Here is a 144,179-nt window from a genome sequence, read left to right as displayed (position 1 = left end):
GATGTGCCTGGACAACGCCTGGACCTCCTTGCATGCGCCTGGACGATCCTGGGACCGCCTTGGTGGCGCCTGGACGACACTGGGACCACCTTGGATGGAATGAGCCTGGACGACGCCGGGATCACCTTGGATGAGGCTGGATGACTCAGGGACTGCCTTGGATGAGCCTGGATGAGGCAGGGACTGCCTTGGCTGCGCCTTGGCTGCGGCTCGGCTGCGGCTCGGCTGCGGCTCGGCTGCGGCTCGGCTGCGGCTCGGCTGCGGCTCGGCTGCGGCTGGGCTGCGGCTGGGCTGCGGCTGGACTGCGGCTGGGCTGCGGCTGGGCTGCGGCTCGGCTGCGGCTGGGCTGCGGCTCGGCTGCGGCTCGGCTGCGGCTCGGCTGCGGCTCGGCTGCGGCTCGGCTGCGGGTAACGCCTTGGACATGCCTCGGATGAACCTGGAAGACGCCGGGACTGCCTTGGATGCGCCTGGACGACGCCGGGACTTCTTTGGATGTGCCTTGGTTGCGCCTGGACGACGCCAGGACCGCCTAGGATGCACCTGAAAAACACTGGGACTGCCTTGAATGCGTCTTGTATGCGCCTGGACAACGCCGGGACTGCCTTGGATGCGCCTCTGATGCGCCTCTGATGCGCCTCTGATGCGCCTGTACGACACCAGGACCGCCTTGGATGTGTCTGGACGTTGCTGGGACCGTCTTGGATGTGCTTTTGATGTGCCTGGATCACGCCGGGACAGCGTTGGATGCGCCTTGGATGCCCCTGGACGACCCCAGGATTCCCTTGGATGAGGCTGGACGACTACGGGACTGTCAGGGATGCACCTTGGATGCGCCTGGACGACGCCGGGACTGCCTCGGATATGTCTTTGATATGCCTGGACTACGCCAGTACCCCCGTGGATGCGCCTGGATGACTTCGGGACTGCCTAGGATGTGCCTCGGATGCGTCATGGATGCGCCTGGACTATGGCAAGACCGCCTTGGATGCTCCTGGACGACGCAGGGACTGCCTTTGTTGTCCCTAGACGACACCGGGACCACCTCTGATGCACTTTGGATGCGCCTGATCGGCGCTAGGACAGTCTTGGATGTGCCTGGACGATGCTGGGATTGCCTTGGATGCGTCTAGTGACCTCTGGAACGCCTTGGATGTGCCTGGACAACGCCTGGACCTCCTTGCATGCGCCTGGACGATCCTGGGACCGCCTTGGTGGCGCCTGGACGACACTGGGACCACCTTGGATGGAATGAGCCTGGACGACGCCGGGATCACCTTGGATGAGGCTGGATGACTCAGGGACTGCCTTGGATGAGCCTGGATGAGGCAGGGACTGCCTTGGCTGCGCCTTGGCTGCGGCTCGGCTGCGGCTCGGCTGCGGCTCGGCTGCGGCTGGGCTGCGGCTGGGCTGCGGCTGGGCTGCGGCTGGACTGCGGCTGGGCTGCGGCTGGGCTGCGGCTCGGCTGCGGCTCGGCTGCGGCTCGGCTGCGGCTCGGCTGCGGGTAACGCCTTGGACATGCCTCGGATGAACCTGGAAGACGCCGGGACTGCCTTGGATGCGCCTGGACGACGCCGGGACTTCTTTGGATGTGCCTTGGTTGCGCCTGGACGACGCCAGGACCGCCTAGGATGCACCTGAAAAACACTGGGACTGCCTTGAATGCGTCTTGTATGCGCCTGGACAACGCCGGGACTGCCTTGGATGCGCCTCTGATGCGCCTCTGATGCGCCTCTGATGCGCCTGTACGACACCAGGACCGCCTTGGATGTGTCTGGACGTTGCTGGGACCGTCTTGGATGTGCTTTTGATGTGCCTGGATCACGCCGGGACAGCGTTGGATGCGCCTTGGATGCCCCTGGACGACCCCAGGATTCCCTTGGATGAGGCTGGACGACTACGGGACTGTCAAGGATGCACCTTGGATGCGCCTGGACGACGCCGGGACTGCCTCGGATATGTCTTTGATATGCCTGGACTACGCCAGTACCACCGTGGATGCGCCTGGATGACTTCGGGACTGCCTAGGATGTGCCTCGGATGCGTCATGGATGCGCCTGGACTATGGCAAGACCGCCTTGGATGCTCCTGGACGACGCAGGGACTGCCTTTGTTGCCCCTAGACGACACCGGGACTTCTTTGGATGTGCCTTGGTTGCGCCTGGACGACGCCAGGACCGCCTAGGATGCACCTGAAAAACACTGGGACTGCCTTGAATGCGTCTTGTATGCGCCTGGACAACGCCGGGACTGCCTTGGATGCGCCTCTGATGCGCCTCTGATGCGCCTCTGATGCGCCTGTACGACACCAGGACCGCCTTGGATGTGTCTGGACGTTGCTGGGACCGTCTTGGATGTGCTTTTGATGTGCCTGGATCACGCCGGGACAGCGTTGGATGCGCCTTGGATGCCCCTGGACGACCCCAGGATTCCCTTGGATGAGGCTGGACGACTACGGGACTGTCAAGGATGCACCTTGGATGCGCCTGGACGACGCCGGGACTGCCTCGGATATGTCTTTGATATGCCTGGACTACGCCAGTACCACCGTGGATGCGCCTGGATGACTTCGGGACTGCCTAGGATGTGCCTCGGATGCGTCATGGATGCGCCTGGACTATGGCAAGACCGCCTTGGATGCTCCTGGACGACGCAGGGACTGCCTTTGTTGCCCCTAGACGACACCGGGACCACCTCTGATGCACTTTGGATGCGCCTGATCGGCGCTAGGACAGTCTTGGATGTGCCTGGACGATGCTGGGATTGCCTTGGATGCGTCTAGTGACCTCTGGAACGCCTTGGATGTGCCTGGACAACGCCTGGACCTCCTTGCATGCGCCTGGACGATCCTGGGACCGCCTTGGTGGCGCCTGGACGACACTGGGACCACCTTGGATGGAATGAGCCTGGACGACGCCGGGATCACCTTGGATGAGGCTGGATGACTCAGGGAATGCCTTGGATGAGCCTGGATGAGGCAGGGACTGCCTTGGCTGCGCCTTGGCTGCGGCTCGGCTGCGGCTCGGCTGCGGCTCGGCTGCGGCTCGGCTGCGGCTCGGCTGCGGCTGGGCTGCGGCTGGGCTGCGGCTGGACTGCGGCTGGGCTGCGGCTGGGCTGCGGCTCGGCTGCGGCTGGGCTGCGGCTCGGCTGCGGCTCGGCTGCGGCTCGGCTGCGGCTCGGCTGCGGCTCGGCTGCGGGTAACGCCTTGGACATGCCTCGGATGAACCTGGAAGACGCCGGGACTGCCTTGGATGCGCCTGGACGACGCCGGGACTTCTTTGGATGTGCCTTGGTTGCGCCTGGACGACGCCAGGACCGCCTAGGATGCACCTGAAAAACCCTGGGACTGCCTTGAATGCGTCTTGTATGCGCCTGGACAACGCCGGGACTGCCTTGGATGCGCCTCTGATGCGCCTCTGATGCGCCTCTGATGCGCCTGTACGACACCAGGACCGCCTTGGATGTGTCTGGACGTTGCTGGGACCGTCTTGGATGTGCTTTTGATGTGCCTGGATCACGCCGGGACAGCGTTGGATGCGCCTTGGATGCCCCTGGACGACCCCAGGATTCCCTTGGATGAGGCTGGACGACTACGGGACTGTCAGGGATGCACCTTGGATGCGCCTGGACGACGCCGGGACTGCCTCGGATATGTCTTTGATATGCCTGGACTACGCCAGTACCATCGTGGATGCGCCTGGATGACTTCGGGACTGCCTAGGATGTGCCTCGGATGCGTCATGGATGCGCCTGGACTATGGCAAGACCGCCTTGGATGCTCCTGGACGACGCAGGGACTGCCTTTGTTGCCCCTAGACGACACCGGGACCACCTCTGATGCACTTTGGATGCGCCTGATCGGCGCTAGGACAGTCTTGGATGTGCCTGGACGATGCTGGGATTGCCTTGGATGCGTCTAGTGACCTCTGGAACGCCTTGGATGTGCCTGGACAACGCCTGGACCTCCTTGCATGCGCCTGGACGATCCTGGGACCGCCTTGGTGGCGCCTGGACGACACTGGGACCACCTTGGATGGAATGAGCCTGGACGACGCTGGGATCACCTTGGATGAGGCTGGATGACTCAGGGACTGCCTTGGATGAGCCTGGATGAGGCTGGGACTGCCTTGGCTGCGCCTTGGCTGCGGCTCGGCTGCGGCTCGGCTGCGGCTCTGCTGCGGCTCGGCTGCGGCTCGGCTGCGGCTCGGCTGCGGCTCGGCTGCGGCTGGACTGCGGCTGGGCTGCGGCTGGGCTGCGGCTCGGCTGCGGCTCGGCTGCGGCTCGGCTGCGGCTCGGCTGCGGGTAACGCCTTGGACATGCCTCGGATGAACCTGGAAGACGCCGGGACTGCCTTGGATGCGCCTGGACGACGCCGGGACTTCTTTGGATGTGCCTTGGTTGCGCCTGGACGACGCCAGGACCGCCTAGGATGCACCTGAAAAACACTGGGACTGCCTTGAATGCGTCTTGTATGCGCCTGGACAACGCCGGGACTGCCTTGGATGCGCCTCTGATGCGCCTCTGATGCGCCTCTGATGCGCCTGTACGACACCAGGACCGCCTTGGATGTGTCTGGACGTTGCTGGGACCGTCTTGGATGTGCTTTTGATGTGCCTGGATCACGCCGGGACAGCGTTGGATGCGCCTTGGATGCCCCTGGACGACCCCAGGATTCCCTTGGATGAGGCTGGACGACTACGGGACTGTCAAGGATGCACCTTGGATGCGCCTGGACGACGCCGGGACTGCCTCGGATATGTCTTTGATATGCCTGGACTACGCCAGTACCACCGTGGATGCGCCTGGATGACTTCGGGACTGCCTAGGATGTGCCTCGGATGCGTCATGGATGCGCCTGGACTATGGCAAGACCGCCTTGGATGCTCCTGGACGACGCAGGGACTGCCTTTGTTGCCCCTAGACGACACCGGGACTTCTTTGGATGTGCCTTGGTTGCGCCTGGACGACGCCAGGACCGCCTAGGATGCACCTGAAAAACACTGGGACTGCCTTGAATGCGTCTTGTATGCGCCTGGACAACGCCGGGACTGCCTTGGATGCGCCTCTGATGCGCCTCTGATGCGCCTCTGATGCGCCTGTACGACACCAGGACCGCCTTGGATGTGTCTGGACGTTGCTGGGACCGTCTTGGATGTGCTTTTGATGTGCCTGGATCACGCCGGGACAGCGTTGGATGCGCCTTGGATGCCCCTGGACGACCCCAGGATTCCCTTGGATGAGGCTGGACGACTACGGGACTGTCAAGGATGCACCTTGGATGCGCCTGGACGACGCCGGGACTGCCTCGGATATGTCTTTGATATGCCTGGACTACGCCAGTACCACCGTGGATGCGCCTGGATGACTTCGGGACTGCCTAGGATGTGCCTCGGATGCGTCATGGATGCGCCTGGACTATGGCAAGACCGCCTTGGATGCTCCTGGACGACGCAGGGACTGCCTTTGTTGCCCCTAGACGACACCGGGACCACCTCTGATGCACTTTGGATGCGCCTGATCGGCGCTAGGACAGTCTTGGATGTGCCTGGACGATGCTGGGATTGCCTTGGATGCGTCTAGTGACCTCTGGAACGCCTTGGATGTGCCTGGACAACGCCTGGACCTCCTTGCATGCGCCTGGACGATCCTGGGACCGCCTTGGTGGCGCCTGGACGACACTGGGACCACCTTGGATGGAATGAGCCTGGACGACGCCGGGATCACCTTGGATGAGGCTGGATGACTCAGGGACTGCCTTGGATGAGCCTTGATGAGGCAGGGACTGCCTTGGCTGCGCCTTGGCTGCGGCTCGGCTGCGGCTCGGCTGCGGCTCGGCTGCGGCTCGGCTGCGGCTGGGCTGCGGCTGGGCTGCGGCTGGACTGCGGCTGGGCTGCGGCTGGGCTGCGGCTGGGCTGCAAAAACACTGGGACTGCCTTGAATGCGTCTTGTATGCGCCTGGACAACGCCGGGACTGCCTTGGATGCGCCTCTGATGCGCCTCTGATGCGCCTCTGATGCGCCTGTACGACACCAGGACCGCCTTGGATGTGTCTGGACGTTGCTGGGACCGTCTTGGATGTGCTTTTGATGTGCCTGGATCACGCCGGGACAGCGTTGGATGCGCCTTGGATGCCCCTGGACGACCCCAGGATTCCCTTGGATGAGGCTGGACGACTACGGGACTGTCAAGGATGCACCTTGGATGCGCCTGGACGACGCCGGGACTGCCTCGGATATGTCTTTGATATGCCTGGACTACGCCAGTACCACCGTGGATGCGCCTGGATGACTTCGGGACTGCCTAGGATGTGCCTCGGATGCGTCATGGATGCGCCTGGACTATGGCAAGACCGCCTTGGATGCTCCTGGACGACGCAGGGACTGCCTTTGTTGCCCCTAGACGACACCGGGACCACCTCTGATGCACTTTGGATGCGCCTGATCGGCGCTAGGACAGTCTTGGATGTGCCTGGACGATGCTGGGATTGCCTTGGATGCGTCTAGTGACCTCTGGAACGCCTTGGATGTGCCTGGACAACGCCTGGACCTCCTTGCATGCGCCTGGACGATCCTGGGACCGCCTTGGTGGCGCCTGGACGACACTGGGACCACCTTGGATGGAATGAGCCTGGACGACGCCGGGATCACCTTGGATGAGGCTGGATGACTCAGGGACTGCCTTGGATGAGCCTGGATGAGGCAGGGACTGCCTTGGCTGCGCCTTGGCTGCGGCTCGGCTGCGGCTCGGCTGCGGCTCGGCTGCGGCTCGGCTGCGGCTCGGCTGCGGCTCGGCTGCGGCTGGGCTGCGGCTGGGCTGCGGCTGGGCTGCGGCTGGGCTGCGGCTGGGCTGCGGCTCGGCTGCGGCTCGGCTGCGGCTCGGCTGCGGGTAACGCCTTGGACATGCCTCGGATGAACCTGGAAGACGCCGGGACTGCCTTGGATGCGCCTGGACGACGCCGGGACTTCTTTGGATGTGCCTTGGTTGCGCCTGGACGACGCCAGGACCGCCTAGGATGCACCTGAAAAACACTGGGACTGCCTTGAATGCGTCTTGTATGCGCCTGGAAAACGCCGGGACTGCCTTGGATGCGCCTCTGATGCGCCTCTGATGCGCCTCTGATGCGCCTGTACGACACCAGGACCGCCTTGGATGTGTCTGGACGTTGCTGGGACCGTCTTGGATGTGCTTTTGATGTGCCTGGATCACGCCGGGACAGCGTTGGATGCGCCTTGGATGCCCCTGGACGACCCCAGGATTCCCTTGGATGAGGCTGGACGACTACGGGACTGTCAAGGATGCACCTTGGATGCGCCTGGACGACGCCGGGACTGCCTCGGATATGTCTTTGATATGCCTGGACTACGCCAGTACCACCGTGGATGCGCCTGGATGACTTCGGGACTGCCTAGGATGTGCCTCGGATGCGTCATGGATGCGCCTGGACTATGGCAAGACCGCCTTGGATGCTCCTGGACGACGCAGGGACTGCCTTTGTTGCCCCTAGACGACACCGGGACCACCTCTGATGCACTTTGGATGCGCCTGATCGGCGCTAGGACAGTCTTGGATGTGCCTGGACGATGCTGGGATTGCCTTGGATGCGTCTAGTGACCTCTGGAACGCCTTGGATGTGCCTGGACAACGCCTGGACCTCCTTGCATGCGCCTGGACGATCCTGGGACCGCCTTGGTGGCGCCTGGACGACACTGGGACCACCTTGGATGGAATGAGCCTGGACGACGCCGGGATCACCTTGGATGAGGCTGGATGACTCAGGGACTGCCTTGGATGAGCCTTGATGAGGCAGGGACTGCCTTGGCTGCGCCTTGGCTGCGCCTCTTCTGCGGCTCGGCTGCGGCTCGGCTGCGGCTCGGCTGCGGCTGGGCTGCGGCTGGGCTGCGGCTGGGCTGCGGCTGGACTGCGGCTGGGCTGCGGCTGGGCTTCGGCTGGGCTGCGGCTCGGCTGCGGCTCGGCTGCGGCTCGGCTGCGGGTAACGCCTTGGACATGCCTCGGATGAACCTGGAAGACGCCGGGACTGCCTTGGATGCGCCTGGACGATGCCGGGACTTCTTTGGATGTGCCTTGGTTGCGCCTGGACGACGCCAGGACCGCCTAGGATGCACCTGAAAAACACTGGGACTGCCTTGAATGCGTCTTGTATGCGCCTGGACAACGCCGGGACTGCCTTGGATGCTGCTTGGATGCGCCTCTGATGCGCCTCTGATGCGCCTGTACGGCACCAGGACCGCCTTGGATGTGTCTGGACGAACCTGGAAGACACCCGGACTGCCTTGGATGCGCCTGGACGACGCCGCGACTTCTTTGGATGTGCCTTGGTTGCGCCTGGACGACGCCAGGACCGCCTAGGATGCACCTGAAAAAACGCCGGGACTGCCTTGAATGCGTCTTGTATGCGCCTGGACAACGCCGGGACTGCCTTGGATGCTGCTTGGATGCGCCTCGGATGCGCCTCTGAGGCGCCTCTGATGCGCCTCTGATGCGCCTGTACGACACCAGGACCGCCTTGGATGTGTCTGGACGTTGCTGGGACCGTCTTGGATGTGCTTTTGATGTGCCTGGATCACGCCGGGACAGCGTTGGATGCGCCTTGGATGGCCCTGGACGACCCCAGGATTCCCTTGGATGAGGCTGGACGACTACGGGACTGTCAAGGATGCACCTTGGATGCGCCTGGACGACGCAGGGACTGCCTTTGTTGCCCCTAGACGACACCGGGACCACCTCTGATGCACTTTGGATGCGCCTGATCGGCGCTAGGACAGTCTTGGATGTGCCTGGACGATGCTGGGATTGCCTTGGATGCGTCTAGTGACCTCTGGAACGCCTTGGATGTGCCTGGACAACGCCTGGACCTCCTTGCATGCGCCTGGACGATCCTGGGACCGCCTTGGTGGCGCCTGGACGACACTGGGACCACCTTGGATGGAATGAGCCTGGACGACGCCGGGATCACCTTGGATGAGGCTGGATGACTCAGGGACTGCCTTGGATGAGCCTTGATGAGGCAGGGACTGCCTTGGCTGCGCCTTGGCTGCGGCTCGGCTGCGGCTCGGCTGCGGCTCGGCTGCGGCTCGGCTGCGGCTGGGCTGCGGCTGGGCTGCGGCTGGGCTGCGGCTGGACTGCGGCTGGGCTGCGGCTGGGCTGCGGCTGGGCTGCAAAAACACTGGGACTGCCTTGAATGCGTCTTGTATGCGCCTGGACAACGCCGGGACTGCCTTGGATGCGCCTCTGATGCGCCTCTGATGCGCCTCTGATGCGCCTGTACGACACCAGGACCGCCTTGGATGTGTCTGGACGTTGCTGGGACCGTCTTGGATGTGCTTTTGATGTGCCTGGATCACGCCGGGACAGCGTTGGATGCGCCTTGGATGCCCCTGGACGACCCCAGGATTCCCTTGGATGAGGCTGGACGACTACGGGACTGTCAGGGATGCACCTTGGATGCGCCTGGACGACGCCGGGACTGCCTCGGATATGTCTTTGATATGCCTGGACTACGCCAGTACCATCGTGGATGCGCCTGGATGACTTCGGGACTGCCTAGGATGTGCCTCGGATGCGTCATGGATGCGCCTGGACTATGGCAAGACCGCCTTGGATGCTCCTGGACGACGCAGGGACTGCCTTTGTTGCCCCTAGACGACACCGGGACCACCTCTGATGCACTTTGGATGCGCCTGATCGGCGCTAGGACAGTCTTGGATGTGCCTGGACGATGCTGGGATTGCCTTGGATGCGTCTAGTGACCTCTGGAACGCCTTGGATGTGCCTGGACAACGCCTGGACCTCCTTGCATGCGCCTGGACGATCCTGGGACCGCCTTGGTGGCGCCTGGACGACACTGGGACCACCTTGGATGGAATGAGCCTGGACGACGCCGGGATCACCTTGGATGAGGCTGGATGACTCAGGGACTGCCTTGGATGAGCCTGGATGAGGCTGGGACTGCCTTGGCTGCGCCTTGGCTGCGGCTCGGCTGCGGCTCGGCTGCGGCTCGGCTGCGGCTCGGCTGCGGCTCGGCTGCGGCTGGACTGCGGCTGGGCTGCGGCTGGGCTGCGGCTGGGCTGCGGCTCGGCTGCGGCTCGGCTGCGGCTCGGCTGCGGGTAACGCCTTGGACATGCCTCGGATGAACCTGGAAGACGCCGGGACTGCCTTGGATGCGCCTGGACGACGCCGGGACTTCTTTGGATGTGCCTTGGTTGCGCCTGGACGACGCCAGGACCGCCTAGGATGCACCTGAAAAACACTGGGACTGCCTTGAATGCGTCTTGTATGCGCCTGGACAACGCCGGGACTGCCTTGGATGCGCCTCTGATGCGCCTCTGATGCGCCTCTGATGCGCCTGTACGACACCAGGACCGCCTTGGATGTGTCTGGACGTTGCTGGGACCGTCTTGGATGTGCTTTTGATGTGCCTGGATCACGCCGGGACAGCGTTGGATGCGCCTTGGATGCCCCTGGACGACCCCAGGATTCCCTTGGATGAGGCTGGACGACTACGGGACTGTCAAGGATGCACCTTGGATGCGCCTGGACGACGCCGGGACTGCCTCGGATATGTCTTTGATATGCCTGGACTACGCCAGTACCACCGTGGATGCGCCTGGATGACTTCGGGACTGCCTAGGATGTGCCTCGGATGCGTCATGGATGCGCCTGGACTATGGCAAGACCGCCTTGGATGCTCCTGGACGACGCAGGGACTGCCTTTGTTGCCCCTAGACGACACCGGGACTTCTTTGGATGTGCCTTGGTTGCGCCTGGACGACGCCAGGACCGCCTAGGATGCACCTGAAAAACACTGGGACTGCCTTGAATGCGTCTTGTATGCGCCTGGACAACGCCGGGACTGCCTTGGATGCGCCTCTGATGCGCCTCTGATGCGCCTCTGATGCGCCTGTACGACACCAGGACCGCCTTGGATGTGTCTGGACGTTGCTGGGACCGTCTTGGATGTGCTTTTGATGTGCCTGGATCACGCCGGGACAGCGTTGGATGCGCCTTGGATGCCCCTGGACGACCCCAGGATTCCCTTGGATGAGGCTGGACGACTACGGGACTGTCAAGGATGCACCTTGGATGCGCCTGGACGACGCCGGAACTGCCTCGGATATGTCTTTGATATGCCTGGACTACGCCAGTACCACCGTGGATGCGCCTGGATGACTTCGGGACTGCCTAGGATGTGCCTCGGATGCGTCATGGATGCGCCTGGACTATGGCAAGACCGCCTTGGATGCTCCTGGACGACGCAGGGACTGCCTTTGTTGCCCCTAGACGACACCGGGACCACCTCTGATGCACTTTGGATGCGCCTGATCGGCGCTAGGACAGTCTTGGATGTGCCTGGACGATGCTGGGATTGCCTTGGATGCGTCTAGTGACCTCTGGAACGCCTTGGATGTGCCTGGACAACGCCTGGACCTCCTTGCATGCGCCTGGACGATCCTGGGACCGCCTTGGTGGCGCCTGGACGACACTGGGACCACCTTGGATGGAATGAGCCTGGACGACGCCGGGATCACCTTGGATGAGGCTGGATGACTCAGGGACTGCCTTGGATGAGCCTTGATGAGGCAGGGACTGCCTTGGCTGCGCCTTGGCTGCGGCTCGGCTGCGGCTCGGCTGCGGCTCGGCTGCGGCTCGGCTGCGGCTGGGCTGCGGCTGGGCTGCGGCTGGGCTGCGGCTGGGCTGCGGCTGGGCTGCGGCTGGGCTGCAAAAACACTGGGACTGCCTTGAATGCGTCTTGTATGCGCCTGGACAACGCCGGGACTGCCTTGGATGCGCCTCTGATGCGCCTCTGATGCGCCTCTGATGCGCCTGTACGACACCAGGACCGCCTTGGATGTGTCTGGACGTTGCTGGGACCGTCTTGGATGTGCTTTTGATGTGCCTGGATCACGCCGGGACAGCGTTGGATGCGCCTTGGATGCCCCTGGACGACCCCAGGATTCCCTTGGATGAGGCTGGACGACTACGGGACTGTCAGGGATGCACCTTGGATGCGCCTGGACGACGCCGGGACTGCCTCGGATATGTCTTTGATATGCCTGGACTACGCCAGTACCACCGTGGATGCGCCTGGATGACTTCGGGACTGCCTAGGATGTGCCTCGGATGCGTCATGGATGCGCCTGGACTATGGCAAGACCGCCTTGGATGCTCCTGGACGACGCAGGGACTGCCTTTGTTGCCCCTAGACGACACCGGGACCACCTCTGATGCACTTTGGATGCGCCTGATCGGCGCTAGGACAGTCTTGGATGTGCCTGGACGATGCTGGGATTGCCTTGGATGCGTCTAGTGACCTCTGGAACGCCTTGGATGTGCCTGGACAACGCCTGGACCTCCTTGCATGCGCCTGGACGATCCTGGGACCGCCTTGGTGGCGCCTGGACGACACTGGGACCACCTTGGATGGAATGAGCCTGGACGACGCCGGGATCACCTTGGATGAGGCTGGATGACTCAGGGACTGCCTTGGATGAGCCTGGATGAGGCTGGGACTGCCTTGGCTGCGCCTTGGCTGCGGCTCGGCTGCGGCTCGGCTGCGGCTCGGCTGCGGCTCGGCTGCGGCTCGGCTGCGGCTCGGCTGCGGCTCGGCTGCGGCTGGACTGCGGCTGGGCTGCGGCTCGGCTGCGGCTCGGCTGCGGCTCGGCTGCGGCTCGGCTGCGGCTCGGCTGCGGGTAACGCCTTGGACATGCCTCGGATGAACCTGGAAGACGCCGGGACTGCCTTGGATGCGCCTGGACGACGCCGGGACTTCTTTGGATGTGCCTTGGTTGCGCCTGGACGACGCCAGGACCGCCTAGGATGCACCTGAAAAACACTGGGACTGCCTTGAATGCGTCTTGTATGCGCCTGGACAACGCCGGGACTGCCTTGGATGCGCCTCTGATGCGCCTCTGATGCGCCTCTGATGCGCCTGTACGACACCAGGACCGCCTTGGATGTGTCTGGACGTTGCTGGGACCGTCTTGGATGTGCTTTTGATGTGCCTGGATCACGCCGGGACAGCGTTGGATGCGCCTTGGATGCCCCTGGACGACCCCAGGATTCCCTTGGATGAGGCTGGACGACTACGGGACTGTCAAGGATGCACCTTGGATGCGCCTGGACGACGCCGGGACTGCCTCGGATATGTCTTTGATATGCCTGGACTACGCCAGTACCACCGTGGATGCGCCTGGATGACTTCGGGACTGCCTAGGATGTGCCTCGGATGCGTCATGGATGCGCCTGGACTATGGCAAGACCGCCTTGGATGCTCCTGGACGACGCAGGGACTGCCTTTGTTGCCCCTAGACGACACCGGGACCACCTCTGATGCACTTTGGATGCGCCTGATCGGCGCTAGGACAGTCTTGGATGTGCCTGGACGATGCTGGGATTGCCTTGGATGCGTCTAGTGACCTCTGGAACGCCTTGGATGTGCCTGGACAACGCCTGGACCTCCTTGCATGCGCCTGGACGATCCTGGGACCGCCTTGGTGGCGCCTGGACGACACTGGGACCACCTTGGATGGAATGAGCCTGGACGACGCCGGGATCACCTTGGATGAGGCTGGATGACTCAGGGACTGCCTTGGATGAGCCTGGATGAGGCAGGGACTGCCTTGGCTGCGCCTTGGCTGCGGCTCGGCTGCGGCTCGGCTGCGGCTCGGCTGCGGCTCGGCTGCGGCTCGGCTGCGGCTCGGCTGCGGCTCGGCTGCGGCTGGACTGCGGCTGGGCTGCGGCTGGGCTACGGCTCGGCTGCGGCTCGGCTGCGGCTCGGCTGCGGCTCGGCTGCGGCTCGGCTGCGGGTAACGCCTTGGACATGCCTCGGATGAACCTGGAAGACGCCGGGACTGCCTTGGATGCGCCTGGACGACGCCGGGACTTCTTTGGATGTGCCTTGGTTGCGCCTGGACGACGCCAGGACCGCCTAGGATGCACCTGAAAAACACTGGGACTGCCTTGAATGCGTCTTGTATGCGCCTGGACAACGCCGGGACTGCCTTGGATGCGCCTCTGATGCGCCTCTGATGCGCCTCTGATGCGCCTGTACGACACCAGGACCGCCTTGGATGTGTCTGGACGTTGCTGGGACCGTCTTGGATGTGCTTTTGATGTGCCTGGATCACGCCAGGACAGCGTTGGATGCGCCTTGGATGCCCCTGGACGACCCCAGGATTCCCTTGGATGAGGCTGGACGACTACGGGACTGTCAAGGATGCACCTTGTATGCGCCTGGACGACGCCGGGACTGCCTCGGATATGTCTTTGATATGCCTGGACTACGCCAGTACCACCGTGGACGCGCCTGGATGACTTCGGGACTGCCTAGGATGTGCCTCGGATAGGTCATGGATGCGCCTGGACTATGGCAAGACCGCCTTGGATGCTCCTGGACGACGCAGGGACTGCCTTTGTTGCCCCTAGACGACACCGGGACCACCTCTGATGCACTTTAGATGCGCCTGATCGGCGCTAGGACAGTCTTGGATGTGCCTGGACGATGCTGGGATTGCCTTGGATGCGTCTAGTGACCTCTGGAACGCCTTGGATGTGCCTGGACAACGCCTGGACCTCCTTGCATGCGCCTGGACGATCCTGGGACCGCCTTGGTGGCGCCTGGACGACACTGGGACCACCTTGGACGGAATGAGCCTGGACGACGCCGGGATCACCTTGGATGAGGCTGGATGACTCAGGGACTGCCTTGGATGAGCCTTGATGAGGCAGGGACTGCCTTGGCTGAGCCTTGGCTGCGGCTCGGCTGCGGCTCGGCTGCGGCTCGGCTGCGGCTCGGCTGCGGCTGGGCTGCGGCTGGGCTGCGGCTGGACTGCGGCTGGGCTGCGGCTGGGCTGCGGCTGGGCTGCGGCTGGGCTGCGGCTCGGCTGCGGCTCGGCTGCGGCTCGGCTGCGGGTAACGCCTTGGACATGCCTCGGATGAACCTGGAAGACGCCGGGACTGCCTTGGATGCGCCTGGACGACGCCGGGACTTCTTTGGATGTGCCTTGGTTGCGCCTGGACGACGCCAGGACCGCCTAGGATGCACCTGAAAAACACTGGGACTGCCTTGAATGCGTCTTGTATGCGCCTGGACAACGCCGGGACTGCCTTGGATGCGCCTCCGATGCGCCTCTGATGCGCCTCTGATGCGCCTGTACGACACCAGGACCGCCTTGGATGTGTCTGGACGTTGCTGGGACCGTCTTGGATGTGCTTTTGATGTGCCTGGATCACGCCGGGACAGCGTTGGATGCGCCTTGGATGCCCCTGGACGACCCCAGGATTCCCTTGGATGAGGCTGGACGACTACGGGACTGTCAAGGATGCACCTTGGATGCGCCTGGACCACGCCGGGACTGCCTCGGATATGTCTTTGATATGCCTGGACTACGCCAGTACCACCGTGGATGCGCCTGGATGACTTCGGGACTGCCTAGGATGTGACTCGGATGCGTCATGGATGCGCCTGGACTATGGCAAGACCGCCTTGGATGCTCCTGGACGACGCAGGGACTGCCTTTGTTGCCCCTAGACGACACCGGGACCACCTCTGATGCACTTTGGATGTGCCTGATCGGCGCTAGGACAGTCTTGGATGTGCCTGGACGATGCTGGGATTGCCTTGGATGCGTCTAGTGACCTCTGGAACGCCTTGGATGTGCCTGGACAACGCCTGGACCTCCTTGCATGCGCCTGGACGATCCTGGGACCGCCTTGGTGGCGCCTGGACGACACTGGAACCACCTTGGATGGAATGAGCCTGGACGACGCCGGGATCACCTTGGATGAGGCTGGATGACTCAGGGACTGCCTTGGATGAGCCTGGATGAGGCAGGGACTGCCTTGGCTGCGTCTTGGCTGCGGCTCGGCTGCGGCTCGGCTGCGGCTCGGCTGCGGCTCGGCTGCGGCTCGGCTGCGGCTGGGCTGCGGCTGGGCTGCGGCTGGACTGCGGCTGGGCTGCGGCTGGGCTGCGGCTGGGCTGCGGCTCGGCTGCGGCTCGGCTGCGGCTCGGCTGCGGGTAACGCCTTGGACATGCCTCGGATGAACCTGGAAGACGCCGGGACTGCCTTGGATGCGCCTGGACGACGCCGGGACTTCTTTGGATGTGCCTTGGTTGCGCCTGGACGACGCCAGGACCGCCTAGGATGCACCTGAAAAACACTGGGACTGCCTTGAATGCGTCTTGTATGCGCCTGGACAACGCCGGGACTGCCTTGGATGCGCCTCTGATGCGCCTCTGATGCGCCTCTGATGCGCCTGTACGACACCAGGACCGCCTTGGATGTGTCTGGACGTTGCTGGGACCGTCTTGGATGTGCTTTTGATGTGCCTGGATCACGCCGGGACAGCGTTGGATGCGCCTTGGATGCCCCTGGACGACCCCAGGATTCCCTTGGATGAGGCTGGACGACTACGGGACTGTCAAGGATGCACCTTGGATGCGCCTGGACGACGCCGGGACTGCCTCGGATATGTCTTTGATATGCCTGGACTACGCCAGTACCACCGTGGATGCGCCTGGATGACTTCGGGACTGCCTAGGATGTGCCTCGGATGCGTCATGGATGCGCCTGGACTATGGCAAGACCGCCTTGGATGCTCCTGGACGACGCAGGGACAGCCTTTGTTGCCCCTAGACGACACCGGGACCACCTCTGATGCACTTTGGATGCGCCTGATCGGCGCTAGGACAGTCTTGGATGTGCCTGGACGATGCTGGGATTGCCTTGGATGCGTCTAGTGACCTCTGGAACGCCTTGGATGTGCCTGGACAACGCCTGGACCTCCTTGCATGCGCCTGGACGATCCTGGGACCGCCTTGGTGGCGCCTGGACGACACTGGGACCACCTTGGATGGAATGAGCCTGGACGACGCCGGGATCACCTTGGATGAGGCTGGATGACTCAGGGACTGCCTTGGATGAGCCTTGATGAGGCAGGGACTGCCTTGGCTGCGCCTTGGCTGCGGCTCGGCTGCGGCTCGGCTGCGGCTCGGCTGCGGCTCGGCTGCGGCTCGGCTGCGGCTGGGCTGCGGCTGGGCTGCGGCTGGACTGCGGCTGGGCTGCGGCTGGGCTGCGGCTGGGCTGCAAAAACACTGGGACTGCCTTGAATGCGTCTTGTATGCGCCTGGACAACGCCGGGACTGCCTTGGATGCGCCTCTGATGCGCCTCTGATGCGCCTCTGATGCGCCTGTACGACACCAGGACCGCCTTGGATGTGTCTGGACGTTGCTGGGACCGTCTTGGATGTGCTTTTGATGTGCCTGGATCACGCCGGGACAGCGTTGGATGCGCCTTGGATGCCCCTGGACGACCCCAGGATTCCCTTGGATGAGGCTGGACGACTACGGGACTGTCAGGGATGCACCTTGGATGCGCCTGGACGACGCCGGGACTGCCTCGGATATGTCTTTGATATGCCTGGACTACGCCAGTACCACCGTGGATGCGCCTGGATGACTTCGGGACTGCCTAGGATGTGCCTCGGATGCGTCATGGATGCGCCTGGACTATGGCAAGACCGCCTTGGATGCTCCTGGACGACGCAGGGACTGCCTTTGTTGCCCCTAGACGACACCGGGACTACCTCTGATGCACTTTGGATGCGCCTGATCGGCGCTAGGACAGTCTTGGATGTGCCTGGACGATGCTGGGATTGCCTTGGATGCGTCTAGTGACCTCTGGAACGCCTTGGATGTGCCTGGACAACGCCTGGACCTCCTTGCATGCGCCTGGACGATCCTGGGACCGCCTTGGTGGCGCCTGGACGACACTGGGACCACCTTGGATGGAATGAGCCTGGACGACGCCGGGATCACCTTGGATGAGGCTGGATGACTCAGGGACTGCCTTGGATGAGCCTGGATGAGGCTGGAACTGCCTTGGCTGCGCCTTGGCTGCGGCTCGGCTGCGGCTCGGCTGCGGCTCGGCTGCGGCTCGGCTGCGGCTCGGCTGCGGCTGGGCTGCGGCTGGGCTGCGGCTGGACTGCGGCTGGGCTGCGGCTGGGCTGCGGCTGGGCTGCGGCTCGGCTGCGGCTCGGCTGCGGCTCGGCTGCGGGTAACGCCTTGGACATGCCTCGGATGAACCTGGAAGACGCCGGGACTGCCTTGGATGCGCCTGGACGACGCCGGGACTTCTTTGGATGTGCCTTGGTTGCGCCTGGACGACGCCAGGACCGCCTAGGATGCACCTGAAAAACAAAGGGACTGCCTTGAATGCGTCTTGTATGCGCCTGGACAACGCCGGGACTGCCTTGGATGCGCCTCTGATGCGCCTCTGATGCGCCTCTGATGCGCCTGTACGACACCAGGACCGCCTTGGATGTGTCTGGACGTTGCTGGGACCGTCTTGGATGTGCTTTTGATGTGCCTGGATCACGCCGGGACAGCGTTGGATGCGCCTTGGATGCCCCTGGACGACCCCAGGATTCCCTTGGATGAGGCTGGACGACTACGGGACTGTCAAGGATGCACCTTGGATGCGCCTGGACGACGCCGGGACTGCCTCGGATATGTCTTTGATATGCCTGGACTACGCCAGTACCACCGTGGATGCGCCTGGATGACTTCGGGACTGCCTAGGATGTGCCTCGGATGCGTCATGGATGCGCCTGGACTATGGCAAGACCGCCTCGGATGAACCTGGAAGACGCCGGGACTGCCTTTGTTGCGCCTGGACGACGCCGGGACTTCTTTGGATGTGCCTTGGTTGCGCCTGGACGACGCCAGGACCGCCTAGGATGCACCTGAAAAACACTGGGACTGCCTTGAATGCGTCTTGTATGCGCCTGGACAACGCCGGGACTGCCTTGGATGCGCCTCTGATGCGCCTCTGATGCGCCTCTGATGCGCCTGTACGACACCAGGACCGCCTTGGATGTGTCTGGACGTTGCTGGGACCGTCTTGGATGTGCTTTTGATGTGCCTGGATCACGCCGGGACAGCGTTGGATGCGCCTTGGATGCCCCTGGACGACCCCAGGATTCCCTTGGATGAGGCTGGACGACTACGGGACTGTCAGGGATGCACCTTGGATGCGCCTGGACGACGCCGGGACTGCCTCGGATATGTCTTTGATATGCCTGGACTACGCCAGTACCATCGTGGATGCGCCTGGATGACTTCGGGACTGCCTAGGATGTGCCTCGGATGCGTCATGGATGCGCCTGGACTATGGCAAGACCGCCTTGGATGCTCCTGGACGACGCAGGGACTGCCTTTGTTGCCCCTAGACGACACCGGGACCACCTCTGATTCACTTTGGATGCGCCTGATCGGCGCTAGGACAGTCTTGGATGTGCCTGGACGATGCTGGGATTGCCTTGGATGCGTCTAGTGACCTCTGGAACGCCTTGGATGTGCCTGGACAACGCCTGGACCTCCTTGCATGTGCCTGGACGATCCTGGGACCGCCTTGGTGGCGCCTGGACGACACTGGGACCACCTTGGATGGAATGAGCCTGGACGACGCCGGGATCACCTTGGATGAGGCTGGATGACTCAGGGACTGCCTTGGATGAGCCTGGATGAGGCTGGGACTGCCTTGGCTGCGCCTTGGCTGCGGCTCGGCTGCGGCTCGGCTGCGGCTCGGCTGCGGCTCGGCTGCGGCTCGGCTGCGGCTCGGCTGCGGCTCGGCTGCGGCTGGACTGCGGCTGGGCTGCGGCTGGGCTGCGGCTCGGCTGCGGCTCGGCTGCGGCTCGGCTGCGGCTCTGCTGCGGGTAACGCCTTGGACATGCCTCGGATGAACCTGGAAGACGCCGGGACTGCCTTGGATGCGCCTGGACGACGCCGGGACTTCTTTGGATGTGCCTTGGTTGCGCCTGGACGACGCCAGGACCGCCTAGGATGCACCTGAAAAACACTGGGACTGCCTTGAATGCGTCTTGTATGCGCCTGGACAACGCCGGGACTGCCTTGGATGCGCCTCTGATGCGCCTCTGATGCGCCTCTGATGCGCCTGTACGACACCAGGACCGCCTTGGATGTGTCTGGACGTTGCTGGGACCGTCTTGGATGTGCTTTTGATGTGCCTGGATCACGCCGGGACAGCGTTTGATGCGCCTTGGATGCCCCTGGACGACCCCAGGATTCCCTTGGATGAGGCTGGACGACTACGGGACTGTCAAGGATGCACCTTGGATGCGCCTGGACGACGCCGGGACTGCCTCGGATATGTCTTTGATATGCCTGGACTACGCCAGTACCACCGTGGATGCGCCTGGATGACTTCGGGACTGCCTAGGATGTGCCTCGGATGCGTCATGGATGCGCCTGGACTATGGCAAGACCGCCTTGGATGCTCCTGGACGACGCAGGGACTGCCTTTGTTGCCCCTAGACGACACCGGGACTTCTTTGGATGTGCCTTGGTTGCGCCTGGACGACGCCAGGACCGCCTAGGATGCACCTGAAAAACACTGGGACTGCCTTGAATGCGTCTTGTATGCGCCTGGACAACGCCGGGACTGCCTTGGATGCGCCTCTGATGCGCCTCTGATGCGCCTCTGATGCGCCTGTACGACACCAGGACCGCCTTGGATGTGTCTGGACGTTGCTGGGACCGTCTTGGATGTGCTTTTGATGTGCCTGGATCACGCCGGGACAGCGTTGGATGCGCCTTGGATGCCCCTGGACGACCCCAGGATTCCCTTGGATGAGGCTGGACGACTACGGGACTGTCAAGGATGCACCTTGGATGCGCCTGGACGACGCCGGGACTGCCTCGGATATGTCTTTGATATGCCTGGACTACGCCAGTACCACCGTGGATGCGCCTGGATGACTTCGGGACTGCCTAGGATGTGCCTCGGATGCGTCATGGATGCGCCTGGACTATGGCAAGACCGCCTTGGATGCTCCTGGACGACGCAGGGACTGCCTTTGTTGCCCCTAGACGACACCGGGACCACCTCTGATGCACTTTGGATGCGCCTGATCGGCGCTAGGACAGTCTTGGATGTGCCTGGACGATGCTGGGATTGCCTTGGATGCGTCTAGTGACCTCTGGAACGCCTTGGATGTGCCTGGACAACGCCTGGACCTCCTTGCATGCGCCTGGACGATCCTGGGACCGCCTTGGTGGCGCCTGGACGACACTGGGACCACCTTGGATGGAATGAGCCTGGACGACGCCGGGATCACCTTGGATGAGGCTGGATGACTCAGGGACTGCCTTGGATGAGCCTTGATGAGGCAGGGACTGCCTTGGCTGCGCCTTGGCTGCGCCTCGGCTGCGGCTCGGCTGCGGCTCGGCTGCGGCTCGGCTGCGGCTGGGCTGCGGCTGGGCTGCGGCTGGGCTGCGGCTGGACTGCGGCTGGGCTGCGGCTGGGCTGCGGCTGGGCTGCAAAAACACTGGGACTGCCTTGAATGCGTCTTGTATGCGCCTGGACAACGCCGGGACTGCCTTGGATGCGCCTCTGATGCGCCTCTGATGCGCCTCTGATGCGCCTGTACGACACCAGGACCGCCTTGGATGTGTCTGGACGTTGCTGGGACCGTCTTGGATGTGCTTTTGATGTGCCTGGATCACGCCGGGACAGCGTTGGATGCGCCTTGGATGCCCCTGGACGACCCCAGGATTCCCTTGGATGAGGCTGGACGACTACGGGACTGTCAGGGATGCACCTTGGATGCGCCTGGACGACGCCGGGACTGCCTCGGATATGTCTTTGATATGCCTGGACTACGCCAGTACCACCGTGGATGCGCCTGGATGACTTCGGGACTGCCTAGGATGTGCCTCGGATGCGTCATGGATGCGCCTGGACTATGGCAAGACCGCCTTGGATGCTCCTGGACGACGCAGGGACTGCCTTTGTTGCCCCTAGACGACACCGGGACCACCTCTGATGCACTTTGGATGCGCCTGATCGGCGCTAGGACAGTCTTGGATGTGCCTGGACGATGCTGGGATTGCCTTGGATGCGTCTAGTGACCTCTGGAACGCCTTGGATGTGCCTGGACAACGCCTGGACCTCCTTGCATGCGCCTGGACGATCCTGGGACCGCCTTGGTGGCGCCTGGACGACACTGGGACCACCTTGGATGGAATGAGCCTGGACGACGCCGGGATCACCTTGGATGAGGCTGGATGACTCAGGGACTGCCTTGGATGAGCCTGGATGAGGCTGGGACTGCCTTGGCTGCGCCTTGGCTGCGCCTTGGCTGCGGCTCGGCTGCGGCTCGGCTGCGGCTCGGCTGCGGCTCGGCTGCGGCTCGGCTGCGGCTGGGCTGCGGCTGGGCTGCGGCTCGGCTGCGGCTCGGCTGCGGCTCGGCTGCGGCTCGGCTGCGGCTCGGCTGCGGCTCGGCTGCGGGTAACGCCTTGGACATGCCTCGGATGAACCTGGAAGACGCCGGGACTGCCTTGGATGCGCCTGGACGACGCCGGGACTTCTTTGGATGTGCCTTGGTTGCGCCTGGACGACGCCAGGACCGCCTAGGATGCACCTGAAAAACACTGGGACTGCCTTGAATGCGTCTTGTATGCGCCTGGACAACGCCGGGACTGCCTTGGATGCGCCTCTGATGCGCCTCTGATGCGCCTCTGATGCGCCTGTACGACACCAGGACCGCCTTGGATGTGTCTGGACGTTGCTGGGACCGTCTTGGATGTGCTTTTGATGTGCCTGGATCACGCCGGGACAGCGTTGGATGCGCCTTGGATGCCCCTGGACGACCCCAGGATTCCCTTGGATGAGGCTGGACGACTACGGGACTGTCAAGGATGCACCTTGGATGCGCCTGGACGACGCCGGGACTGCCTCGGATATGTCTTTGATATGCCTGGACTACGCCAGTACCACCGTGGATGCGCCTGGATGACTTCGGGACTGCCTAGGATGTGCCTCGGATGCGTCATGGATGCGCCTGGACTATGGCAAGACCGCCTTGGATGCTCCTGGACGACGCAGGGACTGCCTTTGTTGCCCCTAGACGACACCGGGACCACCTCTGATGCACTTTGGATGCGCCTGATCGGCGCTAGGACAGTCTTGGATGTGCCTGGACGATGCTGGGATTGCCTTGGATGCGTCTAGTGACCTCTGGAACGCCTTGGATGTGCCTGGACAACGCCTGGACCTCCTTGCATGCGCCTGGACGATCCTGGGACCGCCTTGGTGGCGCCTGGACGACACTGGGACCACCTTGGATGGAATGAGCCTGGACGACGCCGGGATCACCTTGGATGAGGCTGGATGACTCAGGGACTGCCTTGGATGAGCCTGGATGAGGCAGGGACTGCCTTGGCTGCGCCTTGGCTGCGGCTCGGCTGCGGCTCGGCTGCGGCTCGGCTGCGGCTCGGCTGCGGCTCGGCTGCGGCTGGGCTGCGGCTGGGCTGCGGCTGGGCTGCGGCTGGGCTGCGGCTGGACTGCGGCTGGGCTGCGGCTGGGCTGCGGCTGGGCTGCGGCTCGGCTGCGGCTCGGCTGCGGGTAACGCCTTGGACATGCCTCGGATGAACCTGGAAGACGCCGGGACTGCCTTGGATGCGCCTGGACGACGCCGGGACTTCTTTGGATGTGCCTTGGTTGCGCCTGGACGACGCCAGGACCGCCTAGGATGCACCTGAAAAACACTGGGACTGCCTTGAATGCGTCTTGTATGCGCCTGGACAACGCCGGGACTGCCTTGGATGCGCCTCTGATGCGCCTCTGATGCGCCTCTGATGCGCCTGTACGACACCAGGACCGCCTTGGATGTGTCTGGACGTTGCTGGGACCGTCTTGGATGTGCTTTTGATGTGCCTGGATCACGCCGGGACAGCGTTGGATGCGCCTTGGATGCCCCTGGACGACCCCAGGATTCCCTTGGATGAGGCTGGACGACTACGGGACTGTCAAGGATGCACCTTGGATGCGCCTGGACGACGCCGGGAATGCCTCGGATATGTCTTTGATATGCCTGGACTACGCCAGTACCACCGTGGATGCGCCTGGATGACTTCGGGACTGCCTAGGATGTGCCTCGGATGCGTCATGGATGCGCCTGGACTATGGCAAGACCGCCTTGGATGCTCCTGGACGACGCAGGGACTGCCTTTGTTGCCCCTAGACGACACCGGGACCACCTCTGATGCACTTTGGATGCGCCTGATCGGCGCTAGGACAGTCTTGGATGTGCCTGGACGATGCTGGGATTGCCTTGGATGCGTCTAGTGACCTCTGGAACGCCTTGGATGTGCCTGGACAACGCCTGGACCTCCTTGCATGCGCCTGGACGATCCTGGGACCGCCTTGGTGGCGCCTGGACGACACTGGGACCACCTTGGATGGAATGAGCCTGGACGACGCCGGGATCACCTTGGATGAGGCTGGATGACTCAGGGACTGCCTTGGATGAGCCTGGATGAGGCAGGGACTGCCTTGGCTGCGCCTTGGCTGCGCCTTGGCTGCGGCTCGGCTGCGGCTCGGCTGCGGCTCGGCTGCGGCTCGGCTGCGGCTCGGCTGCGGCTGGGCTGCGGCTGGGCTGCGGCTGGACTGCGGCTGGACTGCGGCTGGGCTGCGGCTGGGCTGCGGCTGGGCTGCGGCTCGGCTGCGGCTCGGCTGCGGCTCGGCTGCGGGTAACGCCTTGGACATGCCTCGGATGAACCTGGAAGACGCCGGGACTGCCTTGGATGCGCCTGGACGACGCCGGGACGTCTTTGGATGTGCCTTGGTTGCGCCTGGACGACGCCAGGACCGCCTAGGATGCACCTGGAAAACACTGGGACTGCCTTGAATGCGTCTTGTATGCGCCTGGACAACGCCGGGACTGCCTTGGATGCGCCTCTGATGCGCCTCTGATGCGCCTCTGATGCGCCTGTACGACACCAGGACCGCCTTGGATGTGTCTGGACGTTGCTGGGACCGTCTTGGATGTGCTTTTGATGTGCCTGGATCACGCCGGGACAGCGTTGGATGCGCCTTGGATGCCCCTGGACGACCCCAGGATTCCCTTGGATGAGGCTGGACGACTACGGGACTGTCAAGTATGCACCTTGGATGCGCCTGGACGACGCCGGGACTGCCTCGGATATGTCTTTGATATGCCTGGACTACGCCAGTACCACCGTGGATGCGCCTGGATGACTTCGGGACTGCCTAGGATGTGCCTCGGATGCGTCATGGATGCGCCTGGACTATGGCAAGACCGCCTTGGATGCTCCTGGACGACGCAGGGACTGCCTTTGTTGCCCCTAGACGACACCGGGACCACCTCTGATGCACTTTGGATGCGCCTGATTGGCGCTAGGACAGTCTTGGATGTGCCTGGACGATGCTGGGATTGCCTTGGATGCGTCTAGTGACCTCTGGAACGCCTTGGATGTGCCTGGACAACGCCTGGACCTCCTTGCATGCGCCTGGACGATCCTGGGACCGCCTTGGTGGCGCCTGGACGACACTGGGACCACCTTGGATGGAATGAGCCTGGACGACGCCGGGATCACCTTGGATGAGGCTGGATGACTCAGGGACTGCCTTGGATGAGCCTGGATGAGGCAGGGACTGCCTTGGCTGCGCCTTGGCTGCGCCTTGGCTGCGGCTCGGCTGCGGCTCGGCTGCGGCTCGGCTGCGGCTCGGCTGCGGCTCGGCTGCGGCTCGGCTGCGGCTGGACTGCGGCTGGGCTGCGGCTGGGCTGCGGCTCGGCTGCGGCTCGGCTGCGGCTCGGCTGCGGCTCGGCTGCGGCTCGGCTGCGGGTAACGCCTTGGACATGCCTCGGATGAACCTGGAAGACGCCGGGACTGCCTTGGATGCGCCTGGACGACGCCGGGACTTCTTTGGATGTGCCTTGGTTGCGCCTGGACGACGCCAGGACCGCCTAGGATGCACCTGAAAAACACTGGGACTGCCTTGAATGCGTCTTGTATGCGCCTGGACAACGCCGGGACTGCCTTGGATGCGCCTCTGATGCGCCTCTGATGCGCCTCTGATGCGCCTGTACGACACCAGGACCGCCTTGGATGTGTCTGGACGTTGCTGGGACCGTCTTGGATGTGCTTTTGATGTGCCTGGATCACGCCGGGACAGCGTTGGATGCGCCTTGGAGATCCCTGGACGACCCCAGGATTCCCTTGGATGAGGCTGGACGACTACGGGACTGTCAAGGATGCACCTTGGATGCGCCTGGACGACGCCGGGAATGCCTCGGATATGTCTTTGATATGCCTGGACTACGCCAGTACCACCGTGGATGCGCCTGGATGACTTCGAGACTGCCTAGGATGTGCCTCGGATGCGTCATGGATGCGCCTGGACTATGGCAAGACCGCCTTGGATGCTCCTGGACGACGCAGGGACTGCCTTTGTTGCCCCTAGACGACACCGGGACCACCTCTGATGCACTTTGGATGCGCCTGATCGGCGCTAGGAAAGTCTTGGATGTGCCTGGACGATGCTGGGATTGCCTTGGATGCGTCTAGTGACCTCTGGAACGCCTTGGATGTGCCTGGACAACGCCTGGACCTCCTTGCATGCGCCTGGACGATCCTGGGACCGCCTTGGTGGCGCCTGGACGACACTGGGACCACCTTGGATGGAATGAGCCTGGACGACGCCGGGATCACCTTGGATGAGGCTGGATGACTCAGGGACTGCCTTGGATGAGCCTGGATGAGGCAGGGACTGCCTTGGCTGCGCCTTGGCTGCGGTTCGGCTGCGGCTCGGCTGCGGCTCGGCTGCGGGTAACGCCTTGGACATGCCTCGGATGAACCTGGAAGACGCCGGGACTGCCTTGGATGGGCCTGGACGACGCCGGGACTTCTTTGGATGTGCCTTGGTTGCGCCTGGACGACGCCAGGACCGCCTAGGATGCACCTGAAAAACACTGGGACTGCCTTGAATGCGTCTTGTATGCGCCTGGACAACGCCGGGACTGCCTTGGATGCGCCTCTGATGCGCCTCTGATGCGCCTCTGATGCGCCTGTACGACACCAGGACCGCCTTGGATGTGTCTGGACGTTGCTGGGACCGTCTTGGATGTGCTTTTGATGTGCCTGGATCACGCCGGGACAGCGTTGGATGCGCCTTGGATGCCCCTGGACGACCCCAGGATTCCCTTGGATGAGGCTGGACGACTACGGGACTGTCAAGGATGCACCTTGGATGCGCCTGGACGACGCCGGGACTGCCTCGGATATGTCTTTGATATGCCTGGACTACGCCAGTACCACCGTGGATGCGCCTGGATGACTTCGGGACTGCCTAGGATGTGCCTCGGATGCGTCATGGATGCGCCTGGACTATGGCAAGACCGCCTTGGATGCTCCTGGACGACGCAGGGACTGCCTTTGTTGCCCCTAGACGACACCGGGACCACCTCTGATGCACTTTGGATGCGCCTGATCGGCGCTAGGACAGTCTTGGATGTGCCTGGACGATGCTGGGATTGCCTTGGATGCGTCTAGTGACCTCTGGAACGCCTTGGATGTGCCTGGACAACGCCTGGACCTCCTTGCATGCGCCTGGACGATCCTGGGACCGCCTTGGTGGCGCCTGGACGACACTGGGACCACCTTGGATGGAATGAGCCTGGACGACGCCGGGATCACCTTGGATGAGGCTGGATGACTCAGGGACTGCCTTGGATGAGCCTGGATGAGGCAGGGACTGCCTTGGCTGCGCCTTGGCTGCGGCTCGGCTGCGGCTCGGCTGCGGCTCGGCTGCGGCTCGGCTGCGGCTCGGCTGCGGCTCGGCTGCGGCTGGGCTGCGGCTGGGCTGCGGCTGGGCTGCGGCTCGGCTGCGGCTGGGCTGCGGCTCGGCTGCGGCTCGGCTGCGGCTCGGCTGCGGCTCGGCTGCGGGTAACGCCTTGGACATGCCTCGGATGAACCTGGAAGACGCCGGGACTGCCTTGGATGCGCCTGGACGACGCCGGGACTTCTTTGGATGTGCCTTGGTTGCGCCTGGACGACGCCAGGACCGCCTAGGATGCACCTGAAAAACACTGGGACTGCCTTGAATGCGTCTTGTATGCGCCTGGACAACGCCGGGACTGCCTTGGATGCGCCTCTGATGCGCCTCTGATGCGCCTCTGATGCGCCTGTACGACACCAGGACCGCCTTGGATGTGTCTGGACGTTGCTGGGACCGTCTTGGATGTGCTTTTGATGTGCCTGGATCACGCCGGGACAGCGTTGGATGCGCCTTGGATGCCCCTGGACGACCCCAGGATTCCCTTGGATGAGGCTGGACGACTACGGGACTGTCAGGGATGCACCTTGGATGCGCCTGGACGACGCCGGGACTGCCTCGGATATGTCTTTGATATGCCTGGACTACGCCAGTACCCCCGTGGATGCGCCTGGATGACTTCGGGACTGCCTAGGATGTGCCTCGGATGCGTCATGGATGCGCCTGGACTATGGCAAGACCGCCTTGGATGCTCCTGGACGACGCAGGGACTGCCTTTGTTGTCCCTAGACGACACCGGGACCACCTCTGATGCACTTTGGATGCGCCTGATCGGCGCTAGGACAGTCTTGGATGTGCCTGGACGATGCTGGGATTGCCTTGGATGCGTCTAGTGACCTCTGGAACGCCTTGGATGTGCCTGGACAACGCCTGGACCTCCTTGCATGCGCCTGGACGATCCTGGGACCGCCTTGGTGGCGCCTGGACGACACTGGGACCACCTTGGATGGAATGAGCCTGGACGACGCCGGGATCACCTTGGATGAGGCTGGATGACTCAGGGACTGCCTTGGATGAGCCTGGATGAGGCAGGGACTGCCTTGGCTGCGCCTTGGCTGCGGCTCGGCTGCGGCTCGGCTGCGGCTCGGCTGCGGCTGGGCTGCGGCTGGGCTGCGGCTGGGCTGCGGCTGGGCTGCGGCTGGGCTGCGGCTCGGCTGCGGCTCGGCTGCGGCTCGGCTGCGGCTCGGCTGCGGGTAACGCCTTGGACATGCCTCGGATGAACCTGGAAGACGCCGGGACTGCCTTGGATGCGCCTGGACGACGCCGGGACTTCTTTGGATGTGCCTTGGTTGCGCCTGGACGACGCCAGGACCGCCTAGGATGCACCTGAAAAACACTGGGACTGCCTTGAATGCGTCTTGTATGCGCCTGGACAACGCCGGGACTGCCTTGGATGCGCCTCTGATGCGCCTCTGATGCGCCTCTGATGCGCCTGTACGACACCAGGACCGCCTTGGATGTGTCTGGACGTTGCTGGGACCGTCTTGGATGTGCTTTTGATGTGCCTGGATCACGCCGGGACAGCGTTGGATGCGCCTTGGATGCCCCTGGACGACCCCAGGATTCCCTTGGATGAGGCTGGACGACTACGGGACTGTCAAGGATGCACCTTGGATGCGCCTGGACGACGCCGGGACTGCCTCGGATATGTCTTTGATATGCCTGGACTACGCCAGTACCACCGTGGATGCGCCTGGATGACTTCGGGACTGCCTAGGATGTGCCTCGGATGCGTCATGGATGCGCCTGGACTATGGCAAGACCGCCTTGGATGCTCCTGGACGACGCAGGGACTGCCTTTGTTGCCCCTAGACGACACCGGGACTTCTTTGGATGTGCCTTGGTTGCGCCTGGACGACGCCAGGACCGCCTAGGATGCACCTGAAAAACACTGGGACTGCCTTGAATGCGTCTTGTATGCGCCTGGACAACGCCGGGACTGCCTTGGATGCGCCTCTGATGCGCCTCTGATGCGCCTCTGATGCGCCTGTACGACACCAGGACCGCCTTGGATGTGTCTGGACGTTGCTGGGACCGTCTTGGATGTGCTTTTGATGTGCCTGGATCACGCCGGGACAGCGTTGGATGCGCCTTGGATGCCCCTGGACGACCCCAGGATTCCCTTGGATGAGGCTGGACGACTACGGGACTGTCAAGGATGCACCTTGGATGCGCCTGGACGACGCCGGGACTGCCTCGGATATGTCTTTGATATGCCTGGACTACGCCAGTACCACCGTGGATGCGCCTGGATGACTTCGGGACTGCCTAGGATGTGCCTCGGATGCGTCATGGATGCGCCTGGACTATGGCAAGACCGCCTTGGATGCTCCTGGACGACGCAGGGACTGCCTTTGTTGCCCCTAGACGACACCGGGACCACCTCTGATGCACTTTGGATGCGCCTGATCGGCGCTAGGACAGTCTTGGATGTGCCTGGACGATGCTGGGATTGCCTTGGATGCGTCTAGTGACCTCTGGAACGCCTTGGATGTGCCTGGACAACGCCTGGACCTCCTTGCATGCGCCTGGACGATCCTGGGACCGCCTTGGTGGCGCCTGGACGACACTGGGACCACCTTGGATGGAATGAGCCTGGACGACGCCGGGATCACCTTGGATGAGGCTGGATGACTCAGGGAATGCCTTGGATGAGCCTGGATGAGGCAGGGACTGCCTTGGCTGCGCCTTGGCTGCGGCTCGGCTGCGGCTCGGCTGCGGCTCGGCTGCGGCTCGGCTGCGGCTCGGCTGCGGCTGGGCTGCGGCTGGGCTGCGGCTGGACTGCGGCTGGGCTGCGGCTGGGCTGCGGCTCGGCTGCGGCTGGGCTGCGGCTCGGCTGCGGCTCGGCTGCGGCTCGGCTGCGGCTCGGCTGCGGCTCGGCTGCGGGTAACGCCTTGGACATGCCTCGGATGAACCTGGAAGACGCCGGGACTGCCTTGGATGCGCCTGGACGACGCCGGGACTTCTTTGGATGTGCCTTGGTTGCGCCTGGACGACGCCAGGACCGCCTAGGATGCACCTGAAAAACCCTGGGACTGCCTTGAATGCGTCTTGTATGCGCCTGGACAACGCCGGGACTGCCTTGGATGCGCCTCTGATGCGCCTCTGATGCGCCTCTGATGCGCCTGTACGACACCAGGACCGCCTTGGATGTGTCTGGACGTTGCTGGGACCGTCTTGGATGTGCTTTTGATGTGCCTGGATCACGCCGGGACAGCGTTGGATGCGCCTTGGATGCCCCTGGACGACCCCAGGATTCCCTTGGATGAGGCTGGACGACTACGGGACTGTCAGGGATGCACCTTGGATGCGCCTGGACGACGCCGGGACTGCCTCGGATATGTCTTTGATATGCCTGGACTACGCCAGTACCATCGTGGATGCGCCTGGATGACTTCGGGACTGCCTAGGATGTGCCTCGGATGCGTCATGGATGCGCCTGGACTATGGCAAGACCGCCTTGGATGCTCCTGGACGACGCAGGGACTGCCTTTGTTGCCCCTAGACGACACCGGGACCACCTCTGATGCACTTTGGATGCGCCTGATCGGCGCTAGGACAGTCTTGGATGTGCCTGGACGATGCTGGGATTGCCTTGGATGCGTCTAGTGACCTCTGGAACGCCTTGGATGTGCCTGGACAACGCCTGGACCTCCTTGCATGCGCCTGGACGATCCTGGGACCGCCTTGGTGGCGCCTGGACGACACTGGGACCACCTTGGATGGAATGAGCCTGGACGACGCTGGGATCACCTTGGATGAGGCTGGATGACTCAGGGACTGCCTTGGATGAGCCTGGATGAGGCTGGGACTGCCTTGGCTGCGCCTTGGCTGCGGCTCGGCTGCGGCTCGGCTGCGGCTCTGCTGCGGCTCGGCTGCGGCTCGGCTGCGGCTCGGCTGCGGCTCGGCTGCGGCTGGACTGCGGCTGGGCTGCGGCTGGGCTGCGGCTCGGCTGCGGCTCGGCTGCGGCTCGGCTGCGGCTCGGCTGCGGGTAACGCCTTGGACATGCCTCGGATGAACCTGGAAGACGCCGGGACTGCCTTGGATGCGCCTGGACGACGCCGGGACTTCTTTGGATGTGCCTTGGTTGCGCCTGGACGACGCCAGGACCGCCTAGGATGCACCTGAAAAACACTGGGACTGCCTTGAATGCGTCTTGTATGCGCCTGGACAACGCCGGGACTGCCTTGGATGCGCCTCTGATGCGCCTCTGATGCGCCTCTGATGCGCCTGTACGACACCAGGACCGCCTTGGATGTGTCTGGACGTTGCTGGGACCGTCTTGGATGTGCTTTTGATGTGCCTGGATCACGCCGGGACAGCGTTGGATGCGCCTTGGATGCCCCTGGACGACCCCAGGATTCCCTTGGATGAGGCTGGACGACTACGGGACTGTCAAGGATGCACCTTGGATGCGCCTGGACGACGCCGGGACTGCCTCGGATATGTCTTTGATATGCCTGGACTACGCCAGTACCACCGTGGATGCGCCTGGATGACTTCGGGACTGCCTAGGATGTGCCTCGGATGCGTCATGGATGCGCCTGGACTATGGCAAGACCGCCTTGGATGCTCCTGGACGACGCAGGGACTGCCTTTGTTGCCCCTAGACGACACCGGGACTTCTTTGGATGTGCCTTGGTTGCGCCTGGACGACGCCAGGACCGCCTAGGATGCACCTGAAAAACACTGGGACTGCCTTGAATGCGTCTTGTATGCGCCTGGACAACGCCGGGACTGCCTTGGATGCGCCTCTGATGCGCCTCTGATGCGCCTCTGATGCGCCTGTACGACACCAGGACCGCCTTGGATGTGTCTGGACGTTGCTGGGACCGTCTTGGATGTGCTTTTGATGTGCCTGGATCACGCCGGGACAGCGTTGGATGCGCCTTGGATGCCCCTGGACGACCCCAGGATTCCCTTGGATGAGGCTGGACGACTACGGGACTGTCAAGGATGCACCTTGGATGCGCCTGGACGACGCCGGGACTGCCTCGGATATGTCTTTGATATGCCTGGACTACGCCAGTACCACCGTGGATGCGCCTGGATGACTTCGGGACTGCCTAGGATGTGCCTCGGATGCGTCATGGATGCGCCTGGACTATGGCAAGACCGCCTTGGATGCTCCTGGACGACGCAGGGACTGCCTTTGTTGCCCCTAGACGACACCGGGACCACCTCTGATGCACTTTGGATGCGCCTGATCGGCGCTAGGACAGTCTTGGATGTGCCTGGACGATGCTGGGATTGCCTTGGATGCGTCTAGTGACCTCTGGAACGCCTTGGATGTGCCTGGACAACGCCTGGACCTCCTTGCATGCGCCTGGACGATCCTGGGACCGCCTTGGTGGCGCCTGGACGACACTGGGACCACCTTGGATGGAATGAGCCTGGACGACGCCGGGATCACCTTGGATGAGGCTGGATGACTCAGGGACTGCCTTGGATGAGCCTTGATGAGGCAGGGACTGCCTTGGCTGCGCCTTGGCTGCGGCTCGGCTGCGGCTCGGCTGCGGCTCGGCTGCGGCTCGGCTGCGGCTGGGCTGCGGCTGGGCTGCGGCTGGACTGCGGCTGGGCTGCGGCTGGGCTGCGGCTGGGCTGCAAAAACACTGGGACTGCCTTGAATGCGTCTTGTATGCGCCTGGACAACGCCGGGACTGCCTTGGATGCGCCTCTGATGCGCCTCTGATGCGCCTCTGATGCGCCTGTACGACACCAGGACCGCCTTGGATGTGTCTGGACGTTGCTGGGACCGTCTTGGATGTGCTTTTGATGTGCCTGGATCACGCCGGGACAGCGTTGGATGCGCCTTGGATGCCCCTGGACGACCCCAGGATTCCCTTGGATGAGGCTGGACGACTACGGGACTGTCAGGGATGCACCTTGGATGCGCCTGGACGACGCCGGGACTGCCTCGGATATGTCTTTGATATGCCTGGACTACGCCAGTACTAACGTGGATGCGCCTGGATGACTTCGGGACTGCCTAGGATGTGCCTCGGATGCGTCATGGATGCGCCTGGACTATGGCAAGACCGCCTTGGATGCTCCTGGACGACGCAGGGACTGCCTTTGTTGCCCCTAGACGACACCGGGACCACCTCTGATGCACTTTGGATGCGCCTGATCGGCGCTAGGACAGTCTTGGATGTGCCTGGACGATGCTGGGATTGCCTTGGATGCGTCTAGTGACCTCTGGAACGCCTTGGATGTGCCTGGACAACGCCTGGACCTCCTTGCATGCGCCTGGACGATCCTGGGACCGCCTTGGTGGCGCCTGGACGACACTGGGACCACCTTGGATGGAATGAGCCTGGACGACGCCGGGATCACCTTGGATGAGGCTGGATGACTCAGGGACTGCCTTGGATGAGCCTGGATGAGGCTGGGACTGCCTTGGCTGCGCCTTGGCTGCGCCTTGGCTGCGGCTCGGCTGCGGCTCGGCTGCGGCTCGGCTGCGGCTCGGCTGCGGCTCGGCTGCGGCTCGGCTGCGGCTCGGCTGCGGCTCGGCTGCGGCTGGGCTGCGGCTGGGCTGCGGCTCGGCTGCGGCTCGGCTGCGGCTCGGCTGCGGCTCGGCTGCGGCTCGGCTGCGGGTAACGCCTTGGACATGCCTCGGATGAACCTGGAAGACGCCGGGACTGCCTTGGATGCGCCTGGACGACGCCGGGACTTCTTTGGATGTGCCTTGGTTGCGCCTGGACGACGCCAGGACCGCCTAGGATGCACCTGAAAAACACTGGGACTGCCTTGAATGCGTCTTGTATGCGCCTGGACAACGCCGGGACTGCCTTGGATGCGCCTCTGATGCGCCTCTGATGCGCCTCTGATGCGCCTGTACGACACCAGGACCGCCTTGGATGTGTCTGGACGTTGCTGGGACCGTCTTGGATGTGCTTTTGATGTGCCTGGATCACGCCGGGACAGCGTTGGATGCGCCTTGGATGCCCCTGGACGACCCCAGGATTCCCTTGGATGAGGCTGGACGACTACGGGACTGTCAAGGATGCACCTTGGATGCGCCTGGACGACGCCGGGACTGCCTCGGATATGTCTTTGATATGCCTGGACTACGCCAGTACCACCGTGGATGCGCCTGGATGACTTCGGGACTGCCTAGGATGTGCCTCGGATGCGTCATGGATGCGCCTGGACTATGGCAAGACCGCCTTGGATGCTCCTGGACGACGCAGGGACTGCCTTTGTTGCCCCTAGACGACACCGGGACCACCTCTGATGCACTTTGGATGCGCCTGATCGGCGCTAGGACAGTCTTGGATGTGCCTGGACGATGCTGGGATTGCCTTGGATGCGTCTAGTGACCTCTGGAACGCCTTGGATGTGCCTGGACAACGCCTGGACCTCCTTGCATGCGCCTGGACGATCCTGGGACCGCCTTGGTGGCGCCTGGACGACACTGGGACCACCTTGGATGGAATGAGCCTGGACGACGCCGGGATCACCTTGGATGAGGCTGGATGACTCAGGGACTGCCTTGGATGAGCCTGGATGAGGCAGGGACTGCCTTGGCTGCGCCTTGGCTGCGGCTCGGCTGCGGCTCGGCTGCGGCTCGGCTGCGGCTCGGCTGCGGCTCGGCTGCGGCTCGGCTGCGGCTGGGCTGCGGCTGGGCTGCGGCTGGGCTGCGGCTGGGCTGCGGCTGGGCTGCGGCTCGGCTGCGGCTCGGCTGCGGCTCGGCTGCGGGTAACGCCTTGGACATGCCTCGGATGAACCTGGAAGACGCCGGGACTGCCTTGGATGCGCCTGGACGACGCCGGGACTTCTTTGGATGTGCCTTGGTTGCGCCTGGACGACGCCAGGACCGCCTAGGATGCACCTGAAAAACACTGGGACTGCCTTGAATGCGTCTTGTATGCGCCTGGAAAACGCCGGGACTGCCTTGGATGCGCCTCTGATGCGCCTCTGATGCGCCTCTGATGCGCCTGTACGACACCAGGACCGCCTTGGATGTGTCTGGACGTTGCTGGGACCGTCTTGGATGTGCTTTTGATGTGCCTGGATCACGCCGGGACAGCGTTGGATGCGCCTTGGATGCCCCTGGACGACCCCAGGATTCCCTTGGATGAGGCTGGACGACTACGGGACTGTCAAGGATGCACCTTGGATGCGCCTGGACGACGCCGGGACTGCCTCGGATATGTCTTTGATATGCCTGGACTACGCCAGTACCACCGTGGATGCGCCTGGATGACTTCGGGACTGCCTAGGATGTGCCTCGGATGCGTCATGGATGCGCCTGGACTATGGCAAGACCGCCTTGGATGCTCCTGGACGACGCAGGGACTGCCTTTGTTGCCCCTAGACGACACCGGGACCACCTCTGATGCACTTTGGATGCGCCTGATCGGCGCTAGGACAGTCTTGGATGTGCCTGGACGATGCTGGGATTGCCTTGGATGCGTCTAGTGACCTCTGGAACGCCTTGGATGTGCCTGGACAACGCCTGGACCTCCTTGCATGCGCCTGGACGATCCTGGGACCGCCTTGGTGGCGCCTGGACGACACTGGGACCACCTTGGATGGAATGAGCCTGGACGACGCCGGGATCACCTTGGATGAGGCTGGATGACTCAGGGACTGCCTTGGATGAGCCTTGATGAGGCAGGGACTGCCTTGGCTGCGCCTTGGCTGCGCCTCTTCTGCGGCTCGGCTGCGGCTCGGCTGCGGCTCGGCTGCGGCTGGGCTGCGGCTGGGCTGCGGCTGGGCTGCGGCTGGACTGCGGCTGGGCTGCGGCTGGGCTTCGGCTGGGCTGCGGCTCGGCTGCGGCTCGGCTGCGGCTCGGCTGCGGGTAACGCCTTGGACATGCCTCGGATGAACCTGGAAGACGCCGGGACTGCCTTGGATGCGCCTGGACGATGCCGGGACTTCTTTGGATGTGCCTTGGTTGCGCCTGGACGACGCCAGGACCGCCTAGGATGCACCTGAAAAACACTGGGACTGCCTTGAATGCGTCTTGTATGCGCCTGGACAACGCCGGGACTGCCTTGGATGCTGCTTGGATGCGCCTCTGATGCGCCTCTGATGCGCCTGTACGGCACCAGGACCGCCTTGGATGTGTCTGGACGAACCTGGAAGACACCCGGACTGCCTTGGATGCGCCTGGACGACGCCGCGACTTCTTTGGATGTGCCTTGGTTGCGCCTGGACGACGCCAGGACCGCCTAGGATGCACCTGAAAAAACGCCGGGACTGCCTTGAATGCGTCTTGTATGCGCCTGGACAACGCCGGGACTGCCTTGGATGCTGCTTGGATGCGCCTCGGATGCGCCTCTGAGGCGCCTCTGATGCGCCTCTGATGCGCCTGTACGACACCAGGACCGCCTTGGATGTGTCTGGACGTTGCTGGGACCGTCTTGGATGTGCTTTTGATGTGCCTGGATCACGCCGGGACAGCGTTGGATGCGCCTTGGATGGCCCTGGACGACCCCAGGATTCCCTTGGATGAGGCTGGACGACTACGGGACTGTCAAGGATGCACCTTGGATGCGCCTGGACGACGCAGGGACTGCCTTTGTTGCCCCTAGACGACACCGGGACCACCTCTGATGCACTTTGGATGCGCCTGATCGGCGCTAGGACAGTCTTGGATGTGCCTGGACGATGCTGGGATTGCCTTGGATGCGTCTAGTGACCTCTGGAACGCCTTGGATGTGCCTGGACAACGCCTGGACCTCCTTGCATGCGCCTGGACGATCCTGGGACCGCCTTGGTGGCGCCTGGACGACACTGGGACCACCTTGGATGGAATGAGCCTGGACGACGCCGGGATCACCTTGGATGAGGCTGGATGACTCAGGGACTGCCTTGGATGAGCCTGGATGAGGCAGGGACTGCCTTGGCTGCGCCTTGGCTGCGGCTCGGCTGCGGCTCGGCTGCGGCTCGGCTGCGGCTCGGCTGCGGCTGGGCTGCGGCTGGGCTGCGGCTGGGCTGCGGCTGGGCTGCGGCTGGGCTGCGGCTCGGCTGCGGCTCGGCTGCGGCTCGGCTGCGGCTCGGCTGCGGCTCGGCTGCGGCTCGGCTGCGGGTAACGCCTTGGACATGCCTCGGATGAACCTGGAAGACGCCGGGACTGCCTTGGATGCGCCTGGACGACGCCGGGACTTCTTTGGATGTGCCTTGGTTGCGCCTGGACGACGCCAGGACCGCCTAGGATGCACCTGAAAAACACTGGGACTGCCTTGAATGCGTCTTGTATGCGCCTGGACAACGCCGGGACTGCCTTGGATGCTTCTTGGATGCGCCTCTGATGCGCCTCTGATGCGCCTGTACGGCACCAGGACCGCCTTGGATGTGTCTGGACGAACCTGGAAGACACCCGGACTGCCTTGGATGCGCCTGGACGACGCCGCGACTTCTTTGGATGTGCCTTGGTTGCGCCTGGACGACGCCAGGACCGCCTAGGATGCACCTGAAAAAACGCCGGGACTGCCTTGAATGCGTCTTGTATGCGCCTGGACAACGCCGGGACTGCCTTGGATGCTGCTTGGATGCGCCTCGGATGCGCCTCTGATGCGCCTCTGATGCGCCTCTGATGCGCCTGTACGACACCAGGACCGCCTTGGATGTGTCTGGACGTTGCTGGGACCGTCTTGGATGTGCTTTTGATGTGCCTGGATCACGCCGGGACAGCGTTGGATGCGCCTTGGATGCCCCTGGACGACCCCAGGATTCCCTTGGATGAGGCTGGACGACTACGGGACTGTCAAGGATGCACCTTGGATGCGCCTGGACGACGCCGGGAATGCCTCGGATATGTCTTTGATATGCCTGGACTACGCCAGTACCACCGTGGATGCGCCTGGATGACTTCGGGACTGCCTAGGATGTGACTCGGATGCGTCATGGATGCGCCTGGACTATGGCAAGACCGCCTTGGATGCTCCTGGACGACGCAGGGACTGCCTTTGTTGCCCCTAGACGACACCGGGACCACCTCTGATGCACTTTGGATGCGCCTGATCGGCGCTAGGACAGTCTTGGATGTGCCTGGACGATGCTGGGATTGCCTTGGATGCGTCTAGTGACCTCTGGAACGCCTTGGATGTGCCTGGACAACGCCTGGACCTCCTTGCATGCGCCTGGACGATCCTGGGACCGCCTTGGTGGCGCCTGGACGACACTGGAACCACCTTGGATGGAATGAGCCTGGACGACGCCGGGATCACCTTGGATGAGGCTGGATGACTCAGGGACTGCCTTGGATGAGCCTGGATGAGGCAGGGACTGCCTTGGCTGCGCCTTGGCTGCGGCTCGGCTGCGGCTCGGCTGCGGCTCGGCTGCGGCTCGGCTGCGGCTCGGCTGCGGCTGGGCTGCGGCTGGGCTGCGGCTGGACTGCGGCTGGGCTGCGGCTGGGCTGCGGCTGGGCTGCGGCTCGGCTGCGGCTCGGCTGCGGCTCGGCTGCGGGTAACGCCTTGGACATGCCTCGGATGAACCTGGAAGACGCCGGGACTGCCTTGGATGCGCCTGGACGACGCCGGGACTTCTTTGGATGTGCCTTGGTTGCGCCTGGACGACGCCAGGACCGCCTAGGATACACCTGAAAAACACTGGGACTGCCTTGAATGCGTCTTGTATGCGCCTGGACAACGCCGGGACTGCCTTGGATGCGCCTCTGATGCGCCTCTGATGCGCCTCTGATGCGCCTGTACGACACCAGGACCGCCTTGGATGTGTCTGGACGTTGCTGGGACCGTCTTGGATGTGCTTTTGATGTGCCTGGATCACGCCGGGACAGCGTTGGATGCGCCTTGGATGCCCCTGGACGACCCCAGGATTCCCTTGGATGAGGCTGGACGACTACGGGACTGTCAAGGATGCACCTTGGATGCGCCTGGACGACGCCGGGACTGCCTCGGATATGTCTTTGATATGCCTGGACTACGCCATTACCACCGTGGATGCGCCTGGATGACTTCGGGACTGCCTAGGATGTGCCTCGGATGCGTCATGGATGCGCCTGGACTATGGCAAGACCGCCTTGGATGCTCCTGGACGACGCAGGGACTGCCTTTGTTGCCCCTAGACGACACCGGGACCACCTCTGATGCACTTTGGATGCGCCTGATCGGCGCTAGGACAGTCTTGGATGTGCCTGGACGATGCTGGGATTGCCTTGGATGCGTCTAGTGACCTCTGGAACGCCTTGGATGTGCCTGGACAACGCCTGGACCTCCTTGCATGCGCCTGGACGATCCTGGGACCGCCTTGGTGGCGCCTGGACGACACTGGGACCACCTTGGATGGAATGAGCCTGGACGACGCCGGGATCACCTTGGATGAGGCTGGATGACTCAGGGACTGCCTTGGATGAGCCTGGATGAGGCAGGGACTGCCTTGGCTGCGCCTTGGCTGCGGCTCGGCTGCGGCTCGGCTGCGGCTCGGCTGCGGCTCGGCTGCGGCTCGGCTGCGGCTGGGCTGCGGCTGGGCTGCGGCTGGACTGCGGCTGGGCTGCGGCTGGGCTGCGGCTCGGCTGCGGCTCGGCTGCGGCTCGGCTGCGGGTAACGCCTTGGACATGCCTCGGATGAACCTGGAAGACGCCGGGACTGCCTTGGATGCGCCTGGACGACGCCGGGACGTCTTTGGATGTGCCTTGGTTGCGCCTGGACGACGCCAGGACCGCCTAGGATGCACCTGAAAAACACTGGGACTGCCTTGAATGCGTCTTGTATGCGCCTGGACAACGCCGGGACTGCCTTGGATGCGCCTCTGATGCGCCTCTGATGCGCCTCTGATGCGCCTGTATGACACCAGGACCGCCTTGGATGTGTCTGGACGTTGCTGGGACCGTCTTGGATGTGCTTTTGATGTGCCTGGATCACGCCGGGACAGCGTTGGATGCGCCTTGGATGCCCCTGGACGACCCCAGGATTCCCTTGGATGAGGCTGGACGACTACGGGACTGTCAAGGATGCACCTTGGATGCGCCTGGACGACGCCGGGACTGCCTCGGATATGTCTTTGATATGCCTGGACTACGCCAGTACCACCGTGGATGCGCCTGGATGACTTCGGGACTGCCTAGGATGTGCCTCGGATGCGTCATGGATGCGCCTGGACTATGGCAAGACCGCCTTGGATGCTCCTGGACGACGCAGGGACTGCCTTTGTTGCCCCTAGACGACACCGGGACCACCTCTGATGCACTTTGGATGCGCCTGATCGGCGCTAGGACAGTCTTGGATGTGCCTGGACGATGCTGGGATTGCCTTGGATGCGTCTAGTGACCTCTGGAACGCCTTGGATGTGCCTGGACAACGCCTGGACCTCCTTGCATGCGCCTGGACGATCCTGGGACCGCCTTGGTGGCGCCTGGACGACACTGGGACCACCTTGGATGGAATGAGCCTGGACGACGCCGGGATCACCTTGGATGAGGCTGGATGACTCAGGGACTGCCTTGGATGAGCCTGGATGAGGCAGGGACTGCCTTGGCTGCGCCTTGGCTGCGCCTTGGCTGCGGCTCGGCTGCGGCTCGGCTGCGGCTCGGCTGCGGCTCGGCTGCGGCTCGGCTGCGGCTCGGCTGCGGCTGGACTGCGGCTGGGCTGCGGCTGGGCTGCGGCTCGGCTGTGGCTCGGCTGCGGCTCAGCTGCGGCTCGGCTGCGGGTAACGCCTTGGACATGCCTCGGATGAACCTGGAAGACGCCGGGACTGCCTTGGATGCGCCTGGACGACGCCGGGACTTCTTTGGATGTGCCTTGGTTGCGCCTGGACGACGCCAGGACCGCCTAGGATGCACCTGAAAAACACTGGGACTGCCTTGAATGCGTCTTGTATGCGCCTGGACAACGCCGGGACTGCCTTGGATGCGCCTCTGATGCGCCTCTGATGCGCCTCTGATGCGCCTGTACGACACCAGGACCGCCTTGGATGTGTCTGGACGTTGCTGGGACCGTCTTGGATGTGCTTTTGATGTGCCTGGATCACGCCGGGACAGCGTTGGATGCGCCTTGGATGCCCCTGGACGACCCCAGGATTCCCTTGGATGAGGCTGGACGACTACGGGACTGTCAGGGATGCACCTTGGATGCGCCTGGACGACGCCGGGACTGCCTCGGATATGTCTTTGATATGCCTGGACTACGCCAGTACCATCGTGGATGCGCCTGGATGACTTCGGGACTGCCTAGGATGTGCCTCGGATGCGTCATGGATGCGCCTGGACTATGGCAAGACCGCCTTGGATGCTCCTGGACGACGCAGGGACTGCCTTTGTTGCCCCTAGACGACACCGGGACCACCTCTGATGCACTTTGGATGCGCCTGATCGGCGCTAGGACAGTCTTGGATGTGCCTGGACGATGCTGGGATTGCCTTGGATGCGTCTAGTGACCTCTGGAACGCCTTGGATGTGCCTGGACAACGCCTGGACCTCCTTGCATGCGCCTGGACGATCCTGGGACCGCCTTGGTGGCGCCTGGACGACACTGGGACCACCTTGGATGGAATGAGCCTGGACGACGCCGGGATCACCTTGGATGAGGCTGGATGACTCAGGGACTGCCTTGGATGAGCCTGGATGAGGCTGGGACTGCCTTGGCTGCGCCTTGGCTGCGGCTCGGCTGCGGCTCGGCTGCGGCTCGGCTGCGGCTCGGCTGCGGCTCGGCTGCGGCTCGGCTGCGGCTCGGCTGCGGCTCGGCTGCGGCTGGACTGCGGCTGGGCTGCGGCTGGGCTGCGGCTCGGCTGCGGCTCGGCTGCGGCTCGGCTGCGGCTCGGCTGCGGGTAACGCCTTGGACATGCCTCGGATGAACCTGGAAGACGCCGGGACTGCCTTGGATGCGCCTGGACGACGCCGGGACTTCTTTGGATGTGCCTTGGTTGCGCCTGGACGACGCCAGGACCGCCTAGGATGCACCTGAAAAACACTGGGACTGCCTTGAATGCGTCTTGTATGCGCCTGGACAACGCCGGGACTGCCTTGGATGCGCCTCTGATGCGCCTCTGATGCGCCTCTGATGCGCCTGTACGACACCAGGACCGCCTTGGATGTGTCTGGACGTTGCTGGGACCGTCTTGGATGTGCTTTTGATGTGCCTGGATCACGCCGGGACAGCGTTGGATGCGCCTTGGATGCCCCTGGACGACCCCAGGATTCCCTTGGATGAGGCTGGACGACTACGGGACTGTCAAGGATGCACCTTGGATGCGCCTGGACGACGCCGGGACTGCCTCGGATATGTCTTTGATATGCCTGGACTACGCCAGTACCACCGTGGATGCGCCTGGATGACTTCGGGACTGCCTAGGATGTGCCTCGGATGCGTCATGGATGCGCCTGGACTATGGCAAGACCGCCTTGGATGCTCCTGGACGACGCAGGGACTGCCTTTGTTGCCCCTAGACGACACCGGGACTTCTTTGGATGTGCCTTGGTTGCGCCTGGACGACGCCAGGACCGCCTAGGATGCACCTGAAAAACACTGGGACTGCCTTGAATGCGTCTTGTATGCGCCTGGACAACGCCGGGACTGCCTTGGATGCGCCTCTGATGCGCCTCTGATGCGCCTCTGATGCGCCTGTACGACACCAGGACCGCCTTGGATGTGTCTGGACGTTGCTGGGACCGTCTTGGATGTGCTTTTGATGTGCCTGGATCACGCCGGGACAGCGTTGGATGCGCCTTGGATGCCCCTGGACGACCCCAGGATTCCCTTGGATGAGGCTGGACGACTACGGGACTGTCAAGGATGCACCTTGGATGCGCCTGGACGACGCCGGGACTGCCTCGGATATGTCTTTGATATGCCTGGACTACGCCAGTACCACCGTGGATGCGCCTGGATGACTTCGGGACTGCCTAGGATGTGCCTCGGATGCGTCATGGATGCGCCTGGACTATGGCAAGACCGCCTTGGATGCTCCTGGACGACGCAGGGACTGCCTTTGTTGCCCCTAGACGACACCGGGACCACCTCTGATGCACTTTGGATGCGCCTGATCGGCGCTAGGACAGTCTTGGATGTGCCTGGACGATGCTGGGATTGCCTTGGATGCGTCTAGTGACCTCTGGAACGCCTTGGATGTGCCTGGACAACGCCTGGACCTCCTTGCATGCGCCTGGACGATCCTGGGACCGCCTTGGTGGCGCCTGGACGACACTGGGACCACCTTGGATGGAATGAGCCTGGACGACGCCGGGATCACCTTGGATGAGGCTGGATGACTCAGGGACTGCCTTGGATGAGCCTTGATGAGGCAGGGACTGCCTTGGCTGCGCCTTGGCTGCGGCTCGGCTGCGGCTCGGCTGCGGCTCGGCTGCGGCTCGGCTGCGGCTGGGCTGCGGATGGGCTGCGGCTGGGCTGCGGCTGGACTGCGGCTGGGCTGCGGCTGGGCTGCGGCTGGGCTGCAAAAACACTGGGACTGCCTTGAATGCGTCTTGTATGCGCCTGGACAACGCCGGGACTGCCTTGGATGCGCCTCTGATGCGCCTCTGATGCGCCTCTGATGCGCCTGTACGACACCAGGACCGCCTTGGATGTGTCTGGACGTTGCTGGGACCGTCTTGGATGTGCTTTTGATGTGCCTGGATCACGCCGGGACAGCGTTGGATGCGCCTTGGATGCCCCTGGACGACCCCAGGATTCCCTTGGATGAGGCTGGACGACTACGGGACTGTCAGGGATGCACCTTGGATGCGCCTGGACGACGCCGGGACTGCCTCGGATATGTCTTTGATATGCCTGGACTACGCCAGTACCACCGTGGATGCGCCTGAATGACTTCGGGACTGCCTAGGATGTGCCTCGGATGCGTCATGGATGCGCCTGGACTATGGCAAGACCGCCTTGGATGCTCCTGGACGACGCAGGGACTGCCTTTGTTGCCCCTAGACGACACCGGGACCACCTCTGATGCACTTTGGATGCGCCTGATCGGCGCTAGGACAGTCTTGGATGTGCCTGGACGATGCTGGGATTGCCTTGGATGCGTCTAGTGACCTCTGGAACGCCTTGGATGTGCCTGGACAACGCCTGGACCTCCTTGCATGCGCCTGGACGATCCTGGGACCGCCTTGGTGGCGCCTGGACGACACTGGGACCACCTTGGATGGAATGAGCCTGGACGACGCCGGGATCACCTTGGATGAGGCTGGATGACTCAGGGACTGCCTTGGATGAGCCTGGATGAGGCTGGGACTGCCTTGGCTGCGCCTTGGCTGCGGCTCGGCTGCGGCTCGGCTGCGGCTCGGCTGCGGCTCGGCTGCGGCTCGGCTGCGGCTCGGCTGCGGCTCGGCTGCGGCTCGGCTGCGGCTGGGCTGCGGCTCGGCTGCGGCTCGGCTGCGGCTCGGCTGCGGCTCGGCTGCGGCTCGGCTGCGGGTAACGCCTTGGACATGCCTCGGATGAACCTGGAAGACGCCGGGACTGCCTTGGATGCGCCTGGACGACGCCGGGACTTCTTTGGATGTGCCTTGGTTGCGCCTGGACGACGCCAGGACCGCCTAGGATGCACCTGAAAAACACTGGGACTGCCTTGAATGCGTCTTGTATGCGCCTGGACAACGCCGGGACTGCCTTGGATGCGCCTCTGATGCGCCTCTGAAGCGCCTCTGATGCGCCTGTACGACACCAGGACCGCCTTGGATGTGTCTGGACGTTGCTGGGACCGTCTTGGATGTGCTTTTGATGTGCCTGGATCACGCCGGGACAGCGTTGGATGCGCCTTGGATGCCCCTGGACGACCCCAGGATTCCCTTGGATGAGGCTGGACGACTACGGGACTGTCAAGGATGCACCTTGGATGCGCCTGGACGACGCCGGGACTGCCTCGGATATGTCTTTGATATGCCTGGACTACGCCAGTACCACCGTGGATGCGCCTGGATGACTTCGGGACTGCCTAGGATGTGCCTCGGATGCGTCATGGATGCGCCTGGACTATGGCAAGACCGCCTTGGATGCTCCTGGACGACGCAGGGACTGCCTTTGTTGCCCCTAGACGACACCGGGACCACCTCTGATGCACTTTAGATGCGCCTGATCGGCGCTAGGACAGTCTTGGATGTGCCTGGACGATGCTGGGATTGCCTTGGATGCGTCTAGTGACCTCTGGAACGCCTTGGATGTGCCTGGACAACGCCTGGACCTCCTTGCATGCGCCTGGACGATCGTGGGACCGCCTTGGTGGCGCCTGGACGACACTGGGACCACCTTGGACGGAATGAGCCTGGACGACGCCGGGATCACCTTGGATGAGGCTGGATGACTCAGGGACTGCCTTGGATGAGCCTTGATGAGGCAGGGACTGCCTTGGCTGAGCCTTGGCTGCGGCTCGGCTGCGGCTCGGCTGCGGCTCGGCTGCGGCTCGGCTGCGGCTGGGCTGCGGCTGGGCTGCGGCTGGACTGCGGCTGGGCTGCAGCTGGGCTGCGGCTGGGCTGCGGCTGGGCTGCGGCTGGGCTGCGGCTCGGCTGCGGCTCGGCTGCGGCTCGGCTGCGGCTCGGCTGCGGGTAACGCCTTGGACATGCCTCGGATGAACCTGGAAGACGCCGGGACTGCCTTGGATGCGCCTGGACGACGCCGGGACTTCTTTGGATGTGCCTTGGTTGCGCCTGGACGACGCCAGGACCGCCTAGGATGCACCTGAAAAACACTGGGACTGCCTTGAATGCGTCTTGTATGCGCCTGGACAACGCCGGGACTGCCTTGGATGCGCCTCTGATGCGCCTCTGATGCGCCTCTGATGCGCCTGTACGACACCAGGACCGCCTTGGATGTGTCTGGACGTTGCTGGGACCGTCTTGGATGTGCTTTTGATGTGCCTGGATCACGCCGGGACAGCGTTGGATGCGCCTTGGATGCCCCTGGACGACCCCAGGATTCCCTTGGATGAGGCTGGACGACTACGGGACTGTCAAGGATGCACCTTGGATGCGCCTGGACGACGCCAGGACTGCCTCGGATATGTCTTTGATATGCCTGGACTACGCCAGTACCACCGTGGATGCGCCTGGATGACTTCGGGACTGCCTAGGATGTGCCTCGGATGCGTCATGGATGCGCCTGGACTATGGCAAGACCGCCTTGGATGCTCCTGGACGACGCAGGGACAGCCTTTGTTGCCCCTAGACGACACCGGGACCACCTCTGATGCACTTTGGATGCGCCTGATCGGCGCTAGGACAGTCTTGGATGTGCCTGGACGATGCTGGGATTGCCTTGGATGCGTCTAGTGACCTCTGGAACGCCTTGGATGTGCCTGGACAACGCCTGGACCTCCTTGCATGCGCCTGGACGATCCTGGGACCGCCTTGGTGGCGCCTGGACGACACTGGGACCACCTTGGACGGAATGAGCCTGGACGACGCCGGGATCACCTTGGATGAGGCTGGATGACTCAGGGACTGCCTTGGATGAGCCTTGATGAGGCAGGGACTGCCTTGGCTGAGCCTTGGCTGCGGCTCGGCTGCGGCTCGGCTGCGGCTCGGCTGCGGCTCGGCTGCGGCTGGGCTGCGGCTGGGCTGCGGCTGGACTGCGGCTGGGCTGCGGCTGGGCTGCGGCTGGGCTGCGGCTGGGCTGCGGCTCGGCTGCGGCTCGGCTGCGGCTCGGCTGCGGGTAACGCCTTGGACATGCCTCGGATGAACCTGGAAGACGCCGGGACTGCCTTGGATGCGCCTGGACGACGCCGGGACTTCTTTGGATGTGCCTTGGTTGCGCCTGGACGACGCCAGGACCGCCTAGGATGCACCTGAAAAACACTGGGACTGCCTTGAATGCGTCTTGTATGCGCCTGGACAACGCCGGGACTGCCTTGGATGCGCCTCTGATGCGCCTCTGATGCGCCTCTGATGCGCCTGTACGACACCAGGACCGCCTTGGATGTGTCTGGACGTTGCTGGGACCGTCTTGGATGTGCTTTTGATGTGCCTGGATCACGCCGGGACAGCGTTGGATGCGCCTTGGATGCCCCTGGACGACCCCAGGATTCCCTTGGATGAGGCTGGACGACTACGGGACTGTCAGGGATGCACCTTGGATGCGCCTGGACGACGCCGGGACTGCCTCGGATATGTCTTTGATATGCCTGGACTACGCCAGTACCACCGTGGATGCGCCTGGATGACTTCGGGACTGCCTAGGATGTGCCTCGGATGCGTCATGGATGCGCCTGGACTATGGCAAGACCGCCTTGGATGCTCCTGGACGACGCAGGGACTGCCTTTGTTGCCCCTAGACGACACCGGGACTACCTCTGATGCACTTTGGATGCGCCTGATCGGCGCTAGGACAGTCTTGGATGTGCCTGGACGATGCTGGGATTGCCTTGGATGCGTCTAGTGACCTCTGGAACGCCTTGGATGTGCCTGGACAACGCCTGGACCTCCTTGCATGCGCCTGGACGATCCTGGGACCGCCTTGGTGGCGCCTGGACGACACTGGGACCACCTTGGATGGAATGAGCCTGGACGACGCCGGGATCACCTTGGATGAGGCTGGATGACTCAGGGACTGCCTTGGATGAGCCTGGATGAGGCTGGAACTGCCTTGGCTGCGCCTTGGCTGCGGCTCGGCTGCGGCTCGGCTGCGGCTCGGCTGCGGCTCGGCTGCGGCTCGGCTGCGGCTCGGCTGCGGCTGGGCTGCGGCTGGGCTGCGGCTGGACTGCGGCTGGGCTGCGGCTGGGCTGCGGCTGGGCTGCGGCTCGGCTGCGGCTCGGCTGCGGCTCGGCTGCGGGTAACGCCTTGGACATGCCTCGGATGAACCTGGAAGACGCCGGGACTGCCTTGGATGCGCCTGGACGACGCCGGGACTTCTTTGGATGTGCCTTGGTTGCGCCTGGACGACGCCAGGACCGCCTAGGATGCACCTGAAAAACAAAGGGACTGCCTTGAATGCGTCTTGTATGCGCCTGGACAACGCCGGGACTGCCTTGGATGCGCCTCTGATGCGCCTCTGATGCGCCTCTGATGCGCCTGTACGACACCAGGACCGCCTTGGATGTGTCTGGACGTTGCTGGGACCGTCTTGGATGTGCTTTTGATGTGCCTGGATCACGCCGGGACAGCGTTGGATGCGCCTTGGATGCCCCTGGACGACCCCAGGATTCCCTTGGATGAGGCTGGACGACTACGGGACTGTCAAGGATGCACCTTGGATGCGCCTGGACGACGCCGGGACTGCCTCGGATATGTCTTTGATATGCCTGGACTACGCCAGTACCACCGTGGATGCGCCTGGATGACTTCGGGACTGCCTAGGATGTGCCTCGGATGCGTCATGGATGCGCCTGGACTATGGCAAGACCGCCTTGGATGCTCCTGGACGACGCAGGGACAGCCTTTGTTGCCCCTAGACGACACCGGGACCACCTCTGATGAGCTTTGGATGCGCCTGATCGGCGCTAGGACAGTCTTGGATGTGCCTGGACGATGCTGGGATTGCCTTGGATGCGTCTAGTGACCTCTGGAACGCCTTGGATGTGCCTGGACAACGCCTGGACCTCCTTGCATGCGCCTGGACGATCCTGGGACCGCCTTGGTGGCGCCTGGACGACACTGGGACCACCTTGGATGGAATGAGCCTGGACGACGCCGGGATCACCTTGGATGAGGCTGGATGACTCAGGGACTGCCTTGGATGAGCCTTGATGAGGCAGGGACTGCCTTGGCTGCGCCTTGGCTGCGGCTCGGCTGCGGCTCGGCTGCGGCTCGGCTGCGGCTCGGCTGCGGCTCGGCTGCGGCTGGGCTGCGGCTGGGCTGCGGCTGGGCTGCGGCTGGGCTGCGGCTGGGCTGCGGCTGGGCTGCGGCTCGGCTGCGGCTCGGCTGCGGCTCGGCTGCGGGTAACGCCTTGGACATGCCTCGGATGAACCTGGAAGACGCCGGGACTGCCTTGGATGCGCCTGGACGACGCCGGGACTTCTTTGGATGTGCCTTGGTTGCGCCTGGACGACGCCAGGACCGCCTAGGATGCACCTGAAAAACACTGGGACTGCCTTGAATGCGTCTTGTATGCGCCTGGACAACGCCGGGACTGCCTTGGATGCTGCTTGGATGCGCCTCGGATGCGCCTCTGATGCGCCTCTGATGCGCCTGTACGACACCAGGACCGCCTTGGATGTGTCTGGACGTTGCTGGGACCGTCTTGGATGTGCTTTTGATGTGCCTGGATCACGCCGGGACAGCGTTGGATGCGCCTTGGATGCCCCTGGACGACCCCAGGATTCCCTTGGATGAGGCTGAACGACTACGGGACTGTCAAGGATGCACCTTGGATGCGCCTGGACGACGCCGGGACTGCCTCGGATATGTCTTTGATATGCCTGGACTACGCCAGTACCACCGTGGATGCGCCTGGATGACTTCGGGACTGCCTAGGATGTGCCTCGGATGCGTCATGGATGCGCCTGGACTATGGCAAGACCGCCTTTGTTGCCCCTAGACGACACCGGGACCACCTCTGATGCACTTTGGATGCGCCTGATCGGCGCTAGGACAGTCTTGGATGTGCCTGGACGATGCTGGGATTGCCTTGGATGCGTCTAGTGACCTCTGGAACGCCTTGGATGTGCCTGGACAACGCCTGGACCTCCTTGCATGCGCCTGGACGATCCTGGGACCGCCTTGGTGGCGCCTGGACGACACTGGGACCACCTTGGATGGAATGAGCCTGGACGACGCCGGGATCACCTTGGATGAGGCTGGATGACTCAGGGACTGCCTTGGATGAGCCTGGATGAGGCAGGGACTGCCTTGGCTGCGCCTTGGCTGCGGCTCGGCTGCGGCTCGGCTGCGGCTCGGCTGCGGCTCGGCTGCGGCTGGGCTGCGGCTGGGCTGCGGCTGGGCTGCGGCTGGGCTGCGGCTGGACTGCGGCTGGGCTGCGGCTGGGCTGCGGCTCGGCTGCGGCTCGGCTGCGGCTCGGCTGCGGCTCGGCTGCGGCTCGGCTGCGGCTCGGCTGCGGCTCGGCTGCGGGTAACGCCTTGGACATGCCTCGGATGAACCTGGAAGACGCCGGGACTGCCTTGGATGCGCCTGGACGACGCCGGGACTTCTTTGGATGTGCCTTGGTTGCGCCTGGACGACGCCAGGACCGCCTAGGATGCACCTGAAAAACACTGGGACTGCCTTGAATGCGTCTTGTATGCGCCTGGACAACGCCGGGACTGCCTTGGATGCTGCTTGGATGCGCCTCTGATGCGCCTCTGATGCGCCTCTGATGCGCCTGTACGACACCAGGACCGCCTTGGATGTGTCTGGACGTTGCTGGCACCGTCTTGGATGTGCTTTTGATGTGCCTGGATCACGCCGGGACAGCGTTGGATGCGCCTTGGATGCCCCTGGACGACCCCAGGATTCCCTTGGATGAGGCTGGACGACTACGGGACTCTCAAGGATGCACCTTGGATGCGCCTGGACGACGCCGGGACTGCCTCGGATATGTCTTTGATACGCCTGGACTACGCCAGTACCACCGTGGATGCGCCTGGATGACTTCGGGACTGCCTAGGATGTGCCTCGGATGTGTCATGGATGCGGCTGGACTATGGCAAGACCGCCTTGGATGCTCCTGGACGACGCAGGGACTGCCTTTGTTGCGCCTAGACGACACCGGGACCACCTTGGATGCACTTTGGATGCGCCTGATCGGCGCAGGGACAGTCTTGGATGTGCCTGGACGATGCTGGGATTGCCTTGGATGCGTCTAGTGACCTCTGGAACGCCTTGGATGTGCCTGGACAACGCCTGGACCGCCTTGTATGCGCCTGGACGATCCTGGGACCGCCTTGGTGGCGCCTGGACGACACTAGGACCACCATGGATGCGCGTAGACGATGCTGGGACTGCCTTTAATGCGGGTTTGATGCGCCTGTGCGACACCAGGACCGCCTTGAATGTGCCTGAACGACGCCGACATCGTCTTGGATGTGGCTTGGATGCGCCCGGACGACGCCTGGACCGCCTTGGAATGAGCCTGGACGACGCCGGGATCACCTTGGATGAGGCTGGATGACTCAGGGACTGCCTTGGATGAGCCTGGATGACGCCGGGACTGCCTTGGATGTACCTTGGAAGCGCTTGGACGACGCCGGAACCACCGTGGATGCTCCTGGACAGCCCCGGGATTGCCTAGGATAAGCCTTAGATGCGCCTGGATGACGCCAGGACTGCCGAGAGTGCACTTGAACGACTCCGGGACCGCCTCGGATGCGCCTGGATGAAGCCGGGACTGCCTTGGATAAGCCTTGGATGCACCTTGGAAGCGCCTAGACGACGCCTGGACTGCCTTGGAATGAGCCTGGACCCCGGGATCACCTTGGATGAGGCTGGAGGACTCCGGGACTGCCTTGGATTCACCTTGGATGGGCCTGGATGACGACGGGACCGCCTCGGTTATGCCTGGACGTTGCCAGGACTGCCGTGAGTGCACTTGAACGACTCCGGGACCGCCTCGGATGCGCCTGGATGAAGCCGGGACTGCCTTGGATAAGCCTTGGATGCACCTTGGAAGCGCCTAGACGACGCCTGGACCGCCTTGGAATGAGCCTGGACGACACCAGGACCACCTAGGATGCCCCTGGACGACTTGAAATGTGACTTGAAATGTGCCTCGGATGCACCTTGGATGCACCTAATGGACGCCAGGACCACCCTGGATGCACCTTGGATGTGCCCAGACAATGCCAGGACTGCCCTGGATGTGCCTGGAAGACGCTGGGACCACTTTGTACCCGCCTAGACGACACCGGGACCACTTTGGATGCACCTGGACCACGCCGGGCCTGCCTTGAATGCAGCTGGATGAAGCCGGGACTGCCTTGGATGCAGCTGGACAAAGCCGGGACTGCCTAGCATGCGCCTGGACGACCCCGGGACGGCCTTGGTTGCACCTGGCCGACGCCAGGACCGCCTTGGATGCGCCTGGACGACGCCGGGGCAGCCTTGTGTGGGCCTGGACAACGCCGGGACCGCGTCTGATGCTCCTGGATGACTCAGGCACAGCCTCGGGTGTGCCTGGACGAAATCAGAACTGCCTTGGATGTACCTGGACGACGCTTGGACCGCTTTGAATGCACCTTGGGCATGCCTGAAAGAGGAAGGGACCTTCTTGGATGCGCCTGGACAATGAAGGAACCGCCTGGGATGCACCTTGTATGAGCCTGGATGGAGCTGGGATCGCTTTGGATGCGCCTGGATGACGCCGGGACCGCCTTGGATGCTTCATGGATGCGCCTGGACTACAGCGAGACCGCCTTGGATGCGTATGGACGACGCCGGGACCGACTTGGTTGCTCTTGGACAACACCTGGACCGCCTTGCTTGCGCCTGGACGACGCCGGGACCGCCTTTGGTGCGCCTGGACGACGCTGGGATTGCCTTGGATGCCCTTTGTGACCTCTGGACCGCCCTTGATGCGCCTGGACATTTACCTTTTGTAATTTACTATTCTAGGCTGTTCTAAAACACCATCTGGTATGCATCATACACATTAGAGGAGGTGTAAAAAAATAAACATTCCGCCATTTACTTCATACGGTGTACCGGCACAAAGGTTTGCAGTGCTGAGGACATGAGACCTAGAAAGAAGCATTGGTTTGTTTGGTTTGGAAGTTTATTATGCAAATGAATTTGCTTTGTACATTTTAGAGACATGCACATTGACGAGATAGCGGCAGTACCTATGCGTATTTGTTAGGTTGCTTTGGGCAAAACATGAAAAAAAAATCTTTGCTGTCTTAAAGTGCATGTCAATAACCTAGACCATCATATGGCAGTTTTCCAATACACGTGCAACCCTACACACATGTCACCATTGGTGTCCAAATGGCAGCCTCGGGGCAACTTGTCTGTTTCCTCTGGGATAGTGCCAATAGCCTTTAAAACCGCTATTATTAAACCACTACTTAAGCGAGCAAATCTTGACCCGGACTGTCTCAGTAATTATAGGCCAGTTTCAAACCTCCCATTCATAGCAAAACTTCTCGAAAAAGTAGTAGCGCAGCAGCTTATTGATTACATGGTCGCTAATAATCAATATGACTCCTTTCAGTCTGGTTTTAGAGCTAATCATTCTACAGAGACAGCACTTGCTAAAGTGACTAATGATCTCCTCATAGCTATGGATTCAAATACGTCGTCTGTATTGTTACTACTCGATCTTAGTGCTGCCTTTGACACTGTAGACTTTGATATTTTATTAGGGCGTCTTAAAAGTTGTGTTGGTATCTCAGGGTCAGCACTCAGCTGGTTCAATTCCTATCTATCAGGCAGGACGCACCGAGTGGTCCATGGTAATACGTCCTCTGAGCTTTATAATGTTACGTGTGGTGTTCCACAGGGATCGGTACTCGGACCGATTTTATTTAATATTTATATGATTCCGCTTGGGGACATAATACGTAAATATAATATTAGCTTTCAATGCTACGCGGATGACACCCAATTATATATGCCGTTATCGATGACAGATCCACGGGACTGTTGTAATCTCGAGGCGTGCCTTGCGGAGATCAAGCAATGGATGTCTCTCAACTTCCTTTGTCTTAACCCAGATAAAACTGAGATGTTGATAATTGGTCCTACTCGTTATCAACACTTATTTAAGGAAACCACTATAACTATAGATAACCGGACTATCACTCAGAGTGATACGGTAACTAATCTCGGGGTAATATTTGACCAAACGCTCTCCTTTCAAAAACACATTAAGAATATAACCAGGATTGCGTTTTTTCACCTTCGTAATATTGCTAAGATTCGTCCTATCCTCTCGACCGGGGATGCGGAAACCATTATACATGCGTTCGTTACGTCGCGCCTGGACTACTGTAATGTATTATTCTCTGGTCTTCCTAAGTCCAGTATCAAAAGTCTACAGTTAGTGCAAAATGCCGCTGCGAGGATGCTCTCACGGTCAAGAAAATTTGATCACATTACCCCAATATTAGCCAAATTACATTGGCTCCCGGTCCATTTAAGATGTGACTTCAAGGTTCTTCTACTAACCTATAAATCACTGCATGGCTTAGCGCCTTCATATCTCGTCGACCTAGTCGTTCCTTATGTTCCGTCTCGTAACCTTCGTTCGCAAAACGCTAGTCTTTTAGTTATACCGAGGGCCAAGAAAATGTCTGCAGGGTCTAGAGCATTCTCTATTCGGGCTCCAGAGCTTTGGAATGCCCTACCAATGGATATTAGAACTACTACCTCAGTAGAAACATTTAAGACACGTTTAAAGACACATTTCTATGAGATGGCCTTTAACTAACTTGTGATGGCCGATTTGGCCGGAGTTTGTTTTGTTCTCTCTGCCCACCCCCTCCCCGGCTGGTTAGGTGGCTCAAAAGCTGATCGCGGCTAGCTGGATTCTCGGGGACCAATTCAAGATGAAGGAACTGCAGCTCAACCCCCTTGAAGACACGGCCAGGACAACCGAGGGCACCTCCGACATCCATTTTTTCATTGATTTTCATATTATGTATTACTTGTGCACTCTCTGCATCCATTATAACCTGGTGATCCTGAAAGGGGGATCCTTCCATCTGTGGTCCCTTCTCAAGGTTTCTCATTTTCCCCTGCCAGGGGTTTTTTGAGTTTTTCCTTGCCCTTTTGGGAGCTTATGATCAGGGGATGCTTTGAGAATAATTGTCAATTTTTGGCTATGTGAAGCCCTTTGAGACTGTTTGTGATTTAGGGCTATACAAATAAACTTGACAAATAAACTTGATCCAAGTCACCAAGTCCTCCCCCAAGTGAGCCGTCAATGGCAACAGCAGTGATTTGTTGCAACCGTTAATGTTATTTCTGACCCCCCAAAAAATTGCGAGGTGGTCCTTTGCGCTCCAGCATTACCGTGTGTGTGCGGGGGACGATTCGTTGAACGATTCGTTTGAACGAATCTTTTGAGTGAACGGATTCTAAAGATTCAGTTCACTTAAAAGAACTGCAATGCACATCACTACTCACTGCTCCCCGTTGACAGCTTCTATGCCTCACAGCGCCACCGAGTGGCCTGGAGAACGCCTCAACCCTTGACGCCGCAGCAATTATAAACTGGTTAATTGTTTTTTTATATACTGCTTGGGCATTTCATTTGGACTACCCCTCCCCCAGTCCAATTTGCCCTCTAAAACGTCTCGCCGCATGACAAATAATCATTTATTTATTGTGACAGCACGTAAGCAGCATTTTGACATGCATCTCTTGGGCTTGTTTGACAATGCGGCAGACATGCAGCGCGCATGCGCGATTTCCCCAACAGGAAGCGTTTGGCTTCAGCCAGCTGATGTTGCTACATTGAAGTCAACGGTCACGGGAAGCGACACTATTTACGGTAAGCGTCTTTTACCCCCCTCTCACAGTGATAAGATTCAAGCAAAAAAAAAGACGTCATCGTGTTATGAAATTGCTGTCAAATATTTGATATCATTAGCAGGTTAGCGTTTTTCTGACGTCCAAGCTGAAGTGGACATATATAGCCGGTCTCATGCTAGCAACCAAACAAATGATAACATCTCATGGCGTCACCACAGGAATCAACAAGGAAGCTAATGAAATGCTGGCCTGCAGGGTATATTGTTCTGTGACAAGATTGCGGTATTGTTTCCAACATTGTTTGCAAAGACAGGAGAAACAGCACTTCTAATAATGTGTTTGTATAGTGTGGAATTTCAGGTTATAAAATATTTTCAGATCAGTCCAAAACACATCGTTAAGCAAAATGAAAAATTTGCATTGCAGATGTGTCATCCTGATATGTGGCAAACATGATGGTTCAGTCCATCCAATAGAGATGATTGATATTGACCAAAAATGCATTTAAATTTAAGAATGCATGCACGTACTGTAAGAAACCAAACAAACTATCATTAGAACTTAACTATGTCAACAATTAGTCTGGGATTTTTCTATCCTCGGTGGCCTTATTGCTTCAGCTCTTAATGGCTCATGAAACAAGTTGTCAACATGTTAGATGAAAGTGTGAAATATTCACCGACTGTCTACAAACCAGGAAATAGCAGACCCTGTGATGACATCATTCTCTGTGATTGGTTGCAACAGAGCACACGGGATATAACCAGCAAGGCTTGACCGTACAGGTTGGAGGCTGAGCGACGGCGACCTTCCTCCGACGGCACCCTGACACGGGTCGCTATGAGCTCCCGAGGGAGTGGCGGCCGCTCCAATGGCGCGCTGCAGCAAACCAAGATCTGCCAGTTCAAGTTGGTGCTGCTGGGTGACATGGCAGTAGGCAAGTCCAGTCTAGTGCTACGCTTCGTCAAGGGACAGTTTGACGAGTTTCAGGAGACCACCATAGGAGGTGAGGGCTGCAGGGAACACGATGAAAACCAATCTGTGTTTATTATTCACATTTGGAATAAAATATGTATTTGTGTGTCGCAGCTGCCTTCCTGGCTCAGTCAGTGTGTTTAGATGACACCACTGTCAAGTTTGAGATCTGGGACACAGCAGGACAGGAGCGTTACCACAGCCTGGCACCCATGTACTACCGAGGCGCTCAGGCTGCCATCGTAGTTTTTGACATCACCAAGCCGGTATGCAACACACACATTGCATTCACACAATGTAGTGAAGAGATGTACCTAATAAAGTAGTTGATAATTGGACTGTACGATATATAGTAAACTATTTCTTGTGCTGTGATGTCATCCACTTTATGGTGTGTGTGTGTGTGTGTGTGTGTGCGCGTGTGTATGCACCTGTGTGTTGTTTTGTGTACAGGAAACTTTTGAGAGGGCCAAGGCCTGGGTGAAGGAGCTGCAGAGGCAGGCCAGTCCCAACATTGTCATTGCTTTGGCGGGCAACAAGGCAGACTTGGCTGAGAAGAGACTAGTAGAGTATGAGGTAATTAAAACAAAAGAACTACTAATACCTAAAATGAAAGCAACATAGCTGTTTTTGTGAAGGCAAAAGTATTGATAGTGCTTTATAATTGAATTTTATAAATCCATGACACCTCGTCAAACATCAGCTTCGACGCATATGTGTCCGGAAAAAGTGTGCAATTTTTAAATGCTATGTGTAGATATTGGATTATGTTCCATTTCTGGTTCAGTGGTAGCATTACTTCTGTGGTGTTATCACAAAAAAGCCAAAGAAAAATGCCAACCCCTCAAAAGCACAAACCTTATTTCCTGCACGACAATCGTATTTTTTCCCCTTACTTTGAGTTGAATTCAAAAGTGTTTAACGTTTCTCTCCTAATGGCAAAGGAAGCGCAGACGTACGCCGATGACACGAGCCTGCTCTTCATGGAAACTTCGGCCAAGACGGCCATGAACGTCAACGAGCTTTTCCTGGCCATCGGTGAGTTGCTTTATATTTGTGTCTAATTTCTTGAATCGCAGTGTTAATTTGGGCTTACTTTTGCTAAAACAACCGTGAGTCGTAAAGTGTCTATTGCAACAGATTGCCGAGATCGATGTTTGTGTTGATACTTGTGTCCCTGCAGCCAAAAAGATGCCAAAAACAGACACCCAAAACCCAACACACGCAGCGCGACATCGAGGGGTCAACCTTCAGGACCCTGACGCCCACTCCGCCAGAGCTTGCTGCGGTGGGAACTAGACCACCCCCCCCCCCCATCATGTACTACCACGTGAACTCCATCACCTCAATCCCGCTCCAAAAGTATCCCTTCTTCCTCAGCTAACCATCTTGAACAATCATCAGTGAATGAAGCCAGCCGAGAAAAAGGGAAAGCAACTACAAAAATGGAGGACGCAAATTGTGTATATTCTGCCTTGCATCATTTCAGCTTGACTCCTGCCTGATAACCTACACTTGTATAAAACCAACAAGAAAAGAACGAAGCAATATGATGTGGTAAAATAAAAGAGGCTAAATGTGCTTGACACGCTTCATCTGTCTGGTCATCTGGGTCCGAAAACTAACCAGCACAGTTTATGTGTGTGTTTTATGTTTTTGTATTCATGTAAGACCCCATACATGTCCGACAGTACAAAACAAAATACATGCCATTGCTCTCACACCATAGTGACAATAAAGGCATGAGCCACAACGCGTTTGCTGACATTACATTTTTTTTTTTTTGTGCTAATATTGTGTGCATAGCAGAAAGTACAGGGCGTACTGACACCTGCCGCAAGGCATTTTCAATTTTGTCAATGGAGGATGGAATGAAGAGTGCAATTAATTTATTGTTGAAAGTGTTGGAGAAGGTCTATGTAAGAGTGCAATTAATTTATTGTTGAAAGTGTTGGAGAAGGTGTACGTGTATGTGAACTTATGTTGAAAGTGTGAGTGCGGAAGGGTGAAGTTAAAAACATCGACAAACGCATTAGGTGGTGAAAATTCCTAAAATTGTGGCTTCCCATCATTTTGGATTGAACAATTTACAAATGGATGGATGGATGGAAATTCAGATTGATAAACTGTTTCTAGAGATATGGAATGTTGAACACCTAATTTGTTTAATTTGGATGTTAATTTTTCAAAATTTACCTGACATTTTGTTTTCACTGCTTTATCTTGAGTGTTTGGAATACATTCAAATAAATAAAAAGGTATGAGTATGTCAATGTATTGGGAATTCATGAAAGGAAGTAAGACAATATTGAAGCTTCCTGTTTTGCTGTTTACAAAAGATAATTTGATTTTCCTCATAGTAACAATTTCTGCTGTCTTGAAATCACATTTACAAAAAATGAAGTGTTTCTAACCATTAAAAAATTTAAATCTCTTTACTAAAAAAAGGAAAACAGCTTCCTTCCATTAAAAAATTAGAAAATTAATACCTTAAAAAAAATTATTTTTCAGCTATTCGTCACACTCATCATCCTCCACGCTGGCATAGATTGATTGGTTCCTGCGTTTGATCCGCGGTGTGGTCGTGGTCTGGCTTTCCACGTCACCTACTTTGTCGCTCGTCCGTTTGAGGAAGCGCTCATCGTTTGACTCCAAGTTGTGCTCATCGTTTGACTCCAAGTTGATTGGAGCAAGACGAGGGACGGCCGGTGTAGAGTGGCAAGGGGGAGGCAGGTCCATAATGGGGGACATGGGAATGGGCGACACTTGAGATTTGGGCGGGGGCAAGACCATGCCGCCTGGTGTGTGGGAGTTGCCCTGGGGCACTTTTGGATCAGCGCTGCTTTTGGGCTCTTCTCCACCCACCTCCTCCTCCCACTCGTCCTCTATGATGATCTCATCGGGATTGAAGGAATTCGATGCGCCCGAAATGTCAGTTGGGTAGTCGCTGGGCTCATCGCCGCTCTGAGTGTCAACTTCCTCAGAGGTGAGGCCACCCTGAGACCCGCTCCTGTTGCCAGACTGGCCTGCTTGGGTGTAGAGATCTGTGAGGCCCAAGGTGGCACACAGCTCTGTGGTCTGAGGGTTGGCGTGGTAGCTGGGGGCGGCGTGGTACTGGGGGCTGCTTGGGTCGTAAGGCGGCACTGTGCAACTGAAGTTGTCCGGGATGGCGAGTTCGCCACTGAGCTGCTCCACCACCTTCATCATCGCATCCTCAGAAACCGTAAAGTCCCACCTGATGGACAACAAAGCCCAGATAACGTGACAACAATTTTCACAAGGATTTATGACGATAACAAGGCAGAATCAACACTAGCAAGTAAACTCAATGGCCACAAAATTAGATACATATGAGATAGGATTTTTTTAAAATCTGAAACTGTCAAGATAGGTTTTCTTTTTACCAATCCAAGAGGTCCTCAACGGTCATTCGAGGTTACAAACTAGTTTCTGAATTGGCGTAAAAATGTCATCAAGAAGCACAAGAGGGCAAAAGTCAGTTACTGCTATACTATATTTTTAATTGATTGTTTTGATGAAACATAGATGTAAATAATATAGCAAAGGTGTGTGTACCGTTCATGTAAGCCGTTATTCTCCGGCGGGTTCCAGGGATGAGGAGCGGTCCTCTGCAAATCGTTGGTGGCCTTCAAGATGGCGAGCCATTCGGGGTCATATTCCAGATCATCGGATGAACCGTCTCTATCCGGTATGTCCACGATCTACAACCAGAGCATGCATCTTGTCAAGCTATACCATCTCTGTATTGGCACATATTACCGGACGTTCCCTCACCTGCAAGAATTGTCGATAGGGTAGACATTTATCCAGCGACAGGAATTTGGTGACCCGCGGGGCAGCGTTAGGTTTAGGCTTTAATAAAGTAGGAAAGATATCTCATGAAAAAAATTTTTTTAACAACAATTTAAGCAATTGAAGGGCAACCGCCAGTCTTACGGGATGCTGCTTGAGAGCAGCAAATTTGACGTGAAGATGCGCCGAGAACCAGTAGGTAGGCTGGAGGTGCTCCAGGAGCTCGGCGGCTGCGGGACTTCCAAGAGAATTGGACTCTACTTCTTGCCGAAAAAACTTCTTCTTCCGGAGGAGCTCCTCCAAGGGGCCGTGATGATAGATACCACGAGGCCAGTCGTGGCTCAGGAAAATGTCAACGGGCATGCGAAGCTGAAAGGAATTTGAGAATAGACAATATGCTTTTAATTCAGTTTTTCCAATGTCACGTGTTTATTTGAAAACAAAACCATCTTAACAATGAAGCTAAATTGCATGAACCATTTTCAATGGCCAAGTATTGTTTATATGACATAATCAAGCCCACTTCCATTAAAATACTACTTTACTAAATGTGAGCAGTAGGCATGTGTAGGTCAATATTATATCACATTTATGAAAGAAATATAAGACATTTTTAAAATCAATTGATGATTACCTGCTTGAGTTTAAACACCTCAATATTTCGCACATGATAGACGCTTCTCAGGGTTTCGGGGTTGTATGGTGGGAACTCGTAGTGACCTAAAATGGGGCAACAGACCTAATCAAAAAACTGCTTGGCGGTGTACAGTCCACTGTGCTGTCCAGTTTGAGGGTGAACTCACCTCTTCTGTAGTCATGTGACTTAAAAATTCCAGAAATGCCGCCAATTCGGATCCCTTTGTATCGAATGACCCCAGCGTAACCTGCAGATGAAGATGGAGAGTCGCAGATACAATTAGAAAGTATTTTTATAGCTATGAGACTGTGTATTGTTAGACAGTCCCTACCCAAATAATATATATTAGGAGCTACCCAGCCTCCATAAGAAAGCTCCTGCAGATGATTGGAGGCCTCGTGGTTACCACCAATGAAGATAGTAAGAATGGGAGCCTTCTTTTCTCCAGAGTAGTACCTGTAACAAAGATTTTGTTTCAATATAAGCCCACCTGTGACTTGAAATAAAGAAATAATTAAGAGGCACTGACTTATAAAAGGTTTGCATGGTTCGGTACTTGGCAGGCACCGCCATGCACTTGAGGTCGCCTTCGTTGCGCACAGCCTGGAAGTCGCCGCAGCAAAGCAGCAAGTCCACTTTGATGCCTTCCTTCTTCTCCAGGTAGCTGATGGTCTCATAGATCTTGTCCAGCTCACCATGGCAACAGCCCTCCACTGCTATCTTCATGGCTGTAACCAGTTAAGGCGCTCTTGATTCTTTTGCTGCCTAAAGAAAGACAACATGGTCAGCTTGGGAAGGAGAATTTAGAATTCAAGAGAAATCTCAAGTTGCAAAGAAAACCCACGCATACTCAAGAACATGCAAATTCCACTTGTCCCTGCTACACTACATGTATTGGAATAGGGGTTCATTTGGACAAATCGCTTGTTGACACTATCAATAAATAAATGCATTATTTTACGTATCTAAATATAATGCAATTGAATTATCATAAACTTTGATTTTATATTGTTAAAAAAGGTCAAATAACCGCGCAATGTTGTTTTGTTTTGTCACCTAATTTATCTAGTCGCCAAACATGAGCGCACTCACTCGTGGCGAAGAATACACGTTGATTGTTCATCAAAGCAACAAATAAACACAACTTACGGAGGACGTATGAGGGGGGCAAAGAGGACGCAGTCACTTTTGCACGCCGTAAGGCCCCCAATTGATGAAAAAGTACATGTTTTGATGAAAAACTGTCTGAGAGAGAGCAACGAAATTTCCCACCATGCATTCAGAGTGCCGTGCGCATGCGCAGGTCAAAAACAGACCAACAATTTTGATCACCAGCAGCAGATTCAACACTGATTAATAGAAGACATTTTGGACTTTTGAAATTACATAATTTATGCTCATAGGTTATTTGGAAGCAACATTCATGCGAATTTATTCTCTGTTTTTTGTTCTGTTGTGCGGTTTAATGTGACGAATCTATTACTTAATAACCACCCCACGTCACGCTTATGTTTACTTGACAGACAAATCCATTGCCTGCCTGTCAGACAAAACGCCAAGTTAGCGGTGTTACTTTGAAGCTCGCAATTACATTTGTGTCCGCAAGGGGATACGTCTCACTTTTTTAATTGAAAACTCAAACAAAGACTTGATTGATTTAACTGTATTTCCTTTAAAGAGGCCGCCCAGAGCTGCTCTGGGGGGTGGAGTGTTTGCAAAGTCTTGCGCCGATTGGGGCGCTCGATCGGGGGACGAGATATGGCGTGCTTGTTGGAGGCCCCTCTCCGCATCAGTGTGCTGTCTGTGAGTGTCACGCTTATCGATTCTTACACTAGTTTTCGTCTCCACTGTGCCCATTTCTCCCCCTCCCTGTTGTAAATTATGAAGGGCAACTAGTTGACGTTGTTGTCAAACTACAACGACTCTATGCTCCTTGTTAGCACAGAGGCTAATCCATAGGCTCTGCAGACTGCACGGCAACATGTAGCGAGGTTAGCGGTCCGCCTACTGTAGTGCTTACCTGAAAGTGAGCATTCGTTTTAAACGTTTTCCCCGCACGGATAGGCGGGGACTTTGGGAACACCTGAAGTTGCACCGGCAATCAACCGCGTCTCTGCGTCCGTCTCGGCTATTTTGTGAAGCAAAACGAGCGCTCAACGAGCTGTCAGTGTCACCCAGATTGCTTTAGCGGCTAACTGCTACAAGTTGTTTCTTTTAACTCAAATATATTTAACCATTGGTTATGCATCATACGATTAAGATATGTATTCCTTTGCGTACCTCCCCCCACATTATGCTGATGTCAACTAACCATACATGTTTATGAAACACAACGCTCATATAGGTATTATTACCAGGTGACAGGTTGCTCCTTCCTACTATCATGCTTAGTTATAGGTTAGTTGCCACCAACATCTAGCCAAAATCTCGAAATAACCCATGTTATGAATTATTTATTATGCAAAGGAGTTGGCATCAGTGATTGCCAGATCGTACTCGTTGAGCTAACGCTGCACTCTTGGCGCCGTGACGAGGTCACACGTCGTGTAGATTGTTCTGGCTGTCACTGACAAAAACAATATTTTAGAGTTGTCACATGCAGCTGATGGGTGCATGACTACTAGAGCAGTGAAAGAAGACATGGGCAAGGTTCATATACCTAAATATAAAAACAAAGTATTAAAAGCTTTTCTTGGACTGTAATTGTGGCACAAAGTATAGAAAAATGTGTTGCTGGATTGTAACCATTCATTTGTATCTTTACTTGTTGTGTTATAGGAGGTCACTGCCACGAGTCGTCATTATGTGGACAGACTGTTTGACCCCGACCCACAGAAAGTGCTGCAGGGAGTCATGTACGTTCATCTCATGTCGCCAAATGTGGAGTTTCAACTCAAACTAGCAGTTGCATATCTACATTAATCTAATCAGAGTCGAGATGAGGTTGACTGTTTACTGATGATGTCATGAGTAGTACTACTATAATTACGCAAAAACATTATAGAAGGGAATGCTTTGCAATAAGCTACGTATATATATATATACACAATAGACTGCTCATACACTAAATATATGCAGAACATACACATTAGAACAACATCGACTAAGGCTACATCAAGATGGATAATGATATTTACAGTCAGTCCATTTTTATACAGTGTTTTCCATTCATTGGCACATGCAAGTAACGTTTGCACAACTTGGCCGAACGGGCAAACATGTCATCAATATGGGGTTAGGGTCTGCATGGTGGGCAATGCAGTGTTTGCAAATAATCACTGACTTTTTTGTGTCCAGTTGAATAAGGGATTATCCTAACCACTGCTCTCCTTCCTCTTTGCGAGGATGAGTCAAAAATGTCGTTTAAAATCCTACTCAAGCAGGGCTTTCTTAACCTCTACTGGGTGTCCCTCACTTGCCAAAACAAAGCTTTCAGAAATAAAAGTGACAATTAAAATTCATTCAGGTGACAGCTGTTTTTTTACCGCATTCCCATAACAGACCAGTTTCATCTGTTCCTGTGAGCGGCTCTTTTTCATTAGCTCAAAATGCCATTCGAATAGTAAAGTTGACTAGGCTGTACAACCTCAAATTCAAACACAATGTTTCTCTTTTCTGAGCTTTTGGAATGTTCAATAGTTACAAGTTTCTGGACATTTCTCAATGCGAATTGCCTTTCCCTTTTTATTTTTAACCTCTAAAGAGAAGAGGCTAGCTCTGGTTACAGCCTCCAGTCATCTGTACTTTTCCGCCAGCCTCATGCCATTTGATAGTGTTTGGCTAGCTTGCAGAACACAGGAAACGTATCACTGATCATACTCATGCAGCAAAACATGTTGCGCAATTGCATTGCATAATTCTGTTTTAGTACATTGATCTTGTGTCTTGTGCACCAAAACGGATCTTACCATAACAAACTTCTATTGACATTGTTGTCACGAACTCATCTCGTTTTTGTCTCCCCAGTGACATGAAGAATGCTGTAATTGGCAACAATAAGCAGAAAGCCAATTTGATCGTCCTCGGAGCTGTGCCAAGGTACGCGCCCCTTTTTCACCTTAGTTTGGTTCCTGCTCTTCTGTTCTTGAGACATTCTTGTTTAAAGACATAACAGTGCAGTGGACCCTCAATTTAACATTTAATGAACACAAAATAGAAAATCTGTCTTGTCCACTTAAAACACCCTTTTGAAGAGTATTGTAAACTCTTTTTTGTGCGCCTTTCTCTCTGTTTTAGGTTACTGTACCTTCTGCAGCAGAGCTCCTCCAGCCTGGAGCTGAGAACAGAGTGTGCGGTGGTGCTGGGCAGCTTGGCCATGGGCACCGAGAACAATATCAAGTCCCTGGTGGACTGTCACATCATCCCCGCGCTTCTTCAAGGTTGGGGTCACAAGTGGGCTCTGATTTAGGCGAGGCTTGTCATCATCATCATCTGTGGTGAATTTCTTTTTTGTTGCTTGCAGGTCTCTTGTGTCCTGACCTGATTTTCATCGAGGCTTGTCTTCGTTGTCTCAGAACGGTTTTTATCAGTCCCGTCACTCCAGTACAGCTGCTCTACACAGTAGGATCACGTCTTACTTTTTTAGCTAAATTACCCCCCAAAATCCTCAGTTTCATGTTTTTTAACTATTTGCAGGATCCCACTGTGATCCCCCATTTAATGTCTCTGCTGAGCAACTCACACAGGACGCAGGAATACACCACGCAGATCTTCTCCCACTGTTGTAAGGTATTTGTTGGTATTGGCCCAGCAGCAGTCTGAGGACTCATGGGAGCAGTTGAGACAGATACTTTTGATTTATGTGTTGGTGGTTTGTGTCCAGACTCCAGAGCACCAGACAGTTCTGTTTAACCATGGCGCCATTCAGAACATCGCCCCTTTGCTAATATCGCCCTCCTATAAGGTGAGTGGCCATCTTGTCTAAAATGTTTATTTTATTTACTTATTTTTGTTTCAATTTAATTGTTAACTCCATAATTCAAGTGATCTGTCATTGGTTTAATAGATATTTTATGTATCAAAATGTTTGTGGCATCAGTTACTTAGTATGGGTACCGATGATTACTCAAGAGTTGAGTACGTTCTGTGGTAGTGAACATTACTACTATGTCTAATTTTAATATTTCAAAATGACTGATGTAAATAGGGTAATGGAAATACACCTTTGAATGTTATTTTGAGTATTATGATGTAAACCTCTTTTTATCCTTCCAGGTGCGCATGCAGGCATTAAAGTGTTTTTCAGTATTGGCCTACGAGAACACTCAGGTGTCCATGACGTTGGTGAATGGTGAGTGCTCATTAAGCGGGACGCACACATTCAGCTCTAATGGGACCAATTTCATGCCCGATTCTCGAAATTCTCTCAAAGATTGCCCTGAGTGAACTGAGGATCTTCATTTAGACAAAAGTTGTACTTTGCTGCCTTCTTGCGACATTTTTGGCCACTTCTAAAACTTTTGCAGGGCAGGGTATCTCATCGATTCCTTGTTAAATCTATTCACAGCAGGACTTGACTATCAAGGGAACACTTGTACTTGTTTTTTATCTCCTCATCTTGTGAGTGGTCTCATTAAAAAAAAGGCAAAAATGTTACAAATCTGTGTACGCTGCTTCAGTCAGGACTCGTCACGTTGACAAGGCTTTGCGTGTGCTTGCAGTGCTAGTGGACGGCGAGCTGCTCTCTCAGGTATTTGTGCAAATGATGCAAAGGGATCAACCCATTGAAATGCAGCTAACGGCAGCCAAATGGTGAGTAGATTGCAGATGATGCTATCTTAATTCCGGCATCTCTTTTGACATGCACTCTTTCCGTTGCAGTCTTACGTACATGTGTCGAGCAGGCGCCATCAGGACGGATGACAGCTCCATTGTCCTAAAGGTGGTGGGGGTTTTTTTCTTCTTTTTTGCCAATAATGTTTAGAAGTAGGCATGTGTGACTTCCTGTCGTTGGTACTGGTGCAGACGCTGCCGTGCCTGGTGCGCATGTGCAGCAAGGAACACCTGCTGGAGGAGCGGGTGGAGGGAGCCGAGACACTGGCCTTCCTCATGGAGCCCGATGTGGAGTTGCAGCGGATCGCCAGCACTACCGACCATCTGGTGGCCATGTTGGCCGACTACTTCAAGTACCCCAGCTCCGTGTCGGCCATCACTGACATCAAAAGGGTGAGTTGGCATAGTTTTGATTTTTGCCCATAATGTTTTTATTGACTATTTGCTGTTTGTGCAGTTGGACCACGACCTTAAGCACGCACACGAGCTGAGACAAGCTGCTTTCAAATTGTACGCATCTCTGGGCTCCAATGACGAGGACATCCGAAAAAAGGTTTGCTGTCCATATTTGCAGTTTAGCCAAATTCACCTATTAATTGTGCTCAGGCCAAAATTTAATATGGCTCTATCTTGTCGCAAACAAACTATATAGAGCCAAGTTCAGGAGTTTGATTTGGACAAAAGTAGTTCCTTGCAGTTATTGTGTGGTATCTCTATCGGCAACTACTGTATAATTGTTTTTGAAGGCCATCAATGACGAGCGGCTGTTTGCTATTTACTCCAGAGTTTCTTCCCTATCCTTGCAAATGAAAAGAAAAATGCTATGCATGTGTGTTGACATTCTTTATCCTTGTGTGTCTTTGTAAAGATCACAGAAACTGAGAACATGATGGATAGGATAGTCAGTGGCCTTTCAGAGTCCAGCATTAAAGTTCGCTTGGCGGCCGTCAGGTGAGATTTCATATTTGAACTTTTTTTGCATATAATGTTGACTTGTTTGAATGTGAAATTGTTTGATCCATCCAGGCATCCTTTTCGGACTGAAACAATTTAGGAAAATATTAATTGCCATTTTTCTGATAGATATTTCAAATTGTTATAAATTTTGCTGGCTCAATTCATATTGATCAGAATGCTGTGTTTAGACTTGTGGGGACATAGAACATATTGAAAAGAAAATGTTGGGGTTGACTTTCCCTTTAAAGTTTTATCATTGACCGTACAGACATAACATTTATCATTTTCATTGTTATACAAGCAAAGAAATAATTAAATTAAAAAAAATAACTATTTTGGAGTTAAAGGCAATTCTGAATTTTTTTCTTGTATTCTTAATTGCATCACTTCAAGGGAGCACACAATGTAACCCCTTATTATTATTCTCCCGTTAGTTATTAGTACATGATGTTATATTTACCATAACGGCGTGTACCGTATCATTTTTCTTGTTCCAGATGTCTACATAGTCTCTCGCGGTCGGTGCAGCAGCTGAGGACTAGCTTCCATGATCACGCTGTGTGGAAACCCCTCATGAAGGTTAGCATGAGAAACTGTTGAAATAAATGAGAAAATATAATACAATTTAACTCTATTTTGTCCCACAATGGAGGAATTGGAGCAATTCAACAAGGTGATATTTTATTTTCATTTTTTTTTCCCCCTGCTTGTTTTGATGCAGCTGTTGCAAAACGCACCCGATGAAGTCTTGGTCATGGGATCTTCCACACTATGCAACCTACTGCTGCAGTTCTCACCCAGTAAAGAGGTAGACACATGCTTATGCAGTAGTTTTCAAAACCCTCTTGAGGACCCTCGAGCCTGTTTTGATGGTGTGTATGTGCTTGCTGTGCACAGCCCATCCTTGAATCAGGCATCATAGAACTACTATGCAGTCTGACCCAGAGTGAGAGTCCTGCACTTCGGGTCAACGGAATCTGGGCCCTAATGGTGATAAACGTCTCCTCTGAACACACTCCAACCTCAAATTACTGGAGACAGTTGAGGTAACCATACATACCTCTCTGAATTTGTGTACACAGAACATGGCGTTCCAGGCAGACCAGAAGCTGAAGGTGGAGATTATTCAATGTTTGGGCACAGAACAGCTCTTTCGCTTACTCTCTGATCCTGACGGTAATGTTCTGATGAAGACGCTTGGATTGCTGCGGAACCTCCTGTCAACACACCCTGTGAGAGCACACACATGCACACGCATATTTACACAAACTTAGTGCACTTGGCTCACTGTCCCAATTGTAATCATTGCCGTTTTTGTGCACAATCCTAAGTAAGGGTTGGGAAAAAAAATACCAAGGAAAACCCCAATATATTAAAGGTGGAAAAAAAAAGTGATTTGTAAATAACCATGCAGATAAAAGCCAGCATTTTGCATCATCAGCATGTTTTTTTTTTTGCTGTCAGCACATCGATCAGATCATGAGTTCTCATGGAAAGCAGATCATGCAGGCCGTCACGCTCATACTGGAGGCTGAGCACAGCGTGGAGGTCAAAGAGCAGGTGAGAGAAACCTGACAGTTGCTTGATTATTATTGGATGATGGCTCTGTTTTATTTTAAATTTTTTTTTTTTTATTCACTGAAAAACCATATCATTGACCAGACACTGTGCATTCTCGCCAACATCGCTGATGGCAACACGGCCAAGGAGCTCATCATGACCAATGACGACATGCTGCAGAAAATTAAATACTACATGGTAGGCCCACTTCTATGCATATTCACTATAATAAAGCTGCAGGCAGTGACAAACGCTCCCTCCAATACTAGGGCAAGACATTGGTTTTTACCTGAGCTATGATGTCATTTTCAGTCATTAGCAAAATGACCGCATAGAACATTACTGAAAGTAAATTTTTAAGACTAACACATGAACGGAAACTCATGCTCAGGGCATAAAGATAACTGATTGTATGACTCAATTCCATATTAAAAGTGTTTGACATATTTCTTACCTTCAGGGTCACTCCAATGTGAAACTACAGCTTGCCGCCACCTTCTGCATCTCGAACCTCATTTGGAACGAGGAAGACGGTAAAACAGCCCGTGCCGGAATGATCTAATTGGGATCAATCAATAATGAACACGTTCAAGTTTTGCTGACTGTACAAAGTTGTACAAAATGTAGCAGTGCGTAAAATGTCAGAAGTTAAAAGAATACGTAGTATCGACTATAGAGGGTCCTAGAATTATTAAGTCTGCACACCCTCTATTCAAATTAGAAAAGTAAAAATAAAACATGGACATTTAGGGTACTTTTGTTGCTGACAAACAGTATGTAAGGAAATATTTTTTGCTCCCATGTGTGTTGTCAGGTTCTCAGGAGCGCCAGGACAAGCTGAGGGAGTTGGGCTTTGTAGACATGTTGCACAAACTCTCACAGGCCTGTGATGCCAACCTCAGTGACAGGTGAGAAGTTCAGCACGCTCCCTCTCTCTTCATACAAATAGAAGAAACAAAACAAAATGTTCACTCTGCTGTTCCGACAGGGCCAAGACAGCCATGCAGCAGTACCTGGCATGACCACAGGAGGGAGTGACAAGTATCACTCTTGGAGGACGCCTGCTGTTTTTGTTTGGTTTAACAGCCGAAGTTTTGAGTTGCACAAAGACACCTTTGTTTAATTTGTAAAGACACGATTTCCCTCCTATCTATCTATCTCCCTACTATCACTATTTTTTTTTTTTTGTGAAGCTTGGAGCTTTTTGACGTGACATTTTGCTTGTCATGGACTCGATTTATTGAGGAAACTTGACAAGATTTTTCTCTTGTTATTTTTACATTTGTAAGTAAAGAGGGCGCTTCCCTTCTGTTTCCTTGAGAGAAAGGACACCTTGAGAGGGAAAGGAAACAAAGAGCTATTTTGAAATGTGGAGGTTTTCATTCTTGTGTATTGTGTATACTTACCTCGTAAATGTATACGTGTGTATACATGTATATATATGTGTATATATATATGTGTGTATATACATATGTGTATATATGTATATTACATATACATACATATATACACTATATATATATATATATATATATTTCAGTATACATATCAGTATATAAGAGCATAAAATATCTATTTTTGGAATGTTTTTCTCCCCCATTTTATCCTCTGTGTTTTCAGTCATGTTTAGAAATGAAAAAAAAAATCATGTTTGTGTTCAGTGTGCCTCTTGAAGCAATTTTTTCATTACACACTCGGCCCTCTGGGATCCTTACTCCTTTTTGTCTATTTATGTTAAACTTACACAAATGTACTTTTTTGTGTATTATGAGAAAAAAATCAATTGAGACTCACCCTTTCTTGTGGATGCTAAAGTGGAGCATAGCAAAAGCATTATGTGTCATACCTATTCTAAATCGTGTTTTAAGTTTTTTTTTTTTTTTTTTTTTTTTATATGTTCCCCGTTCCCTGGAGTGTTCATTGACATTTCACACCTCACTGATGCTCTGATGGGATGAATGTTCACACTGAAAATATATGCAGTCCACACAAAGGAGCTAATTTATGCTGCTTCTTTATTCCCCAAATAAGTTAAAGTCTGAAATAAAACAATCGATATGTGATTGAAGTGTGGAGTTTGAACTTGGATTGCTTCAAAATACAGTATTTACCAATTTCATTGTGTGACTAATGGGCTAATGCCGCGGTCACTAATAGACCATTGCTTGTGTTGTAAATGACTACAAAAATGTCACGAAAAGTATTCATTACAACTTTCATTTCAATTGAGGTGTACCGGTTGTAGTTTTGCAAATAGTATATATATTTTTTGATGATTTATCTTGATCTCATTTTTTTTATATCAAAATAAGATGTACTCTGTCCAATCACCTACTTCTTTGCTCACTTCAAATGTGACAAAACATATATGTACATAACTATATCAGCTAGTAATGACTATTTGAAGGCATAAAAATGGAATATTCCTCAATGGCTGAGTCGGAAAAGGCAGCGAGACACACAAATGAGCGATGAAGTCAATTTTTCAGTCATCATATGTTCTTATCACCCAAAGCCTTCTGTGGTGGCGTGCCCCCCCCCCCCTGCATGTAATTCTTGTATTGTAAAAAGACTTAGTATCCAGTGCACAAGTAGTAGTTCCTCCAAACATCACAGGAGTCCACCATTATTATTACAAAACAATGGTTCTTTATTGTCAGAACCGCTGCTTGAGTATCGTGTAACAGAGGTCTTTTTTCCTCGTTTTTTTGTCATAATAAAATACATGTTAGACCTCCTACAGGGTTTTTTGTATAGGAGCAGCCGCCCCTGTGCAGCTCCAAAGCAGGCACATTCCTCATGCAACAAAAACTGTGACATGCAATGGATTCACAGTTATTAAAAAAAAAAAAAAAATCATCCCAACTCAAAGTGAGTTCTTTCTTGTCATATTGTTTTGTAAAAAAAACAAAAACAAATAACAGTGATATTTTACAAGTAACATGATGTCACAAAATAAAACTTTTTTTGTTTTTAAATTTTTTATACAGTAGTGCTGAGCCCCCCTCCTTCACACCATTTCTAGGGATGCATCATGGGTAGTTTAAATTTCCAGGCTGGTGTCTATCACCAGCTTTGGCAAAGAGTGTTTTAAGATGAACATGTGTTTCTGCTACATTAGAGATCCTCAACAAAAATAGTCCCTCCACATTTCCACATATGACAAAAATATCTTTTAGGATCAAGGTGCAAGGTTTAATCAGATGGCTTTCATTTTTGTAGTTTGTTCCAAATTCCTGCTCGGGATGTCAGGAGTGTTATAATGGAGGAGAAGGCACCAATGGTTGGATGGCTAAAGCTCAGGAGTGATGCAAAAGTTGTAAAAGTCTGGATTAACTGTCACAATACTATAGAATAGAGTCCTACTACCATCACATTGCTATCTCCTATCAATGACAATTTTGTCTTTGGCACACACCATGAAGAAAACCACCAAATGGAGAGGATTTTTAATTTTTCTATCGGGTGGCACCTTTGCTTTTGTTTGATGATGGTCAACCAGACCCATGACATTAGATTTAGGCACACGGGTCAGAAGCCTTTTAAAATTAATAGGCTTGAAAACTATGAAAATTCTTATTTGGAAATATTTGACCTCAAAAGTATACAATACAGTAGAACCCCTTTTCCCTGAAATTGTGAAGATTGGCAATCAAAAATTAATCAATATCCGTTCAAATCAAAAGGATTATTGTGGCGACAATAGATGGTAGTCCCTGAACATTGTGCTGCCTCAACTTTCACAATCATCTTTTAGCAACCTGAGCTAGCGTGGGTTCAATTAGGTTCTTCCTGTGATGAGGTGCAAAGGATGCCTGAAAGTTTGGTTTAAAATTGTGTCTGGTGTTTAAATGAAAAGGATAATGTATTCAGGGGGATCTTTCATTGATATTGAGTCATATTTCCTGAAGGTTTGAAGCCACGTGGGCTATCGTGGGCCAAAGACTCTTTAAAATCAAGTATGTGTTGTTGGCTACTTCTTGCATCAGATGAATTAAAAATTAACAGGATTCTCCTTTCCAGCAGGTATGGAACTACAGTCCCTGAATAATTGAAGATAGACAATTGCAACCGAGTAGCTGCCAGGGTTATTTCAGGTGATATATCACCTACATGAAAATCAATTTGTTTATTTTTAGAATATGAGATGGTAATGAAAGTTGGGCAACCTCGCCTGTTGTCACAGATCTCATTTAAAATCAACAGGGTTCTTCCTTATCATCACTGTCTGGAACCAGAGATTAACTTCTGGAACTATCTTGGGTCACATATAAACATCAATTTTGTGTTGCAAGCTGTGGGGATGAGGAAAAAAGATGGCGGAAATTTGAAGATGCTCAGTAGGGAACTGTGGCTTGCAGGCAAACTAAATAAATCACGTATGAGCTTGAATCTCAGGCCCCAGAGACGATTCAGGACACACTGAAGGGTTTATGTGTCCTGGCTAGCCTGGCAAAGCCTTACCCCGGATAAGTGGAATAAAAAGGATGAACGGATAAAAAGGTGCTTCTTGTTTCAAATCAATTCAAACTCAACAAGTTTCTTCTGGCTGGACTTACACTGCATGGTTTAAGTGAAACTGCAGATTTTTTTTCCCTTTATCACGTTGCACAGTTGGCATGCGTGAAGTGAAAAAAAAACCGCATGGATATTCTCACATTGGAATCAGGTCTGTTTTAAATTTGTTTTAAATCCAACACATATCAGGTATATAGACTTTAAATTAGAATTGGGCACTGGAGTGTAAATTCAGCCATAATTACGTATCTCAACCATTGATAGTTGTTTGCTGGGCTATATTGGATCAAAAATACTTAAAAATCAATATAGGTTGCAATTTTTATATATTAAAAATCAACAAAGTTCTTCCTTAGATAGAAAAGACCAATCCCTGAAAATCAGCGTGTCGAAAGGGATGTGTCGGCTACTCAGCAAAATGCCTTTCGACACAAGCTACCCCTGCTATTGTGGGTCGGATATCTTTTAAATGAAATTAGATATTTTTTTCATTAGATTGCGAAATCCTGAATGTTTCTTTTTTTTTTAAAACTGTGATCAAAATTCTCTTCAATATAAGCAGGCATGACACATGAATAATATTTTGGACTGCGGAGTAGAATAACTGGCTAAAATGTTCATCCATCACTCTCATTAGAATGCAAATCCTTCCAAGTTTATTCAAAAACTTTTTGACTGTTCTTATAAAAACTGTGCACAAGTATGTTATTTTTTACCAAGAGGGTTGAGCCATTTTGTGCTGGCTCACAATCAAAATCAATGAAATCAGTCCTTGGAACAAAAACTCCTGAACGTTGAAGAATGCTTTCATCTTGGACTGGGAAACAACTGTTGATGTGGAGGGGTGCACGACCAATGTGGTCGAGTTGCTTTTTAAATGTGTGGGGAGGGGGAAGCGCAATGACCATCCCGCAGTTTTGTAAATGTCCGTCAAAATCTCAAATAAATGATCAGCTTCATTTGGAGCTCAGCAAAATGCGACTTTGAACTGGAGTGCTCCTCCACAAAGAGGTTCTGCTACAGTAGCTGCAGGGATGGACCGCCAACCGCTGAGATACTGTAAGACAGGGATGTCCAAACTTTTTCTGCCAAGGGCCACTTTGAAATTCAACATGCCAAAATCGTACAGGTAAAAATATACCCGCTGGTAGATAAAAGACTGAAGGATTTTCTGGGATTTTTGGGTGGCTGGTAGCATGAGAACAGATCCGCTCTTGCCCTGAGCAGCAGCAGAATCTCATCTAAACTAAAGCAAGAGCAATCTGAACAACACCTTGACATTCAGTGCCGCATTAAATTGTTAATTTTAGTATTTGCCACGGGCCGGGAAAAATGCACAGCAGGCCGCAAAAAGCCCTTGGGCTGTAGTTTGGACACCCCTTAAGACAATGAGTGCTGTTGTAGCGCCATTGCTTCCCTGATCTCGTCTCCCTTGATTCTGTTTCATTCTGTCCTGCTACCCCTCACACAGCCGGCTCATCTTCATCGATGAAGCTGATGCGCTCAGAGGAAACTTTCCCCTCTCCCGCTTCGGCCCGCCATTCCTGCATCTCCATCTCCTGGGGCGCATCGTCTCCCCGCCTGGTTTCTCGATGAAGGTGCGAGTTAGAAGCCCGAGCAAAGCTGAGTTCTTCGGATTTTCTGCTCGGTGAGTCCAGAGACGAAGTCAGGGAGAGGAGGGAAGGTAGAGCTGCGACAACTGGCGACACCAGCGGGACGGACGGGTACGGTCTCAAACAACGGTCTCCGGGTGAGGATGCAAGAGAGGCCGGTGCAGAGAAGTGTGGGCGCCATGGCGGAGGAGGCGTGTCCTGGGAAGGAGGCGGGGGGAGCAGGCTTCGGCGACTGACGGAACTGGCCTGCTGGGACGGTTGGCCGGAGGAAAGGGACGAAGTGGAGGAGAGGGACATGGAGAAGGAAAGCGACGGTGACGGAGTGCCTGACGCCAACGGGGGGTGGTCCTGCGGAGAGCACAAAAACATACTGGAGGACGCCAAGACTGGTGACCCCTCAAAAAGTCCTTCCTTTGGTGAGGGGTGATTGTTGCACGGGGGTGGCGAGGAATTAGGCCTTTGTGGTGAATGAGGAGTGGGGAGAAGGCATTGTGGCAAGTCCACGCCCTCCACGTCCCCACCGTCCAATAAGGAATGAGTGTCTGATCTCAGGAGGGTGCACGGCGTGATGGGAGCAGGCGCCATTAAGCTGGTGCTCGCCGACAGCCGGCTGACGCTGCTGCTGGGAGGTGGTGTCAAATTTGGCTCGGTGGCCACCAAGAGGGGCTGCGGCGCTCTCTGGAGAAGGGGCTTGAGCAGACGTGTCATTTCCAGAAGCTCCTGGCTGAGCTTGGATACTTGTCTGGAGAGGCTGTTCATCTGTATGGTGAATGAGTAGCGAAATCCTTAACTTGTGAGACCAGTATAGGCTAATTATTTACTATCGTCGGGTAAAATCATACCTTCACAAAATCGTTCCATGACCAAGCTCTCAACTAAATTCAGCATTTTTTCTTTTCCGAGTACACACTTTCATAAATATATCCATCGATGATTAAATCATAAGATCTCTTAAAGTTGCATCATTCATCTGAAATGTTGTTGCCCAGTTGCTCGATGACCAAATGCATACTGAAGCCTCTTAACAAGTTGTTTGGGAAACTACAAATAATGCATACTCCCTTACATACTTAAGTCCTTGTACAGTCCTCTAAGGGCCTCGTGGTGAACTACTGCAATATTTTAGGAGTCTAGAACTGATCAGGGTAATAAAACAAAAACATAAACATGCATCAAAGCAGCAACAACTCACCTCCTCTGTCAATTTGTATACACTCTGCTTGATCTCGGATGACTCTCGACTGCCTGTACACACACGCACAAAAAATGTGAAACCTCTCAAGACCTCACGTGCGGGTTTCGGAGGACATTACCTAGATAAGGTGACGGTGGGGCTGCAGGTGACATGCTTGGACTGAACTCAAACTTCTGGGAGGAGATGGAACTGTTTTCCGTCTCGATGCCGTCCACAAACCTATGCAGATGGGAGGGTTTTGTGATTTTGCAGGGACACATTGCATCAACCAGCTGTGTCATGCAAATTTGAAGTCTGACAAGTTTGTTTTTTAAGGTCTGATTCCATCTCTGGTGGTCTAGTTTGCTGTGAACGAGCTCCTGAGGAAATACTTTTAATCTTGCTCAGTCAGTCTCTCTTTCTCTCTCTCTTTCTGATTGACAGTATGCACAACGCACTGTCCATTTGCAGGCAGCCTGGTACACGTTGCCATAGCAACCAATCTGCCTCCCTCTTTGCAGTGGGAGCAGACACTCTGCTAAGGGTGTATGCAGGGTCGCATGGAAACATTTATTATATCCATTTTAATGTCGATGAACTCGTAGACTGTTTGTCCTGAGGATCAAGGATGTCGAAATCTTTTTCAAACGACTTACCTGGGGCTGAGCTCTGCAGGCGCGCCTGAAAAGCTGACCACAGGTATCTGCAAAGTGACTGGTCGGGATTGCTCAGCGGGGGCGCGGAAGGGTCTCGGGGGTAGCAAAGGGGAACGCAGTGGCGAGTTGATCCCACGGCTGAGACGCAAAGGTGAGCGGGGAGCACGGGACACCAAGTTCTGCTCCTCGTCGGCCCCTTCCTCGTCCTCCCGTATTGAGGGAAGCTTCTTTACCAGGCCGCCATTACTTTCCCAGTCAGCCTAACAAACACACACAGTCAGTTAGTTAGACTGGAAAAGCGACAAGATATTTTGGTCACAAGGGCCATATTATGTTTTTGCCCAATCACATTTCAGACTTCACCTAGATGCCATATCATGTATTTAGCTGCCCAGGGCCTGTCCTGCATTTCATTAGGCAGTGTGTACAAACATTAACAGTGCAAATATCAATAGCATCTGACTCCCTGATTTAAAAAAAAAAAAAAAAAAAGAAGCAGATTAAGTATCAGAATAATGACACACTGCACAGCCTCTCTCTCGGTTCTGGTGTTCTCTCACAATCATTACATGAAATGCTCAAGATTGCAGCGATTGACTAACAATTGGCATCCCCACCTAAACCAGCCACTGTTACTGACAGCTGCTGTTGTTTTTCTTCTGAAAACATTATCAGTGCATGTTTTATATAACGATCCGTTAAATGGAGTCGTGAAAACATCTTGTCGTCGAGATAGGAAATAATTTGAAAAGGTAGCAGAAAGTCAATGTGTTCAACTTTGCCGTGCTTTGCAAGTGGCAACATGAGAATGGTCGCCACTCGTCAGAGGCTTCCAGTCACAGAGGTCTGCGATGTATCATTTTTTTTATCCTTAAATCAACATTACCTTTTATTGTCACTTAACCAATCTGATTTGGAATGTCTTTGTTCACACAGAACAGTCACCGAAACTTGTTAGTCATATTTAACTAGTAAATCGTGCCTTGTGATCAGCACACACCAATACAGAAATATATATAGAGAGATTTTTAAACCAAGGATGTTGCGTCCTCTCATTTTCAACTCATGTCTGGTAGATAAACAGCACGTAAGTACTTTCTAATTACCAGTAGGTGGAACACAAGTTCCACTTTGATTCTTCAGCTGACAAGGCTATTCGACACCGACGCTCACAGCCACATGTATTTTACTTATATTTTTGAAACACTTGAGTGACACTTGACTACACAACACTTTGTATATATATAACAGGAGTGGAGCTCTCTACAAGCCCTAGGCTTTGTTTCCCTCCTTGCACTGTTATTGCTGTAAAAATATGTGCTAAACAATAAACCAAACCAAACCATATCATGGATCGGAATGGAGCAGGGCGACCAAATGCAGCTTGGACCAGGGGTTTATTGAAGGGAAAAGGTAGTTGGAAGGGAGGATGAGGGGACAAACCAACAAAACCGGCAAACTAACAACTTCCTAACAAAACCAACAACAGGAATGAATGAATGACAGATTGGATAACAGAAACGGAACTGACTGACATATACGCAACACAAAAGACATCAACGACCCGACAGGAGTGAGGGGCAGACAGGACTTAAATGCAAGACAGGTAACAAGAGGCAGGTGACTGTCGTTACAGGTAACACAGGAGGGGCGGGGCGACAGGTAACAAGAGGCAGGTGACTGTGGTTACAGGTAACACAGGAGGGGAGGGGCGACGCCAACAGAAACCATGGTAACAGACAAAGCAACCGGGGCGGAGTCGTGACACCACATTACTAGCAACACCTGTACGAAATGTATAATTCCACCTTCAGAACTATAAAAATGCTTTTAAGTTTCATGACAATTATTTTATTTTGCATCACACTCAATGTTTAATATATTGATGACTTCATTTAGCCACACAAGACTAAAATATTTGGAACAGCTCAGTCTGATAAATTCATTAATAAATCCAAACACAAAAAATACTGAGCATAAATAAATTATTTTGTGTTAATATACATTTAATACAATACAACAGTATTGTTTTAAATTTTAAAACAAAATAACTGATCAAATATGTTTTCACTTGTACTCAACGTACATGTTTCAGATATGGGAGAAAATAATTTAAATTAAGTTTAAAATCCAGTGACAGAATCAATAGTCACCCAAAACATTAGACAGCACAAGTAAGTCAGTGATCTGTTAGAGGGGTTAGTAAAGAATGCCCTGACTCCCTTTGTTCTCATCAACGATTTCATTCTTTCAGTCAATATTTAAAAGCTGCTGGGTGGGGAGGACTGAAAGCCAACTGGGAAATTAAGAGTTCCACCTCGAGGCTCATGCTAGTCTAATTAGCGCATCCTAATGGACTTCTCCCTTTGTCTTTTTTTGGCATTGTTTTGTCAGATGCCTCATTTAACATGACAGATGTGGCCCGAGAATGAGTGTGTGTTGTGTCATTTCAGGTTAATAGCCGCCGCACTTTTATGTTTTTATAGCAGAATACAATTTACAGCCTTCGCTCACAGAACAATTGCGTGGACACAATTAACGAGGAAAATAGAAATCAATTTAGAAATATGTATACAGTTTATATATTTCTAGGCACATTAAAATGCATTACATTTTATTTATGCTATTATTTGGGTTGTGTGACTTTATTTTAAATCAGAATGACAAAAATACCACACAGGAAAAAAACTCAAAAGATAATATCATAAAAAAGAACATTTACATGACAATTGTCATTGTCATAAAAACTAATAAATAGAATTTTGTATATTAGATACTTCTATGAATAAATAAATAAAAAAACGAATCAAATCAAGACGTATTTAAAATAATGTACATAAAAACAAAATTGACAAAATGCAGATGCACACAATAAGCAATAATGTAAAATACATAAATAAAGACAAATGCAGTGAGAAATGCAGTACTATATGAGCTACACAAATATTTGTGTTTGTCTGTATTCGGTGTGGCACGAGTGTTTTGTTTTGCTAAGAAAAACTATGTTCAAAGCCTTACTACAGTAGAGCATCACATTAATTATTCATTCACAAGGAACGTCTTTAGAACAATGACATCTCGTAGTCTAAAAACAGAAGCAACGTCTGATAATGACTGTGTTTCATGTCTCATCATGCAGACAGATTTTCCATTTGCATCTTTCTCCCCCTTCATCCCACATCATTGACTGCTCAGCATCTTCTCCTTCACCGCCCCCTCCCTCCTCATCTTCCTCCTGTGGCAGTGTGATTTATTTTTAGTTCCTTCTGTTCTATTCTTAGCTGGCGGCTCAAGAGGCATCCAAAGAGACCCTGCATGTGCGATGTGGGGGCGTGTTCATCAAGTGTGCTCGTGCTTGAGTTTGCCGTGCGACTCGTGTCTGTGTGTGTGATTGCAGCAGAAATGTGTGTCCTTAAATATAAGTGCACGTGTTTCTGCATATGCAGCACTTATCAATACAAGTTCTCTCCCTTGACTTCCCATGAGAGCGCAGACATGCACGGCACATGTATGCCACGTGACGTGAGGTTAATCAGTCTAGTTGTATGGATGACACGTCTTCAAGGAGTTCTTGCTACTAAGTGTTCGTTCGGCCTTCTAGTGTCTAGCTTTCTACCCATCAGTCGGTCTACCTATGAATTAAACCATTAATTCATTGATTAATTTATCTAGCTATATTGCCATTGATTCATCTATCAGTCGATATATCCACTCTTTCATTGAGAATTTCATCCACGTCTAAATATTCATCCATTGATCCATCAGCCTAATCATCACCCATCAGCCACTGTCCATCCATCCATCTATCCGTCCGTCCATCCATTCGTTCAATCATCCATTCAGTACACCCATTCATCCATCTGAAGGTGGACCTAATTTATTGTTGTATTAACTGTCAGATTTGCTCTACCAGCATAAACAAACAACATGGCTGCCTGCTCCCCACATGTGTTTACATGTGCCTCAACTGTCCTCCTCGTGCATAAAACTTTTCTCATGTCAGCACACTCTGCAGTAAAAAAAACTCTGCAGTGGGAGATGAAGAGGCGAAACCAGCCGTAGTCATCCTCCTCCTCCTCCTCCTCGACTGGCTGGGTTATTTTTATCTGGCGTGATCCAATCTTAGCTGCAGCTGCAGGGGACACAGCGAGCCAGGGAGAGCCCGTGCTTCCCCCCTTCATCTCCCTGCTCTATTTTTAGCAGCAGGACGGCTTCAAACAGCAGCACTGAGTTATTCTTGGCTCCCACTGCTGTTGCAGCACCCGCCGCTGCACTGTTTGTGTGTGTGTGACTGCACACTGTGGTGTAAACATCCCAGTGCATGTGTACTAAATTCACATTAGCCAGGTCATGCATAGCCTTCATGCGTGAGAGCCGCTCGAGAGGTGAGCATCCCCTGTGGCTTTCATTTTGCATGCCGGTGGTTGCACATGAAGACATGTAAATTAAGTGCTCACCTCAAACACATAAATGGAGATGTGGATGCCTGACATGAAAAGATATCAACTCACATCTGAGCCATGGCCCTCACGCAGGTTGTAGGTGAGGTCATGTTGGATCTCGCTGATGAACTTCTGGGCATACTCCGGGTACAGTCGCAACACCTCTCGGAGGCCCTTCAGGCTGATGTACTGCAGGTCGCAGTAGGTCAACGCTTTGACGTTGGCATTGGTCTTGATCACTTGCTCCTTTGTCAGTGAGTCGGAACCAATCAGATCTCCTTTACCTACATGGAGACACGCGCATTTTATTTTAACATCATTCGAATATATTTAGAAAATATTCACCTTGATTTTAATTTTAGATAAATGATACATGGATTAGATCGTAAGTGCATCGGTAGTAGTCAATTATCCATCTGACCCTCTATCCTCTGGATGTATGGAAAATAACATTGGCGTATGAGTAATGAAGACAACATAACACAACATAATAGTCATCCATTTTTGTGCCCCACTGTGTGCAGATCATAATTGGTACTGCAGAGGAGAAGATGGTGACAGGAATTAGTAACAAAGAGAGATAGCATGTGGTGAAGAAATAAGTGGCAGAGGGGAGGTGGAGATGGGGGTGATGCCAGACCGTCATGATGGCAGAGGGGGGAGGTATGAAGAGGAATGACAAGAAAACAAGAAATTAAAACCATCGCACAAACATCTTGTACATGCCTTTCCCTCCATCTGTGTTTCTGTCTCCCCCTTTCCTCCGCTACGTGTCGCACAGATGATGAGCGACGACGGCCTACTTGACAACGCCCGCCAGCAGCTTTGGGGAAATCTGCCGTTAATAATTGCTGCAAAACATTCAACTGAGTCGCAGACGGAGCTCCCAAAGTGACACTTTGCAGACTCGATGAGTCGTTCTGCATGTGTGTGTGTATGTGTGGTGTATAATATATATATTTTCCTGCCAGTTTGAGTGATTTGCAAACTCTTTGTCTGCATTACTTTTGTTCTGAAATTGGATTGTCTTCTCCAAATAGCGATTTTGTCATGATCCTGTTAACTGTGTGTTGCTGTTATATTCAACTTCCTTGTGATGTTGCTGCCGTGTGGGCCAAAACAACAGGGGGAGATGTAACACTTGTAAGGCTTTTTTTAGCCAATCAGAAGTGTAAAGAAAGTCATTTCCCATAAAGGACAAGGTAACTGACGAAGTGTGGATCGGTTGGGAAAAAAAATCTGTATCAAATTTGACTATAATAAACACACACAAATACTACATATAACAAAACTAAATAATTACCACAAATTAGATAATGACACAGATAGAGAAGTCATACAAAAGCCACAAAGCTTCAGTGAAATGTAGTTTGCATGTAAATGAACAGCCCAAAGGATCCAATTTTCAAATATACATCATTACAGCTTTCAACATGCAAACAACTCTGTCTTAGAAGGGAATGAGACAGTGTAGCCATTTTTGTTCAAACGATTAGAGACAGACATTTATTTTGCTGTCTTCTAGTTGTACGTACTTATCAATGCACTGCACTGATTTACTCCCATGTTGCAAGTCACTCGAGCTAGCTATAAAAGGTTACAAAATCGATCATCACTCCTTCTTCCATTAAGGCATGCGCGTGTGTGCATGTCAATGAAGTTAATGGAAAGGTCAAGATTAGAGAAGGAAACAAAACAAGAAAAACATATATCCTGTTTACTGGGGTGCATTTTACTCGTACATTTTACATGTACTAACTACAGTCACACTTAAGGAAGCCAAAGACTAAACAAGAGAAGAAGAAAATGTGCATTTAGAGACTGTGAGGTTAGCTTTGGGTGGTGTTAGTGACCGACCGTAGGTTTATGATAATTATGTCTGTGTTGTCGTGATTGAGCCGTAGAGGGTTTCTTTGCATCAGGGTTTTTATTTTAGTGAGGTACTTTGTCAGTAAATAAGGGTGTCAACAACATAACAGGAATTTCAGATCATTTCGACAAATTATGTTACCCAATGGGAGGATATAGAACGTGAACAAAAAAGGACCCAGCATCGAACCCTGAGGGACACCTTTGGAAAGTCAGTGGGGGAGGTGCAGTTGCTGATATGATTAATTTGCTGTCTGTAAATACTGCAAGATCGAATACAAAGCTCTGCTAATGAAGTAAATTGGAAGCATGAATGGTTGATTATGTTCCTGCTGACTAATAAACATAATACATCAACTCTTTTTGTGAAGGTAAATATGTAGCTTTATTGTTGTGAAATACACAAAATGATTGATAAATGTAATTTAAATTAAATCACCTAAACTAGTTAGTGTTTTGGGTAAACGACTTGATCACAACAATAACAGCAACAAAAGACACTATTTTTTTGTAAGGAAAAGGTGTAATGGGTCCAAGCATATTTGTGTGTACACTTTCCAGCATTAATAATCTAGAGATATGAATAATGTAGTATCCCATTCATTTTTAATAGCAGCGCAGCCCCATGTTGCATCGATTGATGTGTGCTTGTGTGTCCTGGCAAGAGCAAATACGAGGCCTTTGCCATTAGGATACAAATCCACTTCACCTTACATGCGGGCACACACATGTACACACCATTACTTCAACCTATCTTGACCTTTTCAGGATGTGATGTTCGAGTTGTACATGTGTCCTTCAAACATGTGCACACACACGTGAGGAAGGCGGGGGCTCGGTTTTGCCTTCCATACAAAAACACAATTGTGGTTTGTTGGATCAGTGCAACACAGGGTGAAACACCCTGAGGTAATTCATTTGCAGCTAAGTACACACACACACACATTGACTGCATAAAAACTATCCATGTTTTTTTTTAAAATTTTTTTATTTTACCTTGTTTCGGCATGTCACAATCTAAATTAGAAACAGCGCAAAATAAATCAATACATTTGTTTGAATTTTTGATTTTACCTTGTTTCGGCATGTCACAATCTAAATTAGAAACAGCGCAAAATAAATAAATGAATAAATGAATGAATGAATTAATGGATGAATGGATGAATGAATGAATGAATGAATGAATGAATGAATGAATGAATGAATGAATGAATGAATGAATGAATGAATGAAAGTGTCAGCAATTTTTCAGTTACCATCCATCTCAAAATGTCTTGACCTGAAATGTGACTTAAGATGAGCGCCAGACATGTTTGATGGGAAAAAGGAAAATGGGATTTTGGTCTGTGTGTGTGTGTATATATATAACACCAAAGTTTGACAGAACGCACTCACCCAGTATCGCCAGCACAGTGTTGTCTTTCAGGACTTCCATGGAACCCGAACACACAAAGTAGATGGCCTGCAAGGCATCGCCTTGCCGGATGAGGAATTCGCCGGGTGCGCAGAACGATGTCTTGATGATGAGCGAAAGCGAGCGCAGGCACCCCCTGCTAGCCGACTCGAAGAGCGGGAGCTGGAGCAGTTCCTTGTTTAGGTGCATGGCGATGTCAGCCCGTAGTTCATCCGGGAAGTCCTTCAGAAGCTGAGAAGAGACGCAGAGTTTTATCGTTTACTCCAATTAGCCAAGGGCTAAGCCAAAAGGTAAGCAGAGCTGCAATGTATTTGGTTAGTGTTTACTAAATGGCGGTGCAGGCATATTTGTGTTCAGTGATATTTCTACTGTACCTCACTGACATCGATGCCGTTGTTGACCGACCAGGTTGTCTGGAAACACTCAAGCATGCGTTGCTCTAAGGCTTTGGGCAAGCGGTGCACCCTGATGAAATCCTTCAGGTCTTTAGTGCGCGTGTGGTAAAGCGAGCGACGTGAGTACATCCTCTGGATGATGGCGGTCACGTTGCCAAACACCACGGCGTGCATCAGCGCTGAGAGAAGAGTGGTTGAGTAATGCCAGCATAATACAAACCACAATTGCATTTACAACCCAGTCTGTCATGTGATTTTAGAAAAAAATAAGACCTCAGGTATATATATATATATATATATATATATATATATATATATATATATATATATATATATATATATATATATATATATATATATATATATATGTTCTTATACACTACAGCCAAATGCAAGTGACCTTTAACCCTAACCCAAGGTTCTTTTTAATTTAATTTAGTGATGAGTTTAGTAGGACCGTGTGAACATTGTTTTGACAGGAATGCAGAGCGACCACATGGAGCTCACCGTATAGGATAACATTCAGCAGGATTAATTAAGAGGTCACCTCCATCGGGTTCCTATCACTCTCTGTCTCTTTCCACTTTCCAATTCTCACCTCTCAGCAGGAGTGAGCTCATTAAAAACCGACGGAAGCCTTTTTTTGCGTTGGAGCTAATTTAACGAAGGAAAGATTTTTACAGCAAGTGAATTAATGATGGAAGCTGAATGCCAAGTTATTGCACGAATATGTTTCTGATATTCAATCAAGCACTGACCACATGGGGCTCAGATATCAGAACTTTATAATTGAAGTTATGAAAAATGTGTGATTATTTGCTATTGAACGTTGCTTGTGTATTTAGTAAATGTAGCTCAAATTTTTGTAGCAACGACGGAGTAATGTTTTCAAAGGACATGTTGGAAATGGCCAAACTTAGGTATGTTCAATACCACTTTTATTCAGACTGGTTCCAGTAACATTCTCCATTTTTGGGTAGTCACCGATACCTAGTACCGATATCACTTGTACTTTTGATTCATAAAATTTCCCCCCAAAGTAAATAAATAATTGTACACAGCGAAGATTGGAAAACTGCCCACAGGCTTTGTAGTACTAAAGGGAGAGGCGAGATTAAACCTCAGTTATTTTTAAAATGTCTTCATTTAATTTAGCAAAACATTATGGCTTGCCTGCTATTGGAATGCTTTCCATTTCAATGTCAAAAGATTACATCTGTGGTATTCAAGCAACAGCAGTCCATTAATCAGCCAGCCCCAATGATCATTAACTGTCGGAATTTCCACCACGTCTATTTTTGAATCAACTTACCTGACGGAATGAAAATTACTGAATTGAATTACTGAACTGAATTGGAAAAAGGGAGCATCTACTCACCACCAATGAGCATGGTGCAGATGGAGAAAATCTTCTCTGAGTCTGTGTTGGCTGACACGTTCCCGAAGCCCACGCTGGTTAGGCTGCTCAGGGCGAAGTAGAGCGATGTCACGTAGCTGCTGCGCATGGACGGGCCTCCGCCCAGAACCCCCGAACCTCCCGCCGATGTGCCCTCGCCAGCTGATGTGTTCCCTCCATACTGGCTGGAGTTCCAGGGACCTTGACCCGCTGACTCTGAGCCCGATTCGTTCCACTGGCTGCTGTTGGCCGAGACTACGCCGGAGGAAGTGGGGAAAGGCGTAGCCAAAGACGACAGGAAGTAAGGTGTCCCCAAACGCTTGGCCAACTCATGCAGCCAACCTAATAATGGAGAGTAAGGAGCCAAAAGAGAGGGACTATAATCATAATTGATCAAGATTTTTTTTTTTTTGCAGAGGAGCCAGGCAAAACAACACCATGTAATACGTAAGTAAATGATTACTCAAATTATTCAAGTGCAGAAAGTATGGGGGGCTTGGGATACCAGTGTATTTACAAAAAATACACAGCGAGTAATTAATTGAGGCCCAGTGTTAATTACAATAGAGGCCACTATTTGAGGAAATAGAAAACAGTATTTATCTTTCTAGATTTTGGCCGCCCATCAATTTAACCGGTTTCTTCACACCATATATCAACCAAAATAAAGTAGACGGGACATCATTGCTTTAATGAGAATGAAGAAAAAAAATTCAAACGTTTTGTGGTTTTTGAACTGGAAAAAAAAAAAACACCGAGAAATAGGGACACTGTGACTTAGCATTAAAAGTTTCTAAGAAGAATCTCTCAACATTGACACACTTGTCACCCGTCAGCAAGTCCCATGAAAGTGCCGACGAGTAATCTAATGCAGATGGAGAGACATTTCAAAGTAAGGGCGGGGAAACAGCGGCGAAGGCGTGCAAATTAATAATTGAGTGAAGCCAGCTTGAGAATGAACGTACGTGACGTGGCGAAGCCCTGCAGAGCTTCTGACTGCACAACATGTGAGAGAAGAGGAATCATACAATATAGATGCGGCCCATTGATCTACTGTACCCACTAGGCTCACTATCTGTCTGTTTGTCTCTCTGTCTGTCTGGCCATCCAACCTATCTACCGACCAACTTACCAAATAGCACAAGCCGTATAACAATGTATATCTCACAGTATATGGCTGTGAGAAATAAAACCTCATGATGAGGCCCACTTGAATATGATTCTGTTAGGGCTCTCTGAACTAATGGAGGTAGAGTACACCCAAGAGATAAAAATAATTCCTGTTGTAAGGAGACAGGAAATAAAATCTTCACGAGCCAAATTGTTGTGATCTACCATATCAAAATTATAACAGTAAATATATAATTATTCAGTCTTTAACGCAAAGTGGTATTGGTGAATACTCAAGAGTAAATCTTGGCGTTGGTCTGGCAAAAAAATTGTTATCGAACGTCCCTAAAAGGAAGTGAATGTCATAAGAACTGTCCATGGTGCTGAAGTATTCTCTCCTGGGGACTGGAGGTTTATTGTAATCATTGGTGAGCTGGAGTGTGAAAGGAATACTTAGACGGGTCTATTCTGGGAACAAGGAACAAGATGAGTGTGCATGTTCTGCTGAATAGAGCTCATTGCTGCCCCAAAGCTCAAATAGCAACTACTGGAGGAAAGCACTTTAGCCTACTAGTTCATGTCAGGGGCTGCATATTAGTTATGTTGGTAGTAGCTAGAATTAAAGTTACAGCAGACTGTGAAATGTGGTCACAACACTGTACACTGTTGTGTGTTTGTTTATGTTTGAGGTTTGCAGTTTAGATAGAACTTTAAAGATTATATATTTAAAAAAAACGGTCTTAAATGTTGCTCGGAAAACAACAACAGCGTACAATGTCGGAAAACTACTGACCAATGTCCCAGGAACCCGGACTCTCAATCTCTCTTCGTCCGATGAAGTACCACACGCAAGCCATCCAGTGGGCCAGCAAGGCGAACATGGACATGAGCAGGGTGAGGACCACGGCGCTGTACTGAGAGTAACGCTCCAACTTCTGCAGCAACCGGAGCAGGCGAAGCAGACGCACCGTCTTCAACAGGTGGACCCCAAAGTACTGCAGAGGAAACAGTGCGATTCATTCCACGAATTTACAAAACAGGACGGAGCAAAAGTTAACGGCTGAAGCTATTTGAACTCTGTTGCTAACCAAAACATCAGCACCTAGAAGAACAAAAATCATCTCTCACATGAGTTAGAGTAGAAACCTTAGAGTACAGTATTAGTGATGTTCTTAAGTGTCCAGCGATGAGTATTCCAGGTGACTCTTAACAAAATATGGTTGGTTGTTCCGTCTTACAACTTTAAAATTGCTGGCTTGAAAATAACCCGTTGTGGGTAAAAAAATAAAATAAATAATAATAATAATACCCTAGACTTTCCTTGTAATGTTACAACTGTATTTCTTTTTTTTCATTTTTCCTTCAAATTTTCCTTTAAACTCCACTTTGACTTCAAACTTTAACGACCTGGTTAATAGTGTATTGAAATAAAAATGGATGCCTTCCCAGCACAGTTTCCACCATGGCGTAAATAAATGCTCTCTTTGGCACAGTGCAGAATAACATCAACATCTTAGAGTTCCGAGGGTTAGGGATCATATTGGACACATGACTCACCACACTGATGTTGAAAGCATAGAGGAGGTCAAAGGGTAGGGCAGCGATGAGATCCACAAAGAGCCAAGTGGTGACGTAGTGAACACAGATGGAGCGGGCGTCATACACCACCTGACCCGACGTGCTCACAAAGGTTGTTCGAAAGTTCAGCACAATGTCTGTGGATGACAAATGAGGTCATAGGTGAAAAAAAAAAACCTTCCCTCCAAACAATATATAGATTGCCTCCACTTAAGATAACACAATAAATGTTTTTCTTTTACACGTGCATGATCCTTAAGAATGTTCCTAAAACACGCAGAGAAATAATTAAAGATATAACTTGACCAAAATGTTTATCAGCTGAAATGAGCATATTTCTCACGACACTAGTGAAAATATATAAATGCTCCAAAATGGCTCTAACGAATACCATATGGACTAACGGGTCCGCTGTTTCACTACTGTGGGTGTCAAGTGTAATTTGATTGAGGGATGGCACACTGCCGTATCCTCTTTTTGCATTAACAACGATTGTCCTCCCATGGGCGATGGTTCACATTTCCGTCACTTAGACAGGGGACCAACATGCCCGTTATTCTCCAGGAAATGAATCCAGTCATCAGACATAATGTTCAGTAACAAATGGCTCATATCCTTCGTATCCACTGCAAATCACTCATTAAAAACTTTTCTTTGTATGAAGAAACTTTAAGGATGACTGATAATGGGACTCGTGAGATGTGTCGTTTCTTTAAATCTACCACGGAGGAAGAAATTACTCGGAGACATTAAACAGGAAGTACCTTTTTTGCAGAGCTTAGATGTTGTGTGGTGTAATGCTAGTGAAATCGTACCATCTGTTAGAGTGAGGTTCCCCGAGCCAAGTTAGTGCTGCCTTGTTTACATTCTTAACCAGAATCAGTCAGGTCTATTGTCTTCACAGAGGTCGACATTAATGGTGACAGTATGGTGGACAATTTTACAGAACCACCAAAAACCCAAAATAGGCCAAAAGTCAAAATGTATTTGGGCCATTACAGTGACCTGGTAACTGATAAATTGCCTGTCAAAAAAAACAATATATGTATTTGTTGTATGTTGTCCGTCAGGAGTCTCACCTAGCATGAACAAGATCTCCACCAGGATGTCGCTGACACTAGGGGGGCTTCTGGGGGCGCTGCCTTCGTCTCTCCCACCCACCACAGTGAAGCACACATTATACGGCACAGTGACGGCCACGTAGAAGGTGGCCAGTAGGATCAGCCAGTCCCAGCCGGCCTTGAAGGTGCCGTAGTGGAGCAAGATGAAGCGCGACTTCTGGATGGCGGCTACCTTGTATTCCGGGATTGGAGGTTTTTCTCCAAACATGTTCTGCATTGGGTGATAGAGATGGGGGTGATTGAGATCTGTATTACAACTGACTTATTGTGTGGGGATATGGGGAAATACATCGAAAACAAATATGCATTCTATCTTTAAGTTACAAAAAGCTACACAAATTAGCAAGCTTTCAAATTACATACAGTGGAACCAACCAATCCATCCAATTATTCGTCCATCCATCCCTCCATCTATCTATCCATCTGTCCATTCATCTGTCCGTCCTCCATCTATCCGTCCGTCCGTCCGTCCGTCCGTCCGTCCGTCCGTCCGTCCGTCCGTCCATCCATCCATCCATCCATCCATCCATCCATCCATCCATCCATCCGGCTCACATTGTTAAGCTTGAGTTTACTCTTGTCTTGCTTCTGCAGGTGCCCCGAAAGGTGGTAGAGGACAGCTCGGCTGCGGCGGCGGTTGGCATTAAAACCAGGGGGCCGAGTCACCTGATGCACCTCCAGACCCGTCTCCTCATCTGTAGATCGCATACAGGTTTTGGATTCATGATCAGATGAAATGTGAGCTTAAGCATCTCATCAGTATATGGAGGAGGTTGATCGACCTAGAACCAGGAGATCTCATATCTGGTGAACTGCCAGATATTAAAATAACAGGTAACATTACACAAACATAAAGAAATAATGTACATTTCAGAATTATACAAACAGGCACACTCTCCAAGACTTTAACCCCAATGGAATGAGCGAAACAAAAAAGTGAAAGGAAAGCAACCGACAAACGCCCCACATTTTGAGGAACTTCTCCAACAGAGTTGAGAAGAACTTTCTAGAAAGCCAGTGTGTCTTACTATTTTTAATACATACATTACATAACATTTATCATTAATTTTAGTGTAATAGTAATAGAAGTAATAATCTTATTCCATCCCGAAAAGCACAATCAGTTTTCTTTTGTTTACGCTGGCTGGTGGAGTAGAGTGGCTGCCATAGAAGAATTTATTATGAATCTGATTGAAACAGCATCCAAGAAAAAAAACTGCTCATGCCTCAAGGCAAAATAAATATTTCTGTAAAGCACAGAATGATTCATTGGCCTCCGTGGATCTCACACTCACTGAATTTCTAACGCTTTTGGTTATGCCATACAAAGACATAATAGTAAGGGCGGATCACTTCACATGGCTGGTTTGTGGTCCATACAAAGCCTTTGTTAATCAAAAATCCACTTGGACATGCAAGGAGGATAACATACAAGTAGAGGCCTCGGGCAGGAGTTGAGCTCGTGCTTTCGATTTCGGAATATCCGCTGCGTACTCAGGAGGCGCCGGAACACGACGGGCGGGGGAAGGCTGGGCATACATTTTAAATTATTAAGGAGGTGATTTATTGTGATCTGTGCTATACTATGTGCACTGGCAAGCTGAAGCTCCACACAACTTTTTTTTTTGCTACACCGTCGAAAAGAGATTACATTATACATTTGGGGAAGAGCAGATGGGCATCCAAGCTAACAGAAGATTCAGAATTTATAACCCTCTGGTCCCAATGGAAGTCCGCATGTGAATGAATTTCCAATAGCTGGATTTAATTTGAGTCACTGACCTGTGTCAGGTCCTTGTTCCGAATCCTGGTCCTTCTTCTTATCAGTGATGTCTTTGTGAGACACCAGGAAGAGGACCACCTCACCTTTCTCGTTCTTGATGGGCACAATGTCCAGAAGACACCAGAAGTGCGTGCCTGCACACAAAACAAATATCATAAAACAAAATAAATACAGGAGAGGCATAATTACGACTCACAAAAAGTTACAGCTGATCACAAACAGTACCTCGCCAATGTGAGACTTCAAACCTTCTATTATTGACAGTATGGGCTACACAACAAACTGAAGAATAACTCGTTTTAAAATCAGAGACTAGTAAAGATATTTTAAAAAGTTGGATGGTAATAAAATTTGCGAGCAATATTTATATTTCTTAAGTGAAGATAATTTGTAATTTTAGTCTTGATGAAATTGACGGACAATTTGTCTTCGCGGGCCACATAAAATGATGTGGAGGGCCAGATTTGGACCCCAGGCCTTGAGTTTGATATCAGAAGAACAGCAAGTTGAACAAAGCACACTGACACATGCTTGAATGCTAACTACTAGCAGAGATGACTTTTATTTACCTACATATGTTTGTCTTAGGGTCTGTTTTTATTGCCAGAATGCTGCAAAATCTCCAGTGAGTATTTCTGAGACGTGCCCAGCTTGTCACCGTATCAGCATTTACTTCGCAATCATTCAAGCAATTCGTCAGAGAATTTGCTCGGACAAAGCCATTACCTTGCCGGTTAGGATGGACTATTCATACGCTGTTGATGCTTTTGTTATGGTTTCCTGTTACTCGCTCCTAATCCCTCAGGAGATGATGTGTGGCAGTGATGGATACTGTTTCCTGCACGGTTTTACTAAGCCAGACTCGCTCAGGCGTGTGCATAATGCAGGAGGACAGAGTACTTGAATAAAATCATTAGACATATTGTCCTTGTTTGTCTCCTACAGGAGGGTAAACAATAGCAACATGATGAGGCTTCTGTTTTGTTTCAGTTAATATTTGTTTTATTTAAGATGTGCCATTACGATAATGAGACAGTTAACAAATAGATGGGGATAATTTTGTTTTGATGTGTTTAGTTAGTGAAAAGGGAGACAGAGTATTTTTCAGGGCGATCATCCCCAGTTCCTCAAACATTTAGACAGTATAAGATTGAAAGCCAATTCTTGTAATAGTAAACTAAAGTGAATACAAATATAGTTTGTCAAGTTTTTTTCATGGGCAGAGAGGTGGGTGAGTGGTTAACACGTCTTCCTGAAAGTTTTGATATTCAAGGTTTGAATTTCAGCTTCTGCCAGTGTGACAATTGCATGTTTGCATCATGCTTGTACGTGTGCTAGATTACCTGAAGACTCTAAATTGTCAAATTGTTCAAAAAGAATATCTTTTCAAATTGTAAAACATGATAACTCCATTGCATAATGATTGAACCAAACTTTTCTTTGTACCATTATTTGCCCACTCCAACCACATGCAGCGTTTCAGTCTATTCTATGACAAGCATTCTGTTGGTGATTTGAAAAGGCAGCGATTTGAGACAAATTAGGATATATATCAGACTCCTTTTCTTTGGGAGCTAATAAAATGTGACATTATTCTGAGAAACTTGCTAACAGATTGGATCAAAGTCTAATTATGTCCTTTCATTAATTTCCTCCTTTTCTGAGAGGGGGGTAGTTTTTCCACTTGTCTTTCAGTTCTATTCTTTGTTCCTGGTTGTCACGTTACACACCGTCCTTCTTATTTCATCTCATGTAACTTTCTTGAGAATGAGTTATGATATTCAATGGTTATTTGATTATGTTGGTCGCTGCTTTCACGTGACCAGTCTCGAATGCATTTCGCCTCTTGCCCAAGCTCCAACTCACATGTGAGCCACATGATGGACTCCACATGGTATGACGCACCTTCTTTCTTGTAGAAGACCAGTTCGGTCTTGAACTCACGCCGGTCGTCCAGGGCTCCTTGGATTTGCGCTGTGAAGCGGTCGCAGGTCTCAGGGCCGTACAGGAAGTGGCAGGCACAGCTTTTCTGCATGAGCTCGGCCCGAGCGTAACCCGTGAGTTCGCAGAAGCCATCAGAGCAGTACACGATGGGGTAGAGTGACTGCACTTGGGCGTTTCCCAGTACAAAGTTGCTGTCTGAGACACAAGACAACAAAAAGGACATCAAAATGCATTCCCATGTCAAATTCAATTGATCAGTCCATCAAACATTTACGAATTATTGGCCAAAGTCTAAGCAAGAACTACTGCAAAGCAAAAATACACAAATATGAACGTTCTGAGTCATTAGTTTGGCAGCTAACAGCTTTCAACAAACACGGATGCTGACTTTTCTTCCTTCTGTTCACATTCACTTTGATAAATTTAACTGATTTTGCCAAATCTGACTGACTCGACTTCATTTTAATTGTCGCGTCTGTGAACCTTGACGACCTCGGCTGCGTGTTTATCTCCGTTATGTCTACACACTTTTGACTCGATAATTAGAAATCAGCATGCGTTCATGTGTAATTCTGCATTTTCTGTAAATAGCCTGCAGGCAAAAAAATAAATGCAAAGCACGTTGAAACCGCCTTTGCATAGTGAGGCCTCATCATTTTCTATTGTGTGTGTGTGTGAGTGCATGCGTGTTGTTGTGTGTGATAGTTAATTCCAACACAGAACCTTTAATTGCTACTAAGCTCGTTAGTGAAGGTTGCAAACTACAGTCAGGCGGTAACAGACAAGTTTGCAAGCGACCATCATGAACAACAAAAAAGTCATGTCGTCTGAGAAGGCTGAGATATATAGTTCAAAGTCAAATATTGTTATGCTGTTCACAGCCATTTGGGTCCTGGTGATCTCCTAATCTCCAAGAATTTATTCAGGCAGGTAAACTACAAAGGTAAAAACACAGAGAGTAATCCAACAGGTTTTTCCAGAGCCGGCATCTGATGACCGGGAGTGTGGCTGGATTCTTGTTGCCACGGAAACCATTCTCGTGTTCATTCCTCCTTTCAACACGTTTGTTCAGCGGCGGTCCAAATCTTCTTGTCACTTGCCTTCCATTCTTTACCTCTGCAACTAAGAAGTGGCATACTTGGTTTTAATGAACGTCTTGTCTGCTTGACACGTCCCTGACTGTGAGGTTAAAGCGTTTGTGATTGGAATGGGAAATGAGCAGTGCTGAGCCGACCTTGAGTGAAATTTATACGTGAGAGCCAAAGCCCTTGTACATTGTGTCTCGGGAGCTCATGTCAGTGTCCGCTGCCTTGGCAAATGTGAAAATTATTCATGGTGTCGGGCCCAAAGCCCTCTCGGAAAACCCCTCCGATACTTTGCTCCTGGTGCCAGTGCCGCAAACACCTAATCAGTCATGGGGAAAAGATGACAATTCCTGGTTTTCCAGCTGTAGCCGAGGTATGCAGTAATCATTTTCTCCAAGAGCTGTTTCAGGAACATGTGATCGGAATGAGAATAGGTCGGGAACAACATCGGTGTAGAGGTGTTAGGAATGCTTGGATCTACTTCATGGTTCTTTCTATGAGGCAATTTCTGTAATTTCATTTTGTCATAAAATATGTGCAAAGTTTAATCTAATTTTTAACGAACGACCCACCGTCATTTAAAGCTCAATTCATGCGTCCCGCAAAATCAATCGCCTTGACCCCCGAGGTAATCAAATGAATATTATTCGAGGTACAGCTCAGTCGCCACACTGACCCCTCAGTTGAACCCGTCAACTGCTTCTTGTTGTTGTCATGACACCGCGCACACGTGTCAGACACGCTGGGACATGAGCGTTTTCGATAAATACTGGAAGGTGTTTCACTTCTGAGGTGCGATTCTCATAACATCAAGTCCCATGAGATCTCGTGAAATATCGCGCGGGGTAATTAAATCGGGTTTGTGTGGCGGCGACCCCTGCCTCAGGACACGGCACTTCCCCGCTTGAGACAACGGTGGCGCAGGGGAGACTTGAGTGTCTCTCCTTTTCCAAGCGTATCCGTTATTCAACCTTTGCTACCTCTGCTGCGGAATGTATATTTCATGTGAAGTTACGATGGCTATTAAGGCCTGATGGAAAATACAGACTGACACTCTTATGGAAAGGTTAGGAGAAGAAGAGAAACTACTCAGTTGTTCATTGTAACATAATGATGTAAGCGCTACAGTTTTATACCGAAAGTGTGTTAGTATAACATTATCGGACTGAGTCACATATTGTCAAATGGTGAACTCGGGTCACTTTTAATGGACTGCTGTGGAGAGTGGTGACCGCTTCTGCAAAGGGGGCATGCTGATGGAAGTTCACATCCAACACTGGATTTATTTGTGTTTTTTCCCCAGACGTTCCCCTCCAGACAAAACGTGTTACCTCACCAATAATTTGTAAAGGTGGGGAAGTGCTGAAAGTAGAGCTAATGTGGATCATAATGTACTGAAATAAATGATTGACAAAATTGGATTGGTAATGTGGCCCTTTTTCTTTTTTTGGGGGAGGGGGGGTAATCCTAGTATTCAATAAGGCCCACATGCCTAAAAAAAACACAAAAAATAAATCTCTGAGGTGCAATTCATTAAACAGTAATGTACTGTGAATGCCTTTGAACACTGGAGAAATTGAAACTTCACCTTTTTTTAGCAATAGGGCACATATATGGACAAACCCACACATGGCATTTATATCGATTCCACATCCTGCAAACAATTACTAGGACACGAAAGCACCTCAAAAATGCCGTGTCTTTAAATTGTCAACATCGGTTCATTAAGCCAAGAGACACTGATGATCGGTTGCTGGCAATTGAATCAACAGACTGGAGGCTCTTTTGTAGGATCAATGCAAGATTATCGACACTTGCGCACACATTATGAGTTTAGGAGACAAAAATAGCAAGCATGTTGGGACATTGACTTATGAGGCCTTTAAAAAAGAAAGCTTTACGAGTGATGAAGGAAAAGCACACACACGTATATAATTTTTTTTTACTAGCCACTAACACTGACCACACTTAGCTACACATATCTTTAATATGTGTATATTTTTCATTCTTTTTCTATTGTCCAATTAAAAATGTATGACTAGGAAAGGCACATTTCCATTCCTTAACAAATCAGCACTATCAAAAACATGATACTTCCGATTTGATGTCAAACAGAGCGGCAGTGGAAACAACCAAAACGGAAAATGAGGACAGATGCATTAATGACTTCAGCGGATCTCATTCATGTGCTTTCTCCATATTGCGTTTCAGTAAACACATCTGTTAGTGACATGAAGGGTCCTTGAAGTTCTCGTGGGAGACATTTTGTGTTTTGTCAAAGTCATCCGCACTCCAAGTGCTCATATGACTCAGTGCCACCAACCACAACAGCAAACAAACAAGGAGGAGATTAACAAGGTCAAGTTACCATTGAGCAAAAATTATTTAAGCCAATTAACAAAATTTAGTAAAAGGGTGGGGTGGGATAAGTAGACACCAAGGACTTCTCTAGAGAGAAATATTCCAATAATTTTTTTTCACATCATATTAGTAAAAACAACAGCCAGTTATTTTTGTGGTTAACTCACATTTTCAATTTCAGATTATTTTCATACACTGTAAAAAAAAGTTGTATTATTTGAATGTTTTCCACATAATGTTACAGCTTTATTTTTGTAAATGTTAGTTTTATTTTAATATTACGACCTCACAATATGTTGTGGTGGCAAACTTCAAGCTTCACTTTCAGGGATGCTTGTTGGCTAAACAGTAATAAGAATGTAAAGTAGCTGCCAATGTGCGGTTCCGCTACTTCCCTCACCCACCTGATGTTGTCTTCATACGTGTGTGTGTTGGTGCGTGCAATTCTTAACTGTATGGAAGGCTTTGGCGGTAATGGCGTTCCGTCTCCTGGGACACACATGATAGCTGCCACACTGATGAACTCTTTAACCTGCAGCTGAACCCTCCCTGAGGCTCGCACACTTCACCACTCATGGCAGGACTTTTTATCACCTCTCTCATTATGACCTGCATTTTAATGCACTTTGGTATGTTAGCTAGTGACAGGGGGGGTGGGGGGGGGGGGACGACTTTTACCACATGGGAGGATCTCATAAAAATGTGGAGTACATCCTTTATAACTTCACTCTTGTAACATTTTCGTGACTTAATTTTCATGAAATGTTGCATTAAACTTCATCATATGAGCATGGTGAGTGGCAGGCAGACTTGATTTTACAGAACGAGAAGTTTTCTTAAACGCATATAATTTATGACGTTATTCCGATTTTCTGTGGAAAAACTCAATAACAAAAATTACGTTGTAATTTTCTGAGCGTAAACTTGTGAAACTGCATTTTTATTTAGAGAAAGTTTTTATTTACACAATAATAATGTTTCTTGTAACCATATGATTTTTTTCTTTTTTCAAATACATCACCACAATGTACTTTGAAAAAAAAGTTTAATTTGGATTTTATAAGGCTCTAACAAAAATCAATTTATCTCTATTTACAAGATGCAAGTAAATCGACCAGAACTGAATGGAATTGTTTTACTTTAAAATCAAGCTCTCCTCGAAATGTATATTATTTAATAAACAAATTATCTCACCTGAATTCAGTCTATTGTCACAGATGAGGATAGTATCAGATGCTGTGACAGCACATTGCTAAATGAACCGGCCCCGGGCTCCGTTTGCAGGCCCATTCAAGTGGCTGATTCATGTGTGTTTTCCTGTATTTTTTTTTTTTTTTTTTTGTGTCGATTAGCTCATGTTCCTGTTCAACTAGCCTGACAGCAAGTTACGGCTGGGCTGAGTGGTCTAATTAGCTGTGTCCATGTCCACAAACTAAAAAAAAAAAAAAAAACCTTGTCAACAGCCACTCTGCTCTCTGCAAAGCCTGCAAACATTGTAAATGTTTTCTGCCCTGTTGGCAGAAAAAATGCATTGATTTTGTTCTGTTTCTACTGGAACTTCACTGTCAGCAGTGAATCATACGGTGAGGGAGGAGAGGCTGATGCATTTATTTGGTTAGTACCAAATTGTACACTTTCACCTTAGGCAGGATAAAATTGGATGAAAATTTTACCATTTAAATTAGGGAAAAAAATAATTTTTACATTTTTTTATCACGATTGCAAGTAAACTTTCCTTTTTTAAATCAGCATGAAAAATACATCTGGGGATTAAAATTTACAGCTGAACAAATACAGTATATGATTCATGTTTCCAAAATAAACAGCAAATGAATAAATAAAAAGCTACAATAAGAAAATAAAGAGGGAATCCGTTACAGAATTATGCTCTTATGGATAGCACCATCGTGTGTGTGTGTGTGTGAGTTTGTGCATTCATGATCAGCTTGACCACATAATGAGCTGTTAATGCTACGACTGGGTGCACACACACACACACACACACACACGCACACACGAATATGCCTCAAACATGTGTGTATAGGTGCATGTGTTCCCCTCAGCAAGCAGCTTTGTCTCCCAAAGACACCAGTGAATGTTGCCTGGCGACAGGTATCAATTGTGGTGCGTTTCCTTGGAGATGGTCGAGAGGGTGGGGCATAGACGAGGAAAACACAGTGCCTTGTCCCCTTCGCCCCAATCCCAAACACCGGAGTGATCAAGTGGAAAAAATGTATCGGAAGAAGAATGGAAAAAGTTCACAAGAAGTTGCAGGATTAAAGGTGTGTGTAGCGAGAGACCTCTTTAAAGGACAAACTTCCTCCTTGTCTCACCACTCAGACATCAATCAGACCATTCAAAATTGGAGGTTACCAAAATGTTTTTACCAGCTATACAGCTCCAAAGTGAAAGACGGATGTCTTGTACAGCAGCTTGGACAATAAATGTCACTCTGCATTTGCAAAGGCTGTCATTTTCAAGACCGGACAGATTTCTCTGGTAGTTGAAATGTAGACACATTACTCTTCTGAGTCGTGGAAGAGCATATTTTGCAGCATAATACTACCTAAGCACAAAAAGGTGAAGAATTCTAAGTGAATACAAATAGCCCAATTGCAGTGACATGGAGTGAATCATCAATATCTGTTCATTCTAAGTACATGTAACATGAACATTCTAAATGCTAAAAGTGTCAACAAATGTTTTGCTTATTATTCATAAACTATATTTGCACACACATTCCCACACAACGCACACATAAATGCACGATTATCTAGCTGTCATCATGAAGACATAATGGATCCACTCCCATCTCCCTGCCCAAATATCCATCTCAATAAAACATTAAGCCCAGACCGCAAATCAATTCCTACCCGATTCCAAGATGAACCAGAAAGAGCATTTAGAAAATCCCAAAGAGCTCTAACAACCGTCTGTGGTTTTGAATTCAAAGTGCTCATTGCGCAAAAACCATTAAATAAAAAAATCCACTGAACATATTACCGAGAACCAAGTTAAAAAAAAAAAAATTCAATCAGAAGATGGAATAAATGATTTACCAGTTTATTTGCTTTACAGTCAACCTATTCGTGTACTGTATATAGTATAACTGACGCAGATTGGAATCATTTGCTTAAACCCTAAAGATTCTCCCTAAAAACACAAAAAAATGGAAAACAAAATGAAAACACAGATATCTGACTGTATATCCTGAGAAACGTGGGGTTACAAACGATGGACGCACAAATTATCCCTGAAATGAACAAGATGATGTTTGCTGTCCTATTTTGCACATGCAATCAATAACGTCATTGGCTGATTGGCAAATTGTGATATCATAGCCAATATCTCTGTAATATCTTTTACACTTTCAACAATGCTCATACAATCTTCTTAGCATGAAAACTTTGTAAACTTGTTGGGAAAACAGCAAATTGCAGGTTTGCAAGTATCCCCAAACTGTTTACATGCAGACTCGCATCCATGCACACACACATGCAGTAATTAACAAGTCTTAATTGATTTATGCAATCAGCACCTTTCCAATTCAGTGATACATAAGCCACAGAGGCCTGAGACACCAGTGATAAAAACCAAGGTGTCGCCTTGTGTGAAACTTACACAACTTTAGTAGAAAGTTTTAGCTCCATCCACATAAGCCTCACCCACTTGCAGTCTATTATCGGAACACGGACGTATTGTAATGGGCTGAATGTTCTCTGCATACCTTGGCTTGGACCCAGTCGTAGCATTAACAGCTCATTAAGTGGTCAAGCTGATCACAAACGCACAAACACACACAAAAGCACAATTGCTTGCACCATGGCAACACGCCATTTGATAGCAAAGGCCACACGCCTATCCCATCTGAAATAGTCAATGTGTTTAGAAGAATGTTTCCTAGAAGAGGCAATAAACTGTTGCAATCTGACCTAATGGCTCATAAATACACAGGCACACACACACACACACACGCGCACACATTAGCCCAGCCATCTTCTGGAGGACATAATGCATCTACTTGTTCCTGAAAATATTGAACAGATTAAAACATAAAACCCTGCCCGCAAATGAAGCCTAACCCAATTACAAGATGGCACAGGAATAAAAAGCATTAAGGCAACCTCTAACTGCCCTAATGACCGTTAGTGATTTGGAATCCAAAGTGCTCATTCAACATAAATATGGTATCTTTTTTTCATTCGGGGTTTTGCACGGTTCACAGCCAGAAATGTAATAAATGAAAGACACGAGCTGGAAAAAAAAAGTTCAACGTTGTGACTGAATGGCCCTCAAAATTTTTTCATAGAAATGCAATCAGACAAGGCAGAATTGGGCTGTTTCAGGGTAGAACTGGTGCAATAAGGGCATTTAATCAATTGTGCTTACATCAGAGCAGACGCCTGAAACCCTTCAGGTGGTCACGATGTTCATCTATGTAGTGTGTGGCATTTTCTCATGGCACAATTAGACTAAATGACTCAAAGGGCTGCCACGGAGAGGAACTAGGTGGAGCTAATGAAACTCAGTAGAAACTGTGAAAGAAATAGCTTGTGTTTTGAAATGAACACGTGCTGGAAGGAAACGTGATGGATGACTTTAAGAATCAATTGTGACATCACCACCTGAAATGAGTCCCTGGGGATCTGAGATGTTACAGAAGAGCTATGAAACAGGTACAAGAGGGAGCATGGGTGGAAAAGGTGACAGTAATGTTGCCCATATGTTGAATCCTTTGTGGAAAATAATCACAGTTTAGTTTTACAATGGGGTCAAGCGAATTGTAATTCAAGGTCCACTTAAAGGCTAATTTGATGTCAAGAGGGCTTGACGAGTTGAGAGGCTACTTAGCAGGGTTAAAGATGGAATTCGGGAACTTGTGTGTGTATATATATATATGCACTCAGCCCCACTCCTAAATCGCTTCTCCAATCAGAGATTCTTCAGCTGTAGTATCAAAGACAGCCCAACAGCGCAGACTGAATAAAAATGGGGCGCACTGACATTCAAACAAAAATGATGCTTTTACAAAAAAATGCTGTAGTCATGGTAAACTATATTATAACTATGCCCATATTATCCTCCATATTATCCGTATATGTATAATAAACAGTGTTGGGACCTAACATTTTATATAGTAATATATTATTATGAATTGCAGAAAAAGTAGTCTAGATACGATTTGAATGAATTGGCCATTAATCGCAAAATAAGAATCACTCTGATTGCCTGTTAGCTAGCAAATGCAAATGAAGGCCATAAAGCTTGTTGCAGCATGTTCAAAGAAAGGTCACAGTATGGCAACAAAAAAAATATGACCTTTCAATTCATTTTAGTGGACAGTTGTGGAGGAGTAGCTCAGTCTGTGACGATTTAGCACTGCAAGGAAAACGGACGCAACAGTGGCTTAGAATCGCAAAAGAAAATGATTTGTTTCGAACAATCCACATCATTTAAAATGATAGTGACATCATAAATGAGTGGCTAATGAATGAAAGCAAAATATAGTCATTTGACTCATTAAAGGGCCTGACACCACTTATACCAAAATCTGTTCACCTAGAAATGTTCTCAACCCAACCCAAAAGTCCATAAACCCCAGGACCATGTACAACTCCAGCTGAGATGGGGTTATTTGGATGGATGGAGTGCTCCCCGCATGCAGGTTTGGAGGTATAGCAACCGCTGATGAGAAGCGCACTTCTCACCGCAGGAAATCAAATTGCAAACCAAGTGCAGAGCCTCCAAGCTGGTTGATCCTGTTTTATATGGTGATCGAAATGCAATAACACAAACAAATAATCTCAAATAAAGCTGCAAGTAGCCCCTGTAATGGTTTTTTTTTTTTTACTCATTCACTGCCATTCACAACTATAGAAGTCAAAGATAATTTGAACTGGTGTGAGTGAGTTAATGGGCAATTTTGAAAATGGGTTTCCAATTTTGACACCATTACACTGAATACACACAATTGCATCAGCAAAAAAAAAATTGCAATTTTGCGTGGCCCATCTATCTGGGACACACGGGGACAATTTGAAGTCCCTGTCCTGATACAAGCACTGGAATTAACCGTCAAACCAAATTGGTTGACTTTTTCGTGTCCTTTATCAGTAATTCGAGGTGCTAACGTTTGCCTGTTGCCGCTTTTGGGGACAGAGGTTGTGATCAGACTCCTAAAATCCAAATATATTTTCCCATCCCAAGACTTCATTTAGACCAGAAAATGAACTTTGTCCGGATATTCTCAGTTGAGCTGTCTTCATCACTTTTTGTTTTATGCGTGTTTTTATGTCCTTGGCACCTACTGAAATTCCACTAAAAATTGGACAAAGTCGATAGAGGAGACTTTGCGGCTTCCCGCTGTTCACGCTGGCCTTCTCCCATGACCTTTCTTGGCACTTTTCTGAGTTTAATTTCTATATCAATTTTTTCCTTTCCCGTTTCAGCACCACAACATTATGACAATCTGTTCTGGGACGCCGAGCAAACTTCAATGTGGTTGAACTTTTAAAAGGCAATTTCCCATTGAACTCTATTTCATTTGACATTTTATCCAAAGTCCAGACCGTTACATCAGAATATCTTCACTGACAGCACAGGCAATGTATAAACGTGCTAACATACACGCACAAGTTAAAAGGTTTAATTACAGCGGTCAACAACTGGTCAACATCTTCACTCAGCAATACATCTTGTCAAACAACACAAGCTGATGGACTCAAATGCATGACCCCAGTCACAGAATATCAAAATCAAAGTTCAATATTAGCCAAAAAAGAAAGAAATCGAAGAAAATTATAAAACAAAAATGAAGGTAGCAACAGTGATAAACTGCTAAATGATAAACAATTAGAGAAATAGGGAGAAATACAGCACTTAATTGAAGCAAATTTGCCTCTTAATATAACAGGAACATTTGACAATGAGGTGATCAATATGCTGCGACTAATTAAATTAGAAAATGAAGACTTGCCAGCAAGAGGGTTCAGGTAAGGAAATAAAACGGGGGAAGCGAAATGTGAAGCGAATCTGCGTGAAGAGATTATTAGGTGGTGCTGGTACAATCCCTTTGAAAACATCAATGAACGACACTAAAAAGAGAAAGAGTGAGAAGTAATGAGGGAAATGGTTTTGGATGCTGCAGCAAATTACTAATGGAAGTGAAAATAGGCCTCGGGAATGTCTTTTGAACCAAAGTCCATCCCAAAATGTGACAGACAAAACAGACATGCCTATTTTTTCCTCGGCAGGCTCTTATGACAAGTCTTTTTTTTTTTTTTTGAGAAAAAAAGTCGTCATTTTATAAGCATGAAGTCGTAATATAGCAGAATCATGAAGAAGTTGGACAGTCCTCTCTCAATGGCTGATCTGGTTATGTTCCTTTTTTTGTGGTTCCTGGAAGAGTCGTATTTTATAAATAACGTTTTATTTTGTTCTTCTATGTATGTATCTTGAAAAAACATTGTGAAAATTGAAAAGGTTAAAGTAATTGCATGGAAAATTACTTACTCAGAAGAAACTAAAATTATATATAATGTGGACAAAAAAAAAAACACTACCACTTAAGATGTTAAAGGTGGCCTGCAGAAAAGATCGGAAACGGCTACTTTTCTTTACTTGAGCATGAAAATTCAAACAATTTCTTATTAAATGTTTCATTGGCCTTTTTATCGCCTAGCCTTGTCCCTGGCTGTCTACGAATCGAGTTCGGATGGAGGCGGTGTCAGTCATTCGCAAGACATTAGTTTTACATTACAGGAGATGTATGCCATGATAGTGCTACAATAGTATGACACATGCTCCATTCATCAGAGTGAGGCCACCTCCAGCAAGTCCCAACACTAATCACGCAGTCAAAGCCCGACTCACGAAGAGAATAATGTGCAGCCTCACCGGGACAACATGATGGATGGTCTGGGAATGATGAGCATGGTCTTTTCCATAATGTGTTGCAATGCACTTGATTTATAACCACGGGTACCCTGGCTTGACGAGCTGCATGTCTCATTAACGTGCTATCGCTGCTACCTTTTTGGATGGTTGGCTGGCTGGCTGGAAAGAAAGTTGTTCATTCTACAAAGTTGGATCAGTTTGTTTGCAAATAGAGGTCATGCATTAATTAAGGAGCTGATTCTATCTGACAATGGGCAAGATTTGATTGGCAATCATGATGGGCTGGTTGCTAGACATACGAGAGGAATGCACATATGCGCACCCTAAGGATGCTTGAGGGGGTATATAGTTGTCTGTCCGTCCATTTTCTACCTCTTATCTTCATTGGTAATTTAATTATTAGTTTTATCTGTTTGACCTTAATTCTTCTGTATTGGTCAAATAGACCAAAAATAAAATTGTCAAATACAAATGAAGGACATTTTCACTATAATTATACTTAATTTTACTTTGTTTTATAAATATAAAATATAGTTTTCATTTGTATTTTGTTCATGTTTATTTAAATTGATTTTTTGTTCGTTTTTGGCAACTTTAATAACCTTGACATTCTGGTCTCACCCTGAACCAGTTCAATCTATAAAGAAAAAAGTCATTCTAAATCTGACCAGCATTTGTGAGCAAATTGTTTTTGATCCTCTTGCATCGTGTTAACACATAAAACTGTGTTTCACAAGACCAATTCTTCAGACGAATGGCTCCGGTTTAACCCACTGACACACAATTAATTCCTTCCATCTGAGGCAATGAGGAGTGAAATGGACCTCTTCTTTTCAAAGGTCCACTCTTTAAAAAGGAGTGAAAGAGATTGGTGTACCTTTTCCTCAAGCAATTCAAGTCTTCAACCAGGCGTGCAAGGGACCAATTGACGGCACTTTGCAAAGCTTTTAAATAAACTGCCCTTTTCCGAGATGCCAAAGGAGTTAATCGGGATGCCTGCTGGTGCTTTTAGACTTGTATTAAACTGTATGTTTACACGTGAATTCAATAGCTTGAATTTGATGGAACAAATTACATACGGAGATGTAATCACCCATAAACATATTTCAACATTATTGCTTCAGATACATTTGATGACACCGCAAAATCGGTGCATTTAACGGGAGATAGAAGCAGGCTTTGTTTGATTTCTGCTTAGTCTTATAAGATGAAAGTGGTGATGAATAATGATTTAGGAAGACTATCCAATGAATGCTTATAGACATCTTATGTTAATTTGGAGTTTAATTTAGGATTGCGGCAGATGAGCGGAGTGGTGCCAACAATGCGGGAAGGAGGGGCAAAATTATGGGTGACAGCAGAAAATAAAGCAATCACTGGGGCGGAGAGAGAGTAAATTAAAAAAAGGGGGGAGTCTGGAAAATATTCAGATTTGTTGGAACGAAGAAAAACAACAATTCTATGAAGCCTTGTTGTTTGCCAGGTGCTTGTCAAAGACCATTTGGTCAATTCTGACACCATCAGTTGCGCTTTGGTGAAAAAACAATCACAGCCTTTTTAATCTAATAACAGTTGGCTCGATGTCATAATAAAATACTTTGAATTAAACAGAACGTAAATTCAAAGCCTGTTGGGCTACATTTCAGGGTATAGTTTCACGAAAAGACAATAAAAAAGTCTCAGCAACCTGGCGCATGATGCAATTTACATCGAATTCATTTAAGGTGTTTCAGTCATCAGTGTCAGTGAAATGATGAAGCACAGTATGATGAATTGTCGTCATATTGAAGCAAACAGAGAGTCGCCAATGCCACAGCGGAACCGCCATTATCACAGCACAGCTCTTTAACTCAACTTCCCAATTCCTGCCGCCTTTCGGGGATGATCATCCATTCCAATGAGAGGAGACGCTGTCGTGCTTCTCACAGTAATATCTGGGAAATGAAGCATTTTTCCATCTCATGGCTTCCTTTGGTGCTTTTTGGTGCCAAATTGTGTGCTTCTTTGCGAAGAATCCTTATAAATAATTCTAGTCCAGTCTAGCACTAAAGCCAGTTATTTTATTCTTTGACCAAGCTCATCATTTCCCAAAAGAGAGAAAACAAGACCCTGACAGGGGTCTGGGTTGAGAAAACAATAGCACTATTTGGGTGCATTTCAGTTTGAGATTGAAGTGAACAGAGATGGCAAAGCATTTGTCGGGCACCATGCCCAGGCAACAGCTTGACGACAGTCAATACAATAGGCAGAAGGGGGAAAAACAAATCGTAAAATGCTGCTATAAAGACGCAAGCTATTTGTTCGGTAAGTTACAACAACATTTACACAGGGTGGTGTAACATTTTAGTTACTTTGATAGGATGAAATGAAGCAGAGGGGTGCTTTTATATCTTCATTAATAACTCACACAAATTGATCAGCTGGCAGATATTTTACATTTTATGCAAAATTGATGAAGTAATAATTTGCTGATCGTCACCGATCAGCTCCCCAATTAGGATATTACGGCAAACACAATCTCGTTCACTTCAGGGACGTTCTGAGCGGATATTAATAATTTAAGGTTTCACATTATATACAGTTAATTTGCTTTTATTTATTTATTTTGGCTGAACTTAAAAGACACCATCTTACAGAACAATACCGTTAATAATGGCTGTCTCCACTTAGCTGAAGATCTCTGTTCAAGCACTGGTCAGCACCATAAATGATGGCTACTGAGTCTGAAGTCTAAGCAAGTGTGTATACAGCAATGGCATGGATTGCGTTTTCACTAACTGAGGCACTGCATTGTCACCAAGCCACTGAATTACACAATTGGTAATCAGTGTCGCACATTCATGCATGTGGCGCATGCAGCAAACACAAGTTCACTATTAATGGAGTAAACTCTCATACGTTCATTAATGTGACAATTATCAAGAGTGAATTGGTAGGCTTGATCAAGTTATAGCAATAAAAAACCTACAAAGGACTCAATGTTCTTATTTCATTTCCTAATGTTTGTAAAATCCACAGAAAGCTTGCAAAGAGTGAAATGCTACATGAATACATATTCGTGACTTGGCAAGTACGCCGTCCCATTTCCAGTGACCTGTACTGAGTCTTGACCCCATATTCTCAGAGCTTGCAGATCAATAGTCATTTCTTTTACCACCTTTTTCTGTGTGACCCAATATCCTCTGTAATGCCCTCCAGGAAAGCCAGCTTATTGTCGCGTGAATGGCCTCCCTTTTATTCTCATGTCGGGATTCCTGGGGGGATTTTGCATTTCCCGCTGTGGCTGAAGAGTGGCGAAAATGGAAATGATGTAAGAAGCCATTACCCTTTTATCATGACCCCCCCAAAACACACATGCCCTCACACTATGTACAGAACGGTGCAAAAATTGCAGACTATTCTGATTTGCACACCAAATGTTTGCCCTTCACAGAGATAACATAGTAGGAAAAGCCCATCTCCTGTGATAATCATCGCCCTCCTCGCAGTGATGCGGAGGTGTGTGAGGAGTCAGCGTGTGGTCCTGTCAAGAGTTGTCAGCGCCTTTAAAAAAACTGAGGTCACCAGTCGATGTTAGTCTTTTCAGGTTATTCAATATAATTGCAGTCAAGCAGCCAATATCGTCGGCTGGCCATCCACACAAATCAAACCAGGAGTGTTTTGTGATTGAAGGAGCCACAAGCAAACTTAAATTGGTTTTATAAAGAATCCTGAGGGTTGTTGTTATTCCCTAAGGCTTTGAATCAATAAACATTCAAAATAACAAAAGACAGCTTACTGAGTACACTGAAATTAAAAATAGTCCGCAATGTTTTCTAGTCAAGCCAAGAGAATTAGCCAGTTAGCATGAGTTCACCAGTATGACCAAACATCATTTTTTTTTTTTTTATGTATTAACACCTTCAGATCACTACAAACAGAGCATATTAGAAAATAAATCCTAACACACTGCACTATAAACATAAAACATCAAATTGTTTCATGTATTTGGCAGACGCAAATGTGAAACGAACAAGCCAATTCTCTCGCACTTTGCATTTTGAAGCTCAATTGCCACTGTGTTGATCATCGGGCCCCAGTTAAATCTTTTTCTTCTTCTTTCTCATCCTTGACTTTGGAATCATGTCTCAAAGGTCCAGCCATGAAACGGGCTGTGTTTTCGCTGAAACATCAGCCAAATAGCCTCAAAGTGATCTTCCCCATCCTCCTCCATCAAATCTCAATCCCCAAAGAAGGCAAACACATGAAAGCACTTTAGCATCCGTGCAGATAATCAAAGGACTGACTTCCATTCAGGACAATTTAGCCCAAAGTGCACTCATTATATATTTGTCTATAATGAATCAAGAGATAGGTTTATTAATTTTGAAAGCAGTTATTTTTATAATACGTGAAATGGGGAGATTTTTGTTTGCATTGTCTGGAGCCACAAAGGCGATCCACATAAAAACATGACAAAACCAAACTCTATCTAATCACAACAACATCTGTCCTCATACAAAGTCATCATCCCACTGCTTCTATTAGAGATCATCTCTTGATACTCTCAAGTCCCTCTGAGAAAAATACATCCAGACGCAATGCCGCAAAACAATGGCAAGAATGACACAAAAACAATACGTGTGCTAATATTTTCCTCTCCTTCAATGTGACACCATCCACGCACTGCAATCTGCAACACAACATGGAGACAGAGAGCATAAAAAGACCAAGAAGAGCCTGACCACATGTAACCATCTGGTTCAAATGAACTCAAATCCACAGTAACTAATAACTCAATTGACTGATTTCAAGAGTGAGTTCCCCCAAAAGTCATATTTGTTAAATCTAGCATTCTGATGTGACAACTGCACATGATAAGCATTTAATGAAAAAAAAAAAACCTGCCATCTCTGAGCCTCTAATTTGATTTGGCAAAAACCACCGCAACCGAGGAAAAACAACCGGCCAGAAACAGAATACATGGCTCAACAATTTATCATGCACTCAGGGGCAGACTCCAAATAGATCAACCTCCACAGGTCACAATGATAGTTTTGACAAATATACCAACACATGATTCTAGAACAATAACCGCTCACCCATAAGCAGTGGGTCCCAATATTTTTGTTCATACATTGTACCGTATATAGCACGTTAACCTTTCGCTTCTAAGGCGAAAGGAGTCATCGTGACGTCGTGTGGGTCTACGTGTTTCGTGGGCGAAACAGGCGGGTAGGAGGACAACCAAAGCCCTACCTACAGTGTTCCCATGACACTCAGTTGACACATTGAGCGGTGCACCACAAACCGTATGGATGCCGGGTGGTGACTATAAGGATTGTGCAATACATACATACACACACAAATACACACGCACACACAAACACACACATGCCTCAGCTTCACTTTGGATCAACATCAAAGCTCTTCCACCCCCAACGTTCCTCCTGTTGCTGCAAGCGACATTCAACACATCATACTTAACATTCCTCAACATGCTTGCATCATCCCTAATTCTGTCTGTCTTTGTTCTTCTGGTTTAAATTAAACCTCAACCTGCTGTTGCTGCCTTGGCACGCTGAGCGCCATGGCAACGTGGACATCTCTACCAGATTGTCACTATGACTTGGGTGAGAACTGGAAGAAAAGGATTTTTTTGGTATCAGTCAACAAATGAACGGTAAAAATACACCTTCCGATGATGGTTCTTCAAGATGTTGTTAAAGAGGAAGCCAGGTCAAATGTTTTTTGTACAATAATGAGTTCCAAGAGCTCCCACTAAACACAATGTTCTCAGTAATATTCCATTTGTGGAATATGACAGATTATTGTAAAGAAGCATGTTGACGTAACCCCTTTAAGGATATTTTTTCCCCGATAGTTTGGTTCCTTTTAATGATAAAAAATATCAGATAATAAACAATTGACGTCATTCTCTTCTCTTATTGTTTGCAAGAATTAAACGCGATTATAGGCGATTATAAATATGCAAGGTAGAGAAAAAATGATTTGATAGCTTCAGCAAGCCTTTCAGATTTTACTTTTTAAAATGAATCAACAGTAAGTCCTCAAAACTTCTGTTAAAATGTCTTAAATATGCCACGGACACAATCCATAACTGCTACCATTGGTTTATTTTGTTCAAGTTTGATTAAAAGTGTATTGTCGTTCTTTATTCCGTCAACATAATTCCCCCGGTTTCTCCGAGCCTTCAAGTGTAAACGACTGAGTGCACAAAACAATCAGCTTCCAGCATACTATAAAAAAGTATCTTCTGATTAATTCTCTAGTACTTTTGTTTCTAATGAAATGATTATTAGGCTGATTAGAGCTTTTCATTTCCCTCTTTGCCTTCGTTAAATGTCTTTGCATCTGTACCGACGGGGAAAAAATCCAAAATGCCTCCAGGTTTGCCTTCATCTATGAAACCCAGGGCCCTTCGGATGCTTGTCGCCGGAAGCATTGTTGGCTTCATTAAAATGCTAACTATTGACTAGCTGCCTTTTGTTGATCTGACCTGGCCTCCCCTAAAGGAATTCATGTTAAATTGGATTTTAAGGCCATGAAGAAAGCAGTATTACTGGAAAAACAATAAACTGGATTTGGGGGGATTTAATGCCGTGATATAAGTCTTCGACACGGTGATGTTTTAATTTTTAAAAGATAAAGGGGTGACATCCCAACTAATACTTATCTCAATGAAAACTGACTTTAAATGGCATTTTTCCACCACACATCTTTTTGAATATGTTATACTTGATAAATACAAAATAACCAAAAAATCCTAAACACACATGCCAGAGTTTTGATATTTTTATGCTTAGAAGTAATCACAAAACTTATAAAGGAGATTTGGATTCTTACCAAGAACATTCGACATTCCATTTTTCCTGATGATAATTCAGTCCTATGAAAGTGTGAAGTCATTATATGATGCCTGTCTTTGTGGGTTTTATATCGATGAATAAAGTAGGATGTTGTTTTTTTAATCTCTTATCCTTGGTGCGAATCTCGCATGTTGCCATTCTCTTTCAGGTTTTTTATCAAAAGCATAACTCTGAATCTAAATTTAATCTCGTTGGCCCCCATATTACTTCAAAAGGTGGCCTCTGCACTCCGCATGGTGGCATGTCGAGCGTTTGGCAGATTTGTGCGCACAGAATTGCTCCCCTTCTTGGTTTTCAGAACATTGCGCTAAATTAAAGATATTTTCAGCAGGGAATCTAAAAACTTGCTTCATGGCCAAACATCACCCATTTAATGACATTTTATATTGTTTATCAATTATGTATGAATGCTTAGAATGCATTAGATGGAATTACAACCAAAAAAAAAAAAATCTCATGAACAACTTTTAGCCAAATGTGTCAGTCTTTCCACATTCCTGAGTCCTCTCAGCTCCATTTACGGTCCTACATGATAAATGAACATATTCTGGTCTCCTTTTAGATGACATTTTTCATTCTTTGAATTCGCCTGCACAGGTTCATCACTTTACTCCACGTGAAAACATAAAATTGTTAATGGCAAGGTACTTGTTCATCATTTATATATTTCCTACTGAGACTTATTGGATTTAATAAAGCCCCTACCTACCATGCAATTTGTTCGCCAGCCGCTCTGGAAGATGTTAAGCAGCTAATGCCTTTTCAATGCCTTGAAATTGTTGGATTTTTACTAATACATGAGGATTTGTCTAGACTCGAGCCCCTCTTACACAAAAGATCCTACAAAATATCTAGATCAAAGTCATAAGAGCCACTTATCCAAAGTGCCTTTTTTTTTAGCAACTGCTCATACATTTATCGTATTTTTCCTTTTTTTAGTGTTATCTTTAATACGCTTCAATTCAAATACTAGTGAGGTGTGAGACGAATTAGGATTGTGGGTTCATTTATTCTTTAAGACACCATCAATGTACCTTGACACCAAGTACCTTCTCCTGGCCAGATTTAATCCCGCTGGCCAGTAGAAGAAACCGATTCGATCAAAGCAGTGCACCAGTGCCAGAATGACAGCCGCAGACATGATGCGTAGACAGATGGACAGACAGGTGGACAAACAGAGCAGCAGTTTGGATGGACGAGCTGCCAGATGAATAGATAAACAGATGGACAGACAGAGAGGCGGGTTGGACTCATAAAACCAAAGGGAAACAGACGAACAGACTTATTTATAAATAGATTACAAAACGATTGTGAGCGATTGCTATCTGATGCTCATTTCAGACTTGATGAGTCTCTTGACGCACGCTAGAATTGACACAACGAAACACCACGTACGAGATGTGCACGCTCAAGGGTCAGATAATCTTTTAACCATGAGGCAAATTGTGGTGTGGGTTACTGTTATCGTAGGTCTGAGAATATGTTCACAAGAAGCATCAAATCGCTCATAATCTTATGACAGACGGCAATATTTTGGAATTAAAGTACTCGTGATTATTATATTGCTGTTTCCACTGGATTGGAACAAGTCAAAACAATTTGAAATATAACCAAAAAATACCGTTGAAATACGTCCTTACAGTCATAGAAAACTTCATAAATTGGAACTGACGTCACACGAGATGAATTTTTCAATTCTCAAGTTCAAGGATTCATTCTTCATGTTGAAGATAGGACTGTTGTTTTTTGTTCGGTTTGACATGAATGATGTTCAGTGTCACACATTGTTCAGTTTATTTTTGTATTTAAAAAAAGAGACTATTTCCGTAGCCGACATTTTAAATTAAATCATTCGTCTTTATCACAACATTTTTACCTGGAGCCGTAGTATCCTCACCAAAGAATTCTGACTATGGTTCATGTCACTTCCAAAGAGCTATTTGTTTGGGAGATAAGATAAGTAGGAAGAAGGACACAAGAGCTTAATGTACCAGCGAACAGTGGTGACAATATTAATGAATGCAAATGAAAACAGTCAAGATAGCTCGCCACTACTCACTACCTACTGTCTTCTTCTCTATTAAGGCCTGATAAATATTCCATGTTGCTCCCTTTGTCTCATCTTTATCTGCCAGCTCCTCACATTCATTAGTATGGGCAATCTATCTGGTCTGTAAGAGGCCAAACCATTACTCCTTTGAGCATACACTTTTAACTAGTTTTAACTACTTTGAACTATTATTATTATTATTATTGCTCATTTCTAGTCACTGTACTTATATAAGGCTCTTGTTTATTTTATTTTGTTAGTTTTCATATATAGCATGTCAATTTGTCAATGTTCGTATTAGTCAAGATAATTTGGTGATTTTGGCCCTCATAATCCATTCACTGAAAAAGACAACGTGTGGCCAGCTCACAGATCACATCGCCTCCAAATTAAAAGAATCACAAACCTAAACCATACAAAGGATAATTTAATTCCACAAAATTGTGGTGTAATTGAGCCAGCACAAAAAAATAAAAAAAACTATTTTGGTACACACAGCGAGTGAGGAGTGCTTGATCACACTCTCTTTGTTCGTGTTTTCTATTATTAAGAACACAAGCAAAACAAACCAGATGAAAAGTCAACATTGTTGCTGTGTGTCTTTCAGCACCACAGAGGTGTGGAAAGCATCGAGAAGAGAGAGCTAGAGAGAGATGCTGTCTATTTCAGTACTACATGAAAACAGTGGAACCTAAATACTCAAATACAATCTATTTAAGGAATCTCGTCAAAAACGATTTATCGCAATAAGACATTGTTCTAATTCACACTGTTGTATCACTTCTTGGCATCTACTTTAAATCTGTTGTCGTTAATTTGTTTTTTAATTTTGTGCAATATTACAGTAATCACGTTCACACACTGCCTCTTGTTTTATTTTAGTTTTCTCATGTAAGCTTGCTTTTCATCCGGGGAACTTAATGTACCAGCACTACGGGGACTGCAACATGGCTGCCTCCACCAGCTGTGACTGAGGCAACTGGTGTTTTTATTTCTTCTTTCTACAGTCAAAATTGTTCATCATTAATACTAAGGCATTTTTCCATTCTTATTTCTTGCCACATGTAAACAGCATCCTTAAAAACGCCTGCTTCTCGACAAATTAAGAACAGCAAGCATGAACACGCGTATACCTCGTCAATCTGACGCATAATTGCCGTAATTACATAATTGTATGACTCTGATAGGCTTTAATAAAAGATGAGATGTGGGGGTACCACGTGGCGGTGGCTTGCAGCCACAGTTCTACAGCATGAAAGAACACACACATGCACACACACACACATTCATGTATATAATCGGCCACACCAGGTTGGTTCACACATGCAGCCAATTAATTTGAAATTGGAGCGCTTTGGAGTTCAAGTCACTCAGTTGCTTCTCCAAGGAGATTTAGAATAAGCTCAAAGAAATGTGTTGAGTGTAGGGTTTAATTATAAAAGCCAGCACTCCCCTGTTTATTCAATTTGGAAAAAAGTAATGGGACGCCAACAGGAAATGAAATGTCAAGAAAATGTGAAGTTTCTAGTAAGCTTTGGGTCTTTCCACTTGATATTCTGATCAAACTCATGTACATTCCAAATCATTGTGCAAGTTAACATATCATCCCACACTGCAAAAGATGCCAAAAAGACTGTTCATAACTTACCTCTTAGGAACACTCATGGGGTGAGCCAGCAATGTGTGAGTCCGCAAGCGTGTTACTAATAACTGCCACTCCGTCACACCCTTTTATCTCTGATTGGTTGTTTTTTTGTTTTTTTCTGTAATTGGGTGTTGTGGTTTCCTGTATGTCAAACTAGAGGCACAAGATGGGGCCAGAGATGGCTGATTTTCCTCATAACAATAATATTATCAAGTCACAATAGGGTTTTATTGTTTATATTATTTTTAAACTACCCTTTAAGTATTATTTCTTGCAACTATTTTGCACTTCTTATATTTCAGAGACAATTGTTTTTATATGAGGAAGTGCTTTTATAAGTATTTGAATTTCATAGTTATACCGGCCCGCTGGGAGAGGCAATAACTATTATGTGGCCCGCTACACAAATGAGTTTAATAGCCCTGCCTACAGTTTATGTGTAGATTTCTAGTCAACGACAAATAATAGCATCAAAGATACTGTCTCAAATGTGTGTAAGCAGGGCAGCTTATCTGACAGAACCGTAGCTTATTGTCCAATAGAATATGGAATCCTGATGATAATATATTAAACCAACATTGAGCAGCAGGGATAGGCGTGTGCATAATGTATGAAAACAAAAGGCTTTTGTTGGTCTTGTAGTAACTTGAACTTTATCCATAACCCGCAAAGCATATAAAAATAAGTTTGAATTGGAGCTCTAAAGCTCCAGTACCTGTGGTCCATTAACAGGTGCACGCTGTGTTTTAGCATTGCTCGGTCACCATGTTGGGGAAGTCAATATTTGCGGCAATTCAACAAAAGCAGGAAGAGATTAGCAAGTGGAGAGTCATGGTACAGCTAATGACACCATAAAAGGCTCATCTGCCATTCCCAAAACAAATATATGCAAGGGTGTACAGTACACTGTCTTCATTGAATATTATCATGCAAAGATTCTGCAGGCACACACGTCAAATGAACTTTCGGGTAAGAGGCCACGCTGCGGTGTTTCGATCGTCTTCAGATGGCGGGTGCGACCACAGCCTTCGTCCCTTGGCTCTGGCTGCCACTTCCTGTTTGGGTCACTTGGCTCTGATTTAGTTCAATTGGCAGTCTGGTTGAGGGAAGTGACTCTCTTCGCAGTCACATGACCGAGGAGGACAGAGGGTCGGGGTGGGGTGATAAAATTTTGATTTTTCAATTCTGCGTGATTAATATTTAAGACAGGGCAGAATAGGTTTTTATGAGCTGACAACTCAAGGTGAGGCGTACCAGGGTGAATTAGGGACACAGTGAAAAGAAAAAAAATACTACAAGAATAAAAATGTCATCAAAGTTCCTAATGATCAACTTTATTCTTAATACAGTTTAGAAGTAACATATTCATGTAACAAATTTTGGAATTTATTGTCAAATTAGAACTTAAATTTCTTAAAATTATTACCTTTTTCCTTAAGTAACTTTATTCTGGAATCAATAAAATTATTTTTCTTGTGATTTTACAAATTTTCTTTACCTGTTGACAGTAACTTGAATAATAATGCAACTATTTTTTGTTAAGTAATCCGTTGTTTTGTTTTGTATACGTAATAATATGATGAGATTTCAAATTTATTCGGTTTCACCCTCAACAGCTCTTTGAGGGAAGTCATGAACTACAAAGTGGCCCGCCACAAACGTTTGCCACCCAGGTTCTAAACCAATCAGTAGCTCATCCTTTAACTGTTTTCATCTGTACTGGGCTCCGGTACTTCAAAATTTGAATTTAAAATTTGTTCCAACTAATTTAAGAAAGACATAAGGGTCTTGTTGTTTTAAAATGTGAAATTGTGCATTTAAGGTGGAGGTTGGACTGTGAACACACAAAATAGAAAAAAAATAGAATTGAGTGGTCCAAGCAAAGAAAAAAAGACCAGTCTGCTGTAATAGTGGTAAATGAAAGTGATGAAAGCAAAGTAATAGTGGATACGCTAGCTAATCATGCTTATACACTCTGATAGATGCTACATTTGTATTCCCTCTATTTTTCATATTTGTTCAATCATGTTATACTGGTCAGCAGAATTACTGAAACGTAAACAGTCTTTTTTGAAAGGATGTTTTGAAGGTAAAAGCCTAAACATTTTAATTGGCACACAAATATGGGTTTTTCTAAAAGCCCATACTTTTTAATTGCCATTTTGAGTGTTGTGCAGAGCAAAGTGGATGCCTGAGGTAAGCCTATCAGAACTACACAATGGCCCTTAAAAAGTTTTTGCCGATGGTTGTGTGTGGATGTGTGTGTGTGTGTGTGTGTGTGTGTGTGTTGTTGCATCCCCTGGGGCCAATATTTTCAGGATCATAATGATTGCAATTCATTCAATTAATTGATGATTTAGACTCTAAATCATGGGACGATCCCGCTAAATTTGTTGTCATAGTTATGTATGATACGGTGAATGAAATACACCAAAATGGCCTCTTTGCCGCCAGTCGATGATCATTGCTGTGTATTCAAATGTATTCATATGGCGTAATAAAGTCTGTGCAAACAGGATTGATGTAATTTGTTATAAAGTAGTGTGAAGTGGCCAGATGGAGCATTTGATGCCCCCTTAAGGGTGTCTTTAAGCTTTACTTGAATAAGAAACAGCCAAATATGGCCATTCTGTTTCGTACACATATGGATGTAAAGCCTTCTCATACTATAGCCATAGGCTTTAAAGATGGTGCATGAACATAACATGTGACAGCCATGTGCTAAAAAAAGAAATGTCAAAGAAAAGGCTAAATATTCCATAAAAACTTGCCAACACACAACCTGTAGAGGCAATTCAAAGATTTAAAAGTTGTTTTAATGCACTCTAGAAACCCAACTTTACTGTTCCCGCATCGCTATTATTTTTATATTATCATGAATTTCCCCATATTATGTGTCTCATTTATTACCACAGGGATGGAAAGCCAAGTCTGGTGATTATTCTTTTGTGTAATGAACTGTTCAAGAGACTGGATGACTATAAATTCACACTAACTCCTTCGCATCTTACATCAGCATCCTACTTATACCTCTCCTTTAAAAAAAATGTGTTACTGTCATAACTGGCCTGCAATGAACACTTGACCTGAGATGCTGAGTGCATTTTCACCTAGAATGACATCATCCAAGTACATCACATTTGGCAGGTTTGAGAAAAAGTCTCCTAATGCTCACACAAATCACTTGCAGAAATACTTGACTCAAGTAGCATAAAGCTTAAATATGAGAAGTTAATAACTCTCAGTTGAAAGGCTCATTCAGTCATTGACCACAATTTTTACTTGATTTTTTTGCACAGGATTAATCAAATGATGATTTCTTACTTTCTTTTATCCGTTTTTATTTTATCCTCTCTCCCCAAAAATTGGATCAGATCAACTCAAAAATGTAAGTACTCGATTTTTTTGTCAATTATCTCTATATGAGACATCCTTGGTGCATTTCTGCGGCAGGTGAACGCATCTGATAACCTGCTGCAGGCAGCCACTGTCAATAATGTATGACTGACATCTAGCAGATTGAGTGTTATGTGCGTACGTGTGAGCATGTAGCGAAACCTTGCAGCATCTACACTGATTTGTGGTAATTGGCTCCCTCTTAATTCATTTGCCAAGCAAGGTTCAGTAATTATTGATCATAGCAATCGTTTTCATAATCGGTCTCTAAAAGCGAAATTGTTGAATTTAAAATTATGATAATGACACTCTCAAGATTGTTCTATTCTTGGTCATGAAAGCACTTAAGAGCCTGACTAATGAATATGTTGTCCTTTTCAATCACACGGCACAAATAGCACTAGAGAAACATTACACAGTTGGTGCGGTGTGAAATTGGCAAGTGCATTCAGAGCATGGAAACGAGTGTGCCGGTGCGGAAGGTCACAGGTAGGTGGATTATGCACAAAAATGTCAAAAATATTTTTGAGAAAGGCAGTGGCGCGGCATGGTGGCCATTGCGTGATTTGGATATCTGCCTCACAGTCTGTAGACGTTCTCGGCTCAAATCTCTGCTCAGACGTTCCAGTGAACATTGTTCTCCATGTACTTTCTGTTCCTGTTGATTTATTTTAAATTGTCTGGTTTATTGAGGTTAGACTGTTAGATGGGTGATCCCTTAAAGTTTTCTACAGGGTCAAGATCTGCATCATCAGACTTTCAGGGGTTTTCCTCTGTACAAAAGGTGGATTGTGTACATAAGGCACCCACCAGCCTTTCTGAACCTAAAGGTCACTTCTTGGGCGCTGATTAATGTGTAGGCCACACTTTTGAAATAACAAATTTTGAACAATTTATTGCAATAAATCTCTCTGTGTTTGCACAACAGTATGAGAAAACCTAGAAAATCACTGTCCATCACTGGTGAGTTATTGTTAGAACATAATAAATAAATTCAATAAATAAATTAAATAAATAATTGTGTGTGTTTGACTATGGCTTGTACAATGATACATCTACTCTGTCATTGGTTGCAAATTATGAAGTGGAGGTCACTGTTACGGTTCTACTCGGGAAATGAATTATTCACCCGTGACAGACACCAGCAGGTTTAGGATTAATCTTCATATCCCAAATGACACCATTTTAAGTGGGCTTGTCATGATTTGTAATCAGCTTAATGTCACATTCTGTACCGATTAGCAGTGCAGAGGTCATTGTATGTTTATCAAAATATCTATATTGTGAGCCATTTTCACTCTTTTATGATATGCATAACAGGTGTCGTTTTGCAAACAACTTAGCCATTAGCATTAGCAGGCTTATCATTGTATCTGCTTGAGCCATAAGCCTTCAGCACACAAAGCCACGGGGGAAACATTCACCTGAGACTTGATGCTGCTTCAAAACTAATCTGTGCTGTCAAACATATCGTACACAAGCAAATTTGCACACACAAACAAGTCTCGGTGTCTCCCCAAACCAAATAGAAAAAGACCATGCCATGGACAAGAGGCTGTGATTCACTTTACATCCATCCATTTTGTTACTTTATGTGCAGAATCCTCCAAGTACAATTTTATGAGAAAAAAAATCATTCATTCACTGTGTTTTGGTGAATTGATTTTTTGGTGAAATCTTCTGCATGCTTTTTCGTCAGATTTTGCATGAGGTAGATAGACGAAACTGCAGCTTGTGGCTCTGAACATGACGGCATAATGTGGAGGGCACTCAGGCTCTAACTTGATTAAGCACCAAGTCGAGGCCTACTCAATTAATCGGACCAATTGACTGCTGCAGTCCCACACAGCTGCTGCTGCTGCCCATGGAAGAAGCACAGCCTCAGTGACGGCAAATGAACATTGATTAAGGCAAGTGTAGGGCGTTTCTGGGAAATACTTTTCCATGCTCCCGCTACCCCCCAAAAAATAAGTCTCGCATGTTCACACTTCCAAAATAACGATGTTAATGAGAGTATGTGTGAATCTACTATTAGCGTCATTATGCTAACTAAATGCAGTGAGCCATTAAGCATTTCACATGTTTTCTATTTGCAAGACTGCATTTTGTGAGAAAAAATACACGTACAAAATGACATTGTACAAAGCAGTGACTTAGAAGGAAAACTGCGTCAGTGTCAGTCGTATTTCCACCTCCTGCTCAGATGCCTAATTAGCATAATGTGTTTATTTAACAAGATATAAACATCCTACGTTTATGCAGATTGTGAGTTGCGGTTGATAACGTTCCACTCTGGTCCTGGAATACATGGTAACGCAAGTGGAAAAAGCGATGCCCTGTGAATTAAAAATGACTTCTATGCACAAAATTAAAGATTCTGCATTGGCTTTGTAAATTTGTAGATGCACAAAAATCCTCCACAAGACCCAACAACAAAGTTGCAAACATGCTGACTAACTTGAATTACACTCCTCTGTATTAAGAAGAGCCAGATGAGGTGGCTTGGGCATTTTATCTCTGGTAGGGTGCGCCAGGCATGTCCCACTGGGAGGCCCCCTGAGGACGACCCAGGACATGCTCGTGAGACTATGACTCCCGGCTGGCTTGGGAACGTCTCAGGATCCCTCAGAACTTGCTAGATGAAGTGGCTAGGGAGAGGGAACTTTGGGCTTCCCTACTTAAATTACTGCCCACATGACATGACCTTGGATGAGCAGAAATGACAATGAATGAACGAACGAATAAATGAATGAATGAACCAACGAATGAATGAATGACGTACCAAATATTAGTAGATTGTTGGATTTGGTTGGGCACGACCTCGGTCCCTGGCTTTCATACAATTTTGCTACTACCATTACACACATGCACACACACACATTACAGCAGTTTTTCATTTGGATGCAGCGCTTCAATCAAACACACACATGGCCTTCACCTTGCCACCAAAAGCTTTTTTTCCAGAAGTAATGTCGCATAATTTACAACCACATGGTGATGCGAGTATGTGACACATAATAGAACAACCCCTCCTCCCCTCACCATGGCGAGTGCGGCAAGCCCCCGCCCCCCACAGTCGGCACTACCACCGTCCTCATCCTGCACCCCCACCCCATCTGACAGCCAAGAATGGGCCACAATGGATTCTTGACATCTGTGCAGTTAATTACAATGGCTGTACATGGTGCTGCTAGAGATGTGTAATTATTAGTACGCTGGCCGGGGGAGGGACAGTATAAGGGAGCTGAGCCACATCTTGACATGACGGGGGCTGATCCACACAGCCAGCGCTTGAGACACAAAGACATGGTCCCTCGTCACCATCCTCCCTTGCTACTGTTTGGTTCGTCTTGACTGAGTGTGTGTGTGTGTGTGTGTGTGTGTGTTGCAGGCAGTAGGCGGCTGCATTTGTGCACTGTTGTCTTTTTTTATTCCAATGCAGACGACACTATTATATTGGAGACAACAAGATGAAGAACTGTCTTTATCAATCAACAATTAACTGTGAAGTGATGAGCATCTCCGCAGAGATATGAGGTTGAGATTCATCTGGCTGTCAGCAAAAGACAAAAGTACTGACACAAAGACGAGGCGAAATGACAATGGAGGAAAAAGTCAAGTTTGCTTTGCGTGAGGATTTAACCTTTTTCAAAAATGGACAGCAAATATTCTCCCGGAGGAATGTTGGGATGCTCTTGTGCACAATCATGAACATGGGTGGCATGCACATGCAAGGAAAAATACATCAGGACATTCTGCCCATAGACTCACATTACACCTGCATGAAGTAAAACGTGTAAATATTGAGTCGCTGATTGATTTGAGGTTTAGCTCCGCTCTGATATCAAATATATTTGATCTGCTTTTTCTGAATAAAACTCATCTAAGCATGCCTCTGTGGGCCTTGCTTTGTGTGCTGGGTGAACAGAAAACAGTCATCAAAAACTGTCCCTCAAAAGTTCTGACTGGGGCATACAAAGTCTAGTTCAATTCCTGATTTACCAGTAACTGCTTTGTAAACTGATAACTGATCAGTTCCATTGGACATGAAGAAAAGAGTAGCTGACCGTTCTCTTTGCTCCACAAATATTCAGTGTGAAGGGACAGAAGAAAAGAGCCCAAATGCAATATAAGCATCTCGCACCCGCCCACCTGCCCAGCATGGGCCTGAACACACAGAGAATGCTCATTGCATCTGTTCACAAACCACTCTCGCCAAAGGCAAAATAACATCAACACCAAAACTCCAAGTAAAACGCCCCTGCAAATACGTACCAGGCATCATTTACATCGCAACCTTAGAAAACATTAAATTCCTTGCTTGATTCTCAAAGTAGGCTACCACTGCAGTATTTTAATAATTCTGCCAACCACTCATGAATGAACGGACCAGAGTGCATTCATAATCTTTAAGGTACTACGTAGCATTTTTATGTATGGAGAAATCATTGACTTACTAACTTATATTTATAGAACATCATCAGTACTTACGGGTGCCATCGAAACGTGTGGCGATGGTGTCCAGGAAGGTGTTCTGTGGGGCCAGCAGCCCTCTCATCACCGGCATCCTGCTCCGGGTCGACTGGGTCCTTCTGACTCGGCGCCCCGGGGCACCGCTGGACTCCTCCTCCCGCTGCTCAGACCCAAAGCTCGGCAGGAAGCGGGAGGTACCCGGTGCGCATCCCAGCCCCTGGAGGAGCGCACCGATCCGAGAAACGCGTGGCGGCTCCACCTTGACACCGCGGGGGCTGTGACCATAATCGAGCCCAAGACAGAGAGCGAGCTGGAGTATAAGCGTGAGGGGTTAGTTAATGTGCACCGTCAAACTGAACGGTGCGCAAAGGTGAGCGTGGTTTTACGCGTAAAAACAAAGCAAGAGAGACGCAGCAAACAATAGATGCTTGGATGGATGGACTGACTTTGTGGTGCTGATGGTGTGTGAGTGAATCTTATAGCGACAAGCTCCTCCTCATACCCCCCCCCCCCCCTCTCGCTTTCTCTCTCTCTGCCTCCTTCTCCCTCTGTGGTTATCAAGAGAGAGCAGATGCCGAGTCACATGACGCCTGCAGGTCCTGATGATGTGGTCCTCTTTCAAAGTGGAGGTGGGAGTCAACAAAGCCAGTTCATTCTCTCATCTAACTGGTTGCTATGTGTTTATATATATAAAAAAAAGGGCAGGTACCTGCATAATTGCGCACGCAATTTACTTTCTGGAACAAATGCACATTCAGGATAGTTTGATGTATGCACGGTAAAACAATGTCCATATCCTTTGCTCCACATAAACTATTTGAGTTTGAGTTTTCCCGTGCAAAATAAACCGTCTTTGTTGAATCAAGTGTTTAAAAATAGCACAAAACAATGACGAATGGTGTGACATTTAGACGTGGATATTAAACCGAGACACCTGCCTCGTTCCTGGGTCCACATGGTTGCTGGAAAGCAAGAGAAAAGGGGAAATCAATTATACAGTGAGCTACCAACATCTAGTGGTTGAAAAGATAAATACAAGCACTTTCTTTTAAATTAAAGAAATTAATCATCCAATAAATCTACTTTTTTTTGCTACTTAAAATAGTATTTAAAAATGAAGACATGCATTCAGATTAGTAACAGAACTAAGAGTTATTTCAAAAATATAATTTTCCATCTATATATCTATTAATTTTTTGTTTCCGTGCATGCGCGTCTGTGCGTGCGTGTTATTCATTCACCGTTATAAACTATCTTAGAAACGCGGACAAAACGACAACACGCCCATTCAGTCATATGGTCACGTCCGATTGGCTGTAATTGGTGGATGTCTTATCAAGCCTGCTTGGATGAGGAAGCCGGTGACTATGCTCCTCCCTTTCTCTCCTTCCTCCAAACTGTCGCAATCACTCCCGACTCGGGAAAATTGTGCGAATTATAGTCATCTTCATCCCTTTAACCTGCAAAATAAGGTAAGAATATGCAGACAGCATTTGCCGTTCTGTCTTCGTGTCAGATTGTCAAGCTGCAGGAAAGACGGTGTCGTCACTTGCATTATTCGCTTCTGTTATTCAAGCAAACCAAGTAAAGCTAATGTGGCTCTTTGATTATTGTACAAGGATGAAAATGAATACATTGTCTTTCTGAATTGACATATAGTGTGGTGCAAGGTTCTTGTTAGTTTTGTCGATTTTTTGTTTTTAATGCGGTTATTATCCATTATTATGTGCTTATCTGATTTTACTTCCCGTTTGAGTGTCCCACTTGTCAGATCATGTTAGGGAATTGCGTAACTTTCACAAATGAGCCTGTTATCCATTAAAAAGCTGCAACTATTGTGGAAAAGTTCAAAGGAACAGATGTTGACAATTCCCATTTATGCAATACATTGGATTATCTTTTACTTTGAAAATCCAGAAGTCTGGAAAAAAAATAATTTCATATGCTGCAGTGGCTCATTTTATTTTGCAGTGGGGTTTAATGCTGAGTCACTAGTGTGGCGACACTTCTGTCAAACTTTCTATAAACCCATTCATGAGACCATCGCCCCTCCCACTCACTGTTCCAACCAGGGGCGGAGCAACCTGGTGGCCAGGGGCGTTCCTGTACCTTGATGTGAGAGAGTTGAGGTTTCTGGGTTCATATGATTATAAATTTGAAAGCATGAAAGAGAGCCACTTGCTGCGTGCAATGTTTTGTTATGAGGGCTTACAGAACTCTTTTGAAACATAAGCCTGTCGCAATCACAAACTGTCTCTTTAGCATTTGCATTCATCCTCTTTTGACAGTTGAGGCATCAGAAGTGCCCTAAAATATTCTCTGCGACGTGGCAGGGGGCAGAGGGGGTTGGGAAGGCTGACGAACCTCTTAAATTTTATGCCCCTGCTAGGCAAAGAGAATGCCCCTTTAACATTTGCATTCATTGCTTGTTGCATACTCAAGCCTCAACTAAGTTTTCACGTGTGTGCATTTTGTGAAGCTCCTAATTCTTTCATTTTATCATCTAAGGCATGCTAGTCTTTTTATCTTTTATCTGATCATGCAGAATTCCCACTGGTAGACCCGGTTTATACTAATTTGAATATTTATATAGGGGCGTGGCGAGGGAGGAGCCTGATACTTAAATTAATTTAGATGTACAAAAGGAATATGCTTCTTGCATACTCACAGATCCATGAATCTTGTTTTATTTTATTTTTTGTGCATGCAATGATTTTTTTTAACTTGGTTCTAACTCTTGTAATTCTATGCATGTTTGCAGGAAAAACAATGGCTTCCAAAATCAAGGCCGGTTCTGTGGTGGAGATGCAGGGTGACGAAATGACCCGGGTCATCTGGGAGCTCATCAAGGAGAAGCTTATCTTCCCATACCTGGACCTTGACTTGCACAGGTAATAGCATCATAGTTATAGAAAATTAAGATAAAAGCCACTTGTAGTGTTTCCATTTAAGATTGCAGTATTCTTTTTTTGCACTCGAGAGTGGTAACGCTGACGTTTTTTTTTTTAATTGCTATTTATCTGATCAATCTGACCAAACTCAAAAGGCCAGGACAAACCCGAATGGCCAGTACAGGCCTGGACAGCAACCCCCAGCCCATTGTTAAACTCTTTATATGGTCTTGGAAGAACCTTACTTTAAGGTTGTAGAATGTTGATGGACTGGACTTTGTCTGCCACCCATCCTGCAACTTTTATCAACGTTTTGCTGAGTTTGCATAATCATTTAATCTCTTAGGTATCATAAAACATTTTTTTAAGGCTTTGCTCACACTTATTAGCCAAATAAATGAGAAAGCTGTTTATTGTCATACGAGCCACAATGGTTAATGGTTAGAGAAATTGTAAATACTGTCAGGAAAAAAAGGTCATTGTGTCATGTATGCACATTCCATGATGACTTTGTAACTCGTCAAGCTAACATTGCAAAGTTAAAAGATGTGGAAAAGATGCCTTTGCAATCCAGTGCACAAATACAACATACATGTCAAACCTGATCTTGTTGGCTGAAGTTTTCCTTCTGTCTGCTATGAGATGTTGAATCACAACAATCTTGGGGCTTGGGGTGGAGTAAGTCGGTGAAAGGTCACGGCTGTTCTCAAACAAAGCCTGTACACATATGTGCAACCAGAGTTAGGTGGGAGGTTAATGCCTTTTTTTCATGCAGCATTTTGGTTCGTGCACGAGAAACAATTAGCAGAGAAATGAGGCCACTTGCACAAATTTAGGTTATTGCCCTCAACACCTTTTGTTTGAATGTTCTTGACTGTCCTCCTTTTTTTTAAACTGTCACAGCCATTGTGCCTCAACACAGATGACTAATCACCTAGCTTCTGTGGCTAATATAATTGTAAGACAATAAAAACAATCGTTTTGTTTTTTTCGGCCAGTGCAAACAGTTGATTGTAACTACAACTGGTATATCATATGCTTTCATGAAATGAAAAAAAAACAGGGCTGCTTTTGTGAATTTGTTGCCCAAATTACAGATTGCGGACATTCATTGTGACCTGTGCAGACATATTTTCAGTTCTCAACCCAAACAAACAGTTTCTTAGTTATTACTGCAGCTCTGTGTGATTGGGGATTGTTTATCTGCATGCAGAACATTCCAAAAACTCAAAGAAACATTAGGGGCTTTGAAATTTCTTAAATTTGATTTCCAAAATTCTTGTGTCATGTGATCAAAAACATTTCTCTCATCATCTGCCTAGTTACGACCTCGGAATGGAGAACCGCGACGCTACGGACGACCGAGTGACAGTGGAGGCAGCCGAGGCGGTGCGGCGCTACAGCGTGGGCATTAAGTGCGCCACCATCACGCCGGATGAGAATCGTGTCGAGGAGTTCAAGCTGAAGAATATGTGGCGCTCCCCCAACGGGACCATTCGGAACATACTGGGCGGCACCGTCTTCAGGGAAGCTATCATCTGTCGGAACATTCCCCGCTTGGTTCCCGGCTGGGTCAAGCCCATCATCATCGGCAGGCATGCCCATGGCGATCAGGTAGCTTTTTTGTGAGTGAGTGAGTGAGTGAGTGAGTGAGTGAGTGAGTGAGTGAGTGAGTGAGTGAGTGAGTGAGTGAGTGAGTGAGTGAGTGAATGAGTGAGTTAAGATGAATTAATTAATAAAAAATTTACATATATAAGAAAGTCCATATAGATAGATAGATAGATAGATAGATAGATAGATAGATAGATAGATAGATAGATAGATAGATAGATAGATAGATAGATAGATAGATAGATAGATAGATAGATAGATAGATAGATAGATAGCAATGGGCAACTAGATAAGTGATCTGGCGTGATTTCCAGATTTTTTTTTTTTTTTTTAATTACACACTTTGTATTACAGTGTCAAACAGCACACTGCATTGTCAACAAAAGGTCTTTTCTGACCTATTGATAGAATTAGAGAAGATGATTCCAAGTTGTTCCAGCATTGACCGTGAAGAATTGTGGAGAGGTAAACCTTCTCCGTTTCTGTTAATGCATAACAAGCTGTTTACTGTCTCTCCAACCAATTTGTGGTCACCTCAGACATTACTCTGTCGTCAGGAGATGTACTGTAAAAAGCTAACCATTCATAAGCTGCCCTTTAGACTATCATGTTCTGGCCTGTAGGCCAAAGTCAACAGCGTTCTGGCCCCAGAGCAAGAACTATTATATCTAGGTGAAGTGTCATGCAGCGAAAAGTTGCGTAATGTCTATGAAAAGCTCTGCTCCATCAGACTTTGACAGCCCCACTTCATTACTATAAATGTTACTCTCTTTGGGTCACGTATTTCTAAAGTATTCAAAATTCCATCAATGTGTTCCCCTACAGTACAAAGCCACCGACTTTGTGGTCCCCGGGCCGGGCAAAGTGGAGATGATCTACACGCCCGCATGCGGAGAGCAGGTCAAGTTCGTTGTCCACAATTTTGAAGGTATGCAAAGAGCATCTGACAACACTTTCCGATTGCATATTTAAGGGCAAAAATAAATGTAAGTTATGCTAATTATGGAAGCGTTACGCCGGGAGATTAAGTGTGTTTTGTAGCCTGGCTTAGTTGTATTGTAAAATAACTGCACATCTGCAATGTGTGTATTTGTGTGTAGGCACGGGCGGCGTGGCGCTGGGCATGTACAATACAGACAAATCCATCAGGGATTTTGCTCACAGCTCCTTCCAAATGGCTCTGGTGAAATGCTGGCCTCTCTACCTCAGCACCAAGAATACCATCTTGAAGAAGTATGATGGGCGATTCAAAGATATTTTCCAGGAGATCTATGAGAAGTATGCACGCATGCACACACATAGCCTGGAACAGATCAATTTACATAATTTCTTCTAGGAAAAAATATTTAGACTATGCACTCACGCCTACTTAAATTTGCTCGACAGGGAATACCGAGCTAAGTTTGAGGCCAAAGGTATCTGGTACGAGCACCGTCTGATTGACGACATGGTGGCCCAGGCCATGAAGTCAGATGGAGGCTTCATTTGGGCCTGCAAGAACTACGACGGAGATGTACAATCTGACTCAGTGGCTCAAGGTTGCTACAGTTACACTCCTCTGTTTTTGATTGATCGTCCTTCATTCAAATGTCTCAACCAATCAAACCATTCAGACTTGCAAATATTCACAAAATGTATCTGATACAAATCTGCACATTTGAGATACGAGTTTGTTCAAATAAGGTCTTGTTGGTTTGTAAAAAAACAAACCGAACACATGCATTATCGGGTCTTTCTCGCTTCTAGGCTACGGCTCGCTGGGTATGATGACCAGTGTGCTGATCTGTCCTGACGGACGGACCGTGGAGTCAGAAGCAGCGCACGGCACCGTGACGCGCCATTACAGGCAACACCAGCAGGGAAAAGAAACCTCCACCAACCCCATTGGTAGTTAACAACAGCGATGAAACAAGCGTGCATGTTTTCTGAGAAAATAATTTTAGCATATTGTTCCTTGCAGCCTCCATCTTTGCGTGGACTCGGGGTCTCCTCCATCGGGCCAAGCTAGATAGCAACGTGGAGCTGCGCGTCTTCTCGGAAGCCTTAGAGGCGGTTTGCGTTGAGACCATTGAGGCGGGCTTCATGACCAAGGATTTGGCCATCTGCATCAAGGGACTGCCAAAGTTAGTCTTGTTCAAAATATTTCATCTTTAGCAGCGTGTTCTCTAAATGGACAGATGGATAGATGGAAATTTCAAATACCGTATTTTCCGCACTATAAGGCGCACCGGATTATAAGGCGCACCTTCAATGAATGGCCCATTTTAAAACTTTGTCCATATATAAGATATATAAATTTTGCCCGCGGGCCGGACTTTGGACACGCCTGCTGTAGTGGCTCAATATTGGTCCATATATAAGGCGCACCTGATTATAAGGCTCACTGTCGGCTTTTGAGAAAATTGGAGAGTTTTAGGTGCGCCTTATAGTGCGGAAAATACGGTACTATCCTAATTTTGACAAAAGGGATGGAAAATGTAACTTTTTTTTTCCACTTTTCCCTCAAATCTTTCTCCGCTTGCAGCGTGACACGCGCTGACTACCTGAACACCTTTGAGTTTCTGGACAAGCTGGCAGAGAACCTGAAGGCCAAGCTGGCAAATCAACCCAAGCTGTGATGCACATACACACTAACACTGCTGCTGCCGGAGGCCCAGCACACATCTCCAGCAGGCCTTTGGACTAAAATTCATCACTTCAAACAGGAACTACAAGTGGACTGCTCTGTATTAAAATGAAGTACTAACACACAAAAACATTGTTTCACTATCAAATGTAAAACATGTACACGGTAACTCCAAATTTTGTGAGTTGTGTTTGTTTTTTAATCAGAAAAATAACAAAATAAGCTATTTTTGTGTTTTGGACAAAGTAAAACAAAAAGTCAAGCTTTTTATTGCGCAGTGTTGACCGATAAGCTCAAAACAAATTGACTATTAATAATTCAAATGAATAATATGAACGTATTTTAATGTTTGACCTCTATAGTTTAACTCATTTTTACATTTAGGAAAGTATTTGTTTTACTTTCAGTGTTGTCTGTTTGCGTCTTTGCAACATCCTACCATAGAACCTCATTAAAATGTCCATCAAAACTTTCATTTTGTCATTTTCTTTAACTGAATTATTTCCATGTAATTGTGAATCAGGTGAAAAACTCAATGTGTCATTTAATTATTATTTCACTTTGCTTACTGTGGCATTAAAAAACCTGCTTGAATTGGTCAGAAGGAAGAAGAGGAGCATCACACTAGCGAGACGAGGTAAAAAGCAGCACTCTTCAAGCATTCAAACTATTTGTAATCGTCACCTTCCACAATGTGTTCAATGTTTCAAGGCAACTTTGGCTGAAGCCAGGGGGAGACATTTCAAGGACCTGTCTTGCTTCAAGAGGAAAAAAGTAGTTTTTTAATTGCCAGTTATGAGGCCCTAACTGATCTTTTTTTTTTTTTCAAAAGCATCTATAAAAAAGTACATCAAAGCACTTTAATATCATAAGCGATTCACCATACTTCTAACATAATTGGCACCTAGCTGCCACAAGATGGCGACAAAAGACTCCCGTTCTGCAAAGAAATTCCTCAACTCATTTTATTGAGCTTGTTTGCAAAAATGTTTTCCTACACTTAGTGTAAATGCAATAATGTTGAAATAATCCCCATCAATGATGAAAGGGAAAGAATCCCACCTGGGAAGCTTCCACAATTTGTGTTCTTTGTTCTGAAAAATGTTTTACAGACATTTATTAGACTACGATGATGGCTGATGTAGTTGGCAGGATGCCACAAGCAGGAAACACATGTGACTGCGCCATAGACACGGTGACTGATGGCATGCCAAAAGTTACAAACTCAGCAATGCACTTTGTAAATCTGTCTAAGACTGAGGGGAGGTCACATGACTCAGTAGGAAATAGACGGCTACGGGAATGAGAAAGGTAATGATTTTGTGGGGCTACAGGAAGACAGCAGGCTCACGTCCCGCTCCCATGCTCCATTTGGCTTTGTCCACCATCTTGTCTCATACACATGTACACACGTGCACACACACGTGCACACACACACACAGTCGTCTCAGAAAGAACACATTCAAAGGTTAGAAGGCCAAATGTTTGTGTGTGTGTTTGCGTGAGAGTGTCTGTGTATGGGTGTATGTACATAGCTCACAGAGGGATGTTGTTATGACAGCTAAAGACTAACAACTTGATAACGACCTTGTAAAAACACACGCACGCATATCTACACATTTGTCTGAAATTGTTCAAACTAATGATGTTTTGCAAGACTGAGTGGGAATCTTCACATGACCAATCCCAGAATTTTTGTAAAAACACCCTGACTTGTTTTAGGTGGGTGAAACCGCAATTTCAAATATCCACATCCATCCATTTTCTGTACCCCTTGTCCCCACGGGGGTCACCGGCGTGCTGGAGCCTATCCCATCCGTCAGTAGGCGGGGGACACCCTGAACCGGTTGCCAGCCAATCGCAGGGCACACAGAGACGAACAACCATCTGCACTCGCACGCACACCTAGGGGCAATTTGGAGTGCTCAATCAGCCTACCATGCAAGTTTTTGCTATGTGAGAGGAAACCGGAGTGCCGATGCAGGCACGGGGAGAACATGCAAACTCCACATACGGAGAGCCGGAGGTGGAATCAAACTCGCACCCTCTCAACTGTGAGGCGGACGTGCTAACCAGTGCCGCCTATCCACATCAATTTGCTCTTCAAGTTTATCGTATCTGCTTTTCGAACAACAGGCTGTATCAAATGCTCACACAGGCCCGGTATGACCCATGGGCCGACTATTAGACATCAATGATCTTGTGATCTTGTATTTGGTGTCTTGTCTGCAAGCATGAATGAGTCACAATATTTAACACGGATTTGAATTTTCATAGAGGGTCAGCAGCATGACTCAACATCTTCGTCTCATATTTGCGGCTCTTAATTGAATCAGCGTGTGCAGCTGGAAGTAGGATAGTTCCACCCAAATACGTACGTAGCTGATACCCCCCTTTTTTTGTTTTCATGCGAGTAATATTATAAAGAAACCACTGGGAGTTGGATTTAAGATTACACTTTAATGACTTCTGTTGCACTTCATCCAAATATCCCATTGAGTGCACAAACAAAATATTTTCTAGACTTTGACAACTTCCTCATGTTGGGTGCTTTTTGATGGAAAATGCTTGTCATTGTTTTGTATTCCTTTGTTGATCCCAAATCTCAAGCTTTTGAATATATTGGGAAGATGCTTCATATGAAGCTTTGTGTTAAGTTTACACAAATTAAGAGCAAGAAATTAAAAGACCTCATTGAGTATCACGTTTATTCAAAGTGTATATTTAACATTTAAGAGGTCTCCTAGGAATGCGCAATTGAAACTGGGGGATCAAGTTTTGATCGCTGCAGAATCAAGATTGAAATCCACACTATTCCTCTGCGGATTCCCAATTTACCGTACTTTCCGGACTATAAGGCGCACCTAAAAACCTCCAATTTTCTCAAAAGCCAACAGTGCGCCTTATAATCAGGTGCGCCTTATATATGGACCAATATTGAGCCACTACAGCAGGCGTGTCCAAAGCCCAGCCCGCGGGCCAAATGTATATATCTTATATATGGACAAAGTTTTAAAATGGGTCATTCATTGAAGGTGCGCCTTCTAATCCGGTGCGCCTTATAGTGCAGAAAATACGGTAATTAACGTGGAAGAATTAGTGTCACTAAATGTTCCGAACTCCAATTTGCATGCAAAAGTCATACCGACCAGGAAACGTTGCCCTCGGTGTGGTTCATGGCGTGCCGTTCGTAACCTCAGAACCTTGTATTTCTAGAACATCATAAACTGAGAACTGCTTAAATTTATTTGACAATAAAAATATAATGCTGCACATTCAATTTCATAAAAAGTACAAAACCAAAAACACAAAGCAAAGCCCATGTTTTGTTATTCACTGACAGATGTTAATGATTCCAACAATACCATAAAGCACCACTGGTGAGCGCAGTTAATTATTTTTATCATTTGCATGAGCATTAGGAATGTTAAAAATATTCTCCCAAAATGATGTGTGTAATTAATGAGCGTGTTATGATGACAAACTGTTTAATCATGAAGTAGGCTAATTTTATTACTGTTGTTCCTATGGGAAAAATTGAGTTGTCAATCAATCACTGAGTGTACTCACAGTACCACAAAAGAAAGAACATGTTGATGCTTATAGAGCGCCAAATCTTCTTTATAATCTTTCTAGATGAAATACTGTTATGCTCCCAAATTTTCTGAGCAGATTTCAAACAAATATGTCAAAGGGGTAAAAAAAAAAAAAAAAAAATCAAATAATAATGGTGTTTTTGTTGGCGTTTGTGTTTTCATGCCGCGTGACAACATGACATTATTGCGACGGTGGCGACGCACCCTCTGGGATTCCCCTGACTTTAACAGTCCACACGGGCCAACACACATTGCATTGATGCTTGTTTTCGTGTTGATGTCGGGCCCTCGACGACCACTGACGTGTGGTGCTGCTGCACTGCTTTTGCTTGCCGGCTTGTTCCTGTACTGTACCTGCCTCTTGTTCTCCGCCTATTCCCGTCGGACTGAACCGACCCTTCCCTCCCCTTTTCTCATCTCTCAGGATGGGAAACATTCCAACACTTTGTGTGTATGTCTGGGATTAGAAACATGTGCTGGAAAGGCCAAAGAAGGTCGTCTCGTCTGATAGTTTGTGCCTTTACCAAAAGCCATCTGCTAATACGTTTTTTGGCAAATGGTGTTACTGTACAGGATGATGAAACAATGACATGATTGGATAAGCTTTGATATGAAAGCCAAGTGGATGCACTAACTTTGGGGGAAATCCTAGGTAGGCTGACCCTATTTGGGGTTTTGAAAAAAAGAGAACTTCAGACTGACCTTAAGCAAAAGACAAAACATTTTTCATCAAATACCATCATGTGAGAATTTGTTCTGTCTTCCAAGGTAGGGGGAATCTGATGTTGAAAAAAATTCTCTCGACACTAACCAATATCAATCATTACCTAAGAGTGTGGTTACAATTTCAAACAGACCCTAGTCAGGGTCAAATCCAGGTGAGACCCTAATTTAATGTCTTGGTCTGACATCTTAATCTACACATATTTGAGCACGAGCGGTGGAACAACACTGTGCAAGCCATACGAAATATATTTTAAAGTATGTCTCCAGCACTGTTGTATTGACTTGATCCATTCTCCATGACGGTCCAGAAAATCCCATCAGCCTTTCCTTGGAGTTCTTTGGCTCTTGGATGCACCCAATGTCACTCTGCCCACGTCTGTCGGTGCAGCGGCAACAAAAACCACAGAAATGTCCGCCAAGAAAAACAGCCCGTCCCAACCGTGTCAACTTGACTTTTTTGACGTTTTGTGTTTATAGTGGCCTAATCTGCTGCATTAGAGCCTGTTAATGATACTGTGGCGGGGAAGTCAGAGGCAGAGAAACAGAAAACTGACATTTATGCTGATTATTTGGGAAACGCAGCGGAACGCCCCGCAAAGTTAAAAAATTTGGACTTCAACCGAAATTTTCTTTACAAACGGAAGTTTGTCAAAGTTTATGCCCCCTTAATCCAATCCGGATTCAACATCCTTCCTTAATTTAATATCGCTGACAAATATAAACTGAAAGATTTCCGTCCTTGGTGAGGAGGTGCATTGTAGGGGGAGCTGTGGTTGATGGTCACCCTCTGCACACCACCGCTTCTTAAATCACTTGAGCAAAGTTCATTGGAAGCAAGATGCCAGTAGATGGAACCAAAACAATACTTTGATATTAGACACGGCTTTTGGCTCCACCCCTTAATAAAAATCAATGAAGAGTGGAATGAGTGACTCATCAATATGCGGGGGAACATTTCACATTATCATAATAAATGTGGGATGGTTAAAATGATTGAAAAATGATTTTTATATGGGTTCTATATATCATGGATTTGTCTCCTATTGTGGGGTCACTGTAGGCGTGGAGCCTACTTAATGCATTTTCCATGATTCACATTTGCTTTGAAATTCCCAATGTTTCCATACAATCAAGAACTGATGAACACGACGTAAGCCATTTACCATTTTGCAGCAAAACTAGTTGATTCCCCCCCTTTAAAAGAAGACCAAAATAGTTTGTTCCTTCACAGCAAAAGCGTCGTAGTGGCGGTTTGCTCTGTTTGCTTGTTGGGCAGGGTGTTAATCTGCAATGTGGTTACTTCTATATGTTATTCTAAGTTGAGGTTTTGGAGAGCTGGGAGACGGCCAAGGGGAACGGGATTGCTTGTGTTCCAGTGGGAGTCGACTGGTTTCTCAGAGCCTTCACGAGTTTGGATTGCAAAGGTTCTCAGCATTAATGCAACATTCTCTTCTTTGGATTGTAATATTTATCTTAGGTGTTTTAGATTTAGTGACATGAGTATTTATGACCAATATTTGGTGGGGCGCCAAACACTCATACAGCTTTCCAGGAAAACGATTTTGTTTTTATTACGGTCTTCTTAACATCTTAACATTCACTTTACCTCAAACCCTCCCACTAGATATAATCGTTTAAAACCCAGATATTCCCCCAACGTCCAGAAATTTCAGACATATCTCTCCAATAGAAAGCAATTCAATACCTTTTTCTATCCATACATACGTACCTCTCTATACATTACACTATACACAAGTGAAACGATTCCACGCTCTCACATCGATTAAATCACAACTGATATTCTTTCTGAATCAAATTGTTTTTCTTGTATGCGCATACGGTACATTGCAGACGACTCGTCATTTTCAAATGAAAAGCATATAATTCCTAAATGTATGATTTTTTTTTTTATTTGTAATTTTAATGTGGTGAAAGATACTTTTTGTGGGACATTTATTTATTTTTTTATTTATTTGTTTGTAATTTTAATGTGGCGAAACATTTTGTTGGACAGGTCACCACTGGAAAATGCTCACACTTACGTCACTTTAACACCACTACTACTATATGGTCCGGTTAAGACAACAAAAAAGCCTCCTTGCCCTGAAAGAAGAGAAACCTAAATCAGGATGCTTTTGACAGAGTAATCCTTTGTGGGAAAACATTTTGCCCACTTTTGGACATTGAGAAAAAAAAGGAAGATTTATTGCTGCTGGATAACATTAGCATGATTTGCGACATCGGTTCAATTGAGGAAAAAGAAAGAATTACGCAAACAAGTGAACCCATAAACATGGGTCAGCTCCTTCCTTATAAACATTCCGGCAAACAAACTCATTGACTCAATGCAGAGATTTTCCTTTTCGGACCTTGGCTGAAATGACCTGAGTTCGACCTGAAACCTGTGGTTGGCTTTGCTTGCCTTGTGTTGGCGTGCCTTGGGCACTTCATCAACTTCCTAATGCTTTCTCAGCACACTGCAGCAGGCTTCGTTTGAGCAGGGGCCAACTCACCATAATTACGTTCTTTCGAACTAAAAATCGCAGGTTTCTCAAACCTCTCTTGTCCCTCGAAGCACATTCATCTCATGCAATAAATCACAATTTATAAAATCTAATCCCCGTAGGTTTGTATAATTTGAAATTTGGTTAAAACTTGCAGAAAACAAAATACAAATGTAAAGTTGCACCAAATGTAAGAGCACTAATCCTCACTTCAGAACAAACTGTATATTTTGATTTTCCTTTTTTGGCGTACAATAGGTAACCTTGCTTCTTGTGTATCTTGTTTTCTTAGCAATCGTTGTTCAGGCTGATCTTTCTTTTGGAGTAAAAAGAGCCAAAGAAAAAGCAAGACTTGTGTAAAGTTGCTGATATGTGATATGCTTATTTCTCAGTGGATCATTACAAGTGGAGTTTGCGGTGTGAAAACTGCTAGCGGGATTTGAATGGAGCCTCAATTTGCTTACCATCCCCCAAAATAATGTCTGACCAAAGCCAAGCTTCTCACTAACGTGTAAGAGCATGGTTTTGAAACGGCGTGTATCCAGCTGCAACAAAATACCACTCATAGTGCAAAGATAGTATTAGCACTGGAAAAAAAAAAAAAACAAAGATAGCCACGGTCACTTCTCTGATAGCATGACTTTTTCGTAATTTAGCACATTCCGAAGTGCAGGAGTTTGATTCTGGCTCTGGCCTACCTGTGTGGAGTTTGCATCTTCTCCTAATGCTTTCATGGGTTTCCTCCCACATTCCAAAAGCATGAATAATAGGTTAGTCGTGGACTCTAAAACTATCCTCAGGTGGGATCGTCAATGTGAATGTTTGTATGTACACGTGTGGCTTGCGGTTGGCTGGAAACTAGTACAGGGTATACCCCGCCTATTGCCCGAAGTCAGCTGGGATGGGTTTCAGCACGCCCGTGACCCTCGTGAGGATAAACGACAAGGGGAATGGATGGATGGATGGATGGATGGATGGATGGATGGATGGATGGATGGATGGATGGATGGATGGATGGATGGATGGATGGATGGATGGATGGATGGATGGATGGATGGATGGATGGATGGATGGATGGATGGATGGATGGATGGATGGATGGATGGATGGATGGATGGATGGATGGATGAATGGAAGCAATGAAAAAAAATCCGCCATGCTATATTTAAAGACCTCCCAGACCAACTTTATAGTATTAATAAAATGCCATTGCCATTTATGTTGTCAAAACCTTTTCTTCATATTTGCCAGATTCGGAACAATGCCCTCTGCTGGATTCCTTTCTAAAAGTTCATTCAATTGCAGCATGTGATTATCTAGTTGTTCTATTTTTAGTCCAACATGACAGTGGTTTGAGCCGCCGGCATCTGGAAGAAATATCAATTAGAAGATTAAGACAGTACAGCGGCGACATAAATGCTGGGGGAAAAAGTACACACAAAACCAGACGACGTGAGCAATCTGAATACAGACACTATCGCAGCACTCTGAAGGGGAACAACACCCACGGGGACTGAGACGAGGATTATCAGCACCCCGTTACTATTTGTTATGATTTGATCAAACGTCTGTGGGCTTTGTGAATCACACATGATGACGCCGACCACACCTTGGAAAAGGAGAGATGTTGACCTTAGATGCTTTTACACTCCCTGGGTGAGGTTACGTACATGACATGTGTGTGCGTGTGTGCGTCTCAGAGCAGGCCTTTCCTGGCTCCTCAGAGCGCGCACGTCGCTCCAAGTTCCACCAAAAGTGTTTGAGGTCGGAGACGCAACAGCGAGCATGACTCTGGCGTCACTTTTGAGCGTCGTCTTGTCCTCCTCCACCTCTTGTCGGCACCTCGGTGAAAAATAAGCCGTGACCAGAGAAGAGGAGGAGGCTGGACTGGCTGAACCCATTTGATGACTTGATAGATTTCATTTCCAGAAAAAAATGACATTTGATACACAGTAGGAACTGAAGTCTGCTTGAGGCCTCTGTTTGGGGAGGACTACCTCCGTTCAAACTTCTTTGTATTTTTTTTCTTATTAAGGCAAAAGATATGAGGAACGGATCAATTCCTTTGCGTTCTTAGCCAAACAACACAACACATAAATGGCCTTTTTTTTTTTTGCCTATATTCTGCTTCAAATCTCAAAGATCAAAAAATCAAGTGCCAATGCCAATTTGCCTTCAGTTTGCTTAACGCGGTCTAACAAATTCCCAAACATATTATAGTCGACTTCCCTCGGTATGAAAACAACAACAAGCACACGTGCGCCTGTCTACAAAACAGGGCGTGATATGTCTACTTTTATGTGTGCGATTGTGTGTCATTAATTCCCCTCATCCACACAAATGCACACACCATTGTGGTACCACTTTGAATCCAAATCTCTGCTTGTGTTAAATACACCCTCTCCACATAATGTCCGGATGGTTGGACAGAATTCCAAGAGTATTTAATTCCAAAATAATATTTCCCCCAAAGTGAATGCAATGGAGGCTCAAACTGTTGCCATCATGAAACCACTTTTTACTCAATAGGCAATGTTTTAGGTCATATATTAACATTCCCAACATGTCATACACAACCACAGAGTAATTCAATAAAAGTGAGAGGAAGCATTGTGATTAATATTTTCCATTTTCAGGGTGTAACAATGAGGCATAATTGTGATTTTGTCAGTTGGGAAGAATACAAATGAGTCAGGATGAATATTCACTAAGAAATCTTTGGCTGTGAAAGGTAATGCTTTAATAAAACATTACTGTTGGAATAAACAAGTCAAAATTGTTTACGATGAGAACTGTGTCCTCTTATCACGGTCAAAAGATCAGCCTTTTTTTTTTTTTTTCCTGTGACATGAGTAAATTACTTTCCAGGGAACAAATGTTCTCTTTTGCCCATCATCTTCATCCTTCCACAGTTAACCCCGTTTGTGACTCTAAGCAGATGGAAATGTTCACATGGTGTCACAGCGGTGACAAATGAGAATTCCACTTTTGTGATTTAAAGTGTTTCGGTGGTCAGTCATGCCGCGTTGAGGCAAAAAGTCTCGATTTGACTTGATGGCATTTGTGTAGTGGTGCATGCCAATGATCCATCTGCATTTATTCCCTGTGAATAAACATCCCCCTCACTCAATTTCACCGCATTGTATACACTAATCCTATAATCCTGCTAGGAAACAAGCTCTGCACGCCTTCTCCTGATTGAATAACAGAAAAGATCAACATCATGTTAAATGGAACCTCCAACACGTCCTGAAATTGTACAATTTGTACTTTGGTCTACATTTTCTGGGAAGAAATACCTTTAAGATACTATATTATGGAAAATGTAGTTTTATGCAAATCGTTGAATGCCTGCCAATCAAGTGTAAAATCATTTTATTTGCCTTTTATATTCCAGTGAAACTATTTTACACAAGAACATCAGAGTTTCTCCACCCGCCACTTTCAAGCAACTGCCAGAAGTTGGGACACTAAGTCTAAATATTTCTTATAGAACAAAAATGCATAGCTGGTGAGCATCGAAGCTCTGACCAGAATGTTCTGTGTAGCATCCCGAAGTCAATGACGACGTTGTTGCTTTGATTGATGGAAACAAGCAGGAGAATGATAAATCAAAACCATATTGACATGTTGTGGCTTTTTAGGGGGCTTTTGCATCCAGTGAAGTCACCCCTGAGAGCATTGACGTCTGCCGCCACATTCCAGCTCAAGTGCCTCTTGAGATCTCGCATGTATTTGTTTGATTGAACGCAGCCTTTCGCTCGGAGAACAATAAAAACGAGACGTCCTCGCGCTCTCGCTGCCAACAAGCTTTACAATAAACACTCAGCCACTTCTGGTTAGTCTCACAAGGCTTAAAGGTGACTTTCCGATTTGCTATTGAGGGGATTTTTCTTCCACCCCTCTGCCTGTTCATGTCCATGTAGTTATTGTTATGGAGATAAATCCTAATTCTTTATTGATCCCTTGGGGAAAGTTACAGTGACTCAGTGCGGGAAATTATAAACACACAATAGAAGGGTGGAAAAATAGATTGAGTTTAAAAATGTGTTTCTTATAAGAAAAATATCAAATTGTTTGGATTTGACTTGAAAACTCTTTTCCCATAGGAATTATTTGCAATAGAAATCAACCATTTCAGTCTCCTACTCAAGATACTTAGATGAATTCTCTGACTTTGTTTCAAGAGCAAGGATGAGAATGATAATTGAGGGGGAAAAAAAGCTTAGAAAAACAAAAACTTGGATGCTAAAGTGATTATCAAATACACCGAACAGATACTGACCTCGACCCTAAGAGTCTTAGTAACCATAGGTCAGTGCCACAATGCTTAGAAAAAAGTACCACAACAGATTAATGATCATATGACCTCAGGCAATCTATTTTGAATTATTTCATTCCAGATTCAGGGTGAATCACGCTACTGAGGCGACCCGGACAAAATTGGTTAATGACTTTTTAATAGCAATGGAAACCAAACCCTCATAAATAGTATTGCAACTTGACTTTAGCACCGTTTGATACTCTTGATCAAATTGCATGGCCAGATATCTCTGAAACATTGGTATTAAAAGCTTTGTACGTTCCTGTCTAATATTAAAACATTATTTCCTTGCGGAGTTCCGCAGGATTCAGTACTCGGCCCTTTACTGTTCAATGTTGGCCAGTCTCTGCGTTACTTGGAGATATCAACCATATGAAAATCAAATGTTAGCTTTCACTGAGCATGTCCTTGAGCTGTGGTTGTGTAGTTTTGCTTTATTTAAAATTTATCATGTAGTGACAATACAATTTTCTGAAGGTTTTAAGGTTTTAACTTTTGCAGCACATTAAATTCTCAAGATTGACATTTTCTGTTCAATCTGTACCACCTTGAAAGCATTTATATTTGGAGATTCCAATGCATTCTGGGTAATTAGAAAAAGAGTGTCCTCTCCCCACTCCCACAATGGAAAGAATGATGTGTTGTGTAAATTGTACTATTGACCAAGCCTGCACTATTTTTTGGCTGAGTGTGCATGCAGTCGTTGACCTCCTCCAGTTTGTTGGCTCTATTTCTACCATGAAATGTGTTTCTTCACTCTGTAAGTGCGTCTAATTTCACCCGAGATGCATTCCCGAGGAAGTTGCATATTTACATGGGGGTGTGTATCTTCATTAACGGGCGGCCCGCCGTTTGCAGGTGTGGACTGGTTTGCGTTTACGAGAGTGAGTAAGCGAGTGTTTTGCGTGAGAGTTGATCTCCCTTTTGTGTGGTCACTAAAGTTTTGCATAATTGCTTTTACTGTAAAGCTACTGCCTACTTGTGAGTGGCCACAAAACAAAAACTTAATGAATCACAATTCAAACCTATATTGTGGGATTTTAATGCATTTTGCCTGCAGCTATTCAGAGCACACAGATGATGGATATCAAAATACGTTTTCATGTCTTGTTTGGCACCTCATGTACTTATGACTGTCTGCACTATTCGTAAACATGCCTCCAAGGTCAAAGCGAACTTAGCAAGAGCGACCCGAGAATACTTCTCAAAATTTTGTATGATCCCTAAGGCTGGTTTTGATTTTCACGAGACAGGCGCTATGCATGGCGTCATGAGAGAAATAAAAAGCTGCTTCAGTGACGATGAGGATACGGGGAGTACTCACAACGGTTGCTTGTTAGGTAATAGATTATAAGGATAACTTTGATTAACAAGACAGTTGCAGTAAAATGTGTTCAAATAATCACACCGTTACATGGTCACAATTGTATGGTAGTCCCAGTTGAAATTGTGAAATCAAGATTTATTTGCCGAACGAC

General features: G+C 49.1%; 5 protein-coding genes across 13 annotated transcripts; 3 read left to right on the top strand and 2 right to left on the bottom strand.

Moving 5' to 3' along the window:
- The first annotated feature begins 55,835 nt into the window (after window positions 1–55,835).
- rab5b (RAB5B, member RAS oncogene family) lies at window positions 55,836–59,169 on the top strand. 4 transcript variants are annotated; one of them, XR_015860126.1, is made up of 7 exons: window positions 55,836–55,940; window positions 56,669–56,927; window positions 57,011–57,162; window positions 57,350–57,472; window positions 57,841–57,934; window positions 58,080–58,809; window positions 58,857–59,169. XR_015860126.1 is itself a non-coding variant. In XM_088383997.1 (6 exons), exons 2-6 carry the CDS (start codon window positions 56,762–56,764, stop codon window positions 58,193–58,195), a joined length of 651 nt encoding a protein of 216 aa, XP_088240123.1. In that variant the 5' UTR covers window positions 55,836–55,940; window positions 56,707–56,761; the 3' UTR covers window positions 58,196–59,169. The 4 variants fall into 4 exon arrangements, 3 of the variants coding, with proteins under 3 accessions (XP_088240123.1, XP_088240122.1, XP_088240125.1); XM_088383997.1 differs by having other exon boundaries at window positions 56,707–56,927; window positions 58,080–59,169; XM_088383996.1 differs by having other exon boundaries at window positions 58,080–59,169.
- Window positions 59,042–63,819, bottom strand: dbr1 (debranching RNA lariats 1). Of its 5 annotated transcripts, none has more exons than XM_088383994.1 (9): window positions 63,701–63,819; window positions 61,876–62,111; window positions 61,678–61,802; window positions 61,513–61,593; window positions 61,344–61,429; window positions 60,854–61,078; window positions 60,692–60,769; window positions 60,473–60,618; window positions 59,042–60,131 (listed from the first exon to the last, which is right to left on the bottom strand). In XM_088383994.1, the coding sequence occupies exons 2-9, from the start codon at window positions 62,070–62,072 to the stop codon at window positions 59,408–59,410; spliced, it is 1,662 nt and encodes a 553-aa protein (XP_088240120.1). In that variant the 5' UTR covers window positions 62,073–62,111; window positions 63,701–63,819; the 3' UTR covers window positions 59,042–59,407. The 5 variants fall into 5 exon arrangements, with proteins under 5 accessions (XP_088240120.1, XP_088240118.1, XP_088240119.1 ...); XM_088383992.1 differs by lacking the exon at window positions 63,701–63,819 and adding an exon at window positions 63,367–63,524; XM_088383993.1 differs by lacking the exon at window positions 63,701–63,819 and adding an exon at window positions 63,177–63,314.
- Window positions 62,860–71,703, top strand: armc8 (armadillo repeat containing 8). The gene is made up of 22 exons (XM_088383990.1): window positions 62,860–63,149; window positions 64,125–64,201; window positions 65,313–65,384; window positions 65,583–65,725; window positions 65,809–65,906; window positions 65,982–66,074; window positions 66,169–66,249; window positions 66,561–66,636; window positions 67,007–67,097; window positions 67,167–67,227; window positions 67,311–67,511; window positions 67,576–67,671; window positions 67,987–68,069; window positions 68,573–68,654; window positions 68,797–68,883; window positions 68,973–69,065; window positions 69,158–69,307; window positions 69,540–69,635; window positions 69,738–69,833; window positions 70,096–70,168; window positions 70,450–70,543; window positions 70,624–71,703. Exons 1-22 carry the CDS (start codon window positions 63,105–63,107, stop codon window positions 70,655–70,657), a joined length of 2,022 nt encoding a protein of 673 aa, XP_088240116.1. The 5' UTR covers window positions 62,860–63,104; the 3' UTR covers window positions 70,658–71,703.
- Window positions 71,704–74,781: 3,078 nt separating this feature from the next.
- On the bottom strand, window positions 74,782–124,862 carry kcnh3 (potassium voltage-gated channel, subfamily H (eag-related), member 3). 2 transcript variants are annotated; one of them, XM_088383987.1, is made up of 15 exons: window positions 124,442–124,862; window positions 94,610–94,843; window positions 92,704–92,838; window positions 91,477–91,616; window positions 90,880–91,132; window positions 89,780–89,937; window positions 89,016–89,217; window positions 87,095–87,454; window positions 85,696–85,895; window positions 85,303–85,552; window positions 82,108–82,322; window positions 77,597–77,856; window positions 77,080–77,180; window positions 76,959–77,011; window positions 74,782–76,525 (listed from the first exon to the last, which is right to left on the bottom strand). In XM_088383987.1, the coding sequence occupies exons 1-15, from the start codon at window positions 124,515–124,517 to the stop codon at window positions 75,617–75,619; spliced, it is 3,546 nt and encodes a 1,181-aa protein (XP_088240113.1). In that variant the 5' UTR covers window positions 124,518–124,862; the 3' UTR covers window positions 74,782–75,616. The 2 variants fall into 2 exon arrangements, with proteins under 2 accessions (XP_088240113.1, XP_088240114.1); XM_088383988.1 differs by lacking the exon at window positions 124,442–124,862 and adding an exon at window positions 116,558–116,649.
- An 873-nt stretch (window positions 124,863–125,735) lies between these two features.
- Window positions 125,736–132,024, top strand: idh1 (isocitrate dehydrogenase (NADP(+)) 1). The gene is made up of 9 exons (XM_088383609.1): window positions 125,736–125,895; window positions 127,185–127,314; window positions 128,637–128,928; window positions 129,751–129,853; window positions 130,026–130,203; window positions 130,312–130,463; window positions 130,672–130,812; window positions 130,886–131,048; window positions 131,450–132,024. Exons 2-9 carry the CDS (start codon window positions 127,193–127,195, stop codon window positions 131,541–131,543), a joined length of 1,245 nt encoding a protein of 414 aa, XP_088239735.1. The 5' UTR covers window positions 125,736–125,895; window positions 127,185–127,192; the 3' UTR covers window positions 131,544–132,024.
- Window positions 132,025–144,179: the final 12,155 nt, after the last annotated feature.

This window comes from Syngnathus floridae, chromosome 8, assembly GCF_059516105.1.
Source record: "Syngnathus floridae isolate MCC-2025c chromosome 8, RoL_Sflo_1.0, whole genome shotgun sequence".
Classification (NCBI taxonomy): domain Eukaryota; kingdom Metazoa; phylum Chordata; class Actinopteri; order Syngnathiformes; family Syngnathidae; genus Syngnathus; species Syngnathus floridae.
This window is presented reverse-complemented; position numbering and strand designations above follow the sequence as displayed.

Excerpts from the sequence above, each read along its gene's own strand:
- armc8 (XM_088383990.1), top strand. The coding sequence starts at position 63,105 with ATGGCGTGCTTGTTGGAGGCCCCTCTCCGCATCAGTGTGCTGTCT. Across the intron at positions 69,834-70,095 it reads AGAAAATTAAATACTACATG|GGTCACTCCAATGTGAAACT; the intron begins GTAGGCCCACTT and ends TCTTACCTTCAG. Across the intron at positions 70,169-70,449 it reads CATTTGGAACGAGGAAGACG|GTTCTCAGGAGCGCCAGGAC; the intron begins GTAAAACAGCCC and ends GTGTGTTGTCAG.
- kcnh3 (XM_088383987.1), bottom strand. The coding sequence starts at position 124,517 with ATGCCGGTGATGAGAGGGCTGCTGGCCCCACAGAACACCTTCCTGGAC. Across the intron at positions 87,455-89,015 it reads TCCGGGTTCCTGGGACATTG|GTTGGCTGCATGAGTTGGCC; the intron begins GTCAGTAGTTTT and ends CTCCATTATTAG. Across the intron at positions 76,526-76,958 it reads TATACAAATTGACAGAGGAG|ATGAACAGCCTCTCCAGACA; the intron begins GTGAGTTGTTGC and ends TTCACCATACAG.
- dbr1 (XM_088383994.1), bottom strand. The coding sequence starts at position 62,072 with ATGAAGATAGCAGTGGAGGGCTGTTGCCATGGTGAGCTGGACAAGATC. Across the intron at positions 61,430-61,512 it reads GTCACATGACTACAGAAGAG|GTCACTACGAGTTCCCACCA; the intron begins GTGAGTTCACCC and ends GCCCCATTTTAG. Across the intron at positions 60,619-60,691 it reads CCTATCGACAATTCTTGCAG|ATCGTGGACATACCGGATAG; the intron begins GTGAGGGAACGT and ends CTCTGGTTGTAG.
- idh1 (XM_088383609.1), top strand. The coding sequence starts at position 127,193 with ATGGCTTCCAAAATCAAGGCCGGTTCTGTGGTGGAGATGCAGGGTGAC. Across the intron at positions 129,854-130,025 it reads CGTTGTCCACAATTTTGAAG|GCACGGGCGGCGTGGCGCTG; the intron begins GTATGCAAAGAG and ends ATTTGTGTGTAG. Across the intron at positions 130,464-130,671 it reads ATCTGACTCAGTGGCTCAAG|GCTACGGCTCGCTGGGTATG; the intron begins GTTGCTACAGTT and ends TCTCGCTTCTAG.
- rab5b (XM_088383997.1), top strand. The coding sequence starts at position 56,762 with ATGAGCTCCCGAGGGAGTGGCGGCCGCTCCAATGGCGCGCTGCAGCAA. Across the intron at positions 57,163-57,349 it reads TTTTTGACATCACCAAGCCG|GAAACTTTTGAGAGGGCCAA; the intron begins GTATGCAACACA and ends TTTTGTGTACAG. Across the intron at positions 57,473-57,840 it reads AGAGACTAGTAGAGTATGAG|GAAGCGCAGACGTACGCCGA; the intron begins GTAATTAAAACA and ends CTAATGGCAAAG.